Source organism: Nansenia antarctica, assembly GCF_963989245.1.
Source record: "Nansenia antarctica genome assembly, chromosome: 19".
Classification (NCBI taxonomy): Eukaryota; Metazoa; Chordata; class Actinopteri; order Argentiniformes; family Microstomatidae; genus Nansenia; species Nansenia antarctica.
Genome location: NC_137692.1, coordinates 1,749,787 through 1,873,923, shown reverse-complemented (window position 1 = coordinate 1,873,923; position 124,137 = coordinate 1,749,787). Strand labels below are relative to the sequence as shown.

At 46.2% G+C, this 124,137-nt stretch overlaps 6 protein-coding genes and 3 pseudogenes across 9 annotated transcripts; 8 read left to right on the top strand and 1 right to left on the bottom strand.

Annotated features, from left to right (window-relative positions):
- Window positions 1–30,952: 30,952 nt before the first annotated feature.
- On the bottom strand, window positions 30,953–41,891 carry LOC308174257 (F-box DNA helicase 1-like; annotated as a pseudogene). Its single transcript has 6 exons — window positions 41,751–41,891; window positions 40,776–41,023; window positions 40,222–40,679; window positions 33,366–33,667; window positions 31,679–33,064; window positions 30,953–31,232 (listed from the first exon to the last, which is right to left on the bottom strand). The product of its transcript is annotated as an F-box DNA helicase 1-like (transcript).
- Window positions 41,892–52,453: 10,562 nt separating this feature from the next.
- On the top strand, window positions 52,454–53,335 carry LOC308174255 (E3 ubiquitin-protein ligase TRIM35-like; the record flags this gene model as incomplete). The annotated part of the gene is made up of 1 exon (XM_080549330.1): window positions 52,454–53,335. The coding sequence occupies one exon, from the start codon at window positions 52,454–52,456 to the stop codon at window positions 53,333–53,335; it is 882 nt and encodes a 293-aa protein (XP_080405456.1).
- A 3,228-nt stretch (window positions 53,336–56,563) lies between these two features.
- Window positions 56,564–59,592, top strand: LOC308174254 (E3 ubiquitin-protein ligase TRIM35-like; the record flags this gene model as incomplete). Its single annotated transcript, XM_080549329.1, has 2 exons — window positions 56,564–57,352; window positions 59,407–59,592. The coding sequence occupies 2 exons, from the start codon at window positions 56,564–56,566 to the stop codon at window positions 59,590–59,592; spliced, it is 975 nt and encodes a 324-aa protein (XP_080405455.1).
- A 7,985-nt stretch (window positions 59,593–67,577) lies between these two features.
- Window positions 67,578–68,459, top strand: LOC308174253 (E3 ubiquitin-protein ligase TRIM35-like; the record flags this gene model as incomplete). Its single annotated transcript, XM_080549328.1, has 1 exon — window positions 67,578–68,459. One exon carries the CDS (start codon window positions 67,578–67,580, stop codon window positions 68,457–68,459), a length of 882 nt encoding a protein of 293 aa, XP_080405454.1.
- Window positions 68,460–70,502: 2,043 nt separating this feature from the next.
- Window positions 70,503–75,591, top strand: LOC308174252 (E3 ubiquitin-protein ligase TRIM35-like; the record flags this gene model as incomplete). Its single annotated transcript, XM_080549327.1, has 4 exons — window positions 70,503–70,599; window positions 72,806–73,657; window positions 74,249–74,379; window positions 75,349–75,591. The coding sequence occupies 4 exons, from the start codon at window positions 70,503–70,505 to the stop codon at window positions 75,589–75,591; spliced, it is 1,323 nt and encodes a 440-aa protein (XP_080405453.1).
- A 9,600-nt stretch (window positions 75,592–85,191) lies between these two features.
- On the top strand, window positions 85,192–89,781 carry LOC308174251 (E3 ubiquitin-protein ligase TRIM35-like; annotated as a pseudogene). The gene is made up of 2 exons: window positions 85,192–85,948; window positions 88,914–89,781. The product of its transcript is annotated as an E3 ubiquitin-protein ligase TRIM35-like (transcript).
- A 1,167-nt stretch (window positions 89,782–90,948) lies between these two features.
- On the top strand, window positions 90,949–94,912 carry LOC308174250 (E3 ubiquitin-protein ligase TRIM35-like; annotated as a pseudogene). Its single transcript has 2 exons — window positions 90,949–91,823; window positions 94,893–94,912. The product of its transcript is annotated as an E3 ubiquitin-protein ligase TRIM35-like (transcript).
- Window positions 94,913–113,014: 18,102 nt separating this feature from the next.
- On the top strand, window positions 113,015–115,715 carry LOC308174248 (uncharacterized protein; the record flags this gene model as incomplete). The annotated part of the gene is made up of 3 exons (XM_080549325.1): window positions 113,015–113,810; window positions 113,923–114,063; window positions 115,414–115,715. The coding sequence occupies 3 exons, from the start codon at window positions 113,015–113,017 to the stop codon at window positions 115,713–115,715; spliced, it is 1,239 nt and encodes a 412-aa protein (XP_080405451.1).
- Window positions 115,716–121,324: 5,609 nt separating this feature from the next.
- LOC308174247 (E3 ubiquitin-protein ligase TRIM35-like) lies at window positions 121,325–122,900 on the top strand (the record flags this gene model as incomplete). The annotated part of the gene is made up of 2 exons (XM_080549324.1): window positions 121,325–122,201; window positions 122,683–122,900. The coding sequence occupies 2 exons, from the start codon at window positions 121,325–121,327 to the stop codon at window positions 122,898–122,900; spliced, it is 1,095 nt and encodes a 364-aa protein (XP_080405450.1).
- Window positions 122,901–124,137: the final 1,237 nt, after the last annotated feature.

The window sequence follows — 124,137 nt, the reverse complement described above, 5'->3', positions numbered from 1 at the left end:
GTAACTGGAGAAATGAGCAACTGCGACTCCGCTGGCAGAAGGATGAAAGAGGAGAAACGCTTTGAAATGGATACCATTTCCACCGACATAAGAAATATTGCCTCTCACGTATTATGAAGGAGTGCACACAAAGGATACGTGCACACTGCACATATCTTATTCGTCATCATCCCCAAGTAGGCCTACACCCCATCCCTATGTATACGGACTACGAAAACTTTAAGCGCACAGATTACTGAACTATCTATTATTAGTTGCATCACTAGTGTATCCTGTCTTAGCTGTAATATTGTCACCTTTATCTTGTATTATGCCTATTGCCTATGTCTTGTGCTGCCATGTCAGGAACCGAAGCCTACGAATTGTACTCTCTTAATGTAACGTAACAATAAACTTGAAACATGCTTGGCTTTTCTACAATGCAGGTTAGATGACGAACTGCATTTCCTTGTGACAACCTTAGTACTTGTCAATGACAATAAGATTGAATCTAATCTAGAAGAAAAAACATGATTTAACATAATAAATACAAAGGGAGATGTTGTACAGTTTAATCGGGAATCATATTTAATTGAATCTGTAATTATTAATCAATACTTGAATGTTATGAAATGTATTATCATAAATATTAAGGTGAACACGTTGTCGATACAGTCTGGAACATAGATATTATAGAGAGTTTCATATTGTTATGTGTTCGTTAAGCGGAACTACTGCGCAGAAATTGAGTGGGTGACATTTTTTCGCCTTCTGTCGGGCATTTAACTGACCAATAATAGGCAAAGCATGGGTGTTAAAAAGGGTGGGGCGAGACGCTCGTTCCCGTGCGCAACATTTAGGGTTGATTGGGATAAGGGGAAGCAGGTGTGGGAAGAGTGGCCCGCAAATTCCACTTGCAGCGTGCCGTGCGCACGATTTTATAAATCAGAATCCAAATGTTCTTGCTTTGCGTACGCACCGAAACACTCTTTTCTCGTCTATATAATATCTATGTTCCAGACTGCTTCAACAACGGAGTCAGTTTAAACGTGATTCGTCCTACTGTTCACCTTACTATTCATGATAATACATGTCATAACATCCAAGTATTGTTTAATAATTACAGATTAAGTAAGACAAGATACACTGGTGGTGCAAATAGTAATAATAGATAGCTCAGTAATAAAGTGTCTGTGCGCTTAAAATGTTCGTAGTCCGTATGGGGTGTGCTTGGGGATGATAGTCAATTGTCTACAGTGGGCTTGTTCATGTTCTTCAATGTATGGATATTGCGATCATTGGACTTATCCACTGAGCACTCGGGAACAGTGAATCAGGAACGGTGCTCAACTTGTCCAGCCTCGCGCTATGTGCAATGAATATGAATATAAAAAGTTAATATATTAGCATGAATATCTATATGATTGATACGAACAAAGATATATGTAGGCTACATTGTGATGGGTACAGGACAAGGGAGAATAAGCATAGTGTGAAATAAGGGGGAGCTCGGGGAGCTATAGCTCCCCTAGTGGTGACATGAGCTCCCCTGGAAACATGGTTTGTGAAATTTTGGGGGAGCTCTAAAATATTGATATGATAGCCAAATAAATGCTATTTTGGTCATGGTTTTTCTCAAATGTGTAAAATAAGGGGGAAAAAATAATATATATATTTAAAAATATATATTTTACCGCGCTAGCCTAGAGCCGCTCGGAGCGTGGGGGCACTGTCTGCAGGCATCCACTACCCACTCACTAGCTTGTTTACTACGTGCGTTAAAAAACTGTCACCTGCGCGCCATTGTTGATGACAGTGAAAAGAAGAAGAAAAGAAGAAAGCAACTCACCTTGGGCGATTTCTATCCAAAGAAGTCTAAACAAAATGATGAAGAGGAAAATCCATCTGTAGCTGGTGGTGGTAGCACATCGGACGTGGGGACTGATGCTGCTACAACAGAGCCGAGAGAAGAGGCAGCTATTGTTAGTGCTAATGCTAACTTGACAGCTAACGTTAATGTTACTGTGGGGGCTGAAGAGACGCAACAAGACAAGCCAAGAGAAGAAGCTAACGTGGAAACTAATGTTAGGAAGACAACAAAAAAAGAGGTCGGAGGAGATGAGGAAGAGGATGATGATGCTGATGCTGATGACCACCCGCCTGTTGCTGGAGATGGGGGGTGCGAAGATGCTGGGGTCCCTCTGGCTGGCTGGACCAGCGAACAGTGGAGTGACTGGACCAGACGTCTCCTGTGGCTGTTCTCAAAGAATAGTTGCTTAGGCTGTACTCTATGCAGGGATGCCAAAAGCCTTCTCCTCACTGATAAAGTTGGAACGCACTTGTCAGAAGAGTGGATGAACGGGGACGTAACCAATAATAGACAGAACAACTTGCGTAAGAAAATCTCCAAGCACCGGGATAGTGTGGCGCACAAAAGGGCAGTTGAACTGGCAGAAACAAGACAAAAAGAAATAATGCCAAACAGGATTCTCTGTATCAACGCAAAGTTGTTCGAGGAAACATCAATCGCGTTCAGATCCGCCTATATGGTAGCCAAGGAAAGGCTTCTGAGTTAAGGTAAGACCCGCTTTTATAGACTTGGCTTCTGCTGTGTTGTAGGCCTATGGATTGCAGTGTTATAATGAGAAGGGCTATGTGCATGGTTGTGTTGTGTAGGGCAGTGTTTAGGCTTGGTATGTGGCGTTGCGTCGCCCTTGCATGATGTGCGGCTCCCCTGCACACCGTGATTTAATTCGCACACTTCTTCGGCGTATGGGTAGTTGTTTTCCTCTCCACTCCACCAGGCTCGGGGCCGAGGGGCTACCCTTTTACCACCCCGAGACCTGGTTGAGGGGCTCACCCGGGCTATATTTCTGGACACCCCTCCAGAAGCCACGTCATCGTCTCGTCATCTAATACCGACAGACCATGCATCCCGTTGGGTGGGTGGTACACCGGGCAATCCAGGATAATATGGTCTGCGGTTTGGTCCTCTGCGCCACACTCGCACGACGCATTTGGGGCCAAGCCCCATCTGTGCATTGATGAGCGGAAACGCCCGACGTCGGTCCGGAGACGATTGAGCCTCACCCAGGATAGCCTTGGCAAGTCCATCCCGAGGGGCTCAGCGCCGGCGACTGGGATGTGGTCGCGGAGTTTGGAGGTGTTAGCCTCCCACTCCGCGCACCACATATAATCCGCCCATCCTGCCGCACTGATGTTGAGATCTCTGCATTGCTGCCTGAGATCCTGTGCGGCAGGCACAAATGGGTGTCTCGACTTGAGACGCCGGGAGGGCTCCGCTGTTATAGTGAGCCTATCATGGAGCAGATGGTTATTAAGCTCCACGGCCCGGCAGGCGAGACGTGCTGTGGCTCCCATGCGGCGGAGGCCTGCGGGCTGGATGCCTGCTAGGATGGGAAGGTTGTCCACGGGGGTAGGACGCAGGCATCCTGTCACAATGCGCACGCACCTTAGTGTGCGTACGCAAGCTTTATTAATGAGGCCCCTGGTGTCCGGCTCCCTCTGTGCACTGAACCCGTTACAGTGGTGCCCAACGTGGGGCACAGAGGAGAGTCGGACCCACCACCACCACCACCACCACACCAGTACCACGGACGGGCAAGGACAAGGAGTTGCACCTCGGGCACATCCTGGCCCAGTTGCAGCGCGTCAACCACGACGCGGTGGTGGACATGGCGCGTTCCCAAGCTGAGGACCGGGCAGACCTCCGGGCCCTCCTCCGAGCACAGAAGAGGAACGGGGACCACGGCGTGGCAGACGGCGGGACCCGGATCCGTCTGCAGATGACGGAGGGGGACGACCCGGAGGCCTACCTCGAGACCTTCGAGGGGGTGGCCCGGAGCAGCGGGTGGCCGGAGGAGGAGTGGGCCCACCAGCTCCGCCCCCTGCTGACGGGGAAAGCACAGCTGGCACTGCATAGCCTCCCGGCGGTCGGCCAAGCCAATTACGGGACGGTGGTCAGGGCCATACCGGCGCCGGTTCCGTGCCATGACCCTGGAGGCCGTCGAACGTCATGGATGCACCTGTCGCTAGCTCCACAGTGGAGGTCAGTGTTACTGCAGCTGGCATGGCGCAGGCTGACCCGGCCGACGACATCCCGCCAATTGACCAGTCTACTATCTGCACTCCCACTGATCAGCCAGTAGGCAAGGAGACTGAGGATGATATTAATCTAGAGAAGGCAATAACCACAAGTGAACACTATCCATCATACACAGCCAATTTCCCAGTTGATTTAACGGATCCTATGCTAAAGAGGACCGTACTTGAGTTGGGATCGTGTAAACCCGAGGGACCCTTTCCCGGGGATAAAACCGGCAGATGCTTCTCAAAAGAATATTATTGCAAACGGTCTAGGCTGGGTTGTAAGATCCCTCGTAATGGCTATGCTATTCTCCAAAGATGGACCGTGTGTATTGCGAACCTTGTTGGCTTTTTGCGGATAGGAGGTGCCCATCCCACCAGCTCTCCTGGACTGTAGGAATTAATGACTGGCAAGGCCTCTCTGGCAAAATAAAGAACCACGAATCGTCACGTACTCATCTAGCAGAATGTGTGGTATACGATACATGGAAAAACCACCTTACTGTGGATGCACAACTTGACAGCGAGTACAAACGTCAGGTTAACTTTTGGACCCAAGTCTTAACCAGAATCACAGTCATCACACTGACATTGGCAAAGGTAAGAATATTATTTGATATTATTAGAGATATTTATTAATCTAGGAATCAAATTAACTCGGGGTGGTGTGTAGCCTGTCGGTCTGTTCTTGTTGCCGTTTGTGTATGGACATGCCCGCACAGTCACACACACGGTGTCATTCTGAGCAAACGGGCAGCGCGCTGTAGCTGTACAGGCCTACCATACGGTCTGTGCTGTAGTACCATACGGTCTATGCTGTAGGCCAGCGATTCCCAACCTGTGGGCCGCGGGTACTGCAAGTGGGCAGCCAAATCATGGCAAAAAAAATGTTTTGTTTAAGTGTTTTACAAAAACGTTTTAGTAAAAAAGAAAAAAATCATGGTACTGTTTTTTTCTTTAAAACCTTCAAAAATGCATCATCAGTGTGATATCGATAGATAGGAACTTATGGTAGGAGCTACATCCGTTGATCGCCCCAGTGGGAACGCGCCAACCGGAACGTTTATTCATTTTCAGTTGAACTTGAGGCTAATCAAAATGGATAGTTGGCTAGCATCTGGCACACTAAAAAGAAAAATAGATGGTACATTTGTCCCGTCCACAAGTGATGTCCCGCCTGTCAAGCAAAAAAGAAGACTTCATAGAAAGTACAGTGCTGAATATTTAGCCTTGTGATTTTTTACCCAAAAAAACTTTATAGAAAGTACAGTGCTGAATATTTAGCCTTGGGATTTTTTACCCAAAAAAACCCCAACCATTACCGCTGTGCGTGGTGTGATCGAATGAAGTTCTAAAGCCAAGTGAGCTCCGTCGTCACCTTGAGACAAAACATCAACAGTATATGTCCAAACCACTAGATTTTTTCAAAAACAAACTCAAGGATTATCAGGCCAAGAAGAAAGTAATTGAAACAGTGTGTGGGCACTGAGAACGCAAACGCAGTGGAAGCATCTTATCGGGTCGCACGACTGATAGCCAAAGCTGGTAAACCACACACAATCGGTGAGAATTTAATTCTCCCCGCCACAAAAGAGATAGTGGAGGTGATGTTGGGAGATAAGGCACGTAAGTCAATCAACCTCATCTCATTGTCTGATAACTCAGTCGCCCGCAGGATTTACGACATGGTCGAGAATGTGTCAGAACAGCTGATAACGGGCATACGAGAAAGTAATTTTTATGCCCTCCAACTGGATGAATCGACAGATATCGCAAATATGTCACAGCTGCTTGCCTATGTAAGGTATGAAAACAACGGAGAAATAAAAGAAGAGTTCCTGTTTTGCAAACCTTTGCCAATGCGTTCTACTGCTGAGGCCATTTTTGACATTCTGAACGAGTTCATTGTTTCAAACGCGATTGATTGGTCCAAATGTGTGGGAGTGAGCACTGATGGGGCCCGTGCGATGCTCGGCCGACACAGTGGAGTCATCACCCGTGTGAAAGCAGTGGCTTCACTCGTAACATCTGTCCACTGCAGCATACAGAGAAGCGTGTCTGTCCACTGCAGCATACACAGAGAAGCGTGTCTGTCCAATGCAGCATACACAGAGAAGCGTGTCTGTCCACTGCAGCATACACAGAGAAGCGTGTCTGTCCACTGCAGCATACACAGAGAAGCGCTGGCTACGAAGACAATGCCTGCAGATCTAAAGACTGTTCTAGACGAGGCAGTCAGAGCAGTCAACTTTATCAAAAGCCGCCCACTGCAATCACGTTTATTTTCAGTTTTATGTGACGAGATGGGCAGTGACCATAACCAACTTCTGTTACATACCGAAGTCCGGTGGCTCTCAAGAGGGATAGCTACCTATCCTAACCTACCCAGCTACCTATCTCACGGCATTTGATAACAATGTCGAAGCGAGAGGCGTTTATAGCTTCAGTCTGCAAAGAGAATGTGGAGGAGGTACTGATGCGACTTTTTGAATTGCGTGATGAGGTCAGGGTGTTTTTCATCGACACAAAGTTTGAACTCGCACATCGTTTCAGGGATTTTGAATGGTTGGCTAAATTGGGATATCTGGCCGATATTTTCAACCACTTAAATGGAGTCAACCTCAGTCTCCAAGGAAAAGCAGTGACCATTTTCAATGTTCAGAATAAAATAGAAGCGACCATAAGAAAAATGAATGTGTGGGCCAGACGAGTTGAGCAGTCAAACTTTGACTCTTTTGAGAATCTGTCTGATCATGGTGATGGGAACCTGCATTTCTTCCTTTGTCAAAATATCAATCACATCAAAGAGCACCTGCATGGTTTGAGGACCAAGCTGCGCGAATACTTCCCCATCCCAGACGTGCAGTGCAGCTGGATTGAAAACCCCTTCGCCAGCCACAGTGACGAGGCCCTCGCAGGCCTGAGCGCAAAAGAGCAGGACAATCGTATTGATCTCTCCAGCGACAGCGCGTTGAAACTGACTTTCTCACAGAAGCACCTGACAAACTTCTGGCTTCACGTTGCCTCGGAGTATCCTGAGCTGTCCAACAGAGCTGTGCGCTTTCTGGTGCCTTTCCCGACGACATATCTCTGTGAGACTGGCTTTTCGGCTCTTGTGGCATTAAAGACAAAATACAGGAATAAACTGAATGTTGAGCCAGATCTTCGACTGAGGCTGTCATCCCTTAAGCCAGACATCAAGCATTTGGTGTCTGCCGTGCAACATCAGCCTTCTCATTAGGTGAGTCAACATTAATGTGTGCTTATTGTTGGTTTTATTTTTATTATTAGGCCTACTGCACTGTATGTATGATGATGCATATGAAAGAATAAGAGAGTTATATATATTTTTGCTTAGGACTCTTCAGTTTCTGACTGATGATTCTCCTCCACCAACCAAAGACTGACACACCACCAGAGAGACTGATATGTATTTTTTTGTTTTCTAAAAGGATAAGAGAAAGAAGAATGATATTGAATATTTGAGTTTAATTGAAAGGTGTGTTAAATGTTGAAAACCTCGAAAGCTGTCTTTATTTATTTATCTTTTATGTATTCATGTTCAAGTGAGAATATATTTGTAAAGAATGTAAAGCTAATAATATATTTGAGTTTAATTGAAAGGTTGTGCGTTCGACAATTTGTTTTATATTGAAAGTTGATGTATATTGAGGAAAGGAGATGTAATGATGTGTCTGGTACATACCGAAGTCCGGTGGCTCTCAAGAGGGATAGCTACCTATCCTAACCTACCCAGCTACCTATCTCACGGCATTTTATAACAATGTCGAAGCGAGAGGCGTTTATAGCTTCAGTCTGCAAAGAGAATGTGGAGGAGGTACTGACGCGACTTTTTGAATTGCGTGATGAGGTCAGGGTGTTTTTCATCGACACAAAGTTTGAACTCGCACATCGTTTCAGGGATTTTGAATGGTTGGCTAAATTGGGATATCTGGACGATATTTTCAACCACTTAAATGGAGTCAACCTCAGTCTCCAAGGAAAAGCAGTGACCATTTTCAATGTTCAGAATAAAATAGAAGCGACCATAAGAAAAATGAATGTGTGGGCCAGACGAGTTGAGCAGTCAAACTTGACTCTTTTGAGAATCTGTCTGATATTTTGACAAAGGAAGAAATGCAGGTTCCCGTCACCATGATCAATCACATCAAAGAGCACCTGCATGGTTTGAGGACCAAGCTGTGCGAATACTTCCCCATCCCAGACGTGCAGTGCAGCTGGATTGAAAACCCCTTCGCCAGCCACAGTGACGAGGCCCTCGCAGGCCTGAGCGCAAAAGAGCAGGACAATCTCTCCTGCGACAGCGCGTTGAAACTGACTTTCTCACAGAAGCACCTGACAAACTTCTGGCTTCACGTTGCCTCGGAGTATCCTGAGCTGTCCAACAGAGCTGTGCGCTTTCTGGTGCCTTTCCCGACGACATATCTCTGTGAGACTGGCTTTTCGGCTCTTGTGGCATTAAAGAAACAATACAGGAATAAACTGAATGTTGAGCCAGATCTTCAACTGAGGCTGTCATCCCTTAAGCCAGACATCAAGCATTTGGTGTCTGCCGTGCAACATCAGCCTTCTCATTAGGTGAGTCAACATTAATGTGTGCCTATTGTTGGTTTTATTTTTATTATTAGGCCTACTGCACTGTATGTATGATGATGCATATAAAAGAATAAGAGAGTTATATATGTTTTTGCTTAGGACTCTTCAGTTTCTGACTGATGATTCTCCTCCACCAACCAAAGCCTGACACACCACCAGAGAGACTGATATGTATTTTTTTTTTCTAAAAGAATAAGAGAAAGAAGAATGATATTGAATATTTGAGTTTAATTGAAAGGTGTGTTAAATGTTGAAAACCTCGAAAGCTGTCTTTATTTATTTATCTTTTATGTATTCATGTTCAAGTGAGAATATATTTGTAAAGAATGTAAAGCTAATAATATATTTGAGTTTAATTGAAAGGTTGTGCGTTCGACAATTTGTTTTATATTGAAAGTTGATGTATATTGAGGAAAGGAGATGTAATGATGTGTAATGATGTGTCTATTATAGCACGGCTATATATATCATCGACCTGTAGAGGTCAGAGTTATTATTAGAACGAGTAAGAGAGAGAGAGTTGTGGATGCTCGGGGAAGCATGAATAAACAGCTAGCACCGCGAGCATAACGAGTTAATTGACAAAGTCTTATTTCTTAATAATAAAAAACATTACAGACACCCAAAAAATGTTTTACGCATGCATAAAATGCCTGTGTGGGCCGCAAATACTTTTGAGATTTTTAAGTGGGCCTTGAGTCCAAAAAGGTTGGGAACCGCTGCTGTAGGCTATATGCAGCCTTAAAATAAATGTACCGCTACATCCGTTTGAGTTAACCTCCGTTACGAAAGGGCCCCACCGGCCTCGGGATTTTGCGGTAGTTAGTTATCACCATGACAACGGGAGGCCAGAAGGAGATAACACACAGTACACTCTCGCGCACCGACACAGAGAGAAGTTGAAGGACCTGTATTTCACCTTAACCACAACCCCCACCCTCCCCTCCCTAATCTGGTGTTGGACCCCAACTCTGGCCCTAACTCTAGCCCTGACCCTGGCCCTGACCCTGACCCTGACCTGGACAGACCGCTCTATCACCGCAGTGCATATCAAAAAAGTGTGGTGTGGGACCTTGAGATTAGAAAACCAGTGGTGATAGTGGGGGATTCGAATCTCAATAGAATCCCCCCTTTCAACTATCCACTGGTACAAATTGACAGTTTCCCGGGGGCCAAAATGTTCCATCTGAGGGATATTTGGAACAAGTTGAACCCTAGTCCTGCCACTCACAAACCCTAGTCCTGCCACTCACAAAGTGGTCTTTGTGGTGGGATTGAATAACTGTCTGAGTGGAAACCTGCTCTTGAAACCTGCTCTCGAAAAAGCAATTCCAACAGCTGATGGCGAGGGCAAGAGTGGCTTTCCCTCAGGCAGAGGTGTTTGTTACATTGACACAATACTCACCCAGGTTGCAGGCCCCAGTACGGGCCCTCCTGGAAGAAACAAACACCTATGTGCAGTCCACATACAGGACCCTGAGAGGGGTGGAGGCCCGGGACTTCAAAGCTTGTGAGAGGGATCCGATACAATGGACCCCTGCTACAGGCCAAAAAATGTTAGAGGCATGAATGCTACAGTTAAACTGAAAAGAGGGGGACCTGGGACACTTACCAAGCCCCATTCTAATATTTAAAATTTTTCTAATATTTTAAATCTTTCACTTACCTTTGAACTATCCACAAAAGAAGAAATGCTGCTGGAGAGGGGCCTCTTCTTTATTCCTACGCCATCTGTAACAGACAGAGAAGATTTACAAAGAGATTTAGCAAAGTATCACAGGCGTTTGAAACGTTTAGATCATTTCCGGTTTACCACGGATTTCATCAGGGAACCGTTCATCAACCCCTCTCATTGGGAACCTAATTGGAATTCCATCTTGGACCCTATTAAGGGATTGATCAGGGAAGATGTACGGGACCTGGAGGGAATCCGTTGGGCCTGTGAAAAAGAAAGAAACCCGTCACAAGGGGAAAGAAAAGCATTAAACAAATTAAAAAAGAACCAGGATATAATTATTAAGCCTGCCGATAAGGGCTCTAAAATTGTAATAATGGATAAAAAAAATCAATATTTGACAGAGGCTAACAGACAATTGGAAAATAGAACACACTACTTACCTTTAACTAGCTCTCTGCAACTGGAGACCCAGAAACAGATTAGAGCGACGGTGTCTCACCTGTATGAAAAGAAAGTTATATCGGCCAAACAAATGACTTACCTGTATGGGGAGGATACGCCACGTCCACGGCAACTGTATCTCTTGCCAAAGATCCACAAGGATCCAGAGACCTGGACAGTGCCACATCAGGTCCCCCCAGGAAGGCCGATCGTGTCCGATTGTGGGAGCGAGTCCTATCGAATAGCAGAATTCATAGATTTTTATTTAAATCCATTATTCATGAAAGTTTCATTAAAGATACATATGAATTTGTGGAAAAACTTAAAAACATCCAGGTTCCTATTGGTTCGATGCTTTTCTCGGTCGATATTGACTCCCTGTATACAAATATAGAGACCCCATTGGGGCTCAAAGCGGTGCGGGAGCTATTTAACGACCATCCAGACCCTTTTAGACCAGATGAGGCTCTTCTCCATCTTTTAGAGTTAGGGTTAACTAGAAACTTTATGTGTGTGTGTTGGTAGTGATGAGAGTGTGTGTGTGTTGGTAGTGATGAGTGTGTGTTGGTAGTGATGAGTGTGTGTTGGTAGTGATGAGTGTGTGTGTGTGTGTTGGTAGTGATGAGTGTGTGTTGGTAGTGATGAGTGTGTGTGTGTTGGTAGTGATGAGTGTGTGTAGGTAGTGATGAGTGTGTGTTGGTAGTGATGAGTGTGTGTTGGTAGTGACGAGTGTGTGTGTGTTGGTAGTGATGAGTGTGTGTTGGTAGTGATGAGTGTGTGTGTGTGTTGGTAGTGATGAGTGTGTGTTGGTAGTGATGAGTGTGTGTAGGTAGTGATGAGTGTGTGTTGGTAGTGATGAGTGTGTGTTGGTAGTGATGAGTGTGTGTTGGTAGTGATGAGTGTGTGTGTTGGTAGTGATGAGTGTGTGTTGGTAGTGATGAGTGTGTGTTGGTAGTGATGAGTGTGTGTTGGTAGTGATGAGTGTGTGTGTGTTGGTAGTGATGAGTGTGTGTTGGTAGTGATGAGTGTGTGTGTGTTGGTAGTGATGAGTGTGTGTTGGTAGTGATGAGTGTGTGTGTGTGTTGGTAGTGATGAGTGTGTGTTGGTAGTGATGAGTGTGTGTGTGTGTGTTGGTAGTGATGAGTGTGTGTTGGTAGTGATGAGTGTGTGTAGGTAGTGATGAGTGTGTGTTGGTAGTGATGAGTGTGTGTTGGTAGTGATGAGTGTGTGTTGGTAGTGATGAGTGTGTGTTGGTAGTGATGAGTGTGTGTTGGTAGTGATGAGTGTGTGTGTGTGTTGGTAGTGATGAGTGTGTGTTGTGTGTTGGTAGTGATGAGTGTGTGTGTGTGTGTTGTGTGTTGGTAGTGATGAGTGTGTGTTGTGTGGGTCAGATAAATACGTTGTTGCCACCATTGTTATGCTTAATTAGTGTTTAAGTCAGTGAATTGACCTAGCTGGTTCTGATTTGTGTCATTTATCTACTGTATCTGCCTGTGTTGAGTGATGTGTTTGTCTGTGTTGAGTGATGTGTTTGTCTGTGTTGAGTGATGTGTCTGTCTGTGTTGAGTGATGTGTTTGTCTGTGTTGAGTGATGTGTTTGTCTGTGTTGAGGGATGTGTTGTAGCTAGTTAACTGTCTTGTGTGCACCGGTGTGGCAGACCGTGGGGCCTGAGTCTTCTAATCTGGTTTACAGTATCCAGTGTGGAACATGTGGGAGACTGTATATTGGACAGACCAAGAATAGCCTCTTACAGAGACTCAAACAACACCTGTATACAATTGAGAAAACGGATAAACAGACTGTACTGTACACGCACTTTAGGAGACATGGGAGCACCAACTTGCTCATAGCGGGATTGGAGTCGGGTACGAGGTGGTCCAGAGCACAAAGGCTCGCCAGAGAGAGACAGTGGATTAGAAAATTAGGTACTGTCGATCCTGGGGGGCTGAACGAATTGGATCATTAAAATGATGAGAGGAGAAGTGGGGAACTTGAACGGGAGGGAGACTGAAAGAGGGAGAACGCCCTTATTTATTTATTTATATGTTATATTGTATGTGTATGTGTGATGTTTTAGGATCATTTATGAGGTGGAGGCGTTATGGATTGAGACCCCCCTCAATACTTGAGTTGTTACCAGCACTTATTTTTAGCACTTTTATTATTGGCGGGATCTTCCTCATTAAAAATATCAAGGCCCCCCGGCCCCCATCTTCCCTCTATGGATCCGAATTTTGTGACCTCTGTACCTACCTCATGTTGGTACCCACCGGAGACCCTCAGTTGTGGATGGTGTTGGTCACCAGTAGTTTTTTCCTGAAAACCAGAGGAAATTTTAGTTTATAAGAGTGAGAAGTTACAGTTAATATTTTCCTGTATATCGGATATGAAATAAAGAGGATTGTAGAATACTTACCTACTACTTACCTGGAACCGGAATGCTTACCTGTATCACAGACCTAATAGAGGAAAAGTAGAACATTTATCTATCACCTCACCTGGAACCGAATTTTGAAAAAGAAAGGAATTGAAAAATTAAACAATAACAATAGGAAATGAGGATACCTACCTGTGTGTGGATGTATCAACTCGTCTGGGACGTATTCTGACAGTTTAGAGGGGTTTAATAACGGTTTTAATGCATTTAAGATAAGTAGAAAATATGTTTAGACACAGACCGCATTTAGCTGGGTTAAAGGACAGCGATGTATAGACGCAATTTAAACCACCTCTTCTGCATGAATAACTATGCTAGACTACATGGAATCTCAGACTAAATGACGGTCTGGTACATATTTTGACAATCTACAGGCGTTTAGGGTATTAATTTAAACTCAACGTGCTGCTAGACTAAAACAGGTTTAGACACAGACCGCATTTATCTGGGTTAAAGGACAGCGACGTATAGACGCAATTTAAACCACCACTTCTGCTAGGATAACTATGCTAGACTATATGAATCTCATACTACATGACGTCTGGGACGTATTCTGACAGTTTAGAGGGGTTTAATAACGGTTTTAATGCATTTAAGATAAGTAGAAAATATAGCCGTAATATAGCAGGATTATATGATGGCCAAGCGTAGACGCGAGGTTGAAAAGATATTGCTCACTGGGATGTTTTGGTCATGTAATTTGTTGTTAACATTTTGGAACTTTGTGATTGACACGATAGCATTATGTTTAAATATTCACATTGCAAAATCATCTCGCTTGTGTCTTTTAGGCACAATCAATATGGATCCTTGGAATGAATTTCAAAAAATATATATTGATCTTGCTTTGATTGCTGCAAAGAAGTGTATTCCAATCCATTGGAAATCCGATTACTCTCCTACAATATCACATTGGTTGAATGAAATCTCTAGCTTCATTCCATTAGATACAATATACAATAATATAAGACATAAGAGTCAGGACTTTGTAAAAATATGGCAACCACATATAGATGTTATGGCAAGAAGGACAGCTTCAGGTACTATTGTTTGATGGACAGTGTTTCTTGTAGGGATGCACGGTGATGTGAATTGCTGTTAATATCATAGCGCATCCCTAATGAATGTATTATTGTGTGTGTGTGTGTGTGTGTATGTAGGGATGTGTGTTTTGTCTTATTATTATTATTATCTTTGTGTTGTGTTGTCGTTGGGCGTTGCCGCACAATGGTGGGTGGGTGGGGGGGGGGGGGTGGATACAAGGGGGTGGGGAAACAAGAAAAAATGTGTTCAATTATATTGTCAAAATGTTTGAATCTTTGGGGAAAAAAAAAAAGAAGAGGCGGACCCAGGTCATCCAGGAGTTCCAGAGCCCCGCTCCTGACGGCCCCATGATCATGCTGCTGTCACTCAAAGCTGGCGCTGTGGGACTCAACCTGACAGCCGCCTCCCGTGTTTTCCTCATGGATCCAGCGTGGAACCCTGCAGCAGAGGACCAGTGTGTGGATCGCTGTCACTGCCTGGGCCAGAAGAGAGACGTCTTCATCACCAAGTTCATCGTGAAGGACTCTGTGGAGGCGAACATGGTGAAGATTCAGAGGCAGAAGCAGGATCTGGTGGACAAGGCTTTCGGCTCCAAGAACCCCACCGACAAGAAGGCGTCACGCATTAATGAAATAAAAGCCCTCATGGAGCTGTAGACGTCCCTACGTATGGGAACCTTGTTAAGAAATTCCCATTTTGAAGTTTAGTTTTGATACTGTTTGTTGTGGAATGTTCTCTCAGCACATATATGTCCATCGTTACATTCCCACTCACCACACTGCCCTCAAGTCTCATGATACATTTACATTTTGAAATTAGGTAGGGATGTCCCGATCCCATTTTTTCACTACCGATACCTGGGCTTCAGGTATCTGCGATACCGATATCAATCCGATATTTGTATTTATTGTTTTACTCCTGAATAATAACAAATACTTCCCCAGTATAGTCCACAACAATTGGCTATTAAAGACTGCCAGCCTTTATTCAAGCAACAAAAACAGTACTCACTGTTACTCACTACTCAGTGACCAACTGGTTTCAAGTTAAAACAATTTAAATAGCAGCATTCAGCATTGTAGAAAAAAATGATTTACTGTCTGATTTCTAGTTGTAGTGCCTTCAGTTCTCTTTCATAGTATTCGTTTGGTATCTCACTATGGGAACGCCCCCTGCGTGACCTCATCAGAAACTGAATTACACTGCGCCAGCCCATTGGCTGGCCAAGGCGACGCTTGTGTCACGAGGGACGGGACCCTCCGCCTATATAACACGTACACACGGCATTCAAAAGCCTTTTTCTCGCTTCTCACTGGAGCTGACAACAACTGTGCCGGTGGCTAGAGCTAAACAGTCCACAGATACGAGCGACCACAACACACACACACACACACACACACACACTGTATGGAAAGTTTGAGCGGCAGTGACGGCCGCGCGCTGCACTTAGTATTTATTCTTGATTATTTTGAACGTCTCGCTCAGCCCGTCAGTGACGGTGCAGTGTGTGTGTGTTAGCCCGTCAGTGACGGTGCAGTGTGTGTGTGTTAGCCCGTCAGTGGCGGTGCAGTGTGTGTGTGTTAGCCCGTCAGTGACGGTGCAGTGTGTGTGTGTGTTAGCCCGTCAGTGACGGTGCAGTGTGTGTTAGCCCGTCAGTGACGGTGCTGAGCCGTGCTGTACGTTAACAAACACGTTTGTACAGCTGTTCCTTTGTGTCGACCTCCCTCTGTGCCTAGAGACTCTTACACTAACGTTACCACCAGGTGCTAGCTAGCTACGGTAGCTAACGTTACCACCAGGTGCTAGCTAGCTACGGTAGCTAACGTTACCACCAGGTGCTAGCTAACTACGGTAGCTAATGTTACCACCAGGTGCTAGCCAGCTACGGTAGCTAACGTTACCACCAGGTGCTAGCTAGCTACGGTAGCTAACGTTACCACCAGGTGCTAGCCAGCTACGGTAGCTAATGTTACCACCAGGTGCTAGCTAGCTACGGTAGCTAACGTTACCACCAGGTGCTAGCTAACTAAGGTAGCTAATGTTACCACCAGGTGCTAGCCAGCTACGGTAGCTAATGTTACCACCAGGTGCTAGCTAACTAAGGTAGCTAACGTTACCACCAGGTGCTAGCTAACTAAGGTAGCTAATGTTACCACCAGGTGCTAGCTAGCTACTGTAGCTAATGTTACCACCAGGTGCTAGCCAGCTAGGGTAGCATTCCTACACTTGAGATGGATGTCACTGCATGGAGTATACAAGAGTTGTGTATGCTGGAGTGCATCCACTTAGGTTCACTCTTATAGAGTCATTTAGATGCTCATCTGTCAGTCTTGTTCAGAAGTAGTAGATTTCATTACATTCATATCAGAAAAAATCTGATTCTCAAAGGCATGTAGAGCCAAATACAACAAATACTTTCAGGGCTGCTTGGGTCTACCAGGCTCCAGAAATGTTGTGAATGTAGCTGGACATTATTTCTCCAGGCTTGACACTGAACAGTTCAGCTATCTGCTCTCAGTGTTTCCGTTGGTTGCTGCCTTGGGGCGGGGGTGGCATGGACTGTGGCATATGTTGTCTTGACTACCTGTCTACTTTCTCACCTGGTTCTTGCTCTCTCTCTTTGGTGTGCTGACACCATCCTGCTCTCTCTCCTTCTCTACCCTCCTCTCCCTCTTTTGCTGTCAACCAAAAGGCAAACATAACAACCAGAGTATGTATAATTTAATAAGAGGTATAAATTGATCCATTGTAGTGACCGCTCGTTAGTGAGCAGAGTATTCGTAATTCACGGCGTTCCAGCCTGTACAAAGCACTGTTGATATGTTTGTGTTTACTCAATCACCCAGGTTGCTTAGCGGGTGATATGACGGGATATAAGTGGGACAAAGATGGATGAATGTTGTTGTTGTCAGTACGCATGCAGAGAGTGAGAATAAAGCACATGATTGTTTTTCTACCGGCAAACCGACTACATCGTCCAGTTATTGCCGTCACTCCTACATTGGTGACCCTGACATTCTCTCGAACGTTTTCGGAGATCATTTGAACATGACAACAAACGCAGTTTCACTCAAGCTGCCCGTTTTTTGGGAACAAAATGCCAACGCATGGTTTGCACAAGCTGAAGCTCAATTCGCCCTCAGGGATATTACCGTGGATCATACCAAATACTACTACGTGGTAGCAGCTTTAACCAATTCAACGGCAGCGAGAGTGGTGAGTCTTATTGAAAACCCACCGGCACAGCACAAATATGTTACCTTGAAGGCGCACCTCATAGATACGTTTTGTTTGTCTGAATCTGAACGTGCACGCCAGCTCCTCTCTCTCCCTGGGCTCGGTGACACGAAACCCTCTGAACTGATGGACCACATGCTAGCTCTGCTGGGCGACCATCAGCCGTGTTTTCTTTTTAAAGAGCTTTTTCTGCAACAGTTACCAGACCAGGTTCGTTTTTCAATGGCTAATTCCATCAAAACAGACTTTCGTCAGCTAGCCAAGGAAGCGGATATATTTTTCTCAGCTGGGAAGAAGTGTTTTACAGCCACCATGGATGAGTTTGGGTTCCAACCACTCTCCATCTCCGCTACTGCTGTGGCCCGACGGGTGAGGCCGTCGGGTTTGTGCTTTTACCATATGAAATTCGGGGACAAAGCTAAGAAGTGCCTACCACCATGCAACTACAGTGTGTCGGGAAACGCACAGGCCGCCACTCATTAGCAGCTGTGGGTGCCAGCCATTCTGCAGGCTTGCTGTACGTCACTGACTCCCTCTCCGGCCGCCGTTTTCTGTGTGACACAGGTGCCCAGGTGAGCGTGCTGCCCGTATCGGCAATAGACATTAAAACAGGGAAACAAGGACCCTCCCTTGAGGCTGCCAATGGCAGTGCTATCGCTACCTTCGGCAGGCGCACTGTGGGTTTGTGTTTTGCTGACCAGCGTTTTACCTGGAGTTTTGTGTTGGCCAAAGTGTCTACTCCCCTCTTAGGCGCTGACTTTCTCTGCGCTAACAGCCTCCTGGTGGACGTGGGGAACCGCCGACTCGTCAACGCTGAGACATTCGGCTCTTTGTCATGTGAGCGCAGTGACGCAGCCACAATGAAGCTGTCCAGTGCTGTCTCGCCGGCTGACGATTTTTCTCCTCTTCTATTGGAGTTCTCAGACATCACAACACCTACCTTCTCGGCTGCTACCACCAAACACGGCGTCATGCATTACATCTCCACGGAAGGCCCACCAGTGCATGCCAGGGCCCGTCGCCTCGACCCACACAAGCTCACCATCGCGAAAGAGGAGTTTGCAGCCATGGAGGCACTTGGCATCATTCGCCGTTCTGACAGTCCTTGGGCCTCGCCTCTCCATCTCGTTCCCAAGTCCAACGGAGGCTGGCGTCCGTGCGGCGACTACCGGCGTCTAAATGATGTCACCACACCTGACCGTTACCCCGTTCCACACATTCAAGACTTTTCAGCCCATCTAGCGGGCGCGTCTATTTTTTCTAAAGTGGATTTGGTACGGGGATACCACCAGGTGCCAGTTAGCCCTCAGGACGTCCCCAAGACAGCGGTTATAACACCATTCGGACTTTTTGAGTTTTTGAGGATGCCGTTTGGCCTCAAGAATGCTGCCCAGACCTTTCAGAGGTTGATGGACGCCATGCTGGGCAACCTCCCTTTTGTGTTTGTCTACCTAGACGATATCCTGGTAGCTAGCACGTCCAAGGCAGAGCACCTATCCCACCTCCGTCTCCTCTTCAGTCGCCTCCGGGAACATGGATTAATCATCAACCCAGCAAAGTGCCAGTTTGGACTGCCTGCCATGGATTTCCTCGGCCACCACATCACTACTGCTGGGGCGGTCCCGCTGCCATCAAAGGTGGACGCTGTGCTGCAGCTCCCACGCCCTACCAGCATTAGAGCTTTACAGGAGTTCCTGGGGATGGTGAATTTCTACCATCGATTCATCCCCCAGGCTGCCCACCTAATGCGACCCCTGTATGGGGCTCTCAAGGACAAGACCCCTAAGCACATCATCACATGGTCCGACGAAATGTCAAAGGCATTCTCAGACACCAAGGAAGCCCTCGCGAGCGCGACCATGCTGACTCACCCCGTGCCTGAAGCTTCCGTGGCCTTGACAACTGATGCCTCAGATTATGCCGTTGGAGGCGTTTACGAACAGCTGGTCAAGGGGGTTTGGCAACCCCTGGCATTTTTCAGCCGACAACTCCGCTCCAGTGAGCAAAAATACAGCACCTTTGACCGAGAGCTCCTCGCTCTGTACTTGGCAATCAGGCACTTCCGTTTCCTGCTGGAGGCTCGTCCATTCACAGTTTTTGTGGACCACAAACCCTTGATTTTTGCCATGGCTAAGGTGTCGGAGCCGTGGTCTGCCAGGCAGCAGCGTCATCTGGCTTATATCTCCGAGTTCACTACAGACATTCGGCATGTGGCGGGGAAGGACAACCCTGTAGCTGACTGCCTCTCTCGTGCCACTATCGGGGCTGTCCACCTCGGCATCGACTACGCCCATATGGCTGCGGATCAGGTTTCGGACCCAGACATCCAGGCATGCAGGACTGAAGTTTCTGGCCTCCAGTTGGCGGACATCCCCTTCAGTGACGACGGCACAACGCTGCTTTGTGACGTGTCCATGGAGCAGCCGCGCCCCGTGGTTCCACATGCATGGAGACGGCAAGTTTTCGAGGCCATACATGGCCTCTCACACCCAGGCAGGAAACCTTCGCAGCGCCTGATTGCGGCGAAATTCGTCTGGCCCAGGATGAAGGTTGACATTGGTGGGTGGGTCAAGACCTGCGTGCCATGCCAACGTGCGAAGGTCCATCGTCATGTTAAGGCCCCGCTGGAGCGGTTCACGGTCCCAGAAAGACGCTTCGACCATGTCAACATTGATCTGGTGGGTCCCCTTCCCGCCTCCAGGGGGTACACTCACCTTCTGACGATGGTGGACAGGACCACCCGTTGGCCAGAGGCCGTCCCACTGACGGAGACTACCACAGCTGAGGTGGCCCGCGCATTCATCGGCACCTGGGTCTCCCGGTTTGGGGTCCCCTCAGACCTTTCCTCTGATCGGGGGGCCCAGTTCACTTCTGGCTTATGGACTTCCATTACTCAGCAGCTGGGTGTCTCCCTCCACCGCACTACGGCTTACCACCCACAGGCCAATGGCCTGTGTGAACGTTTTCACCGGTCCATGAAGGCTGCCCTTAAAGCCGATCTCCGGGGCGACGGCTGGGTCGACAGGCTTCCTTGGGTGATGCTGGGACTCCGTACTGCACCTAAGGAGGACCTCCTTTCGTCCTCTGCTGAGCTGGTGTACGGCCAACCCCTCCGGGTTCCGGGGGATTTCCTCCCCTGTGCTACGGTCCCCTGGTCAGCACCAGAACAGCGAAGTGCGCTGCTGGACAAGGCCAAGTCCTTCCGGCCGATCCCTACCTCATGCCATGGCGTTCCTAAGGTACGTGTCCCGCCTGATCTGAAGGCAGCGGGGTATGTCTTTATCCGCCAAGACGCCCATCGAGCCCCTCTGCAACCGCCCTATGATGGTCCCTACCGGGTCGTGGAGACAGGCGACAAATCCTTTATTATCGACATGGGGGGTAGTAAGGAACACATCTCGGTGGATCGCCTTAAGCCAGCTCATCTGGACTTGGACCGTCCCATCGAGGTGGCCCACCCGCCCCGCCGCGGTCGCCCCCCTGTTAAAACAGTCCCGACCCTAGCTCCTGCAGACCCCCTGCCCTGCCGTCCGAGGCCGGCCAAACGTCCGCCTGTTGTTTTTCCCCTGCCTCGGTCTCCTGTGCCTGCTCAAGGGCGCCAGAGTCGCTTTGGGCGAGTTATCAGAGTCCCTGACCGTTTTTTGGGGCCGGTTCTTGTGAATTCTGGGGGGACGTGTGTAGTGACCGCTCGTTAGTGAGCAGAGTATTCGTAATTCACGGCGTTCCAGCCTGTACAAAGCACTGTTGATATGTTTGTGTTTACTCAATCACCCAGGTTGCTTAGCGGGTGATATGACGGGATATAAGTGGGACAAAGATGGATGAATGTTGTTGTTGTCAGTACGCATGCAGAGAGTGAGAATAAAGCACATGATTGTTTTTCTACCGGCAAACCGACTACATCGTCCAGTTATTGCCGTCACTCCTACACCATATCAATTCATAACATAATTCGAATTGAATATTGGGTTGCTAAAAAATAAAGTGTATATCCATCTATAGAAAACAGACATTTTCAATGAGTGAGGGTTTGTTCCAATGCTTCAATCCACTGTCCATGTACTGTAAATATACCATTATGGTATTACCATGAAGCCCAATTCTAGCAGAATAAGAAAGATTGTATATCTACTTTAAGTAAAATAATAAAGTGCCTCCAGTTAGCTCTTTAGCTGGCATGTGTGCAGCAGACTAGCTCATCTCATCACCTCTGAGCTGGCTAGCTAGTTCTTTGACACTATTCACACCATGGAACTATAATCAGACACTAGTCACAATAATAACAACCTTTCTCTGTCAGAACACTCAGCAAGTATATTTGCTAACGTTTCAACTTGCTTACTTTCATCTGCAGACATCTCACCCTGCAAAAACTCTTGTGTCTCGTGCGTGCCCACTTGCGCAAAAAGTATATATTCTCCAGCGCTGGTACAGCGCGAAGTGAAGTGTGGAGAGATAGGTCTGGCTATAAGTGTGTCAGAAGCATTGGCTTAGAAAATAACAAATCTCATGTGGTCTTGAGAAGAAATCTCAAACATTTTAATGAGCAATCTTTCTTGGCAGGTTTTACTCAGAAGTAGAATTGATGTAATGTTACTATAAGTTCAATGATGCTCAACTGGCATTGGACTTCTTCAATGAATCAACTCAGTTGACCTAGGTACAGAGGAACGGCTGTAAATATGTTTTTATTGGCGTACAGCACGGCTCAGCAATGTCACTGACGTGCTGAGCGAGTCTTTTCTAAATAATAAAGAATAAAGAACAAGTACAGCTCTCTGGTTCACTCAGTCTCTCTCCAACACCTCAGCAGGTTTTCCCCGTCTCCTTCACTCTCCCGGGGGAACAAACACACACTGGTTAAATAGACCATCCAGTATTGGCTGTTGTGGTTCCTGTATGCTTCCAGGGGGCCCCGTCACAAAGCTCCTATACTCTGTTAAGTCCATGTCCACAAGAGTGTGAGAGGCAGTGGCGGATACAGAAAGTGGCTGATGGGTAGGCCTGGAAAAATCTGGGTAGGCCTGAGTGAAACTCATCACCGCACGTTTTAGACCTATGTATGAGCAGCCAGATGGATGGAACACAACCGGGCTCGCGATCATAGGCGCCGATTTATGTTTCTGTCCGTGGGTGCTCGAAACATTTGAGTACGACCAACACGCATGCACACACACGCACGCACGCAAAATATTCGCAGGGACTGGAGGAGATCACTATGCAGACCATGAAACGAACGGAAAATAAATAAAGTACCTGTCTACCCAGAGAATGCAACGGACAGCCAAACAAGTTATTATAATACACACGCAAGGCATTCAAGCGCACGCACGAAATGGGAGGTACGCTCCTTTAGTGTTCATTAACACTTGTTGTTGTGATACTTTGTCTGTTATTCTTATTCATTTCATTTTGATATGCATGTTCATTTTAGTCTGTTGGTCGGTTATTATCGTCACCGAGTGTGCATATTCTATAGCTTAGTCTCTATATTTTGGATATATCTGTCTAGATCTGGTCACGTGTCCTGAACTAGGAAAAGCAACCCAAAAGCAACCCATCTGTCTAATGCTGTGGTTCAAACAAACCACTAGAGGGCACTCCCCACAAACGCACGAAAAGTCTCAACAGTGCAGGACGTCATAGGGAGCGTTATGATGGCCCTTAAGAGACAGATGACATTGGGGAAAATGTCTGCAGGGCAGCTATCGAGTATTTCGATTAATGAAGGGAAGTTCTCTTTATCATTTTTGCGTCTCATGTGTTGGGTGAAAAAAGTGTACTCCGCATCACTGATTGCAATCCCATATAAATCACATGGTGCTTTCAACAGTTCTTTCACGCCAAAAGTGGCGGACGCCGGTAAGAAGGAAGCCGAAGCTTGCATGATCCCATACGTGTCCTCTTTAAATCGGCAGTTCAACTCGGCTATCTGCCTGTCTAGAACGCAGTTCCACAGTGCCCTTAAATCATTATTGCTCTTGATAGCAGACGTTTTCCCCAACGGTAACGTTTGAGCTAACACAAACACAATACTGACAAACAGATCGATTTGACAGTAAGCCCAGGGTAGAGACCAATGGTACCACGTTCGCCAGGAGTAGATGATCTGCTGCAAACTAATAATCATAAAAACATTCAAAACAACCGGAGCAGCGGCAGCTAATCGCGCTAGCGTTCACTCGCGGAATATCAAGACCTTTAGACCTTTGGAGAGTGACGTTTGGAGAGTGACGTTTCTCTTGCTAGCTAAAATAGATAGCATACATAGTAGCTAGCTCTTTAACTTATAGAAACTCTTTTGATTCTTACCGGTAGAATTTGAGGGAATTTGCGTAAGGCGACGGAGTCTGCCAGCTTGTTTATTCTGATTATTGCTCATAATCAGAGCAATAAAGAGAGAGAGGGAAGAATCAATAATCAATCCAACGGTCGTCCAACGGTCGTTGACTGCACACGACGTCTTCCACACGGTCAACATTCTGAAGAAGTTGCTATGGTGATATATCGAATGTACAGTTTTAGAGTCTTCAGCAAGTGTTTTATTGTTTTAAGTCTATGCTTCCACTGTAGTTGGACTGTATTCAGTCAAGGTTGCTGTGTGTCTGTGGAAAGATGGCCTTCAAATCCTGTCATGCATGACCACAGGCAGTCGATAAAGTTGGACAGATACAGTGGGCGTATCTGGGAGAGAGGCGGTGGTGGTGGGGGGGAAGGGGAGAGGGGGCGTGCCGCGTCACGGGCCCCTCTCTCTTGTCCTTGGTCTGGCCTGGTCCCGGACTAGCCCCTGCCGCCGCCGCCGCCCCGTACTTGCGCTTCTTGCCGTAGGCCTTGATCTCCTCCTGGGAGAGGCCCAGTAGAGCGGCCTCCTGCTGCCTCTGCCGCGCCCGCTCCGTCCGGTTGTGTTCGCTGTCCGACCAGTACTCCCCGTCGCACGGGTCCCCCCTCTGGCTCTCGGCGTCGCTCTCTGTCCGGTTGAGCTGCTCGTCCTCGGGGATCTCCCCCTCCTTGCGGTTGTCCGCGTGCACCTTCATCTTGGCCTCCCACACGGTCAACGGTCACATCTCACCTTTATTATTGCCTATCCCCCACCTTGCGGTTGTCCACGTGCACCTTCATCTTGGCCTCCCACACGGTCAACGGTCACATCTCACCTTTATTATTGCCTTGCTGGGGATCTCCCCCACCTTGCGGTTGTCCGCACACGGTCAACGGTCACATCTCACCTTTATTATTGCCTTGCTGGTGTAACCCCTCACAATCCGGACAGACCAGGCAGGCACACAGGTTCACTTTCAAGCTGTTTATTTATCTGAATGTGCAAACAAAATGGTGGTTATTTAATGGTAGGCTCCAGCACAAAACAGCTCTCGCCCCATCTCCAGCACACAAAGACGAAAGGGGTGAGCCTTTGTCATAACATCAAATAATTATTAGTTATCATACCATTCATATCATTATAACACACAAGACTAAACCATACCCATGGATACAACATACATACAACATACCTGAATGTGCAAACAAAATGGTGGTTATTTAATGGTAGGCTCCAGCACAAAACAGCTCTCGCCCCTGCATGTCAGCAAAAAAAAAAATGCTGTCGCTTTAATGTTTTCATTTGCATTACCTGTGGCGTTATCCTGGTTTCTGCGGCTCTTGGCCATAAGACTGGCACAGTGTCTGGCCTGGAACTTAGACTTGGTCGTCCTTCCCAGCACCTGTAAAACAAATAAACCCCCCCAAAAACGTGTCATGGTTATATTAAGGCAACAGTGAATTCAATGAGAACCAGTGGTTTCGTTTACATTCAAAGACAAACTTGAAACCTTCTCTGGGTCTGGCAGTGTAAACTGGGCTCTTTTCTTACTGGCCTTGAAGTTCTGCAGGAAGGAGATGTCTTCAGCTTTCAGCTCCTTCTCTAAGGCTGTGATTGTGTCTGAAAGTGATGATATCTGTCTGCTCAGTGCCTCAGTCTTCTTCTTCATCATCTGACTCTTCTGCTCCTCTTCCTCTCTCAGTGCAGCCATCCTGGCCTCCTCTTCCTCTCGTAGAAACTGGTGGAGTTTCTGGTGGAGTTTCTCAAGCCAGTTTCTCAAGCCAGTTTCTCAGCCAGCGAGCCAGCACAGAGAAAATGGCGCCGGTTGGGTGGCTGCCAGTGGAACAGCTCAGTCTTACTTCTACTTTTTAGCCCTTTTTTTAGCCCTTTTCAACCTTTTATTTCAAACTTTTATCTTTTATCTTTTAACCGGAGTGCTCAATATGTGCCTGATAAACGGAGGAATGCGGGTGTATTCCAGAGAGGAGCTCATTGCCTTTAGGAGTCGAGCCGCCGCCTCTCCCCCTACAGGAGTGCCCAGCGAAATAAGGACACGCAGACGGGGAACTAGGGCTGGCGCGTACGTGAGGGCGAGGAGAGACAGACAAGCAAATAGGACCTGCCTGCCGTCTGTTCTTATGGGGAACGTCAGGTCGCTGGTCAACAAGGCTGATGAGCTCTCTGCTCTGATGAAGGGACAGGGGGAATATGGGAAATGCAGCCTGCTATTCCTGACGGAATCCTGGTATTCCAGACGGGGCGATGGAACAAGATGGTTTCACAATGGTCCGCGCGGACAGAACGAGAAACAGCGGTAAGATAAAAGGAGGCGGGATCGCTGTGTTTGTTAATTCCAAATGGTGCAAGCCAGGTCATATCACTATCAAAGAGCAAGTCTGCACTCCAGACATAGAACTGTTGGCGCTAGGTTTGAGGCCAGATCTCTGTCCGAGAGAGTTTTCACATGTTGTGGCTGTGACTAGTTACATTCCACCAAGCGCGAACCCGGCGCGCGCAAATGACGTCATCCATTCCTGTATCGCGGGGATACAGACCGCTCACCCAAACGCATTTATCATTGTGAATGGGGACTTCAACCATGTAAATATGGAAAAGACACTGACGGATTTTACCCAGTATGTCACATGTAAAACAAGGGAGAACAAAATACTAGACAAACTATATGCCAATGTGAAGGGAGCCTACACATCCACTGCCCTCCCGCCACTAGGGGCATCCGATCACAATATGGTCTGGATGGAACCAACATACACCCCTATCATAAAAAGGCTGCCTATCACCACCAGGACTGTCCAGCAATGGTCAGAAGACGTGGAGGAGGAGCTGAGGGCGTGTTTTGAAACAACCGACTGGGGGATGTTCCAGAGAGTCCACGGGGAGGACATAGATGGTCTGCTAGACTGTGTCACAGACTATATCAAGTTCTGCGAGGAGAGCATCGTCCCCATTAAAAAGGTACGGTGCTTTCCTAACAACAAGCCGTGGATAAATGGGAACATCAAGAACCTTCTGAAAAGGAAGAGGAGGCTGTTTAAGGCAGGGGACACTGAGGGAGCCAGGGCCACTCAGAAGGAGGTGAAGAAGGAGCTGAGAGCAGCCAAAGAGGAATACAGGAGGAAATTGGAGGGCGGGCTAGAGGCCCACAGCTCCAAGGAGGTGTGGAAGGGCTTCAAGAAGATCACGGGCCACAAGCAGCCACATCCTGTGGTGGAGGGGACCCGAGAGCAGGCAGATGACCTGAACTGCTTCTTTAACAGGTTTGACCAACCATCCCCCTGCCACCCCCCACAGCCCCCGACCCTGTCACAGCCCCCGACCCTGTCACAGCCCCCGACCCAGCCCCCGACCCTGTCACAGCCCCCGACCCAGCCCCCGATCCTGTCACAGCCCCCGACCCAGCCCCCGACCCTGTCACAGCCCCCGACCCAGCCCCCGACCCTGTCACAGCCCCCGACCCAGCCCCCGACCCTGTCACCCCCCCCATCCCCCTGTCACCCCCCACAGCCCCCGACCCTCTCCTCCCCCTGTCACCCCCCACAGCCGACCCTCTCCTCCCCTCTCCAATGTACCGCACCCCTGGCAACAGTAGCCCCCACTCCCCCTGACACCCCAGCAGCACCCCAGCAGCAACTGCCTCCCCTTACCAACACCAGGAGCCAGGGAGCATGCTTCACACCTGGAGACACCGGTACTCACAGCTTTATAACATCTGAGCAGGTGAGAAGGCAGCTTTCCAGGGTGAATGTGAACAAGTCCAGAGGTCCAGACAACATCAACCCCAGGGTTCTGAAGGTGTGTGCTGGAGAGCTGGCGGACACATTCCAACATCTCTTCAGTCTATCTCTAAGACTGAGGAGGGTGCCACAGCTCTGGAAGACCTCTTGCATCGTCCCAGTGCCAAAGAAGGGACGGCCCAGCACCCCAAACGACTACAGACCTGTCGCCCTGACACCACAGGTCATGAAGATCCTGGAGAGGCTAGTGCTGCAACACCTTAAGCCCCAGGTGAAGGACTTCCTGGACCCCCGGCAGTTTGCATACCAGGAGAGCATGGGGGTGGAGGACGCCATCATTTACATGCTGCACAGGGCCTACACACACCTGGAGAGGCCACAGAGCATGGTGAGGACCATGTTCTTCGACTTCTCCAGTGCATTTAACACTATCAAGCCATCACTGCTGGCTGACAAACTAGCAGTGATGTGTGTGGAGGACTCCCTGACGGCTTGGATCCACAACTACCTCACAGACAGGCGTCAGTATGTGAGACTGCAGGGCTGTCAGTCTGAGGTGGTGGTGTGCAACACCGGTGCCCCCCAGGGAACTGTTCTGTCACCCTTTCTCTTCACCCTCTATACCTCCGACTTCCAGTTTAGCTCCGACCAGTGCCACCTGCAGAAGTTTTCGGATGACTCCTCTATCGTCGGTTACATCACAGACGACAGGGATGAGGAGTACAGGGCCCTGGTGGAGAGCTTCGTGCAGTGGTGCGACACCAACTACCTTTTGCTTAACACCAGCAAAACAAAGGAGTTGGTGGTGGATTTTAGGAGGAAGAGAAGGACCCCAGCCCCCATCACCATCAAGGGGGTGGAAGTCGAGAGGGTGGACTCCTACAGGTACCTGGGAGTACAAATTAATAACAAACTGGACTGGACTGACAACACCGAGGCTCTTCTCAGGAAAGGGCAGAGCAGACTGTTTTTCCTGAGAAGGCTGAGGTCTTTCGGTGTCTGCAACAAGCTGCTGCAAATGTTTTATCAGTCGGTGGTTGCCAGCGTTCTGTTCTTCGCCGTGGCCTGCTGGGGTGGAAACATCTGTGCCAGGGATGCTGCGAAGCTAAACAAACTGGTGAAGAAGGCCAGCTCTGTGGTGGGGACCGGGCTGGACAGCCTAGAGGTGGTGGCAGAACAGAGGATGGGGAAAAAACTGGCGGCCATGCTGGCCAATCCCTCCCACCCGATGTACTGCGAGCTGGCAGGGATGAGGAGCAAGTTCAGCCACAGATTTGTTCTCCCCCGTCAAAGTACAAAAAGATTTGGACAGTCCTTTATTCCAGCTGCACTCCGACTCTACAACCAGGCCCTGCAGGGTGGGGGAGACCTGGAGATGGAACTTTTGGAACTTTTTACTTATTGAGCCTGCACTGTTTTATGTTTTTTTATTGAATGTTTTTCTGTTTTCTGTACTGAATGTTTTCTGCCCTAACTGAGCTGTTTGACAACAAAATTTCCCCATTGGGGACAATAAAGGTTTTCAATCAATCAATCAATCAATCAATCAAACCCCTCCTTAATCTGTCTCTCTGTGTGCTGGGCCTGGCTCTTAATGTGCTCTGATGTTTCATCACAGGTTTGTTTAACTTTGTTAAAGACCTCCAGCTTCTCCTGTAAGGGTTTCAGAGCTGTCTGGAGTTCCTCCTTATGTTCCTGTGCAGCCTCGTCTACTGGGACACAGTCATGAGATTTGTGTTTCTTTGAGGCCTGACACACCACACAGATGGGCTGTTTATCATCCAGACAGAAGAGCTTGAGTTTCTCACCGTGCAGACTGCACAGCACCTCAGACCCTGCCTCAGCTCTCTGACTTCTCTCCTGTAAGAAGGCCTCACACACGTTCTTTAGAGCTAGGTTAAAGGTAAGAGGCTCATGCTTTGAGGATCTTCTCCTACAGACTGGACATTCCCGAGATTCCTTGTGTTCCCAGTATTCCTGCAGACAGGCTTTACAGAAGCTGTGACTACAGGACAGGATGACAGGATCTTTAAAGATGTCACAGCACACAGGACAGGAGAAATCCTCCTCTGGGAGAGATGATTTAGCAGCCATTTTGTCACACAATCCCTGTCCCTCTTCTCTAACAGCCTCTAAATATTACTTTAACTTTTGACAAAGTTCTCCTGCTTTTAAACCAACACTTTTACACTGAATCAAGACAAACTAACAAACAAAACACAACCAAACAGTCAACTAACAATGGGAGACAAGGAGGAGCATTTAAACAGACGGGCAGCCCTCTGATTGGAGAATTGTTACGTTCTATGTTCGCTAGGGAGAAGAAGAAGTAACAAAATATTACAGGTGTTATGTAATAAGGATATTTATTAACAGCCACAATGTGCATTCATTTATTTAACAATTGATTACATTTCCATAAAATAATTATGTACATCTTAAATAAAATATCAAACAAGTCAACATTCTTCTTCTCTTCATTGTCTTCAATCTTAAACACAGGAATGAAACAACACATAAAGGCCAACTTGGAAGGAGGCTAGCAGGCAAGAAGTAATTTAATTGCTTAGGCACACTTTAGCTAACAGGCATAACGTCAGAACAAACTGCTTTCCCTGCAAAGTCATCTGCCCTTCTTAGAAATCCAGCATTTTCTGTTGTTTTGACCCACTACCAGACTGCTTTCTGTGCCTGGAACACAAGGCACAAGAGAGGCAGTTCTAGTTCCCCAGACAGCCAGCGAGCAAAGGCAAGCCTCAAGAATGAATATGAAACTCCTTAAGCAGCCAGAGTGGAGGAGAAAGAAGGGGTATCTCCGTCGCTCTCCCCCTCTTCCTCCGCAGCGTCTCCACTCAGCATCTGCCGGGGCACCCAGCTGAACGGGGCGCGAGCCTCTAAATATTACTTTAACTTTTGACAAAGTTCTCCTGCTTTTAAACCAACACTTTTACACTGAATCAAGACAAACTAACAAACAAAACACAACCAAACAGTCAACTAACAATGGGAGACAAGGAGGAGCATTTAAACAGACGGGCAGCCCTCTGATTGGAGAATGGGCAGCCTTCTGATTGGATGGGAGTGGGATGATGAATGAGGGAATGATTGGCCAATTGACAATACCTGGATGGAGAATGATAGAGGAGAACACAGAAGGGAAGGAAACACAACAAGGACACATGTGGACGTAACACCCCCACACATAAAAGTGGAGTAAGAGGAGGCCCAGGCTAAAACTGGCAAAACTTCAAATGGTAGGCACAGATGGGGGCTTAGATGTACCTAATTTAAGGTATTACCAGCTCGCCAGTCACCTTCGGGTGTTTTACACTGCCGTTTAAACACGAGAAAGATTGTGTGAAATCCACGGGTCTCCAACCAGGATCTTCCCACAACACTGAGACAACATGATGCCCATGATGGCTGGCGTGCAGTCTTGGGCCTCGTCAATAAAGATAGCATCATACTTGTCCAGACACGGCCTCTCTAGCTGCCACAGCTTCAGATAGCCGTCAGCGCACATGTGGTATCCTGAATCTCTGCTCCTGTGTCCCAAGTCCACCATTCTGTCCCAGATCTCCTGGGCGTCATTCACAAACAACCTCTTCTGTTCCTCGCTGGTTTTTTTGTGATCAATTTTTTATTTTGATTTTATGTACAAACACACAAAGGACAATGACAAAACAATTACCAAAATACACATCATTTCATACCTGCATACATTCCCCCTACCCACCCTCCCACACCAAGGTCTTACTCCGCCCAAAAACCCTCAAGAAGGATTTAAACCAGCTCAACATAAATGCCACCAAATAAAATAAATAAACTTAATAGGATAAACATAAAACATTAAATACTATAATATTCAAATATCAATACCCACCCCATTACAAACCATTAGTTACGCATATCACCTCTGCATACATTCTATAAAGGAAGTCCATAAACTAATATTCTTTGCCTGAGCGCTATGCATGCTGGCCACGGACCTTTCTAGTTTGGCTAGATCTAACACAGTGTTTAACCAATGCTGATAGGACAAGTCATGGGGGTCTGTTCCTCGCTGGTTATCTGCATGTTCCCTTTCGTGTTCTTGTACCTCGCGGGGACGTGCTCCGGGGTGATGTGCGTGTCGGCCGAGGCCATGTAGGCGGTGAGGGTCTGGGTGACCACCTTGGCGTTGACGAAGCCGCCGCGCCCCTGGGCAGGACCCAGGCCACCGAGAAGGGCTTCACGTTGAACGACAGCTTCTTCTTCTCCTGATACTTCTTGCCAACGGCTGCAAAGGCCATGGAGTGAACCGTCCGGCAGTCTACGTTGGAGGGAAACAACCGCTGCGCCGCCATGGCAACCGACTTGTTGAAGGCCACGTACAGGAAACGGAGGTGTGGCCTCTGCTGGGCATACCTCACCAGTGTGGTGGTCTTCCCAGTGCCTGCAAAGGCCATGATCTTAACCACGTGGCCGCTCTGGATGTCATGGTTCAGGATCTGCTGCTGTTCGTGGGTCACCTGACACTGGGGTCTCCTGTGTAACATGGGGCCGCTCTGGCTGGTGACGGCTGAGGGGGGGGCGTTCTCCATCAGGTGGAGGACATAGAAGATGTTGTAGTGCCACCTGTTGCTGATGCTGATGTTGTTGTTCCTCATGGCGAGCAGCAGGGTTGCCACGGCGCTGAGGTACTCTGTGATGGCGGTGTGTGAGGCCAGGCAGCGCCTCAGCCGGGCCACCAGGGCCTGGACGTCCCCCACTCCGTCACTCAGCACGAGGACCAGAGTCATGGCCGCCCACGGGTTAGGACCCTCCTCCATGCCCTCTAGTTGAGGGAGCCTGTGTTTGAGGCAGGCCTCCGCCTGGGGGAAGAGACTGTGGCTCCTCAACTCTGCAGCACCGCGGCAGCCTCCACCCTCTCCCTGGGCTTATACTGGACTGCCATGAACCTGACAAGGTTGATGACACTCAGGTCGTCCTCCTTGGTGATGCTGTTGGCCTTCAGAATGCAGCTGATCTCCCGAACGGCCTCTCTCTCTCTTTTCTGGTAACGGTAATACAGCTTCTTCCATGGAACAAACAGAGGCTGGGTGACGATCTCCCTCCAGCGGTGACAGACCAGGCCCACGTGACGATAGAGGTCCTCGGCAGGGAGGAGACCAAACACCAGCATCAGTATCTCCCCCGGGAGGTCCTCCATGTGGCCCTGGGGCTGGACCAGGGCCTGGCTGGTGCCCAGGAGGCCGTAGTGGGCGTCGGGAAGAGCGTCCACCTCGTCCTCCTCCTGCTGGAACACACAGCCTGGATCCTCCTGTCCTGCTCCCAAGGAGGAGGAGCGCTCAAACTCCTCGTCGTCCCCGTACATGGCCTCCGTCAGCCCCTCCAGACAGTCCATCATTTCTAATGGAGGCTCCTCCTTCATGGGTGTGGTAAACGCCTCCTCCTCCGGCTCTGGTTCCTTTTGTTTTGGAGTGAACACTGCATGGGGTGTTTCTGTCTTTACAGGGGTGGAAGGCTGGGCGGCCTTCTGAGGACTGACGACCCTGACTCTACCCGTCACGTCTAGATTACTAGATCTAGCTAGTAATCTAGCAGATTCTCTCCTCTTCTTTTTGGTGGGGGTTCTCGGTAAGAGGTTAGGAATAGGGTTGCCATGGACAACGGAATGGGGCTGTGTGAGGGCATGGGTGCCCTGGGCGCTGCTCCCCAGACTACCACACTCCCCAGCGCTGAGGTGCCTCCGCTTGGCCTTTCCTTACCATCATCCTGGGGTTACAGTTGTTGAGGATTTTTCTCACCAGCTCCTTCTCTGAAATATCAGACTTCCACCTCAAGCAGAGTGCACGATAGTCATATGCAACATCTCGCAGACATTGGGTGGGGGTCTGGACCATATCCCTCAGTTTCTCCTCCACCTCCGTCTTGTAATCAGAGGTAAGAAATGCACCATGGAAGGCTTCTTTAAACTCTGTCCAGTTGCGGACCTTCTTTTTTTCCACGGTCCACCAGCTGTGGGCTGGTCCTTTGAGAACAATGGACAGCGTTCCAATGAGTTCTGGATCTGAGAGCGGTCTGATCGATAGAAATGTTTCACACTTCTCAATAAAGTTCATCACATCTGATACTTCCCTTGAACCCCCAAAGACTGGGAAGTCCATCCTGATAGGAGGCTTAGTAAAGTGTACAGGCCCACCAGCTGCTTGGCTGAGAGGAACCCCTAGTGGTGGGGAGAGGCTAGTGTCAATCACCAGAGAGGGTTGGCCGAAGCTGACCCCTAGTGTGGAGGGGAGGCTAGTGCCCATCCCAATAGAGGTTCGGCCAGGGGTGACACCTGGTGGTGAGGGGAGGCTAGTGCCACGCCCTGCAGAGGTTTGGCCCTGAGAGGTCAGGCTGGAGGAAAATGGTGTGTGTCTAATAGAGCTACTTGGGCCTTGACTCACAGGGGCATTGCTAGGGAGATGAGCTTGGGCCTGGACTGAGCTACTCTGCAGGCCATAGCTGGATGGATGGGCTTGGATTGAGCTAACAGCGACTTGGCCAGGGGAATGACTAGTGTAGGGGAATGTCCTCTGAATAGCAGGGGTGTAGGCACGAATCATCCGTTGAGTCTCTGCTTTCCACGTCTCATCCCGCCTCCTGAGACAAGCAACTATTTGCTCATCAAGATGTTTAAAAGAGGTCACGACCCATGATTCCATGTCTTCCATTTCCCTGGTCACATACTCCCTTAGACCTGCTTCCCTGTTTATAGCACTGTCCACTGATGAGTTGAATCTCTCCTCCAGGTCATTCACTTTGTCGGTAAACAGACCAACCGTTTCATTGAGGGCTATGAGTATGGAGGTGGATGCATCTTCCTTGGCATCGTCCTCCTCCCCCTCATCTTCCTCTACCCCGTCTGCTTCATCCTCATGGGATATGTATAGTGAGCTCAGCAGTGATGTTACTTCCCCTACAGGGTTTCGTCTTGTTACCCAATGGTCCCTGAGCTCTGGAGGAACAATACTTCCTGTGGGGGAAGACGTAGCTGACCGGTCATCTGTGTGGCCTGGTAGCTCCTCTGCCACAGGCTCGTCGATTTCCTGATCACTCATTCTGACCTCTCTCTCTAATTAAATATATATCTTGTATTTATTTATTTTATTTTATTTTTATTTTTTTACCATGTATTATTATGCACTGTTATCCCAACAACAATCACAGGACATAAACTTCTAGTGCACAGTCAACATCAAAATTACTTCAAGGAAAATAACAAATATAGTGAATGGATATATTCCGTACCCGTACTGGCCACCATCTATAACAATCAGACCTGTAGTGAACAAATCTGTGCCATAGCAAACTCGGATTCTTTTATGGATAGAGTTAACTTCCCTCTGCTAAAGTAATAAATTGATATATGACATGAAAACAATGGCTTGAATCATCAGTAAACTGTATTTCCAAATCACATGAAAGTTCATAACAACGATATACAACACAAATAGCAATCCCTAACCAGTCCCGTTTGTCCGCAATGCGAACTATAGCTGGATCAAAGAAAATGAGTCTCAACAACCCTAGCCTATTAGGCCCGTCCACAGGGTTCCAGGCTGAATCAAAGTCATATAATCCAACGCAGGATGGAAAAAACGCACGGCGCAACGAGACTGATCAGTCCTAATTAAACCCCCCCAAAAAGGCAATTGCACAAAACCTTTTTCATTTACCCACACCATATACAACTTTGAGGACATTTCATTTCAATAACCCCTTTCATAAGTTATTTTCTGGGTAATTAAATATAGTGCACCATATACATTTATGACACATGTGGCAGTGCCACAACTGTGCACACATACAGAACAGAAAAGTAACTAACATACTTCGTAAGAGCTGCCCCGCATCTAACTCAGTATGCATGTGGATGCAGATATTTTTATAAACGTGCTCGTGTGGAAGGTGATATTTTTATATACGGAAAACGTTTATCAAAAAAACGTATTGGTGTGGACATAGCCTCAGTAAAGATAACTTTGTTTAGCCAATCGTTGCCTACTATCTACTCCTTGTCCTGTATTGCACCTGGGTCCACATCATACACCAAGCCATCACAAGGACCAAACATTGACATTGAGGCCAGCAGTGGCGGCTGGTGGTGATACTGAGTGGGGGGCTAATAAATCCATTAGGCCTAGGGCCTATACCCATCACTAGTTCACACTGCAGCAACAGCAGCATCACATCCCAGATACAGTGCCAACTAAAGCCGGGTACACACAAAGATAATCGGGCCGATTTTCCCCCTTCCGACCAAAGACAGAAAACGCCCGATTATCGGATGGCTCTTATCCTATAAGATTATCCTGTGGTGTGAGGTGTGTTAAGAGTCAATTGATCTGTATAAGAGCGGGACAACGGGCAATCAATCAATCTGACCAATCAACTACCACGTCTGTTGCTTTGATTGCGTATGTTACTTCGTTTACATGAAAGGCTGTGAGAACGCAAATCAGAGAAATAATTTATGCAACAATGTTGTTAACTCATCCACTTGCTCCGGGTCTCGATTCGGACTTTCATGTGAGAACATGACCTCAGACTTCAAACAACTACATGCTGTCTATAAGATAGATGGAAGACGACTAGCTCGCTGTTTTCTAAGTGTTTTGCGTTATGGTCAAATAGACCGTAAAAAAGTATTATGTGTTGGCAATGAAAGTTGTTCTCCTTCTATAGATATTTGGATTGACGTGATGGAGTTTCATGCCAGATATTTCATTGTAATGTTGAATAGTAGGACTGTTTCATCTGGTTGTGTGGGTGGCACTTTATAATATTATTATGCTTTCCTTTCCTGGAATGAAGATAATATTGGATTTCTGATCCAGGGGGAAGGGGTGGGGGTTGACTTCCAAATCATCAAATAAGCAATGCCATTGCTCATAGTACTCATCAAATTCCTCTCAACAATATTATTTAGTTCAGTGGAAACGCATAGTTTTCTATATGGACATTATTGTTGTATTTCATTATCGTTGTTGTACATGTAGGACATATAACGTCACATCTGTAAGCATGTGGTGTTCTTTTCAACAATTCTACTATGAGGTACATTTATTTGTCAATAAAACTGCTGGTTTACCAATCATACACATTACGTAGAACATCAATCACTCTTATATTAAGGGGGGTATTTCATATTATGAAACTCGACTACAAGTAATTCAGGCGTGTTTTCATAATTTACGATCATTTCAAATTGAGTTCCATTCCCTGAATGTGGCTGAAATAATTTGCTGTTGTTGCGTTGCTATGCAACCAATCCTTCAGAACAAACCGGTACAAACGAACAAACCAAACTGGTAGCGACCAGGTTTATGGTCTGGTTTAAGTTAGATGACCAGGTTTATGGTCTGGTTTAAGTTAGATGACCAGGTTTATGGTCTGGTTTAAGTTAGATGACCAGGTTTATGGTCTGGTTTAAGTTAGATGACCAGGTTTATGGTCTGGTTTAAGTTAGATGACCAGGTTTATGGTCTGGTTTAAGTTAGATGACCAAGTTTATGGTCTGGTTTAAGTTAGATGACCAGGTTTATGGTCTGGTTTAAGTTAGATGCGCAAACATGTCTCACATGCGGAAACAAAATCCCTAATGACAGTTCCTCAAGTGACTTTTGGGAAATATTAGGTCCCACCTTTTACGAGATAGATAGACGATAGATAATTATATATATATAGACAGTTTGATAGATAGATAGATATAGATGTAGGTAGGTAGATAAAAGGGTGTAAAAAGATGTATGTGTGTCATTGTGCATTATAAAACACAGAGCGGTGTCTCTGGTGCAGGTGTGTAGGCAGCATCCTTGCCTCAGGAGAAAGAGGTGGGCTTTAATTTAATGTTTATAGTTTTTACATTTAACAGAAGCCTTCATGCAAAAAAAGATTTACAATAAATACATCTGTCTAAGTAAGTGAATCATCTATCCATCAGTAATCATAAGAAATAATAATGTATGCCAAATCCAGGGTCCAGTTAAAATGCTAGTTCATTTACTAGTCAGAAAGCTTTCAAACGCCATTGTAGTTAAATTAGCCTACACCATCATTTTAGTCATACATTTTTAGATTAGATTCAACTTTATTGTTATTGCATACAAGCATCAGACAACGAAATGCAGAAAAAAAGTGTATGTCAGAAGCAGGATTCGAACCCCCATCTTAAAATAACTATGATCAGTTGAGGCTTGAATCCCAATCGAGTTGCTCCAACCATGCAGGCTTTAAAAAAAATAAAATTAAACGCTAATCTGCTAATCAACATACGTGGAATACCCCCCTGGTGCCTTGAACAGCTTCTTCGCCATTTAAACCAGAGGAAGATATTTCAAGGGGCAAAGTAATAATTTGGAGATTTTTTTTTAAATAAAATGTGAAACGTTCTAGTCTTTTGGTCCGCATATCGGCAACCAATCAAAATGTTCAGACTTTTTTTTTAAACACGGAACTACGTTTCAATATTGTTGAGAATCACAACACAAACGCCAAAATACTGCAACGCAATGGATTCAGTGAGTAATCCCCACTGCTACCTGCTTAACTACCACACTACTTTACATTGTTAGCAGGCTCACAAAACAAGCTGTGTTAGTTGACTAGCGATGTTTTCAACAACGCAGAAATGTATTCACATTTTCTGAAAGAAAAGTCAGATCGTTACATCAGATTCCGATATGCAGACCAAAGCATTAGAACGTGACACAAATGGCTACAATCCCATGACCGCATCTCCAGATTTTGATACATACAGTAACTAACAATAGGTAAGAAGTGACTGCGTGGTTGCACAGCGCCTCACTCTAAAACTGGTATGAGCCTCGATCTCATGACTTGTAACTCTCAAATTTTTGGAGCAAGTCGGATAAATGTCATCCCTATTATGCAACAGGGGGAGTGTACCTATGTTCCCCGGTACCTTAGCTCCCTCCCGAAAAAGGGTCCTATGTTCCCCGCTCCCGAAAAAGGGTCCGATCGGGCAGGGCAGTCTCGCTCGTGGGTAGCGTGTGGAGGTGCCCACGGTTGTTCCATACGGATGATCGGTGACATTATTCTCTCGTCCGACTTCAGAAGCTAAGCAGGGTTGGGCCGGGTTAGTACCTGGATGTACATTACGATTCCGGAAAAGTGAAAAGAAGTGAAAGATGAAAAGTTGGTTCGCAGCTGGAACCAGAAAATAGTGGTTCTCAGCGTGAACCAAAAACTAGAACCGTGACGTTGTCAATGGGTGTGTCATATTCTAGGCTGCAAAGACTAGCAAGAAGGAAGGAGACGAAAAGTAATTGTAAAGGTCTCTAGGCACAGAGGGAGGTCGACACAGAGGAACGGTGTAACAAGCACGTATTTTATTGAGTTGCACAGGTGGTCACTGTCACAGGCGTGCTGGAGAGAGAGATGTTCCCAAATAATAATAATAATAATCTCCGCTCGAACTCCACTGGCGCGCGGCCGCTCCTGCGCGTCCCGCCCAGCTGTTCCCCTTCCGGGATAGTTCTCCGCGGAGTCTCCGCTACACACCCCCTTTCGGGATCTGCTGCTGCTGCTGCCGTGGCTCTCTCTCTCTCTCTCTCGCCCTGTGTGGCAGGTATTTCCTGCCTCCTCCTTTCTCCCGAGGGAACAAACACACACAGGTTAAATAGACCAGTGGGATAACGAGTCTGATCACTGACACCTGTCCGTAATCAGCTCATCATCCCCCTCCCAACGACAGTCTTTTCTTTGGACTTTGTGTCTCCGTCAACTGTGGCCAAGGTAGGTGCTGACACTGGACACCCATCCACCACCGTTCCATCAGCCCCTCTCTGATCCATCACCTTTGTTTCTGTGTTTCCTTCCCTAGTAGCATCCCCAGTAGAGGATAATTCGTTACGGTTCACATCCTTAACCTCAACCCCGGATTCAGTAGCCATGCCCTCATCTCTCTCTGAAGATCCCTCCTTGAGCAGGGGATCCAATCCAGGATTGAGTGGGGCGATGGTCTCTGATGAATCCAGTTTGAGTCCTGTTGGAAGGCCTGATGTGGACTCCCCTGTGTGTGGCAGTCTGTCCTGCGATTCTTGCTGAATGGTTGATGCCACCTTGTCCACTTCTATGCCATCTTGGGTATCTACGGCTGATGATCGCTCAAGCTTGGCATGTTCTAGGGTAGAGGAGAGGGAAACAATGAACTACAGATGTTGTTATATATGGGTCCTATATGTTCTATATGTAGAAAATATACACTCTCAGAAAGAGATTCTACTGAACTAAAAAGGGGCTCACCAGGCTGGGTGCTATCCCTTTTCTTGTCATTAGAGGGCAGGCTGGCCCTGTCTGCCTGGGCCCTGGTGGTCTTCCTTAGTGCATAGCCCTTCTTGATGTCAGCCAACAGGTGGTCTATGATGGCCAGGCACTCCTTCTCCACCGTGCTGTACCTGCCCTCCCGCTCCGACAGCTTTCGGCTCAGGTACAGCACCGGACGGTCGGCTCCCACCACCTGCTGGGTCAGCACCGCCCCCAGCCCTCTATCCGATGCGTCTGTCTGCAGAGAAAAAGGAATGTTAAAGTTAGGAGCATACAAGACTGTCTCCCCACAGAGGGCGTTCTTGGTCGCCCTCTCTGCGTTCAGCTCTGAGAGGAGCATCTGTAACTGGTCCTGCAGGGTGTGTATGGTGGTGTCCCTCAGGGCGGTCTGGTCCTGGGAGGCCTGGAGGAGGGCCGTCTGCTCCCCCAGCACCTTGGTCAGCAGCTCCACCTCCTCCGTGGCGTACACCACCTCCTCCTGCAACACCTCCACCTCTATCTGGTTGGATGCCACCCTCCTATCCTCCACCTCCTTGAAGGCCTGGAGCTCAGCCTGCATCCTGGAGTTGTGCTCCTGGACCTGCTCCCTCTCAGAGCACGCAGCGCTGCACTTAGCCGTGATGTCACTAACGTCTCCTGACAGCAGGGCCAGGTTCTGGTCCTTCTGGGTCAGCTCACTGCGGAGCTCCCGGGTCTGGTTCATCAGCTCCAGCACGAACCCTTTGTCTTGCTCAATCTTTTGCTCGAGGCTTGTGATGGTTCCATTGTCAGTTGTCACGTTTTGATCAAGACTTGCATTGTTGGAAACCTGCTGTTGGTTTTGAGTCATCAGGTCAGCCACCTACCTCCTCAGCAGAGTGTTCTGCTCTAGAGCCTGTAGGAGCTCTTTGGAGGTGCTCTCCTTGTCCTGTCTGGACTGGGAGGTCAGGCTGCTGCTGTGGTCCCTCTCAGTCTGGAGGGAGGCGGTCAGCTCCGTGATCTGTCCTCTCTGGGCGGTGACCTCCCTCTGCCTCTCCTCCAGCTGCTGTCTGGACTCGTCCGCCTCAAACGTGGCCTCGGCCTGGAGCTGGTCGTACGCGTCCTGCAGGGACCTCTACTCCCCCAAGAGCTTCTCCAACTCCAGCAGCTGCAGCTGTGTGCTGATGAGGCTGCTGGAGGCCTGGGCCGCCTCCCTGCGCTGCTCCTCCCCCCCCTCGCTCAGCGCCCTCTTCCCCGCCGCTAGCTCCTTATCAGACGACTGCAGCACCAGGCGCAAAAATATAAGGAACAGTCTTACATGTTGCATCTTACAATGGAATAATGCAATTAGCAAGATTTGGTGGTAAACTGTTGTACTAATGTTAGATATTGAAGATCAGCTCTTCTGTTTGAATCCAAAGGTGTTTAGTGTATTTAGTTCTTATCAATCATGTAACAGTAACTGTTCTTAGCATATTACTCATTAAAGCCACAACATCCCTCTCAATCCTTCTTAATTATCTATGTAAAGCCAACAGTCATTACTCACAGAGTGGGAGGTGGTGTTAGACTGTGAGGTGGAGGAGGAGGAGGAGGAGGAGGAGATGGACTGTGAGGAGGAGGAGGAGGACTGGGAGGTGGAGATGGACTGGGAGGAGGAGGAGGACTGGGAGGTGGAGATGGACTGGGAGGAGGAGATGGACTGGCAGGTGGTGATGCCAGCAACTCCTGAAAGTTATGAGTTCAAGAGATCTACTGATTTGAGACTCCAGAACGTGTGTATGTGTGCATAACATTTATTATACACAATCATATAGCTGTATACAGATTATGAACACTTAAAGTTCAGGGCATTGCCTTACCTGGACTTGATTGCTCGACAGCCACGAGACATATATGGTGCAGGGACCAGCGATGCCATGGTCCTTGAGATCCCCTCTGCAGCTGCTGGAGATGGCTGTCGATGTCATTGCCAGCTGCAGAGTGAATATCTCGGATGCCATGGCATCGCTCCCCGCAAAGGCAACGAGATGCTGCAGGAAAATATCTGATTATTTTTCCTTCACAATGAAAGAAAAGTTAATGATTATTGGATGACTACAAATAAAAATTACCTGGAATGGCTGAGACAGTTGAAATGTCCTTGTTGCCAATCTCCCATCAGGATATAAAATGTTAATGGCAACGCCATCATTGGTTTCCTCGAGGCTTCCCAATACCGCCATTCTGTCATTTATTGCCTTAACATGGTGATGTAATGCCAACCCCCCCGGGTGGACAGATGAAAAGGGTACATCATCAGCAATCAAAACAAAAATGTCCTATCTGCCATCTTAACATAGCAGAAGGACATAACAGCAACTTCCCACCTTCAAAGTGACTGTATAGATCCTATCAATGGGATCTATGCTGTCCTTAAGACGTTTCATGGTGCCAGCACTCCTCTGCATGCCCAATTAAAAGTATGGGGGGAAAATCAACATGTTTCATGTGAATCTGCAGAGTGCCAAAAGAACATGGAGTTTGCATGGAGGAGTGGATTAGTCTCTTTTCAATGCATACACCTGAAATCTATAGGATACTGTACATCATATGCTTCTCCTCCGGTACTTCATGAGGGAACCCTTAAAGAGATGGTTACCAGCAAGTGGTTTGGGGAAGACAAAAAACAGCTCTGCCTCACTCGACAAAAGCTTGCAGAAAACAACAAAATGCCTCTCTCTGTGCACACTGAAGTTGGAGCCCCTCAGTCCAAAAAGTACATATCAGTTTATGAACCCACACTTTCATATTACAGTCGTTTGGGAAGAGTCATGGTGTCGTATGACATCAAAAAGAACACCTGGCACTGTCCGTGCCTAAAGACTAAGAGATCATGCCCACATAAATACATCGCCAAATGGCACCTCTTTCAAACAGATTGCGAACTATTTAGAAAAGTCCGGAGTACTGATGTGGACTTCCAGAGCACAGCAACAGAGGACCAAGACAGTCATGATGATGAGACGACTGATCTGGGAGATCTTCTGTATCCACCAACCGATTATAAGAAAATGGAAGGCATGGTGCAGTATATCCTAAAACACAAGAAATTGCCTGCTGTTCTCCCTGAAGACGTACGCCTTCCATCAGTGGAAAAAGAGTATCCAAGGCACCTCATTCCACAGGAAATGGTATGCCAGCACTGCCCAGGCAACGTGCCCCTGAGTGACCCAGTCCTCATTACACGCAAGGCCAAAATCCTCACCACCACACAGGTTGTTCAAGGTAGGTCACCGAAGGTTAATGTTGTTAATCAATTTATCTTATAACAATCTACTTTGGGGGATTTGTTTCTCTTGTATTGATTCTGTGACTTGCGTACGTACATGCGTACGTAAATCCTCCCGCAAATTTGGGATTTATAAAAAAGGAACTTGCCGTGAAACTGTGCGCACCTCTAAGCACACTGGGACCCATGCGTACGCATAGTAACTGGAGAAATGAGCAACTGCGACTCCGCTGGCAGAAGGATGAAAGAGGAGAAACGCTTTGAAATGGATACCATTTCCACCGACATAAGAAATATTGCCTCTCACGTATTATGAAGGAGTGCACACAAAGGATACGTGCACACTGCACATATCTTATTCGTCATCATCCCCAAGTAGGCCTACACCCCATCCCTATGTATACGGACTACGAAAACTTTAAGCGCACAGATTACTGAACTATCTATTATTAGTTGCATCACTAGCAGTGTTGCCACAGTTACTTTGAAAAAGTATTCTGATTACTGATTACTCCTTTAAAAAGTAATCTAGTTACTTTACTGATTACTTGATTTAAAAAGTAACTAAGTTAGATTACTAGTTACTTTTTTAGTTACTATTGCCAGCTGCCTAGGCACCCGACCCCCCCCCCCCCCCACCCGCAACATAAAAATGAAAACTGGTTTTGCCAAAACTCACTTTATTTTAACAGTAACTTAAATTACATAATTAAACTTTAAACAATAACTTAAAACAACAAAATAAAGAGTCTTTCTTTGCCTCACCCAACATAAATACTTGTTTTTAAACAATAAAATAAATATAATCTTTATTTAACACAGTAACTAGCAAGGAGTGGTTTCACAAAACCTAAAACCTACCCTGACCATTCAGATATGATCCTAATATAATCCTAATCCTAAACTGGGTGAGTCTGAGTTTATCAATGAAGAGTGAACTCAGCTGTCAAGACTGGAAGGAGGCCATGAACACGCTATGGAGGCCATGAACACGCTATGGAGGCCATGAACACGCTATGGAGGCCATGAACACACTATGAGTGAAACAGTGGAAAGGGGCGAGTAAACCAGTGGTTGTATCTCATTAACAGAAGCTTCTCAAACCTCTTGTCAGAAAGTCTGTTCCTTCTAGGCGTGAGCACCAAACCTCCCAGACTAAAGAGCCGCTCTACAGGAGCGCTAGATGGGGTTGGAGTGTTATACTTCAAGAAAATGTTCTTAATGTTTGGATACTGATTCAGAATCTGAAGCTCATGCCCTGACCTCAAGTAGTCCATGACTTCCTTTTCTGCCGAGTAGGTCTCCTCTGGCTCCGCCTCAAAAGCAAAAAAGTCCATCTCGCCTTGGTTGGCAGTCGTGGTGGGTACACTGGCAGGGCTCTGTGCTGCAGGAGCAGTTTTGCGACATTCTGCTGTGAGAAGCTCCTTTACTTGCTCCCTCCTACCTTCATCTCTCAGCCATCGGAGTTTGAATTTTGGACAACTAGCAGCTGCGAGAAGGGCATCTTTGTTGTCCAGCACACTGGCAAAACGAGTCTGGATAGCCTGAAAGATATAATTTGATATGTTTATTATTATCTAGTTGTAGCCTATAAGGTCTATTATTTATACCTTTATTTACTAATTATGTATGCAATTAGTTTGTGCAACTGACAACCTACATACTGCAGTATGGTGTGACTCTGCTCCATGTTCATGAATAGTGCAATGAAAATGTATTTATTTATCTTTAAGATGGAACAACATAGCATACCTGCACTATGGCATCTGGAAGGCCTGCAGTCATCTTGGATAGGGTGTCTTTCACAGCAAGGGTCTTCTGCATCAGGACTTCAAGTGTGGGCAGTAAAGTCCCATACGGACAGTCACCTTGTAGGATATCCAGTGCTATAGTTAGAGGCTTCATGACGGTACAGTACTCATGCAGGTACTGGTACTCCTGGTCTTTGAAGCACTTCACTCCCAGCTTGTTGCACAGAGTAGTCAGCTCATTCATGGGGATTTCTGCGATTCTCTTTATGGCTTCGTAAAAGGAATTCCACCTTGTGGATGTCGGTACCAGGAGCTTTCTTTTGTTAACCTCCTCCACCGTTTCTGACGCAACGGTAGATCGGCTTGCTTTCGTCCAGAGAGCTGTGCATTTTGCTGTGCTGCTCCTATACACAGCCTTGCTCTCTGGTTTGGAAGTGATGTACTTCTCCACATCACTTGTAGAAATAAGGTTGAGGGTATGTGAAGCACACCTTTGGTGCGGGGGAAGAATCAGCTGGCCATCACTATCATCCTCAGCTGATTTCTGACACATCTAAAAAAGTGACATCATCCGTGGCCTCCTCCACCGTCTCATCATCGGACTCTGTGACAGCAGGCTGATAGACTTGAAATGCCTTGACAAAGTTAGATCCATTATCTGTCACTGTTGCTACTACTTTGTTGATTAGTCCATATGAAGAGTGAATGTTTTCGATTTCTGCACCAATAACATCATACGTGTGTCTACCGCGGATTCTCCTACACGCCAATGCAGCCTTGTTGCGGTCTAATGTGGATCTACTAATCCAGTGGAGCGTTACTCCCATATAGCTCCTATTGTTAGCTGTCCAAATGTCCGCTGTAGTTGACACATAGTCGACCTCGTTCAGCGCAGCCTTCAGATGTTTTTCCATCTCTGCATACTCCTTCTCCAAGTACGAAGAAAAAGATGTTCTGTGAGGTAGCTCGGCATTGGTAGTAGTGGGGATCTTGTTAATGATGGCACGGAAAGAGGGCGAGTCAACTGTGTTTATGGGCAGCATTTCCTCTACAACATACCGCCCGACCAATTTATTCAACTCTCCCACACTTACAGGTTGTGATTTTGTAGGCCTACTGAAGTCCAGCTTTTGTTGCTTGAGCGGTGTGGGACCTCCCGCAGAAGTCGAGGCCGCGGTCTCTGGGACTTTCTCCGCGAGCTTGACTGTGCTGTGCAGAGATTCCAAATGTTTCTTTAAATTTGATGTTGTGGTTTTACCACAGGACAATATTTTCTTTCCAGCACAGAGTGTACAACGAACATTTATGTTCTTGTCATCCTTTGCTGACACAAACTCAAAATAATCCCTATATTTCCAGCTATTTAACGCATATCTCTGTTCTCGCTCCATTATACGCTTCTGTTTACACTGTGCAATCAGCGTGGTGATACACGTGAGCGATTCTGCTGCACCTCGTGTTGAAAACGTGATCACTGACGTCACTCCCCAAGACGCGAGAAAAGCAATAAATGTTTGTTTACTATCGAACATTACAAAGAAATACTGCATTTAGCCTAAGTTATGAGGTAGTAACGCAATAGTAACGCACAGTCACTCGAATAAGTAACTTTAATCAGATTACTGATTTGGAAATAGTATCGCGATAGAATACTCGTTACTGGGAAAAGTAATCAGATTAGAGTATCGCGATACTTAGTATCGCGTTACCGGCATCACTGATCACTAGTGTATCCTGTCTTAGCTGTAATATTGTCACCTTTATCTTGTATTATGCCTATTGCCTGATGTCTTGTGCTGCCATGTCAGGAACCGAAGCCTACGAATTGTACTCTCTTAATGTAACGTAACAATAAACTTGAAACATGCTTGGCTTTTCTACAATGCAGGTTAGATGACGAACTGCATTTCCTTGTGACAACCTTAGTACTTGTCAATGACAATAAGATTGAATCTAATCTAAAAGAAAAAACATGATTTAACATAATAAATACAAAGGGAGATGTTGTACAGTTTAATCGGGAATCATATTTAATTGAATCTGTAATTATTAAACAATACTTGAATGTTATGAAATGTATTATCATAAATAATAAGGTGAACACGTTGTCGATACAGTCTGGAACATAGATATTATAGAGAGTTTCATATTGTTATGTGTTCGTTAAGCGGAACTACTGCGCAGAAATTGAGTGGGTGACATTTTTTCGCCTTCTGTCGGGCATTTAACTGACCAATAATAGGCAAAGCATGGGTGTTAAAAAGGGTGGGGCGAGACGCTCGTTCCCGTGCGCAACATTTAGGGTTGATTGGGATAAGGGGAAGCAGGTGTGGGAAGAGTGGCCCGCAAATTCCACTTGCAGCGTGCGCACCGATTTTATAAATCAGAATCCAAATGTTCTTGCTTTGCGTACGCACCGAAACACTCTATTCTCGTCTATATAATACCTATGTTCCAGACTGCTTCAACAACGGAGTCAGTTTAAACGTGATTCGTCCTACTGTTCACCTTACTATTCATGATATTACATGTCATAACATCCAAGTATTGTTTAATAATTACAGATTAAGTAAGACAAGATACACTGGTGGTGCAAATAGTAATAATCGATAGCTCAGTAATAAAGTGTCTGTGCGCTTAAAATGTTCATAGTCCGTATGGGGTGTGCTTGGGGATGATAGTCAATTGTCTACAGTGGGCTTGTTCATGTTCTTCAATGTATGGATATTGCGATCATTGGACTTATCCACTGAGCACTCGGGAACAGTGAATCAGGAACGGTGCTCAACTTGTCCAGCCTCGCGCTATGTGCAATGAATATGAATATAAAAAGTTAATATATTTGCATGAATATCTATATGATTGATACGAACAAAGATGTAGGCTACATTGTGATGGGTACAGGACAAGGGAGAATAAGATATGTCCAGTGTGCACGTATATTCTTTGTGTGCACTCGCATAATATGTGAGGTAATATTTCGATTTATGTTGGTGGAAATTGTATCTATTTCAAAGCGTTTCTCCTGTTTCATCCTTCTGCCAGCGGAGTCGCAGTTGACATTTTTCCAGTTTCTATGCATACGCATGGATCACACTGTGCGTAGCCTAGAGGTGCGGTTTTTATAAATCCCAAAATTGCGGGAAAATCTGCTTACGCACCTTAGTGTGCGTACGCAAGCTTTATAAATGAGGCCCCTGGTGTCCGGCTCCCTCTGTGCACTGATCCCGTTACAGTGGTGCCCAACGTGGGGCACAGAGGAGAGTCGGACACACCACCACCACCACCACACCAGTACCACGGACGGGCAAGGACATGGAGTTGCCCCTCGGGCACATCCTGGCCCAGTTGCAGCGCGTCAACCACGACGCGCTGGTGGACATGGCGCGTTCCCAAGCTGAGGACCGGGCTGACCTCCGGGCCCTCCTCCGAGCACAGAAGAGGAACGGGGACCACGGCGTGGCAGACGGCGGGACCCGGATCCGTCTGCAGATGACGGAGGGGGACGACCCGGAGGCCTACCTCGAGACCTTCGAGGGGGTGGCCCGGAGCAGTGGGTGGCCGGAGGAGGAGTGGGCCCACCAGCTCCGCCCCCTGCTGACGGGGGAAGCACAGCTGGCGCTGCATAGCCTCCCGGCGGTCGGCCAAGACAATTACGGGACGGTGGTCAGGGCCATACTGGCGCCGGTTCCGTGCCATGACCCTGGAGGCCGTCGAACGTCATGGATGCACCTGTCGCTAGCACCACAGTGGAGGTCAGTGTTACTGCAGCTGGCATGGCGCAGGCTGACCCGGCCGACGACATCCCGCCAATTGACCAGTCTACTATTTGCACTCCCACTGATCAGCCAGTAGGCAAGGAGACTGAGGATGATATTAATCTAGAGAAGGCAATAACCACAAGTGAACACTATCCATCATACATAGCCAATTTCCCAGTTGATTTAACGGATCCTATGCTAAAGAGGACCGTACTTGAGTTGGGATCGTGTAAACCCGAGGGACCCTTTCCGGGCGATAAAACCGGCAGATGCTTCTCAAAAGAATATTATTGCAAACGGTCTAGGCTGGGTTGTAAGATCCCTCGTAAATGGCTATGCTATTCTCCAAAGATGGACCGTGTGTATTGCGAACCTTGTTGGCTTTTTGCGGATAGGAGGTGCCCATCCCACCAGCTCTCCTGGACTGTAGGAATTAATGACTGGCAAGGCCTCTCTGGCAAAATAAAGAACCACGAATCGTCACATACCGGTACTCATCTAGCAGAATGTGTGGTATACGAAAAACCACCTTACTGTGGATGCACAACTTGACAGCGAGTACAAACGTCAGGTTAACTTTTGGACCCAAGTCTTAACCAGAATCACAGTCATCACACTGACATTGGCAAAGGTAAGAATATTATTTGATATTATTAGAGATATTTATTAATCTAGGAATCAAATTAACTCGGGGTGGTGTGTAGCTTGTCGGTCTGTTCTTGTTGCCGTTTGTGTACGGACATGCCCGCACAGTCACACACACGGTGTCATTCTGAGCAAACGGGCAGCGCGCTGTAGCTGATAGCTGTACAGGCCTACCATACGGTCTGTGCTGTAGTACCATACGGTCTATGCTGTAGGCCAGCGATTCCCAACCCGTGGGCCGCGGGTACTGCAAGTGGGCCGCCAAATCATGGCAATTTAAATTTTTTATTTAAGTGTTTTACAAAAACGTTTTAGTAAAAAAGAAACAATTCATGGTACTGTATTTTTTTTCTTTAAAACCTTAAAAAATGCATCATCAGTGTGATATCGATAGATAGGAACTTATGGTAGGAGCGACATCCGTTGATCGCCCCAGCGGGGAACGCGCCAACCGGAACGTTTATTCATTTTCAGTTGAACTTGAGGCTAATCAAAATGGATAGTTGGCTAGCATCTGGCACACTAAAAATAAAAATAGATGGTACATTTGTCCCGTCCACAAGTGATGTCCCGCCTGTCAAGCAAAAAAGAAGACTTCATAGAAAGTACAGTGCTGAATATTTAGCCTTGGGATTTTTTGGGACAGGCACAGAAGACCAACCGTTACCGCTGTGCGTGGTGTGATCGAATGAAGTTCTAAAGCCAAGTAAACTCCGTCGTCACCTTGAGACAAAACATCAACAGTATATGTCCAAACCACTAGATTTTTTCAAAAACTAACTCAAGGATTATCAGGCCAAGAAGAAAGTCATTGAAACAGTGTGTATGGGCACTGAGAACGCAAACGCAGTGGAAGCATCTTATCGGGTCGCGCGACTGATAGCCAAAGCTGGTAAACCACACACAATAGGTGAGAATTTAATTCTCCCCGCCACAAAAGAGATAGTGGAGGTGATGTTGGGAGATAAGGCACGTAAGTCAATCAACCTCATCTCATTGTCTGATGACTCAGTCGCCCGCAGGATTTACGACATGGCCGAGAATGTGTCAGAACAGCTGATAACGGGCATACGAGAAAGTCATTTTTATGCCCTCCAACTGGATGAATCGACAGATATCGCAAATATGTCACAGCTGCTTGCCTATGTAAGGTATGAAAACAACGGAGAAATAAAAGAAGACTTCCTGTTTTGCAAACCTTTGCCAATGCGTTCTACTGCTGAGGCCATTTTTGACATTCTGAACGAGTTCATTGTTTCAAACGCGATTGATTGGTCCAAATGTGTGGGAGTGAGCACTGATGGGGCCCGTGTGATGCTAGGCCGACACAGTGGAGTCATCACCCGTGTGAAAGCAGTGGCTTCACTCGTAACATCTGTCCACTGCAGCATACACAGAGAAGCGCTGGCTACGAAGAAAATGCCTGCAGATCTAAAGACTGTTCTAGACGAGGCAGTCAGAGCAGTCAACTTTATCAAAAGCCGCCCACTGCAATCACGTTTATTTTCAGTTTTATGTGACGAGATGGGCAGTGACCATAACCAGCTTCTGTTACATACCGAAGTCCGGTGGCTCTCAAGAGGGATAGCTACCTATCCTAACCTACCCAGCTACCTATCTCACGGCATTTTATAACAATGTCGAAGCGAGAGGCGTTTATAGCTTCAGTCTGCAAAGAGAATGTGGAGGAGGTACTGACGCGACTTTTTGAATTGCGTGATGAGGTCAGGGTGTTTTTCATCGACACAAAGTTTGAACTCGCACATCGTTTCAGGGATTTTGAATGGTTGGCTAAATTGGGATATCTGGCCGATATTTTCAACCACTTAAATGGAGTCAACCTCAGTCTCCAAGGAAAAGCAGTGACCATTTTCAATGTTCAGAATAAAATAGAAGCGACCATAAGAAAAATGAATGTGTGGGCCAGACGAGTTGAGCAGTCAAACTTTGACTCTTTTGAGAATCTGTCTGATATTTTGACAAAGGAAGAAATGCAGGTTCCCGTCACCATGATCAATCACATCAAAGAGCACCTGCATGGTTTGAGGACCAAGCTGCGCGAATACTTCCCCATCCCAGACGTGCAGTGCAGCTGGATTGAAAACCCCTTCGCCAGCCACAGTGACGAGGCCCTCGCAGGCCTGAGCGCAAAAGAGCAGGACAATCGTATTGATCTCTCCAGCGACAGCGCGTTGAAACTGACTTTCTCACAGAAGCACCTGACAAACTTCTGGCTTCACGTTGCCTCGGAGTATCCTGAGCTGTCCAACAGAGCTGTGCGCTTTCTGGTGCCTTTCCCGACGACATATCTCTGTGAGACTGGCTTTTCGGCTCTTGTGGCATTAAAGACAAAATACAAATAAACTGAATGTTGAGCCAGATCTTCGACTGAGGCTGTCAAGCATTTGGTGTCTGCCGTGCAACATCAGCCTTCTCATTAGGTGAGTCAACATTAATGTGTGCTTATTGTTGGTTTTATTTTTATTATTAGGCCTACTGCACTGTATGTATGATGATGCATATAAAAGAATAAGAGAGTTATATATGTTTTTGCTTAGGACTCTTCAGTTTCTGACTGATGATTCTCCTCCACCAACCAAAGACTGACACACCACCAGAGAGACTGATATGTATTTTTTTGTTTTCTAAAAGAATAAGAGAAAGAAGAATGATATTGAATATTTGAGTTTAATTGAAAGGTGTGTTAAATGTTAACCTCGAAAGCTGTCTTTATTTATTTATCTTTTGTATTTGTATGTTTAATATTGTCCTTGTCGTTGTATTGTTTTGTTTGTGCCCTCTATATAAAATTTAAAACCCAAAATAAAAACAGTTTAAAAAAAAAATAAAAAAAATAAAAGAGACTAGCTTATTAGTTGTATTCAACTGTTGGATGGAAATTCCATGTAAGATATTATCTAGAAATTGGTTTGATTTTCACTTTAACATGTTTGTTTCACACTTGCGGTTTATGTAACATTTAACTGCAACTAATATGTATGTATATGTTACATATGGTAATTAAATAAAATGCACAGAACTTAAAAATAAATAATAAAAAAAAATTAGAACTTTGTCAAAAGTTAAAGTAATATTTAGAGGCTGTTAGAGAAGAGGGACAGGGATTGTGTGACAAAATGGCTGCTAAATCATCTCTCCCAGAGGAGGATTTCTCCTGTCCTGTGTGCTGTGACATCTTTAAAGATCCTGTCATCCTGTCCTGTAGTCACAGCTTCTGTAAAGCCTGTCTGCAGGAATACTGGGAACACAAGGAATCTCGGGAATGTCCAGTTTGTAGGAGAAGATCCTCAAAGCATGAGCCTCTTACCTTTAACCTAGCTCTAAAAAACGTGTGTGAGGCCTTCTTACAGGAGAGAAGTCAGAGAGCTGAGGCAGGGTCTGAGGTGCTGTGCAGTCTGCACGGTGAGAAACTCAAGCTCTTCTGTCTGGATGATAAACAGCCCATCTGTGTGGTGTGTCAGGCCTCAAAGAAACACAGATCTCATGACTGTGTCCCAGTAGACGAGGCTGCACAGGAACATAAGGAGGAACTCCAGACAGCTCTGAAACCCTTACAGGAGAAGCTGGAGGTCTTTAACAAAGTTAAACAAACCTGTGATGAAACATCAGAGCACATTAAGAGCCAGGCCCAGCACACAGAGAGACAGATTAAGGAGGGGTTTGAGAAACTCCACCAGTTTCTACGAGAGGAAGAGGAGGCCAGGATGGCTGCACTGAGAGAGGAAGAGGAGCAGAAGAGTCAGATGATAAAGAAGAAGACTGAGGCACTGAGCAGACAGATATCATCACTTTCAGACACAATCACAGCCTTAGAGAAGGAGCTGAAAGCTGAAGACATCTCCTTCCTGCAGAACTTCAAGGCCAGTAAGAAAAGAGCCCAGTTTACCCTGCCAGACCCAGAGAAGGTTTCAGGAGCGCTGATAGACGTGGTCAAACACCTGGGCAACCTGCAGTTCAGAGTCTGGGAGAAGATGCAGGGGATTGTCAAGCATGGTTAGTACTGATGAGAACTGAATTAAGAATATCTAAAAGATGATATGAATATGTTTGTTACGTCCACATGTGTCCTTGTTGTGTTTCCTTCCCTTCTGTGTTCTCCTCTATCATTCTCCATCCAGGTGTTGTCAATTGGCCAATCATTCCCTCATTCATCATCCCACTCCCATCCAATCAGAAGGCTGCCCATTCTCCAATCAGAGGGCTGCCCGTCTGTTTAAATGCTCCTCCTTGTCTCCCATTGTTAGTTGACTGTTTGGTTGTGTTTTGTTTGTTAGTTTGTCTTGATTCAGTGTAAAAGTGTTGGTTTAAAAGCAGGAGAACTTTGTCAAAAGTTAAAGTAATATTTAGAGGCTCGCGCCCCAGAGACTGGAGACTGGCCTCCGAATGTCAACTTTGAGGACGCAAGTTGAGACAGGAGAGAAAAGGCTGAATTCCAGCCATAGCACAATAGTGATAAAGCATTGGCACGAAGCCACGTTCCCTATTTATTTTATTTTTTTAAAGTATTTTTATTCAAAAGTTACACAATACAATATGATTAAACATGTTGATTTTCATATTTTATTTTACACATTTCTGCAGTAATTTTGAGTAATGTATTTCTGACTTTATTTTCCAAACATATCTCTTTTGCTTTTATCTGACACTCAATTTGATGTTGCTCTGATGAATTTCACATGTCGGTCCTCATGGGTCCTTTTGCACAGAACTGCCCTCAATCAGAGTGAGAAGAGGCTTTTTCTTTTCAGTGTTCAATTATTCAACAGAGCTGCTATTTGCTGCAGACAGCATCCTGTTTTGTTGCCGATATAAAACATTGTTTGAATTGACATGTGTCAACAATGTTCTCTAGTCTACAACAGTGTTCTCTAGTCTACAACAATGTTCTCTAGTCTACAACAATGTTCTCTAGTCTACAACAGTGTTCTCTAGTCTACAACAGTGTTCTCTAGTCTACAACAATGTTCTCTAGTCTACAACAATGTTCTCTAGTCTACAACAATGTTCTCTAGTCTACAACAATGTTCTCTAGTCTACAACAATGTTCTCTAGTCTACAACAGTGTTCTTTAGTCTACAACAGTGTTCTCTAGTCTACAACAATGTTCTCTAGTCTACAACAGTGGTCTCTAGTCTACAACAGTGTTCTCTAGTCTACAACAGTGGTCTCTAGTCTACAACAATGTTCTCTAGTCTACAACAGTGTTCTCTAGTCTACAACAATGTTCTCTAGTCTACAACAATGTTCTCTAGTCTACAACAATGTTCTCTAGTCTACAACAATGTTCTCTAGTCTACAACAGTGTTCTCTAGTCTACAACAGTGTTCTCTAGTCTACAACAATGTTCTCTAGTCTACAACAATGTTCTCTAGTCTACAACAGTGTTCTCTAGTCTACAACAGTGTTCTCTAGTCTACAACAATGTTCTCTAGTCTACAACAGTGGTCTCTAGTCTACAACAGTGTTCTCTAGTCTACAACAGTGGTCTCTAGTCTACAACAGTGTTCTCTAGTCTACAACAGTGTTCTCTAGTCTACAACAATGTTCTCTAGTCTACAACAATGTTCTCTAGTCTACAACAATGTTCTCTAGTCTACAACAGTGTTCTCTAGTCTACAACAGTGTTCTCTAATCTACAACAGTGTTCTCTAGTCTACAACAGTGTTCTCTAATCTACAACAGTGTTCTCTAGTCTACAACAGTGTTCTCTAGTCTACAACAATGTTCTCTAATCTACAACAGTGTTCTCTAGTCTACAACAGTGTTCTCTAGTCTACAACAGTGTTCTCTAGTCTACAACAGTGGTCTCTAGTCTACAACAGTGTTCTCTAGTCTACAACAGTGTTCTCTACAGTGTTCTCGGATTGGTCTAGAACACATTCATGACAAGACTCAAATGTGAAAAAAAATCGAATGTGCAATTATTGAAATCTAAACACATCACGTTTTCATACAGGCAGATATGTGGTTTTCATATATTCACTTATGTTAATGTCATAGCCCAATGGGGCCGAACCTGTCCTACTTTTTCATGATGACATGATAGCATTTGACATTTAGGCATGATTTGATATTGATCTAATTATTGGAATGTAGAATCAATTACTATCTGGCCTGAGCCAAAGTACATCATTAGATGCCTTTTACAACAAAATGATACATATAATGGGTTGTCTATTTTAAATACATGTTAGTTAGGATATCTAGAGACACACTCTTATATTTCTACTCTCTTATGAAGACCTTTTTGGTCGTGGGAGCAGCGTTAGACATGTGGTGATCATCATCATCATCATCATCATCATCATGATTTAGCTTCATATAGAGGCACAGAATACAGAATTCTATATAGTGTATAAAAACACAGTGCTTCTTACTGCTCGAGGCTTGGTGTTAAGCATGACAATTACCTCCCTTATCCTGTTGGCCCATAATTGTTCAGCTGGGTGCCCCGGCAGATGCTGATTTGAGACGCTGCGGAGGAAGAGGGGGAGAGTGACGGAGATACCCCTTCTTTCTCCTCCACTCTGGCTGCTTAAGGAGTTTCATATTCATTCTTGAGGCTTGCCTTTGCTCGCTGGCTGTCTGGGGAACTAGAACTGCCTCTCTTGTGCCTCGTGTTCCAGGCACAGAAAGCAGTCTGGTAGTGGGTCAAAACAACAGAAAATGCTGGATTTCTAAGAAGGGCAGATGACTTTGCAGGGAAAGCAGTTTGTTCTGACGTTATGCCTGTTAGCTAAAGTGTGCCTAAGCAATTAAATTACTTCTGGCCTGCTAGCCTCCTTCCAAGTTGGCCTTTATGTGTTGTTTCATTCCTGTGTTTAAGATTGAAGACAATGAAGAGGAGAAGAAGAATGTTGACTTGTTTGATATTTTATTTAAGATGTACATAATTATTTTATGGAAATGTAATCAATTGTTAAATAAATGAATGCACATTGTGGCTGTTAATAAATATCCTTATTACATAACACCTGTAATATTTTGTTACTTCTTCTTCTCCCTAGCGAACATAGAACGTAACAATTCTCCAATCAGAGGGCTGCCCGTCTGTTTAAATGCTCCTCCTTGTCTCCCATTGTTAGTTGACTGTTTGGTTGTGTTTTGTTTGTTAGTTTGTCTTGATTCAGTGTAAAAGTGTTGGTTTAAAAGCAGGAGAACTTTGTCAAAAGTTAAAGTAATATTTAGAGGCTGTTAGAGAAGAGGGACAGGGATTGTGTGACAAAATGGCTGCTAAATCATCTCTCCCAGAGGAGGATTTCTCCTGTCCTGTGTGCTGTGACATCTTTAAAGATCCTGTCATCCTGTCCTGTAGTCACAGCTTCTGTAAAGCCTGTCTGCAGGAATACTGGGAACACAAGGAATCTCGGGAATGTCCAGTTTGTAGGAGAAGATCCTCAAAGCATGAGCCTCTTACCTTTAACCTAGCTCTAAAGAACGTGTGTGAGGCCTTCTTACAGGAGAGAAGTCAGAGAGCTGAGGCAGGGTCTGAGGTGCTGTGCAGTCTGCACGGTGAGAAACTCAAGCTCTTCTGTCTGGATGATAAACAGCCCATCTGTGTGGTGTGTCAGGCCTCAAAGAAACACAAATCTCATGACTGTGTCCCAGTAGACGAGGCTGCACAGGAACATAAGGAGGAACTCCAGACAGCTCTGAAACCCTTACAGGAGAAGCTGGAGGTCTTTAACAAAGTTAAACAAACCTGTGATGAAACATCAGAGCACATTAAGAGCCAGGCCCAGCACACAGAGAGACAGATTAAGGAGGGGTTTGAGAAACTCCACCAGTTTCTACGAGAGGAAGAGGAGGCCAGGATGGCTGCACTGAGAGAGGAAGAGGAGCAGAAGAGACAGATGATGAAGAAGAAGACTGAGGCACTGAGCAGACAGATATCATCACTTTCAGACACAATCACAGCCTTAGAGAAGGAGCTGAAAGCTGAAGACATCTCCTTCCTGCAGAACTTCAAGGCCAGTAAGAAAAGAGCCCAGTTTACACTGCCAGACCCAGAGAAGGTTTCAAGTTTGTCTTTCTTAAGTCTTTGAATTTAAACGAAACCACTGGTTCTCATTGAATTCACTGTTGCCTTAATATAACCATGACACGTTTTTTGGGGGGTTTATTTGTTTTACAGGTGCTGGGAAGGACGACCAAGCAGGTCAAACACCTGAGGAGGGGGCTAAAAGACACCGGTGTCTGGGAGCTATTAAGTTCCAGGCCAGACACTGTGCCAGTCTTATGGCCAAGAGCCGCAGAAACCAGGATAACGCCACAGGTAATGCAAATGAAAACATTAAAGCTACATGTGACAGCATTTTTTTTTTTGCTGACATGCAGGGGCGAGAGCTGTTTTGTGCTGGAGCCTACCATTAAATAACCACCATTTTGTTTGCACATTCAGGTATGTTGTATGTATGTTGTATCCATGGGTATGGTTTAGTCTTGTGTGTTATAATGATATGAATGGTATGATAACTAATCATTATTTGATGTTATGACAAAGGCTCACCCCTTTCGTCTTTGTGTGCTGGAGATGGGGCGAGAGCTGTTTTGTGCTGGAGCCTACCATTAAATAACCACCATTTTGTTTGCACATTCAGATAAATAAACAGCTTGAAAGTGAACCTGTGTGCCTGCCTGGTCTGTCCGGATTGTGAGGGGTTACACCAGCAAGGCAATAATAAAGGTGAGATGTGACCGTTGACCGTGTGCGGACAACCGCAAGGTGGGGGAGATCCCCAGCAAGGCAATAATAAAGGTGAGATGTGACCGTTGACCGTGTGGGAGGCCAAGATGAAGGTGCACGTGGACAACCGCAAGGTGGGGGATAGGCAATAATAAAGGTGAGATGTGACCGTTGACCGTGTGGGAGGCCAAGATGAAGGTGCACGCGGACAACCGCAAGGTGGGGGAGATCCCCGAGGACGAGCAGCTCAACCGGACAGAGAGCGACGCCGAGAGCCAGAGGGGGGACCCGTGCGACGGGGAGTACTGGTCGGACAGCGAACACAACCGGACGGAGAGCGACGCCGAGAGCCAGAGGGGGGACCCGTGCGACGGGGAGTACTGGTCGGACAGCGAACACAACTTCCTGGACCCCAACATCGGCGGCGTGGCGGTGGCCCCGGCCCACGGCTCCATCCTGATTGAGTGCGCCCGGCGCGAGCTGCATGCCACCACGCCTCTGAAGAGGCCCGACCGCTCCCACCCCACGCGCATCTCCCTGGTCTTCTACATGCACAAGAACCTGAACCAGCCCGTCCACGGCCTGGCCATGTGGGAGGCCAAGATGAATGTGCACGCTTTGTATTTTATGGATGGATAAAGTTGTGAGCTAACTAGCTAACAGCTAGTTAGCGTGAGCTAAGATGGCGGCAATGTAGCGTGTTCTGAATGTATTGTTTTGCTGACATGCAGGGGCAAGAGCTGTTTTGTGCTGGAGCCTACCATTAAATAACCACCATTTTGTTTGCATATTCAGGTATGTTGTATGTATGTTGTATCCATGGGTATGGTTTAGTCTTGTGTGTTATAATGATATGAATGGTATGATAACTAATAATTATTTGATGTTATGACAAAGGCTCACCCCTTTCGTCTTTGTGTGCTGGAGATGGGGCGAGAGCTGTTTTGTGCTGGAGCCTACCATTAAATAACCACCATTTTGTTTGCACATTCAGATAAATAAACAGCTTGAAAGTGAACCTGTGTGCCTGCCTGGTCTGTCCGGATTGTGAGGGGTTACACCAGCAAGGCAATAATAAAGGTGAGATGTGACCGTTGACCGTGTGCGGACAACCGCAAGGTGGGGGAGATCCCCAGCAAGGCAATAATAAAGGTGAGATGTGACCGTTGACCGTGTGGGAGGCCAAGATGAAGGTGCACGTGGACAACCGCAAGGTGGGGGATAGGCAATAATAAAGGTGAGATGTGACCGTTGACCGTGTGGGAGGCCAAGATGAAGGTGCACGCGGACAACCGCAAGGAGGGGGAGATCCCCGAGGACGAGCAGCTCAACCGGACAGAGAGCGACGCCGAGAGCCAGAGGGGGGACCCGTGCGACGGGGAGTACTGGTCGGACAGCGAACACAACCGGACGGAGCGGGCGCGGCAGAGGCAGCAGGAGGCCGCTCTACTGGGCCTCTCCCAGGAGGAGATCAAGGCCTACGGCAAGAAGCGCAAGTACGGGGCGGCGGCGGCGGCAGGGCTAGTCCGGGACCAGGCCAGACCAAGGACAAGAGAGAGGGGCCCGTGACGCGGCACGCCCCCTCTCCCCTTCCCCCCCACCACCACCGCCTCTCTCCCAGATACGCCCACTGTATCTGTCCAACTTTATCGACTGCATGTGGTCATGCATGACAGGATTTGAAGGCCATCTTTCCACAGACACACAGCAACCTTGACTGAATACAGTCCAACTACAGTGGAAGCATAGACTTAAAACAATAAAACACTTGCTGAAGACTCTAAAACTGTACATTCGATATATCACCATAGCAACTTCTTCAGAATGTTGACCGTGTGGAAGACGTCGTGTGCAGTCAACGACCGTTGGACGACCGTTGGATTGATTATTGATTCTTCCCTCTCTCTCTTCCCTCTCTCTCTTTATTGCTCTGATTATGAGCAATAATCAGAATAAACAAGCTGGCAGACTCCGTCGCCTTACGCAAATTCCCTCAAATTCTACCGGTAAGAATCAAAAGAGTTTCTATAAGTTAAAGAGCTAGCTACTATGCTATCTATTTTAGCTAGCAAGAGAAACGTCACTCTCCAAACGTCACTCTCCAAAGGTCTAAAGGTCTTGATATTCCGCGAGTGAACGCTGGCGCGATTAGCTGCCGCTGCTCCGGTTGTTTTGAATGTTTTTATGATTATTAGTTTGCAGCAGATCATCTACTCCTGGCGAACGTGGTACCATTGGTCTCTACCCTGGGCTTACTGTCAAATCGATCTGTTTGTCAGTATTGTGTTTGTGTTAGCTCAAACGTTACCGTTGGGGAAAACGTCTGCTATCAAGAGCAATAATGATTTAAGGGCACTGTGGAACTGCGTTCTAGACAGGCAGATAGCCGAGTTGAACTGCCGATTTAAAGAGGACACGTATGGGATCATGCAAGCTTCGGCTTCCTTCTTACCGGCGTCCGCCACTTTTGGCGTGAAAGAACTGTTGAAAGCACCATGTGATTTATATGGGATTGCAATCAGTGATGCGGAGTACACTTTTTTCACCCAACACATGAGACGCAAAAATGATAAAGAGAACTTCCCTTCATTAATCGAAATACTCGATAGCTGCCCTGCAGACATTTTCCCCAATGTCATCTGTCTCTTAAGGGCCATCATAACGCTCCCTATGACGTCCTGCACTGTTGAGACTTTTCGTGCGTTTGTGGGGAGTGCCCTCTAGTGGTTTGTTTGAACCACAGCATTAGACAGATGGGTTGCTTTTGGGTTGCTTTTCCTAGTTCAGGACACGTGACCAGATCTAGACAGATATATCCAAAATATAGAGACTAAGCTATAGAATATGCACACTCGGTGACGATAATAACCGACCAACAGACTAAAATGAACATGCATATCAAAATGAAATGAATAAGAATAACAGACAAAGTATCACAACAACAAGTGTTAATGAACACTAAAGGAGCGTACCTCCCATTTCGTGCGTGCGCTTGAATGCCTTGCGTGTGTATTATAATAACTTGTTTGGCTGTCCGTTGCATTCTCTGGGTAGACAGGTACTTTATTTATTTTCCGTTCGTTTCATGGTCTGCATAGTGATCTCCTCCAGTCCCTGCGAATATTTTGCGTGCGTGCGTGTGCGTGTGTGTGCATGCGTGTTGGTCGTACTCAAATGTTTCGAGCACCCACGGACAGAAACATAAATCGGCGCCTATGATCGCGAGCCCGGTTGTGTTCCATCCATCTGGCTGCTCATACATAGGTCTAAAACGTGCGGTGATGAGTTTCACTCAGGCCTACCCATCAGCCACTTTCTGTATCCGCCACTGCCTCTCACACTCTTGTGGACATGGACTTAACAGAGTATAGGAGCTTTGTGACGGGGCCCCCTGGAGGCATACAGGAACCACAACAGCCAATACTGGATGGTCTATTTAACCAGTGTGTGTTTGTTCCCCCGGGAGAGTGAAGGAGACGGGGAAAACCTGCTGAGGTGTTGGAGAGAGACTGAGTGAACCAGAGAGCTGTACTTGTTCTTTATTCTTTATTATTTAGAAAAGACTCGCTCAGCACATCAGTGACGTTGCTGAGCTGTGCTGTACGCCAATAAAAACATATTTACAGCCGTTCCTCGGTCAACTGAGTTGATTCATTGAAGAAGTCCAATGCCAGTTGATCATCATTGAACTTATAGTAACATTACATCAATTCTACTTCTGAGTAAAACCTGCCAAGAAAGATTGCTCATTAAAATGTTTGAGATTTCTTCTCAAGACCACATGAGATTTGTTATTTTCTAAGCCAATGCTTCTGACACACTTCTCATAGCCAGACCTATCTCTCCACACTTCGCTTCGCGCTGTACCAGCGCTGGAGAATATATACTTTTTGCGCAAGTGGGCACGCACGAGACACAAGAGTTTTTGCAGGGTGAGATGTCTGCAGATGAAAGTAAGCAAGTTGAAACGTTAGCAAATATACTTGCTGAGTGTTCTGACAGAGAAAGGTTGTTATTATTGTGACTAGTGTCTGATTATAGTTCCATGGTGTGAATAGTGTCAAAGAACTAGCTAGCCAGCTCAGAGGTGATGAGATGAGCTAGTCTGCTGCACACATGCCAGCTAAAGAGCTAACTGGAGGCACTTTATTATTTTACTTAAAGTAGATATACAATCTTTCTTATTCTGCTAGAATTGGGCTTCATGGTAATACCATAATGGTATATTTACAGTACATGGACAGTGGATTGAAGCATTGGAACAAACCCTCACTCATTGAAAATGTCTGTTTTCTATAGATGGATATACACTTTATTTTTTAGCAACCCAATATTCAATTCGAATTATGTTATGAATTGATATGGATCAATTTATACCTCTTATTAAATTATACATACTCTGGTTGTTATGTTTGCCTTTTGGTTGACAGCAAAAGAGGGAGAGGAGGGTAGAGAAGGAGAGAGAGCAGGATGGTGTCAGCACACCAAAGAGAGAGAGCAAGAACCAGGTGAGAAAGTAGACAGGTAGTCAAGACAACATATGCCACAGTCCATGCCACCCCCGCCCCAAGGCAGCAACCAACGGAAACACTGAGAGCAGATAGCTGAACTGTTCAGTGTCAAGCCTGGAGAAATGGAGATGGAGGTTATAAAGCTCCAGAATAATGTCCAGCTACATTCACAACATTTCTGGAGCCTGGTAGACCCAAGCAGCCCTGAAAGTATTTGTTGTATTTGGCTCTACATGCCTTTGAGGATCAGATTTTTTCTGATATGAATGTAATGAAATCTACTACTTCTGAACAAGACTGACAGATGAGCATCTAAATGACTCTATAAGAGTGAACCTAAGTGGATGCACTCCAGCATACACAACTCTTGTATACTCCATGCAGTGACATCCATCTCAAGTGTAGGAATGCTACCGTAGCTGGCTAGCACCTGGTGGTAACATTAGCTACAGTAGCTAGCTAGCACCTGGTGGTAACGTTAGCTACCTTAGTTAGCTAGCACCTGGTGGTAACGTTAGCTACCTTAGTTAGCTAGCACCTGGTGGTAACATTAGCTACCGTAGCTGGCTAGCACCTGGTGGTAACATTAGCTACCTTAGTTAGCTAGCACCTGGTGGTAACGTTAGCTACCGTAGCTAGCTAGCACCTGGTGGTAACGTTAGCTACCGTAGCTAGCTAGCACCTGGTGGTAACGTTAGCTACCGTAGCTGGCTAGCACCTGGTGGTAACGTTAGCTACCGTAGCTAGCTAGCACCTGGTGATAATGTTAACTACCGTAGCTGGCTAGCACCTGGTGGTAACATTAGCTACCGTAGTTAGCTAGCACCTGGTGGTAACGTTAGCTACCGTAGCTAGCTAGCACCTGGTGGTAACGTTAGCTACCGTAGCTAGCTAGCACCTGGTGGTAACGTTAGCTACCGTAGCTAGCTAGCACCTGGTGGTAACGTTAGTGTAAGAGTCTCTAGGCACAGAGGGAGGTCGACACAAAGGAACAGCTGTACAAACGTGTTTGTTAACGTACAGCACGGCTCAGCACCGTCACTGACGGGCTAACACACACTGCACCGTCACTGACGGGCTAACACACACACACACTGCACCGTCACTGACGGGCTAACACACACTGCACCGTCACTGACGGGCTAACACATACACACACACACACACACACACACTGCACCGTCACTGACGGGCTAACACACACTGCACCGTCACTGACGGGCTAACACACACACACTGCACCGTCACTGACGGGCTAACACACACTGCACCGTCACTGACGGGCTAACACACACCCACACACTGCACCGTCACTGACGGACTGAGCGAGACGTTCAAAATAATCAAGAATAAATACTAAGTGCAGCGCGCGGCCGTCACTGCCGCTCAAACTTTCCATACAGTGTGTGTGTGTGTGTGTTTGTGTTGTGGTCGCTCGTATCTGTGGACTGTTTAGCTCTAGCCACCGGCACAGCTGTTGTCAGCTCCAGTGAGAGGCGAGAAAAGGCTTTTGAATGCCGTGTGTACGTCTTATATAAGCGGAGGGTCCCGTCCCTCGTGACACAAGCGTCGCCTTGGCCAGCCAATGGGCTGGCGCAGTGTAATTCAGTTTCTGATGAGGTCACGCAGAGGGCGTTCCCATAGTGAGATACCAAACGAATACTCTGAAAGAGAACTGAAGGCACTACAACTACTAATCAGACAGTAACTCATTTTTTTCTACAATGCTGAATGCTGCTGTTTAAATTGTTTTAACTTGAAACCAGTTGGTCACTGAGTAGTGAGTAACAGTGAGTACTGTTTTTGTTGCTTGAATAAAGGCTGGCAGTCTTTAATAGCCAATTGTTGTGGACTATACTGGGGAAGTATTTGTTATTATTCAGGAGTAAAACAATAAATACAAATATCGGATTGATTCGGTATCGCAGATACCTGAAGCCCAGGTATCGGTAGTGAAAAAATGGGATCGGGACATCCCTACCTAATTTCGTCTGTTTAAATGCTCCTCCTTGTCTCCCATTGTTAGTTGACTGTTTGGTTGTGTTTTGTTTGTTAGTTTGTCTTGATTCAGGCTGTCCACACCAATACGTTTTTTTGATAAACGTTTTTTGTATATAAAAATATCACCTTCCAGACGAGCACGTTTATAAAATATCTGCATCCAGATGCATACGTATGAACGCAATATAAACGCTGTCATTGAGCATTCCACACCAGTAGTCGGCGATATCATTTTAACCCCATAGCTCCGCTGGCCAATCAGACGCCAGGAAAAGCTAAAGCGGTTCTTCCGCGTTACATCCGCGAAATACAAAATTCCAATCGTAAACAACATGCCGCCTCGGGGAGCAAAGGAGTCGTTCATTTGGACAGACAGTGAAGTAGAAGTATTGTTGAGTTTAACTATTGAGTACAAAGTACAAAAAACATATGCAACCATTGACTGGGAGTCTTGCCATTTTCGCAGTGTTTGAAACTTTTTGTTGGACAGCTCCTATGTTTGTAAATCCGTCAAGATGACATTTTATTTATTTTCTTACAATATTTTGTATGCACTGCAACATTACCCAGTGAAAAAACAAAATAAACATTCTTTATTGTACCTTTGAATTGTATGTCGTAATTATTATGTCGCAAATAATAAACAAACATGTCTTCACTTGCAGAAATAAGAGTATGTAATAATCTACTGTGGCTCTCTACATTGTCATATTGTAGATGTTCTCCATGTCCATGTGTTGTGGCGGTGGTAGTAGAGGAGCAACAGTACATTTTGCTGTAAAAGCCCAATCAAGCTCAATAGCTTCTGCAGCACGAACGCAACAACCCTGTAAGGCGCCATTGTTGTTGTTGTTGTTGGCTGGGTTAGCGCATGCGGGTTACAGAAAACAGCTGCACTGCGCATCATCTACGCGCATGATGACGTGACGAATACAAAACACTCGTCTATCTCGTCCAGACGTCAAAACATATACAGCGTTTTTTAAGGATCTTCACTCTGGCAGGCGTTTTTAAACATCTTCGTTTTCAGAGGGCAAAAACTCGTTTGCGTCTGGACGAACCCCCCAAAACGAATAGAAAAATCCACGTTTGTCAAAAAAACGTATAGGTGTGGACAGGGCGTTTTCACTTGCAACTGCCGACTGGAGTGACATCAGAGATCAGCCCGTTGGAGCCCAACAGGAGAAGTAGCAACTACAGTGAGAGAGGAGAGAAAGACTGCAGTGACATCAGAGAGCTGCCCGTTGGAGCCCAACAGGAGAAGTAGCAACTACAGTGAGAGAGGAGAGAAAGACTGGAGTGAGATCAGAGAGCTGCCCGTTGGAGCCCAACAGGAGAAGTAGCAACTACAGTGAGAGAGGAGAGAAAGACTGGAGTGAGATCAGAGAGCTGGCCGTTGGAGCCCAACAGGAGAAGTAGCAGCTACAGTGAGAGAGGAGAGAAAGACTGGAGTGACATCAGAGAGCTGCCCGTTGGAGCCCAACAGGAGAAGTAGCAACTACAGTGAGAGAGGAGAGAAAGACTGGAGTGAGATCAGAGAGCTGCCCGTTGGAGCCCAACAGGAGAAGTAGCAGCTACAGTGAGAGAGGAGAGAAAGACTGGAGTGAGATCAGAGAGCTGCCCGTTGGAGCCCAACAGGAGAAGTAGCAACTACAGTGAGAGAGGAGAGAAAGACTGGAGTGAGATCAGAGAGCCCATTGGAGCCCAACAGGAGAAGCAGCAACTACAGTGAGAGAGGAGAGAAAGACTGGAGTGAGATCAGAGAGCTGCCCGTTGGAGCCCAACAGGAGAAGTAGCAACTACAGTGAGAGAGGAGAGAAAGACTGGAGTGAGATCAGAGAGCCCGTTGGAGCCCAACAGGAGAAGTAGCAACTACAGTGAGAGAGGAGAGAAAGGTTCATCTTTCAACATCGAGGATATCATAAGAACTTCAGGAGATGGCAACGTCGAACCCAAGTTTGAGCAGTTTAGTGACTGAACTAAAAAAGCTGCATGGAAAGAGGATGCTGGAGAAGCAGGCCCAGTCGCTCAAAGATTCACTGCAGGGGAAGGAGGGAGTGAAGATGAAGAACAACGACCACATCAACATGAAGGTGGCGGGACAGGACAGGTCTGTGGTCCGTTTCAAGGTCAAGAGACACACGCCGCTCAGCAAGCTGATGAAGGCCTACTGTGAAAGACAGGGATTGACCATGACACGGATCCGGTTCAGGTTCGACGGACAGCCAATCAAGGAGACGGACACACCTGCACAGTTGGCAATGGAGGATGACGATCAAATCGATGCTTTCCAGCAACAGACCGGAGGCCACTAAAAGTGTCATGTACCCCGCCACCCTGTATCTGCGCTTTGTCTCACCGCATCTCGTCCTCACTTGTGCCCAGAACCTGTGAGGTTTAATATCAAGTCTTAAATATGTTAATAAATACAAGTCTTCAATATTTTCAAGGCAAGGGACTCAGTGGTACAAAGTCCTTCAGCATTTTATTATGGCAGTGGAACCTACATTTCGTTTTAGGGGATAGAACCTCACTTGTGTGACTGTTACTAAACATTTTATCTATTTATTTCTTACATTTGTTTCTCTTCTTTTATTGCATTTTATCTTTACTTCTTTTTACTGTTTTATCTAGTTCCCCTGCTTTTATATAAATGTTATGCTTGTATATGTTTTTATATTCACTTTATGTTTTTATCCCTGTTGTAAAGCACTTTGAGCTGCATTTCTTGTGTGAAAGGTACTTTTTTTTGTCTGTTGTCTATTGGGCACTTCCTTGTTTTTGTCATTGTGTGACATTAGAATTATAAGGTTCTATCTCTGTTTTTGGTCAAAATTGAGTTTTTTACATAATCTGATCCATTAGGTGTTTATTAATGCCTGTGTTGTTATTTTTAAAATGTCTCTAGTTCATGTTTATTGTGATATGTATTAATACAGTGCCATTCTTTAAAGTGTTGGTTTAAAAGCAGGAGAACTTTGTCAAAAGTTAAAGTAATATTTAGAGGCTGTTAGAGAAGAGGGACAGGGATTGTGTGACAAAATGGCTGCTAAATCATCTCTCCCAGAGGAGGATTTCTCCTGTCCTGTGTGCTGTGACATCTTTAAAGATCCTGTCATCCTGTCCTGTAGTCACAGCTTCTGTAAAGCCTGTCTGCAGGAATACTGGGAACACAAGGAATCTCGGGAATGTCCAGTTTGTAGGAGAAGATCCTCAAAGCATGAGCCTCTTACCTTTAACCTAGCTCTAAAGAACGTGTGTGAGGCCTTCTTACAGGAGAGAAGTCAGAGAGCTGAGGCAGGGTCTGAGGTGCTGTGCAGTCTGCACGGTGAGAAACTCAAGCTCTTCTGTCTGGATGATAAACAGCCCATCTGTGTGGTGTGTCAGGCCTCAAAGAAACACAAATCTCATGACTGTGTCCCAGTAGACGAGGCTGCACAGGAACATAAGGAGGAACTCCAGACAGCTCTGAAACCCTTACAGGAGAAGCTGGAGGTCTTTAACAAAGTTAAACAAACCTGTGATGAAACATCAGAGCACATTAAGAGCCAGGCCCAGCACACAGAGAGACAGATTAAGGAGGGGTTTGAGAAACTCCACCAGTTTCTACGAGAGGAAGAGGAGGCCAGGATGGCTGCACTGAGAGAGGAAGAGGAGCAGAAGAGTCAGATGATGAAGAAGAAGACTGAGGCACTGAGCAGACAGATATCATCACGTTCAGACACAATCACAGCCTTAGAGAAGGAGCTGAAAGCTGAAGACATCTCCTTCCTGCAGAACTTCAAGGCCAGTAAGAAAAGAGCCCAGTTTACACTGCCAGACCCAGAGAAGGTTTCAGGAGCGCTGATAGACGTGGCCAAACACCTGGGCAACCTGCAGTTCAGAGTCTGGGAGAAGATGCAGGGGATTGTCAAGCATGGTTAGTACTGATGAGAACTGGATTAAGATTATCTAATAGATTATATGCATGGTGCGAAATAAGGGGGAGCTCGGGGAGCTATAGCTCCCCTAGTGGTGACATGAGCTCCCCTGGAAACATGGTTTGTGAAATTTTGGGGGAGCTCTAAAATATTGATATGATAGCCAAATAAAAGCTATTTTGGTCATGGTTTTTCTCAAAGGTGTAAAATAAGGGAAAAAAATAAAAATAAAAATATGTTTTTATGATTCATGAAAAAAGCCTCGAGCCGCTCGGAGCGTGGGGGCGCTGTCTGCAGGCATCCACTACCCACTCACGAGCTTGTTTACTACGTGCGTTAAAAAACTGTCACCTGCGCGCCATTGTTGAAGAAAAGATGTCGAAAAGAAGAAAGCAACTCACCTTGGGCGATTTCTATCCAAAGAAGTCCAAACAAAACGATGAAGAGGAAAATCCATCTGTAGCTGGTGGTGGTAGCACATCGGACGTGGGGACTGATGCTGCTACAACAGAGCCGAGAGGAGAGACAGCTAACGTTAGTGCTAATGCTAACTTGACAGCTAACGTTACTGTGGGGGCTGAAGAGACACAAGACAAGCCAAGAGAAGAATCTAACGTGGAAACTAACGTTAGGAAGACAACAACAAAAAGAGGTCGGAGGAGATGAGGAAGAGGATGATGATGATGATGCTGATGACCACCCGCCTGTTGCTGGAGAGTGCGAAGATGCTGGGGTCCCTCTGGCTGGCTGGACCAGAGAACAGTGGAGTGACTGGACCAGACGTCTCCCGTGGCTGTTCTCAAAGAATAGTTGCTTAGGCTGTACTCTATGCAGGGATGCCAAAAGCCTTCTCCTCACTGATAAAGTTGGAACGCACTTGTCAGAAGAGTGGATGAACGGGGACGTAACCAGTAACAGACAGAACAACTTGCGTAAGAAAATCTACAAGCACCGGGATAGTGTGGCGCACAAAAGGGCAGTTGAACTGGCAGAAACAAGACAAAAAGAAATAATGCCAAACAGGATTCTCTCTATCAACGCAAAGTTGTTCGAGGAAACATCAATCGCGTTCAGATCCGCCTATATGGTAGCCAAGGAAAGGATGGCTTTTTAAAAACTTCCACCCGTCATGCAGCTCCAAGAGATCAATGGGGCAAAGGTAGGCCCTGTACACAGATCCAATAAATCCTGTGCTGAGATTATTCACCACATTGCACATGAAATGTTAATGTTAATGTTAAAAAGGCCCAGTCAAAAATAGGCATCACTATTGATGAGAGCACAGTGCACGGACGTGCGTATATGATTTTATATGTGAGATGTGACGTGACAGGAAAAGGGGATGTGGACAATGTCTATTTAGACCTCAGAGCTAACGCAGGGCACAGACGCTGAGTCCATCTACAACAGCCTGAGAGAGGCTCTACGTAAAGCAGGTTTTGATGAGTTTTTGGCTAATAATCTCATCAGCATAGCCACTGATGGTGCTTCTGTCCTCACGGGCAAAAACAGTGGAGTCATTGCTCGCCTGAAACAGGATTTCCCAAATATACTGTCTGTACATTGCCTTTGCCACCGCGCAGAATTGGCAGTCCATGACGCTCTAAAACTTGTTGCTGGATGTAACCACTTTGAGTTTTTTATTTCAAAACTGTACGCTTTGTATCACCAGTCCGCGAAGAATGCCAGACTACTCGAGGAGGCAGCAAAGGAGTTGAACGTGCAGGTTTTGAAAATCGGGCAGATGTTTACCATAAGGTGGGTGGCAAGTAGTTTTAGAACTGTCAAAGCCGTCTGGAACAACTACCCTGCGTTAGCGAGACACTTTAAAACCGCAAGTGAGGATCCGTCTCGCAGTGACATTGAGAGGAAGAAATTCCTTGGGCTCCACAAACGGCTCTCAAACGCTGGATTTGTAGCCGATCTGGCTTGCATGAAAGACATGCTTCGTGAACTGCAGGCCCTGTCACTAAGGTTGCAGCAAAGGAACATAGATATAGTGAGTGCTAGTCGTCAGATTCAGCAGTGCATTGATGTAATTAACGCTATGAAAGTGGGTGGAGGTAAATCAGCACAGAAGGCTGAGGAACGCATGTCACAAGGATTGTTCAAAGGTGTGGAGCTAGTTGAGAGGCTGAGCAGCGGTAAGATTAAAAGGGGTCAGTTCTACCAGGCTGTTATCGACAACCTTAAGAAGCGAATGCCAGAGTCAGATCTCGTTCATATGCTCAAACCCCTCGACAAGCGCTTTTGGCCACAGGACCGCAACGCACTCATCCTTTATGGAGAAAAATAAATACGGGCCCTTGCGAAAAAACTTGGCGAATCTGCCAGTGAAGCAGTGCAGGAGTTTCGTGACTGGAAGCTGCAAGATGCTGCACCAGGGAAAGTGCTGGAGAAGCTGTCCATAGCAAGCAGAACATACCTGCCCACGTCATCGGAGTGCGAGAGGGGCTTTTCAGCTGTAAATGACACTGACAGTAAGACTCGCAATAGACTGCGTGAACCCAGCCTCTCATCACTACTTTTTGTGGACCTTAATGGACCTCCATTGGAAAGATTCGATCCAATGCCTTTCGTCACATCTTGGCTTAAATCAGGTCATCGCCTGTCCACATCATGGGCTCCTGGACGTAGAGCAAAGGCAGCTGAACCCAGGCCTCTGTGGTCGCTTCTGTGTTAAGGTAAGACCCGCTTTTATAGACTTGGCTTCTGCTGTGTTGTAGGCCTATGGATTGCTGTGTTATAATGAGAAGGGCTATGTGCATCGTTGTTGTTAAAGGAGCATAGTCTACTACTTGCTACTGAGATGCTAACCCGACGGATTGTCCGGTTGACTTGACGCGCCGTGCGTCCTAGTTTGATGTGTTGCTGTTGGTTATACAAGATCCGTAGTCGTTGGTTTGCTGCATAATAAACATTTAGTGTGTTACTATGTGCCATCAATGGCTTAATCACTGGTACAAACAATAACAATAACAAACTTAGCGCCCTTGCGGTCAAACCTATTTGCCCACCTGCCTCAGGTATTGTGACAGCGCCACCCCATGCCCACACAGTGAATTACAACACATATCACAGGACCATCTGGCTCCTACAGTTGTGTTGTGTAGGGCAGTGTTTAGGCTTGGTATGTGGCGTTGCGTCGCCCTCGCATGATGTGCGGCTCCCCCGCACACCGTGATTTAATTCGCACACTGATTATATGAATATGTTTGTTACGTCCACATGTGTCCTTGTTGTGTTTCCTTCCCTTCTGTGTTCTCCTCTATCATTCTCCATCCAGGTGTTGTCAATTGGCCAATCATTCCCTCATTCATCATCCCACTCCCATCCAATCAGAAGGCTGCCCATTCTCCAATCAGAGGGCTGCCCGTCTGTTTAAATGCTCCTCCTTGTCTCCCATTGTTAGTTGACTGTTTGTTTGTTAGTTTGTCTTGATTCAGTGTAAAAGTGTTGGTTTAAAAGCAGGAGAACTTTGTCAAAAGTAAAAGTAATATTTAGAGGCTCGCTGGGTGCCGTTCAGCTGGGTGCCGTTCAGCTGGGTGCCCCGGCAGATGCTGAGTGGAGACGCTGCGGAGGAAGAGGGGGAGAGCGACGGAGATACCCCTTCTTTCTCCTCCACTCTGGCTGCTTAAGGAGTTTCATATTCATTCTTGAGGCTTGCCTTTGCTCGCTGGCTGTCTGGGGAACTAGAACTGCCTCTCTTGTGCCTTGTGTTCCAGGCACAGAAAGCAGTCTGGTAGTGGGTCAAAACAACAGAAAATGCTGGATTTCTAAGAAGGGCAGATGACTTTGCAGGGAAAGCAGTTTGTTCTGACGTTATGCCTGTTAGCTAAAGTGTGCCTAAGCAATTAAATTACTTCTTGCCTGCTAGCCTCCTTCCAAGTTGACCTTTATGTGTTGTTTCATTCCTGTGTTTAAGATTGAAGACAATGAAGAGGAGAAGAAGAATGTTGACTTGTTTGATATTTTATTTAAGATGTACATAATTATTTTATGGAAATGTAATCAATTGTTAAATAAATGAATGCACATTGTGGCTGTTAATAAATATCCTTATTACATAACACCTGTAATATTTTGTTACTTCTTCTTCTCCCTAGCGAACATAGAACATAACAATTCTCCAATCGGAGGGCTGCCCGTCTGTTTAAATGCTCCTCCTTGTCTCCCATTGTTAGTTGACTGTTTGGTTGTGTTTTGTTTGTTAGTTTGTCTTGATTCGGTGTAAACGTGTTGGTTTAAAAGCAGGAGAACTTTGTCAAAAGTTAAAGTAATATTTAGAGGCTGTTAGAGAAGAGGGACAGGGATTGTGTGACAAAATGGCTGCTAAATAATCTCACCCAGAGGAGGATTTCTCCTGTCCTGTGTGCTGTGACATCTTTAAAGATCCTGTCATCCTGTCCTGTAGTCACAGCTTCTGTAAAGCCTGTTTGCAGGAATACTGGGAACACAAGGAATCTTGGGAATGTCCAGTTTGTAGGAGAAGATCCTCAAAGCATGAGCCTCTTACCTTTAACCTAGCTCTAAAGAACGTGTGTGAGGCCTTCTTACAGGAGAGAAGTCAGAGAGCTGAGGCAGGGTCTGAGGTGCTGTGCAGTCTGTACGGTGAGAAACTCAAGCTCTTCTGTCTGGATGATAAACAGCCCATCTGTGTGGTGTGTCAGGCCTCAAAGAAACACAAATCTCATGACTATGTCCCAGTAGACGAGGCTGCACAGGAACATAAGGAGGAACTCCAGAAAGCTCTGAAACCCTTACAGGAGAAGCTGGAGGTCTTTAACAAAGTTAAACAAACCTGTGATGAAACATCAGAGCACATTAAGAGCCAGGCCCAGCACACAGAGAGACAGATTAAGGAGGGGTTTGAGAAACTCCACCAGTTTCTACGAGAGGAAGAGGAGGCCAGGATGGCTGCACTGAGAGAGGAAGAGGAGCAGAAGAGACAGATGATGAAGAAGAAGACTGAGGCACTGAGCAGACAGATATCATCACTTTCAGACACAATCACAGCCTTAGAGAAGGAGCTGAAAGCTGAAGACATCTCCTTCCTGCAGAACTTCAAGGCCAGTAAGAAAAGAGCCCAGTTTACACTGCCAGACCCAGAGAAGGTTTCAGGAGCGCTGATAGACGTGGCCAAACACCTGGGCAACCTGCAGTTCAGAGTCTGGGAGAAGATGCAGGGGATTGTCAAGCATGGTTGGTTCATCTTTCAACATCGAGGATATCATAAGAACTTCGATGAGAGGAGGCGGATTTCTTAAAAGGGCTTCCCGTTTATAACAAGAGCAACTTCAGCAGGTTCCATGCAGACTCTGTGTGTAAAGCGTCGAACCGAAGACCTTCTGTGTACCTCCCCACACGTGACTACCCCTCAGAGCAGACTGAAGCCTGCTACATCTACTCTGCTCTGCTGGCTGAAGCCTGCTACATCTACTCTGCTCTGCTAGCTGAGGCCTGCTACATCTACTCTGCTCTGCTAGCTGAGGCCTGCTACTACTCTGCTCTGCTAGCTGAAGCCTGCTACATCTACTCTGCTCTGCTAGCTGAAGCCTGCTACATCTACTCTGCTCTGCTAGCTGAAGCCTGCTACATCTACAATGTTGTTTTTTACTCTTGTCGTGTTCAGTTTGTTAACTGGATGGGATTCTACTATTAATGACAAATGTCGGGCCTACAACTTGGAAGACTTGTTCTCACAGTTGGTCATTCCGTGCAGTGAAACCCTTGTTTTTGGTGTACTCTCCCAGTCCCCACTCCACTGTGTCCCGAACTCTCTCAGCTACGCAGTCTTTGCAAACTGGCGGCAGCTTGTCAGTCTCACTGCTCTAAAAGACTGCTTCACAATCTCATCTGCGGACACTCTCCTGGACGTCACTGCCTCCAAGGACTCTCAGTCTCTACTGAACCCTCCATTCATGGTGAGAAAGAGACTTATTGTTCTTTTGTTGCTTTTGATGTCAGGAAATGTATTACTATGAGAGCTCAGTCTGCATTCTATGAGACGGAGAGAGGTTGACTCGTGCTGAGAAGACACCTACATGTTTTGATGTTTCATTCCAACATTATTTTTGTGTGCATTGTACAGATTAAAAGTGCCTAAAGTACACATCAGCGTCCTGTCATCGGTCAGCACAGAACACAACGCAGGTAGTCGACTCGAGACAGACCGAGCAGGTTACACTGACACCATCATTGATTCTCCACGAATCGGTCCAAGGGGCATTCAACACCTTAGCCAAGGCCTTGCCAAATGCAGTGAAATCTGAGGAGCTTGGTCAACTGAATGAAGAGGTGCGAGCCTACCAGATTGACGCAGATTTAGGAGCACAGGCCAGACACTTTGAGGAGAATACCGAACGAATCGATGTTGACTGGTGGAGTAGGATCTTGGCCAAGAAGACGCCAGAAGGAGGGATGAGATTCCCCATCTTAGGGAAGTTGGTAAAGGCCCTTCTGTCATTGTTCACTGGCCCTCTTGTCGAAGGATCATTTAACATCATGGATGACATCATAGAAAAAGACATGGTCAGGTTGAACATTGAGACATATGAAGGCTTAGCCATTATCAAGTCCCACATGAAGGCAACAGGGAAAACGGCCTCCAAAATGGAAATCAGCCCTGCACTGAGGAGCTTGTGCCTGTCTTCTTATGAGAGATACCAAAGTCATCTGAAGAAGAAGAAGGAGAACATTGACAAGCAAAAGGAAAGGAAACTGATGGAAGCTGTGAAAGTCCTCTCAGCAGTTAGGGTAAGAAAAGTAACAGAAAAGTTAAAGAAAGGTTCCACCTCTTCTGCTCCTGCAAGAGCCTCCTCCTCCACTCTTGGAGTCACAGCCATTTCACCTGTTAGAGCCTCCACCTCCTCCTCCTCCACTCCTGGTGTCAGAGCCACTGCATCTACTACAGCCTCCTCCTGCTCCTCCTCCTCCTCCACTCCTGGAGTAAGAGCCACTGCACCGGCTACAGCCTCAAAATCCTCCTCCTCCACTCCTGGAGTAAGAGCCACTGCACCTGCTACAGCCTCAAAATCCTCCTCCTCCACTCCTGGAGTCAGAGCTACTGCATCTACTACAGCCTCAAAATACTCCTTCTCCATCCCTGGAGTCAGAGCCACTGCATCATATTCTAGAGCCTCCTCCTCCTCCTCCTCCACTCCTGGAGTCAAAGCCACTTCACCTGCTACAGCCTCAAAATCCTCCTCCTCCACTCCTGGACTCAGAGCCACTTCATCATCTAGAGCAGACCTGGGCATTGTACGGCCCGCGGGCCAAATACGTCCCACCGGATGATTCTGACTTCTTTTTAAAATATATTATATTTTCTAATTATCTTATGGGTGGACTAAAACCGCATTGCTTTTATTTTGAAGCCCATTTATTCTCACAGTGCACGCAATCGTGCACGTGATCGACAACCTGTCTACCTTACTTGTCACCCCTGAAAAATGTGAAAATGTCGGCTCATGCCAAAAAGAGGAAAGTGGATGCCGAACGCAGAACTTTCTAACAAATATGGACTACTAATTGTTTCTTTACTGAAGTCAAGGGTAAACCTGTGTGTTTGGTTTGTGGGGAGCATGTCGCCGTGTTTAAAGAGTACAATTTGAAAGGGCATTACGAGACGAAACATGCCGAGAAATACAAAAACTTGACTGATGCCGAACGAGCGCGGACATCAACAGATTTACTAGCCAAGCTAGAAAAACGACAAGGCTATTTTACAAAGCTGCATGCAGCCAGAGATGCAGCGACCAGAACCAGCTTTGTGATAGCCCACAAAATCGCCCAGAACAGTAACACAGCCCAGCTGCTCATATTCCTCCGGGGGATAACGCGCGACTTCAAGCTTACGGAGGAGCTGGCAGCAATCCGGCCAATGAAAGGAACCACAACGGGGAGTGATCTGTTCACCGAGGTCAACGCATGCATGGACAAACTGGGACTCGAATGGGACAGACTGGCAGGTGTCACTACGGATGGATGTCCGAATTTGACAGGGAAAAATGTTGGGCTTTTGAAAAGAATGCAAGATAAAGTGAGTGAACTCAACGCAGAGCAGAAATTGGTGTTTATACATTGTATTATTCATCAGCAAGCGTTGTGCAAGTCAGTGCTAAAACTTAGCCATGTGGTTGATGTTGTTACTACAACAGTTAATTTCATCAGAGCGCGAGCATTAAATCACAGACAGTTTGTTTCACTATTGGAGGAGCAAGAGAGCGAACATGGTGATGTCAGGCACCACACAGCTGTCAGATGGCTCAGCCTGGGCAAAGTGCTAAAAAGGTTTTGGGTTCTGAAATCAGAGATAAAGGAGTTTTGTGAGATGAAAGGCAAAACCATCCCAGAGTTGTCTGATGAGGACTGGATGGAAGATTTATCATTTGCTGTTGATGTGATTGCAATGATGAATGAACTGAACACACAACTGCAGGGCAAGGGCCTTTTTGTTCATGAAATGCATAGCCATGTGAAAGCCTTCATGACAAAGTTGCAATTCATTTCAAAGCAACTAGGCAGCAACAATCTCGAACACATGAAAACCCTGAAAGAAGTCAAACAATCAGCTGATCACCGGCACAGGTACTCATCAATGTTAGGAGCACTGCATGGTGAATTTTCAAGGCGTTTTCAAGATTTCAAAAAGGTTGAGGATGAAATGCAGCTGGTTTCCTCTCCCTTTACCTGCAGTGTTGATAGTGCACCCACTGATGTTCAGCTTGAACTCATTGACCTGCAGTCTGATTCACTACTGAAAGAGCACAACAAGTGAAATGGGACTCTTGATCCTTTTCTTTTTTTTCTGCACAGTAAAAAAAAAAAGAACTGAAGAACACTAAAATGTGGAAATATAACAAGTGAAATGGGACACTTTTTTTTGTGCACAGTTCTGAAAACATTACATGTTTAATATAGGCATGTAAAGTCAAAAAGGCTACAAAACTGGGACACTTTTCTTTACACAGTTACACAGTTCAGTGACATGTCTTGTTTATTTTGGCTACAAAGATGATGTGATGTCTTTAGGAAGCCTTGTTTCAATAGTACATGAAACTCAAAATGCCCTTTGTTATTAATGTGACTGAAAATGAGTCAAATGTTTCACATTTTGTTTATCATTTTTGGAAATTCTATTTGAATAAATGATATTTTTGAAAGCTAACCTCACCTTTTAATTGCCAAATAATAACATACACTCTTACCAGCGGTCAAAACAATGCCATTTTACTGCTTTTTATATAGAAATAAAATGCAATTATGCATAATTGAGTTCGGAATTTTGGCCCGGCCCTCCAAAATATTTTCAGTTGCTCATTTGGCCCCCTGGGAAAAAGATTTGCCCACCCCTGATCTAGAGCCTCCTCCTCCTCCTCCTCCCCCTCCTCCACTCCTGGAGTCAAAGCTGGTCCCACAGAAGAAACCCTGAAACGGACATCAGGTGTAGCCAAGCTTCAGGCATATCACTTCACTGCCAAAAAGCAGAAAAAGTGAAAAGCACTATAGTAAGTATTACACTTATTATTATTTAATGCTGTTTTGGTCTTTTTCAGTGATCGCTCACTTCAAAACAAAAACTGTGTTTGTTTGGTGTTATACTAGACAGCTGCCATCTCAAGGTGGGTCTTACTATTAACCTGAAAAAAATGTCAGTATGCATACAGTAGCATTGCATAGTCTTAACATCATATGTTTCTTTTACCTACACAGAAACTGGCTGATTGCAGACACCAAAGACTAGAGGAACCTCTGGATGCAGAAGATGTGTGGATTAAGTGCAATACAAGACACATTCAGTTCATGTGTTTTTTTGTGTTTTTAGTTCCTTGTTCAAGTTGTAAGCTTGCTCCGTTGGCACAATGTAAATAAAAAACTTGCACTGAAAAGTTATGTAGATGGTTGATTATTTGTATGTCAGAGTCAACCCTTGCAATAAGTATCAATTTTATTTCATGAATTGAAAACAGCATTGATATCACATAAAAGCAAACTGGCAATAGAAAAGCTGTTCAAAAGAATCTTCTTCCCTTAAAACGCTAACGTTATAAAATACAAACATATAGTGGAGGTTAAAATGAGAATATGACTTGGCTTGAACACATTTTCAGTCAGGAGATTTTTTTTTGCTTTAATCTCTGCATCTATGACGTCAGAATATATGCGCCATTAGGCATTAGGCTACTTGTAAACAAAGAAGAAGAAGCAGAAGAAGAAGAGGCTACATGTGCTAAGATGGACGTAAGGAAGATCCTGCTGATTTTAAACATGCTAACAGGAGTAGTTTCTTGTATGCAGAATAAAATCCAGTTAATCGACGAGTTCTTCTATATGCTTTTTTATTTTGTTTATACTGAAGTTGATGTAGGCTGTTTTCTTTTTTTCATATTGTTGACTGTTCTTCTATATGCTTTTTTATTTTGTTTATACTGAAGTTGATGTAGGCTGTTTTCTTTTTTTCATATTGTTTATTGAACACAATGTACAGTCCACAGGACTGACAGCAGTCTTCTTTTAAAGTAACATAAACAAACTGTACAATAAAAATGTAAAAATGTAAAATAAAGTCTCTTGTATTTACAAGGTAATATTAATTGAGCTGCCTTTTCAGTGTGTGGATGGTGTTTTTTTATAACTGTGATTGTGTGGACGTGATTCTTTTTTTAGGGAAAACCCCGGTTACAAAAAAAACAGTGTAGTGTGGACAAGGCCTAAGTTTAGAGTAGCTCTGGTCTGGTACAGAAGTACAGCCCTGTCCTAGCCAATGTTGAGTCATGTTTAGGCATAGGAAGTGAAAATAAGTGTTAAATACTGTGGGTATGTTACATTTTTATTTTATTTTTTTCCAGACTGTTAAAAAAACAACCCATCTTGGGGGGCACTTAAGTTCTCAGGTGCTGACAATTGTACACTGTACATATTGTTACTTTTACATGTATACTTTTATTTTAACTGAACACTACTTTTCGTTGAAGTTGTTAACGTTGTTTGTGGAGAAGATCCATGCTTCACAACTGTAGTGCTTTTCACCTGTTGGCAACCAAAAGAAAATCTTTAAATAAAGATACGTTTTTGATATGAATGAATGGTCTTTATTGTCATTGCTATAGTACAGGTACCAAACAACGAAATTTAGGAGGGGTGGCTCCCCCGGTGCTAGGAAAGAAAAAAAAACACAAGGGAAGGAGCTGGTTTACATAAATAAAGGCTATGTACACTATCCACTATACTATCTAGTAAGTCTAGTCTGCTGTAGGTACTATTTACACAACCGTTCCCTATGAGTACTAAAATAAAAATGTACATACAAATGTACTTAGAAACACTTAAAAGCACCGATTTGGGAGCTCCCCCAAGCCTCGCGACCAAGCGCGACGCCATCTTGGAACTATATACAATTCATCCTACTGCCTGTCTGCCTGCAATGTGCGCGACTAGAGCTTCACGGATCTTATCTGCGTTGGTGTGTAGTCGAGCTTCTGTATCTCACAAAAGTTGTGCAAAACAATGCAGGCTGCTACTATGTATTTCACATGTTCTGTTTGTGAGTCATTCCTCTTCATAATGGAACGCCACCGTCCTTTTAAGCGCCCAAAAGCATGCTCAACATGAATGCGACTCGAGCACTGCTCAAGCATTCGTTGAAATGTTTTTGGGGTCCCCTTGCTGTGCCGTCTGGGTATATATAACTCCACTCCTTCCGCGTCACATGGGACACGAGAACCAATCACATTCGAGATTTCTCGCATCAGCCAATAGGATCGCGTATTTTCAAAAAATGCAACCTATCTATTTTAGTGATTGGTTGCTGATACAAGGGGCGTTGTATATACGGACACAAGCACCACAATCAAGTAAAATAAACAACCGAATGTTGTCGACGTTTTATTGTCACTAATATGAAAGAAAACATGTTTAGGAGGCAAAAGAGCACCTCATCTCAAAATCGAATGGAAAAAAAGAAAATTGTGTTTTGGGGGGGTAGGCTCGCCTTAAAAATAAAAAAAAAATCCCATCTTCCACGTCATTCCCTCTCAGTACCAGGTTGTCAGCTGTTCTTTTAACTGTTCCCCAATGCCATCTGGGGCACCCTTGCCATGAGAAGTGGGGAAGAAGTTCCATGTCGCTCTTTTATAACCCAGTGTAGGTGGCACAACAGACAGAAGAAAAACTTTTTTTAGTTTTTATATTGTTTGCTTGGACCATCGGACCAAAAGTGCACAGTGGTAACAAGTGGACATTTTATCTTCAGATCTTTTATGTGTCCAGATTGCTGCAGCATCGTGTCTCTTTGACTCTGAAACTGTGCAAAATCCTGCCTTTTCACCCAGTATGCAGGGTTATCTGTGGCAGATTTTGTCCGAAATGGCAGGCTTGAACTTCAGACTGATACCTGCATCTCCAGGATTCTGAAAAGTCAACATGAACAATTGCTGTATGTTCATCACAGGTCTCGATTGTGGTTCTGTAAGCTTTCGACTGGTTTCTAACTAAACACCCACGTGTTGTGGTTTCATTTCTCAGTTGTTCCTCATACAGCTGCGTGAGCTCTGAAAGACTCCCGTTGTGATGTATGAGTTTGGTGTTCATGTGGGTCCCGTTGGCTGTGTCTTCTTGAACTCGCTCCCACTGCTTCCACTGAACATGGGTTTTGCCTTGCTCTGGGGTTAAAACTGTGTGTTTATTTAGACACCGTAAGCAGGTGCCAAGAAGGCAGGCTTCACTTGCTGGAGAGCAACACACTAATTCAAAACTGTCATCCAGTCATCCAACACCTGACAGTCTTAGGACCTCCAGCATTAAGCATGCATTTTCATGATAGTGACACAGACATGTCTTCCGATCAGATGCTCTTGGTGCTGTGACATAGAATGGCCGCAGAGCACAGAATGAAGAATACCTGAGCTTTACAGTTGGGTACCTATCAATGAAATCACCATGGAGGTTGATCATGGAGTCTGTCAGGATCATTCTCAGGTGCTTATTTTTTTTCCTAGTGATGGTGTCAGTTTTATCCGTTGTCATATGTGAAGAGTTCAGGAAGAACTCCTGAACAATGTGGGTGATACCCTGGAGGAATGTTGCCTTTTTCTGTGCGGTCTTTTTTCTCTCTCATTAACTTGTAAGTTAACCCAAAGTGTCAGATTTTTTTAAGAAGGCGCTACTTTTTTAGAATCCTGCCTGACAAACTCAGCGCTGGTGCGTGACTTCAGAGTGTGTTTGTTGCTCTGAAGCTCTCTTCTGAGAACGTTGTGAAAGAGAAGGGCTCTCTTGATATTTGGATTTTAAGTCCGTTTCTTGATAGCATTTTATTCGTTTCTGTCTGTGGAGAGTCAAATGTTGTTTTATTTGGAGCATTTTTTCTTCGCCACTTTTGCTTTCTCAGTTTGTTTCGCTGTTTATTTATCTTCTTAAGTTTCTCTTTCAAAGCTTTTATTTCTCTTGAATGCCTTTAACTCGTTTTTTATGGCGTTATTTATGTGCCACAATTATTTCGAGAAAATAAATGTTTTGCGAGAGAAAACAAATGTTTTGCACAAAGGAAAATGTATTTTGAGCAAAACAATAAAATAATGATAACCAGACCCTTTTAAAAATGATTTATTGCCTTCGTGAAAAGTATATTTACACGTGCACAAATATTTACAACATTCATATACATCAACAATGAACAGGGGGGAAATTAAATACCACAAAGAAACTACCGGGGATTAACAAAGGGAAGAAGAGGGGGAGAAGGACCATGCGAACAGTGTCACAAAATAACAAACAGCCCTATTCTTCCCTACACCTCTGACCTACCTATATCACAAACTAACTAACCTACCCGGAACCTAACTACCTGCTACAGAATTACGGGGCGTGACACCCGCTCGCTTCTTACCTAATGTTTTGAGACAGTGGTTATCTAGGTGATGTAGTGTATACCCCAGGGTATCTTACCTAATGTTTTGAGACAGTGGTTATCTAGGTGATGTAGTGTATACCCCAGGGTATCTTACCTAGCCCTTCTCCCTTGGCGAGGAAAAGAGAAGACGGGGGTCATCAACACACTAAACCAACAGCTAGGAACAAAAACAACGATTTCTAGTAACAGATTATATCAAACTAGTCAAACAAAACCACCAGTGATGTGTCCTTCCGTGTCGACGCTTCATAGCGCCGGGTTCCTCTTCAAAATACAGGAGTCAATGCACTTATAACACACATGCAAAATATTTTGTGAAAGAGACAAAAAGACAAAATAATACGTTATGTGAATGAAGGTAAGTAATAAGATATGAGTAGCTCTCGGCCACTTACATTTTTTCAAAGTAGCTCTCAGATGAAAAAAGGTTGGAGACCCCTGATTTATGCTGATACATGCCTGCCATCTAGTGGACATTTAAGGGTAGGACCAGGTAGGGGGATATTGCTTGTAACTAACACAATCCTCATTCCTTCCCTCTCTCTAACCTAATCCCATAGTAACCTTCATAATTCAGTTTTAGATATGTATTTTCTTTATGTGGCTAACACAACTCCAATTAAACTGCTTCATGAAGTTAAAGTTAATACATTTATAGTAATAATCACTTTAATAGTAATTACTTTGTTGTTTAGTATCAGGGAGGGAGGGAGAATGTATGACCATCTTTCTTCAGTAGGCATACCATTTCTAGCTCATGTATATTTCTAATGATTCCTTATATGTCTTGTTGTGATTCTTGTATATGATTCTTGTATATGATTCTTATTATGATTACATTTCTATTGGGATATTGCCTCAGGCATGGCTGTAAACATGCTTAGCTACTATATTTGTTGCTGTAATCGCAGTTGCTTCTAGCTATGATATTGTTAAGACCACTTATCTAGTTACACAATCTTCAGCATAACAAGTTCATAAGATATGAAAAATGCACAAGCAAAAGGAATGGAATCCAAATTATTTAATTTTTAATTTTTGATGCATCCTCTGGAGGCGTCGTCACAGCCGCCACTGTGCCGGGCACTAGAGACAGGAGAGAGAGTTCATATGAGCTTCACCAGGCCTATCGCTACAGAATAGAATACGTCATTAGTTTAGTTCGTATGTCCTTGGTCTATGTGTTCTATATGTTGACTTACCTCTGCTGTGTCCATCGTCGTGAAGACGGTTACTGGGTCTCGTTGGACGGAGACTGTCTGCGTGGACAGCAGCTGCCAAGGCTCCTCACAGATTTGAGAATCCGCTGGAGGAGGGAACGCTTCTTGGGCTTTGAAGCTCCGCTCCCCTCACAAGGCGTCGTCACAGCTGTCACTGGGCTGGCCGCTAGAGAGAGGAGAGAGAGTTCAGCTTCACCAGGCCTATAGCTACAGAATAGAATACTTCATTAGTATGGTTAGTATGTCCTTGGTCGATGTGTTCTACATGTTGACTTACCTCTGCTGTGTCCATCGTCGTGGGCAACCTCAATGCCCTCCTGTCCTGGGGCTGGAGGCGGGACACTTACCTTCATATCCTCCTGTCTTGGAGCTGGAGGCTGGAGACCTACCTTGATGTCCTTACATAGGTCTCGGGAGCGGACCGCCTCGTACAGCTCGGCCAGCTTGCCCGTTACCGTGGCACCGGTCTGACGGGCAAACTTATGATCCACATATTTAGCGTTGATGTACTCCTTCCTTGCCGTCCTGCCACAGAAAATAATATAGTTGGTTTCTACACTATTTCGTGTTTAAAATCTCCATGGCTATGATGTTGCCATATTTAGCATGTATTCTATAAAGGTTCTGCATTCTGTACAGTATGTTAGAATACGTTCACATCAAGTCACACAAATGATAAATGAAACCTGGCAACAACACAGTACAGTGTAAAAAGCAGGGGTCCAAAGTGGGACAAGAACATTCTAAAAGTGACCCTCTAGCATTGGCAACAATTACAGTGACGTGACAGTGGTCAAAGTCAACAGACCCTATTGAACTCAGTGTCTTCAACCGACTGGAATCTGATTATGTAGAGACTCACATGTCACTTGACGGAGCGGGCTTTGGTGAGAGACTCGGGAAGTTCCCTTCCATGATGTCATTGAAACTACTGTTCCCTATGTTCTTGGCCAGCTAAGGAGAGAGAAAAGACAAATCAAATCAAATAAAACTACACATCCACAAGTCCACCTCTACAATTCCATAATGTAGAGCAGGCATACTGTCTCTACTGCTTAAAATGATTGTTTAATAAAAGCTATTTAAATTTCGACTAGTTACTCTAGTCGAAAGGCAGGATAGTAAAGTAAAGATTATCTAATTAAAATACAGCAAAATGTAATATACCAAGAGCTCGGAAGACCCTAGGTTGTCCAGTTCCATAGACCGTATGCGGGAAATGTGGACGCCCATCTCCCTGTGGATCCCAGAGCACTCAATACAGGTCAGGATGCCCAGGTTAGTGGACAGCCACTTAGGCTCTGTGGAGGGAGACCAAAGCAGTTACATTATTTAAACACAAGAGGGCGCACAGTCCATTTTGACTTGATATCAAGTCGAAACAGTGCCCTTGAAAGCACTGAATAATGGCACAACACAAAGACAAATTAATCACAAATAATTAATCAAAAGGTATACAAAGGATATTGGTCCAGAACACCTACCAGGGAATGACTTGCAGGGTCTTACATGCAGGCCAGACGTCAGACAGTTTCGAGGTCAAGACCGGAGTGCGACAGGGATGTCTACTGTCACCCTTCTTGTTCCTCCTGGTCATAGACTGGATAATGAAGACCATCACAGCGGGCAAGAAGGAAGGCATACATTGGACCCTCTGGTCACAGCTTGATGACCTTGATTTTGCTGACGACCTGGCACTCCTGTCACACAGCTATAACCACATGCAGGACAAGACCACCCAGCTTTCAATCACATCCCTTGCAGCAGGCCTCAGGATGAACAAGGAAAAGACCAAACTGATGAGGATTACCACCCCGAACACCACCCCCGTCAGCATAGACGACAGACCCATCAGAGAAGTCGACTCCTTCACCTACCTTGGCAGCGTCATTGACAAGCAGGGTGGCACAGACAGTGATGTCACTGCTAGGGTAGGCAAAGCCAGAGCAGCCTTTATCATCCTGAAGAACATCTGGGCCTCAAGGGAAATAGTTACTCCAACGAAGGTGCGCATCTTTAACTCTAATGTCAAATGTGTCCTTCTCTATGGCTCAGAAACATGGAGAATGACAAAGAAAACATTGCAGAAAATCCAGACCTTCATCAACATCTGTCTGAGGCGCATCTTCAAAATCAGGTGGCCAGATAAAATCAGTAATAAGGAACTATGGCAGAGAGGGAGCCAGGAGCCAGTAGAGAGCCAGATCAGGAGACGGAAGTGGGGATGGATTGGTCACACCCTGCGCAAACCAGCAGCTACCATCACACGACAGGCCCTGACGTGGAACCCACAGGGAAAGCGGAAAAGAGGAAGGCCCAGAAACAGCTGGAGGCGGGACTCTGAGGCGGAGTTGAAGAGGCAGGGTACCAGCTGGGGAGAGGTGGAAAAGAAAGCCCAGAGCCGTGATGGATGGAGAAGAGTCGTTGATGGCCTTTGCTCTGCAAGAGATTCAACGGCATAAGTTAAGTAAGTCAAGACAGGCTTCATCAAAGGTCGCAACTCTAGTGACAACACACGACGGTTACTCAACATCATTCAATTTTGCCACAACTCCAACCTCCCAGCTCTGGTGCTTTCCCTAGATGCAGAGAAGGCATTCGACAGAGTTGAATGGCCTTACTTATTTTCTACACTACAAGCATTTGGACTCGGAGATTACCTCATTAAGTGGATCAGAGTTCTTTATAACTCTCCACTAGCAGCAGTCCTGACAAATGGATTGCGATCAGACAACTTTGCACTCCACCGTGGCAATCGCCAGGGAGACCCACTGAGTCCGCTGCTTTTCAACATTGCGCTCGAACCTCTGGCACAAGCTATAAGACAAAACATCTCTATTTCTGGTATTTCCACTCAGAGCAGGGAGCACAAGATTTCTTTATATGCTGATGACATTTTGCTATTTTTATCACACCCCCAGTCCTCCGTCCCACACCTGACCAAGGTTATCTCCTCATTTGGCACCTTCTCAGGTTATAAAATCAACTTTGCCAAATCCGAGGCGATGCCTCTTGGATCTTTGAAATCTGTCCCTGATGTTGCTGAACCCTTCCCTTTCCACTGGTCCCCTGATGGTTTTCTCTACCTGGGAGTGTATATAACACCCACATATGACCAATTGTATAAATGTAACTTTCCCCCTCTCCTACAGTCCATCAAAGCGGACCTTAATCGGTGGGCCCATCTACCTATTTCATGGCTAGGAAGGATAGCTCTTTTCAAAATGAGTATACTTCCCAAACTACTGTATCCCTTACAAATGCTCCCTCTGCTATTATCAAATAAGGTAATCAAAGAAATTGAAGGCTGGCTGAGCGCTTTTATTTGGAGTAAGAGGAGGCCCAGGCTAAAACTGGCAAAACTTCAAATGGTAGGCACGGATGGGGGCTTAGATGTACCTAATTTAAGGTATTACCAGCTCGCCAGTCACCTTCGGGTGATGGCGACTTGGTTTAAACACGAGAAAGTGTCTATCTGGGTTGATATTGAGAGCTCTCAGTCGACATGCCCCTTATGGAACCTGCTTTTTGTTAAAGACCTTAAATCTATAAAACAAATGTTGCTCCAACCCTATCACTATAAGCACAGTTAAAGCCTGGCGTTCCGTCTGCAAGATAGAGGGCCGTTCTGATCTGACGTCTCCTCTCACTCCAGTCCTGGACAATCCAGATTTCGAGCCAGGCCGCATTGACCAGACCTTCAAAAGATGGTACAAGCAGGGTATAACAAAATTGGGAGATCTGTTCGACAATATCTCTTTATTCTCCTTTACACAACTTCAACAATGTTTTCACCTTCAAAAATCTGATCAATTTAAATACTTACAAATCACCCGGTTTATTATTAAGGACACCACTCTAATGACTAATAATTCTATCTCTGTTTTGGAAGAGATGCTATCTCAACAACCCATCAGACGCATCAGCGCATTTTACAAAGCTCTTGCTTCGATATCTCCCCAAAATTCCCAGGCCATCAAACTGGCTTGGGAAAAAGATCTAGGGGTCACTTTTAATGAGGCGGAGTGGAAAGAAGTTTGGACCTACGCCAAAAAGATCTCAGTCTGTAATCGTACTAAGTCCACACAATATAAAATCTTACACCGTATTCATGTAACACCTGCACTCAAAAATAAAATGGACAGCAACTCCTCACCACTCTGCTGCAAATGTAAATCCAATGTTGGTAATATCTTTCATTATTTCTGGTCTTGTCCAAAAATCCAAAGCTACTGGACTAATGTTGTTAATGAACTCTCAATTATGTTCAATGTCTCGGTGGGATTGGACCCTAGGTGTCTCATTCTTGGCACTCCGGATCGCCAGATCTCGAATGCCAAACACCAAAGGTTGTTCAACCTCTTAACATTTTCCGCAAGGAAAAACATTCTGCTATACTGGATAAAGGAAGCTCCCCCCTCCCAAAAATCTTGGCATAATATCATAATGGACTGCATTCCCAATGAATATATCACTTGCATGTTACACTCCAAGACGGACAGTTTCTACCAAACTTGGGACCCCTACTTAAAATATATTGGACCTGCCTTGTCATCTTCCTTACTGCAAGGTTTCCCCTAAGGATTCTTGCTTGGCAAATGTATGCATTATCTGACCCCAGGGTACTGGTTTGGTGGGGTTTTGGGTGGGTCGCTTTGGATGAAGGCCTATGCTAGACGACAATAATGTAATGTAATGTAATGATATCTACGTCCATACCTTAATTCTATTATAAATATATCTGAGCGACATGTTTTTTTATTTTTTTTATTTATTATTGCTTTTATTTATTTTTCATTTTCTCCAAACCCCTAGTGTATGTACTGTGACTGTTTACTGTATGTGCAGCGGGGGGGGGGGGGGGGGGGGAGTTGATTGGGCTTCCACGGAGTCTTCACAGTTCCAGTGGTCCTGTCTGGGTTCTGTGGGGGTTTCAATCAGCTCTGGGGTTCTTGCTGTGTATGTTTAATATTGTCCTTGTCGTTGTATTGTTTTGTTTGTGCCCTCTATATAAAATTGAAAACCCAAAATAAAAACTGTAAAAAAAAAAAAAAAAGAGACTAGCTCCGGTATTCAACTGTTGGATGGAAATTCCACGTAAGATATTATCTAGAAATTGGTTTGATTTTCACTTTAACATGTGTGTTTCACACTTGCGGTTTATGTAACATTTAACTGCAACTAATATTTATTTATATGTTACATATGGTAATTAAATAAAATGCACAGAACTTAAAAAAAGCAGGAGAACTTTGTCAAAAGTTAAAGTAATATTTAGAGGCTGTTAGAGAAGAGGGACAGGGATTGTGTGACAAAATGGCTGCTAAATAATCTCTCCCAGAGGAGGATTTCTCCTGTCCTGTGTGCTGTGACATCTTTAAAGATCCTGTCATCCTGTCCTGTAGTCACAGCTTCTGTAAAGCCTGTCTGCAGGAATACTGGGAACACAAGGAATCTCGGGAATGTCCAGTGTGTAGGAGAAGATCCTCAAAGCATGAGCCTCTTACCTTTAACCTAGCTCTAAAGAACGTGTGTGAGGCCTTCTTACAGGAGAGAAGTCAGAGAGCTGAGGCAGGGTCTGAGGTGCTGTGCAGTCTGCACGGTGAGAAACTCAAGCTCTTCTGTCTGGATGATAAACAGCCCATCTGTGTGGTGTGTCAGGCCTCAAAGAAACACAAATCTCATGACTGTGTCCCAGTAGACGAGGCTGCACAGGAACATAAGGAGGAACTCCAGACAGCTCTGAAACCCTTACAGGAGAAGCTGGAGGTCTTTAACAAAGTTAAACAAACCTGTGATGAAACATCAGAGCACATTAAGAGCCAGGCCCAGCACACAGAGAGACAGATTAAGGAGGGGTTTGAGAAACTCCACCAGTTTCTACGAGAGGAAGAGGAGGCCAGGATGGCTGCACTGAGAGAGGAAGAGGAGCAGAAGAGTCAGATGATGAAGAAGAAGACTGAGGCACTGAGCAGACAGATATCATCACGTTCAGAACAATCACAGCCTTAGAGAAGGAGCTGAAAGCTGAAGACATCTCCTTCCTGCAGAACTTCAAGGCCAGTAAGAAAAGAGCCCAGTTTACACTGCCAGACCCAGAGAAGGTTTCAGGAGCGCTGATAGACGTGGCCAAACACCTGGGCAACCTGCATTTCAGAGTCTGGGAGAAGATGCAGGGGATTGTCAAGCATGGTTAGTACTGATGAGAACTGGATTAAGAATATCTAATAGATTATATGAATATGTTTGTTACGTCCACATGTGTCCTTGTTGTGTTTCCTTCCCTTCTGTGTTCTCCTCTATCATTCTCCATCCAGGTGTTGTCAATTGGCCAATCAGTCCCTCATTCATCATCCCACTCCCATCCAATCAGAAGGCTGCCCATTCTCCAATCAGAGGGCTGCCCGTCTGTTTAAATGCTCCTCCTTGTCTCCCATTGTTAGTTGACTGTTTGGTTGTGTTTTGTTTGTTAGTTTGTCTTGATTCAGTGTAAAAGTGTTGGTTTAAAAGCAGGAGAACTTTGTCAAAAGTTAAAGTAATATTTAGAGGCTCGCGCCCCGTTCAGCTGGGTGCCGTTCAGCTGGGTGCCCCGGCAGATGCTGAGTGGAGACGCTGCGGAGGAAGAGGGGGAGAGCGACGGAGATACCCCTTCTTTCTCCTCCACTCTGGCTGCTTAAGGAGTTTCATATTCATTCTTGAGGCTTGCCTTTGCTCGCTGGCTGTCTGGGGAACTAGAACTGCCTCTCTTGTGCCTTGTGTTCCAGGCACAGAAAGCAGTCTGGTAGTGGGTCAAAACAACAGAAAATGCTGGATTTCTAAGAAGGGCAGATGACTTTGCAGGGAAAGCAGTTTGTTCTGACGTTATGCCTGTTAGCTAAAGTGTGCCTAAGCAATTAAATTACTTCTTGCCTGCTAGCCTCCTTCCAAGTTGGCCTTTATGTGTTGTTTCATTCCTGTGTTTAAGATTGAAGACAATGAAGAGGAGAAGAAGAATGTTGACTTGTTTGATATTTTATTTAAGATGTACATAATTATTTTATGGAAATGTAATCAATTGTTAAATAAATGAATGCACATTGTGGCTGTTAATAAATATCCTTATTACATAACACCTGTAATATTTTGTTACTTCTTCTTCTCCCTAGCGAACATAGAACGTAACAATTCTCCAATCAGAGGGCTGCCCGTCTGTTTAAATGCTCCTCCTTGTCTCCCATTGTTAGTTGACTGTTTGGTTGTGTTTTGTTTGTTAGTTTGTCTTGATTCATTGTAAAAGTGTTGGTTTAAAAGCAGGAGAACTTTGTCAAAAGTTAAAGTAATATTTAGAGGCTGTTAGAGAAGAGGGACAGGGATTGTGTGACAAAATGGCTGCTAAATCATCTCTCCCAGAGGAGGATTTCTCCTGTCCTGTGTGCTGTGACATCTTTAAAGATCCTGTCATCCTGTCCTGTAGTCACAGCTTCTGTAAAGCCTGTCTGCAGGAATACTGGGAACACAAGGAATCTCGGGAATGTCCAGTTTGTAGGAGAAGATCCTCAAAGCATGAGCCTCTTACCTTTAACCTAGCTCTAAAGAACGTGTGTGAGGCCTTCTTACAGGAGAGAAGTCAGAGAGCTGAGGCAGGGTCTGAGGTGCTGTGCAGTCTGCACGGTGAGAAACTCAAGCTCTTCTGTCTGGATGATAAACAGCCCATCTGTGTGGTGTGTCAGGCCTCAAAGAAACACACATCTCATGACTGTCCCAGTAGACGAGGCTGCACAGGAACATAAGGAGGAACTCCAGACAGCTCTGAAACCCTTAAAGGAGAAGCTGGAGGTCTTTAACAAAGTTAAACAAACCTGTGATGAAACATCAGAGCACATTAAGAGCCAGGCCCAGCACACAGAGAGACAGATTAAGGAGGGGTTTGAGAAACTCCACCAGTTTCTACGAGAGGAAGAGGAGGCCAGGATGGCTGCACTGAGAGAGGAAGAGGAGCAGAAGAGACAGATGATGAAGAAGAAGACTGAGGCACTGAGCAGACAGATATCATCACTTTCAGACACAATCACAGCCTTAGAGAAGGAGCTGAAAGCTGAAGACATCTCCTTCCTGCAGAACTTCAAGGCCAGTAAGAAAAGAGCCCAGGTTACACTGCCAGACCCAGAGAAGGTTTCAGGAGCGCTGATAGACGTGGCCAAACACCTGGGCAACCTGCAGTTCAGAGTCTGGGAGAAGATGCAGGGGATTGTCAAGCATGGTTGGTTCATCTTTCAACATCGAGGATATCTCGATGTAAATTCTGGGCGAAACACATATACAAATACAACAGATATCCTCTTCGATGAGAGGAGGCGGATTTCTTAAAAGGGCTTCCCGTTTATAACAAGAGCAACTTCAGCAGGTTCCATGCAGACTCTGTGTGTAAAGCGTCGAACCGAAGACCTTCTGTGTACCCCACACGTGACTACCCCTCAGAGCAGACTGAAGCCTGCTACATCTACTCTGCTCTGCTGGCTGAAGCCTGCTACATCTACTCTGCTCTGCTAGCTGAGGCCTGCTACATCTACTCTGCTCTGCTAGCTGAGGCCTGCTACTACTCTGCTCTGCTAGCTGAAGCCTGCTACATCTACTCTGCTCTGCTAGCTGAGGCCTACTACATCTACTCTGCTCTGCTAGCTGAAGCCTGCTACATCTACTCTGCTCTGCTAGCTGAAGCCTGCTACATCTACAATGTTGTTTTTTACTCTTGTCGTGTTCAGTTTGTTAACTGGATGGGATTCTACTATTAATGACAAATGTCGGGCCTACAACTTGGAAGACTTGGGGCCAATCCCAATTCCCTTTTCTACCCCTATGGCTCGTTTTCGAGTGTCACTCGATTCGAAGGCAAGGCCTTCGAACACGTCACAAGCCCTACCCCTTGAAATCTAAGCCCTATGAATTGGGACAGCCCTTCACGGCGCCTACGTCATCAACAGTGGTTTGACGCGGTACGGGTGACGCGTTGTGTTGCCGGCGAATTCTCACATCTCGCAATGCCTTCTTCAGCTGTGTTTATTTCTGTTGCGTGTGCTATAAGCATCTATTTTCGTTTATTATTAACACACCTGAGAAATCATGGAAGAGCAAGACGTCTTCGACGCGCCAGAATACTGATGGGACTGATGGGACAGTTTTTGGTATGTACGATAGACTGCAAAAAAGTTTTTAACCAAGCAACACAACATGCTAGTATAGTGGTTATTCATGTAAATGTTGTCTCAACGAGTAACCGACCTTTTACATTTTGTATTATTGATTTGTGTGATGATCTGTGTGCAGTACAATGCGTACATGGCGTAATTACGTGGTAATTAATGCTATCGTGCTATTAACGTGTTTGTTCCATATGTGTTTGGTTTGGGGGGATTGGGGGGAAATGGCTTGGGGGATGGGGACATTGATTGGGGGATGGGGACATTGCTTGGGGGATGGGGAATGGAGAAATGTCCTGCAGTAAAATCTTTCCTATTCAGACTAAGGAATGTGAACGTATTTCCTTTTACAGACTGGTCATCCTATGAGATACTGCAAGCTGAGTCAGGACCTGCCCATCCTGCGTTTATGGTTTAATGTAGAGGCTGACCTGAGACAGGACTACCGCCTCAGCAGAAGAGCCATGCATGGTCTGCAGAGGCTCATACAGAGGGAACAGGATCATGGCTGGGGAAATCAGATGGAAGTCCTCATTTATGTGTACTGGCTGGCTCATGGACTGTCCTATCAGGTTGTATGCCGTGTCTTCAATGTGCCAAAAGCCACAGTCCACCGCATCATCCACAGAGTTGCACAGCACATTTGGAACAACCTCAAGCGAGCCATCTCTCTCCCACCGGCAGGAGAGCTTCATGCTGTTGGGCAAGGATTTGCCCTGCTATCAGGAAGCCCTGCCTTCAACAACGTTGTGGGTGCAATAGATGGCTGCCATATCAGGATCAAACCCCCTCTACTACACCGAATTGACTATTTAAATTACAAAGGATTCTTTTCTATAAACATGCAGGCAATTTGTGATTCGAAGGGTAGATTCCTTGACATCTTTGTAGGCTACCCGGGGTCGGTTCATGACACACGCATCATGAAGAATAGTACCTTTTACAGGACCAGACAGTACCCTCCCAGGGGTTACATGCTTCTGGGTGATGGTGGCTATCCCTGTTTGGACACACCAATCTGCCTCATCACACCATACAAGGATCCCGTTATTGGACAAATACAGGGGCGCTTCAATAATTATCATTCCAGAGGCCGCAGCATTGTAGAAAGGGCTTTTGGAATGATGAAGACCAGATGGAGATCTACCCTGTTCAAAGCCTTGGAGGTTAAACCAATATTTGCACCTGTGGTAGTTGCGTCCTGTGCTTTTTTGCACAATGTGTGTCTCGATAATGGAGACATGCTGGAGCTAGATCCAGATGCACAGGACATGTTTGACCCCCAACCTCCCGGTGAGCCCCTAGCAGGTAACGAGACCTCTGGGAATGTTACAAGGGACAGACTGGCTGCCTTGGTTTCGGGCCATGTGCAAGCACCATAGTACAATGCTGTTTGTGACCCAGAAATGTATAATTGTATGTTAGCCATGTTGATACCATTTTAGGCTTGTTTCAATCTGTTTTATGTCTTAATTGTGTGATTTCTTCAAATAAAAAAAATATTACAAAAATATTTGTCTTACAATTTTAGGATTTTTACAGTGAACTAACTGCTAGCTAAATGGGAAAATGTGGTTTGATTATATAAGACAATCTGTTATTCATGCTCATAATGAATCCACCAACAATTGGTTTGAAACAAATACTTTAGTAGTCCAACAACAACAACAACAACAACAAATGTAAGTATCATGGGGGCTATTCCATCAATGTTGCTAAAGGAAAATCCCCAAAATAAGGACTTTCCTTTAGCAAAGTTGATGGAATACCCCCCGAACAGCACAATAAAAACAACAAGGTTAATTAACTGTTAACAACTTTGGGGCTATTCCATCAACGTTGCTAAAGGAAAATCCCAAAAATAAGGACTTTCCTTTAGCAAAGTTGATGGAATACCCCAACAGCACAATAAAAACAACAAGGTTAATTAACTGTTAACAACTTTGGGGCTATTCCATCAACGTTGCTAAAGGAAAATCCAAAAAAATATGGACTTTCCTTTAGCAAAGTTGATGGAATAGCCCCTCTAAACAAATCTACTCTACTTGTCAGGAATTTTATCCACTAGCTGTTTGAACAGCGCTAAAAATTATTTTGTGTTGGCGTCATTTGTGTTCTCTGTGTTCTCACAGTTGGTCATTCCGTGCAGTGAAACCCTTGTTTTTGGTGTACTCTCCCAGTCCCCACTCCACTGTGTCCCGAACTCTCTCAGCTACGCAGTCTTTGCAAACTGGCGGCAGCTTGTCAGTCTCACTGCTCTAAAAGACTGCTTCACAATCTCATCTGCGGACACTCTCCTGGACGTCACTGCCTCCAAGGACTCTCAGTCTCTACTGAACCCTCCATTCATGGTGAGAAAGAGACTTCTTGTTCTTTTGTTGCTTTTGATGTCAGGAAATGTTCAGCCAAATCCTGGCCCCATGTCTGCTAACCCTACCATTTGTAACACACCAGATGATTTTAAGAATATGCACGGGTTACGTTTCATTCACATTAATGCACGCAGTCTCTTACCTAAAATGGATATGATACGTATATGGGCAGAATCGACTGGTGCTCACATTATTGTTGTCTCTGAGACCTGGCTCTCAAAGTCCATATCAGATAGGGATGTTGCTCTAGATGGGTTTAATCTCTACCGCTCTGATCATCCCCGGAGAGGCGGGGGCGTGGCTATCTATGTTAGATCATTTCTCGCTGCTCATGTCCTGCTTTCTACATCTGCTACTAAGCAATTTGAATTGTTAGCCTTGAATCTGTCTGGAGGTCAACACCTAACCGTTGTTGGCTGCTATAGGCCCCCATCAGCCTCCCCTGATACATTGCCCTCCTTAATGCAGCTCCTGTCTCAGCTTCATTTTAATGAAATAGTCCTCATAGGGGACCTAAACTGGAACTGGCTCTCCATAGCTTCAGATGACTTTAAAGCCCATTGCTTGTCTTTTGATTTCACCCAAATCATTGAAGGCCCCACACGGCTAAATCCCAAACGTCCAGACAAATCAACGCTTCTGGACTTATTTATCACTAATAGGCCGCATACATTCACTGCAGTTAGTGTTTTTGCAAATGACCTCAGTGATCATTGTGTAATTGGAGCTATCAGGGATAGCAAAATCCCTCGTTCTAAGCCCCGTGTCATTCAGAAGAGAGATCAAAAGAACTTCATAGAGCAAGCTTTCCTCCATGACCTGCAGCAGGTTCGTTGGGACCGTATTTTCCTGATTGGTGATGTTGACCTCGCCTGGGAATATTTTCACGATAGTTTTAGCTGTCTTATTAACAAGCATGCTCCTTTTCGGCGCTTCAGGGTTAAAGGTCGAAACACCCCCTGGTTCTCTAGCGAGCTGTCATCCCTCCTTCACAAAAGAAACCGGCTCTGGGCCGCTGCCAGGCAGTCCGACTCTGAAGCTGATTGGCTTTCTTTTCGGCAGGTGAGAAATAACTTCACTGCTTCTGTCAAAACAGCAAAAAGTGATTTCTATCGTTCACGTTCCACAGATAATCTGAATGACCCCAGAAAGTTTTGGAACACAGTTAAGTCCCTCTCTGCCAACTCCGGTCCTGCTGAGCTACCTTCCCAAATTATCGACAACTCAGTACCAGTGTTCGATAAATCGGAGATGCTTAACTGTTTCAACAAACACTTTATAGCCTCCGGTTTACTGTTTGATTCCTTATCAGGCGCCAACTCCCCACCGTCCGGTCCCCCTCCTCCTCCTTTGGCGAAAACCTCTGGTAGTCTCCCTGGGCACCACTCTTTCTCGTTCTCCCCCTTCTCTGTCAGTGATGTCTGGAAAGCCTTAAGAGAGTTAGACCCTAGGAAATCGGCAGGTCCTGACAATCTTCCTCCTCTCTTTCTGCGCCTTGCTGCAGATTTCATTACAGAACCTGTATCACACATTTTCAATTTATCTATTTCTAACAATGTGATGCCAGAGGTCTGGAAAACCGCTTTTGTGCTCCCACTTCTGAAGGGGGGTGACCCAAAATGTTTGAACAACTACAGACCAATTTCAAAGCTTTCTGTCCTAGCCAAGGTCCTTGAGCGACTAATTAACGATCAGATCAAGGACTTCCTAGATTCACACAACATCCTATCGCCCCTTCAGTCTGGTTTTAGGAAACAGCACAGCACAGTGTCTGCTGCTGTCAAAGTGGTTAATGATATTACTGAGGCTTTGGATAAGAAGAATCTCTGTGCTGCACTTTTTATCGACTTGTCTAAAGCCTTTGACACCGTCGATCATGCCATCTTATGCCAGCGCCTCTCTGATATTGGGCTGTCCCCTCATGCTGTTGGCTGGTTCTCCAACTACCTGTCACAACGGAAACAGTCTGTGCAGTTTGGTGATCTCTCATCCAACTTGCTCACTGTTTCCCTCCCTTTTGCCCATGCATTACTGACCCCTCCCTGTCCCTAGATCTTTAGCTGTCTAGTTTTAGGTTTTTGTAGTTTTAGCTTAGTTTTAGATTATCTTAGACTGTTTTAGACTAGTTTTTGTTTTAGACTGTGTAGTTTTTGTTTAGTTTTAGTCTATACTGACGGAAAGTTTAGTTTATCTTAGACTATTTTAGACTAGTTTTAGTTTTAGACAATGTAGTTTTTAGTTTAGTTTTTACACTATGTAGGCCAGGTGTTTGTATTGTATTTGTTTGTGGTGGATGTTGTATGCCTGAACAGGTCACACTTGAAAATGAGCCCTTGGGGCTCAATGTGTTTCAACCTGTATAAATAAAGGTTAAAAAAAATAAAAAATAAAAAAAATGGTTAGTACTGATGAGAACTGGATTAAGAATATCTAATAGATGATATGAATATGTTTGTTACGTCCACATGTGTCCTTGTTGTGTTTCCTTCCCTTCTGTGTTCTCCTCTATCATTCTCCATCCAGGTGTTGTCAATTGGCCAATCATTCCCTCATTCATCATCCCACTCCCATCCAATCAGAAGGCTGCCCATTCTCCAATCAGAGGGCTGCCCGTCTGTTTAAATGCTCCTCCTTGTCTCCCATTGTTAGTTGACTGTTTGGTTGTGTTTTGTTTGTTAGTTTGTCTTGATTCAGGCTATGTCCACACCAATACGTTTTTTTGATAAACGTTTTTTGTATATAAAAATATCACCTTCCAGACGAGCACGTTTATAAAATATCTGCATCCAGATGCATACGTATGAAGGCAATATAAACGCTGTCATTGAGCATTCCACACCAGTAGTCGGCGATATCATTTTAACCCCATAGCTCCGCTGGCCAATCAGACGCCAGGAAAAGCTAAAGCGGTTCTTCCGCGTTACATCCGCGAAATACAAAATTCCAATCGTAAACAACATGCCGCCTCGGGGAGCAAAGGAGTCGTTCATTTGGACAGACAGTGAAGTAGAAGTATTGTTGAGTTTAACTATTGAGTACAAAGTACAAAAAACATATGCAACCATTGACTGGGAGTCTTGCCATTTTCGCAGTGTTTGAAACTTTTTGTTGGACAGCTCCTATGTTTGTAAATCCGTCAAGATGACATTTTATTTATTTTCTTACAATATTTTGTATGCACTGCAACATTACCCAGTGAAAAAACAAAATAAACATTCTTTATTGTACCTTTGAATTGTATGTCGTAATTATTATGTCGCAAATAATAAACAAACATGTCTTCACTTGCAGAAATAAGAGTATGTAATAATCTACTGTGGCTCTCTACATTGTCATATTGTAGATGTTCTCCATGTCCATGTGTTGTGGCGGTGGTAGTAGAGGAGCAACAGAACATTTTGCTGTAAAAGCCCAATCAAGCTCAATAGCTTCTGCAGCACGAACGCAACAACCCTGTAAGGCGCCATTGTTGTTGTTGTTGTTGTTGGCTGGGTTAGCGCATGCGGGTTACAGAAAACAGCTGCACTGCGCATCATCTACGCGCATGATGACGTGACGAATACAAAACACTCGTCTATCTCGTCCAGACGTCAAAACATATACAGCGTTTTTTAAGGATCTTCACTCTGGCAGGCGTTTTTAAACATCTTCGTTTTCAGAGGGCAAAAACTCGTTTGCGTCTGGACGAACCCCCCAAAACGAATAGAAAAATCCACGTTTGTCAAAAAAACGTATAGGTGTGGACAGGGCCTTAGATTCAATCTGCGTTCGCCATTTTATCCTCCTGCCGCGTTTTCACTTGCAACTGCCGACTGGAGTGACATCAGAGAGCCCGTTGGAGCCCAACAGGAGAAGCAGCAACTACAGTGAGAGAGGAGAGAAAGACTGGAGTGAGATCAGAGAGCTGCCCGTTGGAGCCCAACAGGAGAAGTAGCAACTACAGTGAGAGAGGAGAGAAAGACTGGAGTGACATCAGAGAGCTGCCCGTTGGAGCCCAACAGGAGAAGCAGCAACTACAGTGAGAGAGGAGAGAAAGACTGGAGTGACATCAGAGAGCCCGTTGGAGCCCAACAGGAGAAGTAGCAACTACAGTGAGAGAGGAGAGAAAGACTGGAGTGACAGAGAGCTACCCGCTGGAGCCCAACAGGAGAAGTAGCAACTACAGTGAGAGAGGAGAGAAAGACTGGAGTGACATCAGAGAGCTGCCCGTTGGAGCCCAACAGGAGAAGCAGCAACTACAGTGAGAGAGGAGAGAAAGACTGGAGTGACATCAGAGAGCTGCCCGTTGGAGCCCAACAGGAGAAGCAGCAACTACAGTGAGAGAGGAGAGAAAGACTGGAGTGACATCAGAGAGCTGCCCGTTGGAGCCCAACAGGAGAAGCAGCAACTACAGTGAGAGAGGAGAGAAAGACTGGAGTGAGATCAGAGAGCCCGTTGGAGCCCAACAGGAGAAGTAGCAACTACAGTGAGAGAGGAGAGAAAGACTGGAGTGAGATCAGAGAGCCCGTTGGAGCCCAACAGGAGAAGTAGCAACTACAGTGAGAGAGGAGAGAAAGACTGGAGTGAGATCAGAGAGCCCGTTGGAGCCCAACAGGAGAAGTAGCAACTACAGTGAGAGAGGAGAGAAAGGTTCATCTTTCAACATCGAGGATATCATAAGAACTTCAGGAGATGGCAACGTCGAACCCAAGTTTGAGCAGTTTAGTGACTGAACTAAAAAAGCTGCATGGAAAGAGGATGCTGGAGAAGCAGGCCCAGTCGCTCAAAGATTCACTGCAGGGGAAGGAGGGAGTGAAGATGAAGAACAACGACCACATCAACCTGAAGGTGGCGGGACAGGACGGGTCTGTGGTCCGTTTCAAGGTCAAGAGACACACGCCGCTCAGCAAGCTGATGAAGGCCTACTGTGAAAGACAGGGATTGACCATGACACGGATCCGGTTCAGGTTCGACGGACAGCCAATCAAGGAGACGGACACACCTGCACAGTTGGCAATGGAGGATGACGATCAAATCGATGCTTTCCAGCAACAGACCGGAGGCCACTAAAAGTGTCATGTACCCCGCCACCCTGTATCTGCGCTTTGTCTCACCGCATCTCGTCCTCACTTGTGCCCAGAACCTGTGAGGTTTAATATTGTGTTTCCTTCCCTTCTGTGTTCTCCTCTATCATTCTCCATCCAGGTGTTGTCAATTGGCCAATCATTCCCTCATTCATCATCCCACTCCCATCCAATCAGAAGGCTGCCCATTCTCCAATCAGAGGGCTGCCCGTCTGTTTAAATGCTCCTCCTTGTCTCCCATTGTTAGTTGACTGTTTGGTTGTGTTTTGTTTGTTAGTTTGTCTTGATTCAGTGTAAAAGTGTTGGTTTAAAAGCAGGAGAACTTTGTCAAAAGTTAAAGTAATATTTAGAGGCTCGCGCCCCGTTCAGCTGGATGCCGTTCAGCCAGGTGCCCCGGCAGATGCTGAGTGGAGACGCTGCGGAGGAAGAGGGGCAGAGAGCGACGGAGATACCCCTTCTTTCTCCTCCACTCTGGCTGCTTAAGGAGTTTCATATTCATTCTTGAGGCTTGCCTTTGCTCGCTGGCTGTCTGGGGAACTAGAACTGCCTCTCTTGTGCCTTGTGTTCCAGGCACAGAAAGCAGTCTGGTAGTGGGTCAAAACAACAGAAAATGCTGGATTTCTAAGAAGGGCAGATGACTTTGCAGGGAAAGCAGTTTGTTCTGACGTTATGCCTGTTAGCTAAAGTGTGCCTAAGCAATTAAATTACTTCTTGCCTGCTAGCCTCCTTCCAAGTTGGCCTTTATGTGTTGTTTCATTCCTGTGTTTAAGATTGAAGACAATGAAGAGGAGAAGAAGAATGTTGACTTGTTTGATATTTTATTTAAGATGTACATAATTATTTTATGGAAATGTAATCAATTGTTAAATAAATGAATGCACATTGTGGCTGTTAATAAATATCCTTATTACATAACACCTGTAATATTTTGTTACTTCTTCTTCTCCCTAGCGAACATAGAACGTAACAATTCTCCAATCAGAGGGCTGCCCGTCTGTTTAAATGCTCCTCCTTGTCTCCCATTGTTAGTTGACTGTTTGGTTGTGTTTTGTTTGTTAGTTTGTCTTGATTCAGTGTAAAAGTGTTGGTTTAAAAGCAGGAGAACTTTGTCAAAAGTTAAAGTAATATTTAGAGGCTGTTAGAGAAGAGGGACAGGGATTGTGTGACAAAATGGCTGCTAAATCATCTCTCCCAGAGGAGGATTTCTCCTGTCCTGTGTGCTGTGACATCTTTAAAGATCCTGTCATCCTGTCCTGTAGTCACAGCTTCTGTAAAGCCTGTCTGCAGGAATACTGGGAACACAAGGAATCTCGGGAATGTCCAGTTTGTAGGAGAAGATCCTCAAAGCATGAGCCTCTTACCTTTAACCTAGCTCTAAAGAACGTGTGTGAGGCCTTCTTACAGGAGAGAAGTCAGAGAGCTGAGGCAGGGTCTGAGGTGCTGTGCAGTCTGCACGGTGAGAAACTCAAGCTCTTCTGTCTGGATGATAAACAGCCCATCTGTGTGGTGTGTCAGGCCTCAAAGAAACACAAATCTCATGACTGTGTCCCAGTAGACGAGGCTGCACAGGAACATAAGGAGGAACTCCAGACAGCTCTGAAACCCTTACAGGAGAAGCTGGAGGTCTTTAACAAAGTTAAACAAACCTGTGATGAAACATCAGAGCACATTAAGAGCCAGGCCCAGCACACAGAGAGACAGATTAAGGAGGGGTTTGAGAAACTCCACCAGTTTCTACGAGAGGAAGAGGAGGCCAGGATGGCTGCACTGAGAGAGGAAGAGGAGCAGAAGAGTCAGATGATAAAGAAGAAGACTGAGTCACTGAGCAGACAGATATCATCACTTTCAGACACAATCACAGCCTTAGAGAAGGAGCTGAAAGCTGAAGACATCTCCTTCCTGCAGAACTTCAAGGCCAGTAAGAAAAGAGCCCAGTTTACACTGCCAGACCCAGAGAAGGTTTCAAGTTTGTCTTTCTTAAGTCTTTGAATTTAAACGAAACCACTGGTTCTCATTGAATTCACTGTTGCCTTAATATAACCATGACACGTTTTTTGGGGGGTTTATTTGTTTTACAGGTGCTGGGAAGGACGACCAAGCAGGTCAAACACCTGAGGAGGGGGCTAAAAGACACCGGTGTCTGGGAGCTATTAAGTTCCAGGCCAGACACTGTGCCAGTCTTATGGCCAAGAGCCGCAGAAACCAGGATAACGCCACAGGTAATGCAAATGAAAACATTAAAGCTACATGTGACAGCATTTTCTTTTTTGCTGACATGCAGGGGCGAGAGCTGTTTTGTGCTGGAGCCTACCATTCAATAACCACCATTTTGTTTGCACATTCAGGTATGTTGTATGTATGTTGTATCCATGGGTATGGTTTAGTCTTGTGTGTTATAATGATATGAATGGTATGATAACTAATCATTATTTGATGTTATGACAAAGGCTCACCCCTTTCGTCTTTGTGTGCTGGAGATGGGGCGAGAGCTGTTTTGTGCTGGAGCCTACCATTAAATAACCACCATTTTGTTTGCACATTCAGATAAATAAACAGCTTGAAAGTGAACCTGTGTGCCTGCCTGGTCTGTCCGGATTGTGAGGGGTTACACCAGCAAGGCAATAATAAAGGTGAGATGTGACCGTTGACCGTGTGCGGACAACCGCAAGGTGGGGGAGATCCCCAGCAAGGCAATAATAAAGGTGAGATGTGACCGTTGACCGTGTGGGAGGCCAAGATGAAGGTGCACGTGGACAACCGCAAGGTGGGGGATAGGCAATAATAAAGGTGAGATGTGACCGTTGACCGTGTGGGAGGCCAAGATGAAGGTGCACGCGGACAACCGCAAGGTGGGGGAGATCCCCGAGGACGAGCAGCTCAACCGGACAGAGAGCGACGCCGAGAGCCAGAGGGGGGACCCGTGCGACGGGGAGTACTGGTCGGACAGCGAACACAACCGGACGGAGAGTGACGCCGAGAGCCAGAGGGGGGACCCGTGCGACGGGGAGTACTGGTCGGACAGCGAACACAACTTCCTGGACCCCAACATCGGCGGCGTGGCGGTGGCCCCGGCCCACGGCTCCATCCTGATTGAGTGCGCCCGGCGCGAGCTGCATGCCACCACGCCTCTGAAGAGGCCCGACCGCTCCCACCCCACGCGCATCTCCCTGGTCTTCTACATGCACAAGAACCTGAACCAGCCCGTCCACGGCCTGGCCATGTGGGAGGCCAAGATGAATGTGCACGCTTTGTATTTTATGGATGGATAAAGTTGTGAGCTAACTAGCTAACTAGCTAACAGCTAGTTAGCGTGAGCTAAGATGGCGGCAATGTAGCGTGTTCTGAATGTATTGTTTTGCTGACATGCAGGGGCGAGAGCTGTTTTGTGCTGGAGCCTACCATTAAATAACCACCATTTTGTTTGCACATTCAGGTATGTTGTATGTATGTTGTATCCATGGGTATGGTTGTGTGTGCCTGCCTGGTCTGTCCGGATTGTGAGGGGTTACACCAGCAAGGCAATAATAAAGGTGAGATGTGACCGTTGACCGTGTGCGGACAACCGCAAGGTGGGGGAGATCCCCAGCAAGATTCACTGCAGGGGAAGGAGGGAGTGAAGATGAAGAACAACGACCACATCAACCTGAAGGTGGCGGGACAGGACGGGTCTGTGGTCCGTTTCAAGGTCAAGAGACACACGCCGCTCAGCAAGCTGATGAAGGCCTACTGTGAAAGACAGGGATTGACCATGACACGGATCCGGTTCAGGTTCGACGGACAGCCAATCAAGGAGACGGACACACCTGCACAGTTGGCAATGGAGGATGACGATCAAATCGATGCTTTCCAGCAACAGACCGGAGGCCACTAAAAGTGTCATGTACCCCGCCACCCTGGATCTGCGCTTTGTCTCACCGCATCTCGTCCTCACTTGTGCCCAGAACCTGTGAGGTTTAATATTGTGTTTCCTTCCCTTCTGTGTTCTCCTCTATCATTCTCCATCCAGGTGTTGTCAATTGGCCAATCATTCCCTCATTCATCATCCCACTCCCATCCAATCAGAAGGCTGCCCATTCTCCAATCAGAGGGCTGCCCGTCTGTTTAAATGCTCCTCCTTGTCTCCCATTGTTAGTTGACTGTTTGGTTGTGTTTTGTTTGTTAGTTTGTCTTGATTCAGTGTAAAAGTGTTGGTTTAAAAGCAGGAGAACTTTGTCAAAAGTTAAAGTAATATTTAGAGGCTCGCGCCCCGTTCAGCTGGATGCCGTTCAGCTGGGTGCCCCGGCAGATGCTGAGTGGAGACGCTGCGGAGGAAGAGGGGGAGAGCGACGGAGATACCCCTTCTTTCTCCTCCACTCTGGCTGCTTAAGGAGTTTCATATTCATTCTTGAGGCTTGCCTTTGCTCGCTGGCTGTCTGGGGAACTAGAACTGCCTCTCTTGTGCCTTGTGTTCCAGGCACAGAAAGCAGTCTGGTAGTGGGTCAAAACAACAGAAAATGCTGGATTTCTAAGAAGGGCAGATGACTTTGCAGGGAAAGCAGTTTGTTCTGACGTTATGCCTGTTAGCTAAAGTGTGCCTAAGCAATTAAATTACTTCTTGCCTGCTAGCCTCCTTCCAAGTTGGCCTTTATGTGTTGTTTCATTCCTGTGTTTAAGATTGAAGACAATGAAGAGGAGAAGAAGAATGTTGACTTGTTTGATATTTTATTTAAGATGTACATAATTATTTTATGGAAATGTAATCAATTGTTAAATAAATGAATGCACATTGTGGCTGTTAATAAATATCCTTATTACATAACACCTGTAATATTTTGTTACTTCTTCTTCTCCCTAGCGAACATAGAACGTAACAATTCTCCAATCAGAGGGCTGCCCGTCTGTTTAAATGCTCCTCCTTGTCTCCCATTGTTAGTTGACTGTTTGGTTGTGTTTTGTTTGTTAGTTTGTCTTGATTCAGTGTAAAAGTGTTGGTTTAAAAGCAGGAGAACTTTGTCAAAAGTTAAAGTAATATTTAGAGGCTGTTAGAGAAGAGGGACAGGGATTGTGTGACAAAATGGCTGCTAAATCATCTCTCCCAGAGGAGGATTTCTCCTGTCCTGTGTGCTGTGACATCTTTAAAGATCCTGTCATCCTGTCCTGTAGTCACAGCTTCTGTAAAGCCTGTCTGCAGGAATACTGGGAACACAAGGAATCTCGGGAATGTCCAGTTTGTAGGAGAAGATCCTCAAAGCATGAGCCTCTTACCTTTAACCTAGCTCTAAAGAACGTGTGTGAGGCCTTCTTACAGGAGAGAAGTCAGAGAGCTGAGGCAGGGTCTGAGGTGCTGTGCAGTCTGCACGGTGAGAAACTCAAGCTCTTCTGTCTGGATGATAAACAGCCCATCTGTGTGGTGTGTCAGGCCTCAAAGAAACACAAATCTCATGACTGTGTCCCAGTAGACGAGGCTGCACAGGAACATAAGGAGGAACTCCAGACAGCTCTGAAACCCTTACAGGAGAAGCTGGAGGTCTTTAACAAAGTTAAACAAACCTGTGATGAAACATCAGAGCACATTAAGAGCCAGGCCCAGCACACAGAGAGACAGATTAAGGAGGGGTTTGAGAAACTCCACCAGTTTCTACGAGAGGAAGAGGAGGCCAGGATGGCTGCACTGAGAGAGGAAGAGGAGCAGAAGAGTCAGATGATAAAGAAGAAGACTGAGTCACTGAGCAGACAGATATCATCACTTTCAGACACAATCACAGCCTTAGAGAAGGAGCTGAAAGCTGAAGACATCTCCTTCCTGCAGAACTTCAAGGCCAGTAAGAAAAGAGCCCAGTTTACACTGCCAGACCCAGAGAAGGTTTCAAGTTTGTCTTTCTTAAGTCTTTGAATTTAAACGAAACCACTGGTTCTCATTGAATTCACTGTTGCCTTAATATAACCATGACACGTTTTTTGGGGGGTTTATTTGTTTTACAGGTGCTGGGAAGGACGACCAAGCAGGTCAAACACCTGAGGAGGGGGCTAAAAGACACCGGTGTCTGGGAGCTATTAAGTTCCAGGCCAGACACTGTGCCAGTCTTATGGCCAAGAGCCGCAGAAACCAGGATAACGCCACAGGTAATGCAAATGAAAACATTAAAGCTACATGTGACAGCATTTTCTTTTTTGCTGACATGCAGGGGCAAGAGCTGTTTTGTGCTGGAGCCTACCATTCAATAACCACCATTTTGTTTGCACATTCAGGTATGTTGTATGTATGTTGTATCCATGGGTATGGTTTAGTCTTGTGTGTTATAATGATATGAATGGTATGATAACTAATCATTATTTGATGTTATGACAAAGGCTCACCCCTTTCGTCTTTGTGTGCTGGAGATGGGGCGAGAGCTGTTTTGTGCTGGAGCCTACCATTAAATAACCACCATTTTGTTTGCACATTCAGATAAATAAACAGCTTGAAAGTGAACCTGTGTGCCTGCCTGGTCTGTCCGGATTGTGAGGGGTTACACCAGCAAGGCAATAATAAAGGTGAGATGTGACCGTTGACCGTGTGCGGACAACCGCAAGGTGGGGGAGATCCCCAGCAAGGCAATAATAAAGGTGAGATGTGACCGTTGACCGTGTGGGAGGCCAAGATGAAGGTGCACGTGGACAACCGCAAGGTGGGGGATAGGCAATAATAAAGGTGAGATGTGACCGTTGACCGTGTGGGAGGCCAAGATGAAGGTGCACGCGGACAACCGCAAGGTGGGGGAGATCCCCGAGGACGAGCAGCTCAACCGGACAGAGAGCGACGCCGAGAGCCAGAGGGGGGACCCGTGCGACGGGGAGTACTGGTCGGACAGCGAACACAACCGGACGGAGAGTGACGCCGAGAGCCAGAGGGGGGACCCGTGCGACGGGGAGTACTGGTCGGACAGCGAACACAACTTCCTGGACCCCAACATCGGCGGCGTGGCGGTGGCCCCGGCCCACGGCTCCATCCTGATTGAGTGCGCCCGGCGCGAGCTGCATGCCACCACGCCTCTGAAGAGGCCCGACCGCTCCCACCCCACGCGCATCTCCCTGGTCTTCTACATGCACAAGAACCTGAACCAGCCCGTCCACGGCCTGGCCATGTGGGAGGCCAAGATGAATGTGCACGCTTTGTATTTTATGGATGGATAAAGTTGTGAGCTAACTAGCTAACTAGCTAACAGCTAGTTAGCGTGAGCTAAGATGGCGGCAATGTAGCGTGTTCTGAATGTATTGTTTTGCTGACATGCAGGGGCGAGAGCTGTTTTGTGCTGGAGCCTACCATTAAATAACCACCATTTTGTTTGCACATTCAGGTATGTTGTATGTATGTTGTATCCATGGGTATGGTTGTGTGTGCCTGCCTGGTCTGTCCGGATTGTGAGGGGTTACACCAGCAAGGCAATAATAAAGGTGAGATGTGACCGTTGACCGTGTGCGGACAACCGCAAGGTGGGGGAGATCCCCAGCAAGATTCACTGCAGGGGAAGGAGGGAGTGAAGATGAAGAACAACGACCACATCAACCTGAAGGTGGCGGGACAGGACGGGTCTGTGGTCCGTTTCAAGGTCAAGAGACACACGCCGCTCAGCAAGCTGATGAAGGCCTACTGTGAAAGACAGGGATTGACCATGACACGGATCCGGTTCAGGTTCGACGGACAGCCAATCAAGGAGACGGACACACCTGCACAGTTGGCAATGGAGGATGACGATCAAATCGATGCTTTCCAGCAACAGACCGGAGGCCACTAAAAGTGTCATGTACCCCGCCACCCTGGATCTGCGCTTTGTCTCACCGCATCTCGTCCTCACTTGTGCCCAGAACCTGTGAGGTTTAATATTGTGTTTCCTTCCCTTCTGTGTTCTCCTCTATCATTCTCCATCCAGGTGTTGTCAATTGGCCAATCATTCCCTCATTCATCATCCCACTCCCATCCAATCAGAAGGCTGCCCATTCTCCAATCAGAGGGCTGCCCGTCTGTTTAAATGCTCCTCCTTGTCTCCCATTGTTAGTTGACTGTTTGGTTGTGTTTTGTTTGTTAGTTTGTCTTGATTCAGTGTAAAAGTGTTGGTTTAAAAGCAGGAGAACTTTGTCAAAAGTTAAAGTAATATTTAGAGGCTCGCGCCCCGTTCAGCTGGATGCCGTTCAGCTGGGTGCCCCGGCAGATGCTGAGTGGAGACGCTGCGGAGGAAGAGGGGGAGAGCGACGGAGATACCCCTTCTTTCTCCTCCACTCTGGCTGCTTAAGGAGTTTCATATTCATTCTTGAGGCTTGCCTTTGCTCGCTGGCTGTCTGGGGAACTAGAACTGCCTCTCTTGTGCCTTGTGTTCCAGGCACAGAAAGCAGTCTGGTAGTGGGTCAAAACAACAGAAAATGCTGGATTTCTAAGAAGGGCAGATGACTTTGCAGGGAAAGCAGTTTGTTCTGACGTTATGCCTGTTAGCTAAAGTGTGCCTAAGCAATTAAATTACTTCTTGCCTGCTAGCCTCCTTCCAAGTTGGCCTTTATGTGTTGTTTCATTCCTGTGTTTAAGATTGAAGACAATGAAGAGGAGAAGAAGAATGTTGACTTGTTTGATATTTTATTTAAGATGTACATAATTATTTTATGGAAATGTAATCAATTGTTAAATAAATGAATGCACATTGTGGCTGTTAATAAATATCCTTATTACATAACACCTGTAATATTTTGTTACTTCTTCTTCTCCCTAGCGAACATAGAACGTAACAATTCTCCAATCAGAGGGCTGCCCGTCTGTTTAAATGCTCCTCCTTGTCTCCCATTGTTAGTTGACTGTTTGGTTGTGTTTTGTTTGTTAGTTTGTCTTGATTCAGTGTAAAAGTGTTGGTTTAAAAGCAGGAGAACTTTGTCAAAAGTTAAAGTAATATTTAGAGGCTGTTAGAGAAGAGGGACAGGGATTGTGTGACAAAATGGCTGCTAAATCATCTCTCCCAGAGGAGGATTTCTCCTGTCCTGTGTGCTGTGACATCTTTAAAGATCCTGTCATCCTGTCCTGTAGTCACAGCTTCTGTAAAGCCTGTCTGCAGGAATACTGGGAACACAAGGAATCTCGGGAATGTCCAGTTTGTAGGAGAAGATCCTCAAAGCATGAGCCTCTTACCTTTAACCTAGCTCTAAAGAACGTGTGTGAGGCCTTCTTACAGGAGAGAAGTCAGAGAGCTGAGGCAGGGTCTGAGGTGCTGTGCAGTCTGCACGGTGAGAAACTCAAGCTCTTCTGTCTGGATGATAAACAGCCCATCTGTGTGGTGTGTCAGGCCTCAAAGAAACACAAATCTCATGACTGTGTCCCAGTAGACGAGGCTGCACAGGAACATAAGGAGGAACTCCAGACAGCTCTGAAACCCTTACAGGAGAAGCTGGAGGTCTTTAACAAAGTTAAACAAACCTGTGATGAAACATCAGAGCACATTAAGAGCCAGGCCCAGCACACAGAGAGACAGATTAAGGAGGGGTTTGAGAAACTCCACCAGTTTCTACGAGAGGAAGAGGAGGCCAGGATGGCTGCACTGAGAGAGGAAGAGGAGCAGAAGAGTCAGATGATAAAGAAGAAGACTGAGTCACTGAGCAGACAGATATCATCACTTTCAGACACAATCACAGCCTTAGAGAAGGAGCTGAAAGCTGAAGACATCTCCTTCCTGCAGAACTTCAAGGCCAGTAAGAAAAGAGCCCAGTTTACACTGCCAGACCCAGAGAAGGTTTCAAGTTTGTCTTTCTTAAGTCTTTGAATTTAAACGAAACCACTGGTTCTCATTGAATTCACTGTTGCCTTAATATAACCATGACACGTTTTTTGGGGGGTTTATTTGTTTTACAGGTGCTGGGAAGGACGACCAAGCAGGTCAAACACCTGAGGAGGGGGCTAAAAGACACCGGTGTCTGGGAGCTATTAAGTTCCAGGCCAGACACTGTGCCAGTCTTATGGCCAAGAGCCGCAGAAACCAGGATAACGCCACAGGTAATGCAAATGAAAACATTAAAGCTACATGTGACAGCATTTTCTTTTTTGCTGACATGCAGGGGCAAGAGCTGTTTTGTGCTGGAGCCTACCATTCAATAACCACCATTTTGTTTGCACATTCAGGTATGTTGTATGTATGTTGTATCCATGGGTATGGTTTAGTCTTGTGTGTTATAATGATATGAATGGTATGATAACTAATCATTATTTGATGTTATGACAAAGGCTCACCCCTTTCGTCTTTGTGTGCTGGAGATGGGGCGAGAGCTGTTTTGTGCTGGAGCCTACCATTAAATAACCACCATTTTGTTTGCACATTCAGATAAATAAACAGCTTGAAAGTGAACCTGTGTGCCTGCCTGGTCTGTCCGGATTGTGAGGGGTTACACCAGCAAGGCAATAATAAAGGTGAGATGTGACCGTTGACCGTGTGCGGACAACCGCAAGGTGGGGGAGATCCCCAGCAAGGCAATAATAAAGGTGAGATGTGACCGTTGACCGTGTGGGAGGCCAAGATGAAGGTGCACGTGGACAACCGCAAGGTGGGGGATAGGCAATAATAAAGGTGAGATGTGACCGTTGACCGTGTGGGAGGCCAAGATGAAGGTGCACGCGGACAACCGCAAGGTGGGGGAGATCCCCGAGGACGAGCAGCTCAACCGGACAGAGAGCGACGCCGAGAGCCAGAGGGGGGACCCGTGCGACGGGGAGTACTGGTCGGACAGCGAACACAACCGGACGGAGAGTGACGCCGAGAGCCAGAGGGGGGACCCGTGCGACGGGGAGTACTGGTCGGACAGCGAACACAACTTCCTGGACCCCAACATCGGCGGCGTGGCGGTGGCCCCGGCCCACGGCTCCATCCTGATTGAGTGCGCCCGGCGCGAGCTGCATGCCACCACGCCTCTGAAGAGGCCCGACCGCTCCCACCCCACGCGCATCTCCCTGGTCTTCTACATGCACAAGAACCTGAACCAGCCCGTCCACGGCCTGGCCATGTGGGAGGCCAAGATGAATGTGCACGCTTTGTATTTTATGGATGGATAAAGTTGTGAGCTAACTAGCTAACTAGCTAACAGCTAGTTAGCGTGAGCTAAGATGGCGGCAATGTAGCGTGTTCTGAATGTATTGTTTTGCTGACATGCAGGGGCGAGAGCTGTTTTGTGCTGGAGCCTACCATTAAATAACCACCATTTTGTTTGCACATTCAGGTATGTTGTATGTATGTTGTATCCATGGGTATGGTTGTGTGTGCCTGCCTGGTCTGTCCGGATTGTGAGGGGTTACACCAGCAAGGCAATAATAAAGGTGAGATGTGACCGTTGACCGTGTGCGGACAACCGCAAGGTGGGGGAGATCCCCAGCAAGATTCACTGCAGGGGAAGGAGGGAGTGAAGATGAAGAACAACGACCACATCAACCTGAAGGTGGCGGGACAGGACGGGTCTGTGGTCCGTTTCAAGGTCAAGAGACACACGCCGCTCAGCAAGCTGATGAAGGCCTACTGTGAAAGACAGGGATTGACCATGACACGGATCCGGTTCAGGTTCGACGGACAGCCAATCAAGGAGACGGACACACCTGCACAGTTGGCAATGGAGGATGACGATCAAATCGATGCTTTCCAGCAACAGACCGGAGGCCACTAAAAGTGTCATGTACCCCGCCACCCTGGATCTGCGCTTTGTCTCACCGCATCTCGTCCTCACTTGTGCCCAGAACCTGTGAGGTTTAATATTGTGTTTCCTTCCCTTCTGTGTTCTCCTCTATCATTCTCCATCCAGGTGTTGTCAATTGGCCAATCATTCCCTCATTCATCATCCCACTCCCATCCAATCAGAAGGCTGCCCATTCTCCAATCAGAGGGCTGCCCGTCTGTTTAAATGCTCCTCCTTGTCTCCCATTGTTAGTTGACTGTTTGGTTGTGTTTTGTTTGTTAGTTTGTCTTGATTCAGTGTAAAAGTGTTGGTTTAAAAGCAGGAGAACTTTGTCAAAAGTTAAAGTAATATTTAGAGGCTCGCGCCCCGTTCAGCTGGATGCCGTTCAGCTGGGTGCCCCGGCAGATGCTGAGTGGAGACGCTGCGGAGGAAGAGGGGGAGAGCGACGGAGATACCCCTTCTTTCTCCTCCACTCTGGCTGCTTAAGGAGTTTCATATTCATTCTTGAGGCTTGCCTTTGCTCGCTGGCTGTCTGGGGAACTAGAACTGCCTCTCTTGTGCCTTGTGTTCCAGGCACAGAAAGCAGTCTGGTAGTGGGTCAAAACAACAGAAAATGCTGGATTTCTAAGAAGGGCAGATGACTTTGCAGGGAAAGCAGTTTGTTCTGACGTTATGCCTGTTAGCTAAAGTGTGCCTAAGCAATTAAATTACTTCTTGCCTGCTAGCCTCCTTCCAAGTTGGCCTTTATGTGTTGTTTCATTCCTGTGTTTAAGATTGAAGACAATGAAGAGGAGAAGAAGAATGTTGACTTGTTTGATATTTTATTTAAGATGTACATAATTATTTTATGGAAATGTAATCAATTGTTAAATAAATGAATGCACATTGTGGCTGTTAATAAATATCCTTATTACATAACACCTGTAATATTTTGTTACTTCTTCTTCTCCCTAGCGAACATAGAACGTAACAATTCTCCAATCAGAGGGCTGCCCGTCTGTTTAAATGCTCCTCCTTGTCTCCCATTGTTAGTTGACTGTTTGGTTGTGTTTTGTTTGTTAGTTTGTCTTGATTCAGTGTAAAAGTGTTGGTTTAAAAGCAGGAGAACTTTGTCAAAAGTTAAAGTAATATTTAGAGGCTGTTAGAGAAGAGGGACAGGGATTGTGTGACAAAATGGCTGCTAAATCATCTCTCCCAGAGGAGGATTTCTCCTGTCCTGTGTGCTGTGACATCTTTAAAGATCCTGTCATCCTGTCCTGTAGTCACAGCTTCTGTAAAGCCTGTCTGCAGGAATACTGGGAACACAAGGAATCTCGGGAATGTCCAGTTTGTAGGAGAAGATCCTCAAAGCATGAGCCTCTTACCTTTAACCTAGCTCTAAAGAACGTGTGTGAGGCCTTCTTACAGGAGAGAAGTCAGAGAGCTGAGGCAGGGTCTGAGGTGCTGTGCAGTCTGCACGGTGAGAAACTCAAGCTCTTCTGTCTGGATGATAAACAGCCCATCTGTGTGGTGTGTCAGGCCTCAAAGAAACACAAATCTCATGACTGTGTCCCAGTAGACGAGGCTGCACAGGAACATAAGGAGGAACTCCAGACAGCTCTGAAACCCTTACAGGAGAAGCTGGAGGTCTTTAACAAAGTTAAACAAACCTGTGATGAAACATCAGAGCACATTAAGAGCCAGGCCCAGCACACAGAGAGACAGATTAAGGAGGGGTTTGAGAAACTCCACCAGTTTCTACGAGAGGAAGAGGAGGCCAGGATGGCTGCACTGAGAGAGGAAGAGGAGCAGAAGAGTCAGATGATAAAGAAGAAGACTGAGGCACTGAGCAGACAGATATCATCACTTTCAGACACAATCACAGCCTTAGAGAAGGAGCTGAAAGCTGAAGACATCTCCTTCCTGCAGAACTTCAAGGCCAGTAAGAAAAGAGCCCAGTTTACACTGCCAGACCCAGAGAAGGTTTCAAGTTTGTCTTTCTTAAGTCTTTGAATTTAAACGAAACCACTGGTTCTCATTGAATTCACTGTTGCCTTAATATAACCATGACACGTTTTTTGGGGGGTTTATTTGTTTTACAGGTGCTGGGAAGGACGACCAAGCAGGTCAAACACCTGAGGAGGGGGCTAAAAGACACCGGTGTCTGGGAGCTATTAAGTTCCAGGCCAGACACTGTGCCAGTCTTATGGCCAAGAGCCGCAGAAACCAGGATAACGCCACAGGTAATGCAAATGAAAACATTAAAGCTACATGTGACAGCATTTTCTTTTTTGCTGACATGCAGGGGCAAGAGCTGTTTTGTGCTGGAGCCTACCATTCAATAACCACCATTTTGTTTGCACATTCAGGTATGTTGTATGTATGTTGTATCCATGGGTATGGTTTAGTCTTGTGTGTTATAATGATATGAATGGTATGATAACTAATCATTATTTGATGTTATGACAAAGGCTCACCCCTTTCGTCTTTGTGTGCTGGAGATGGGGCGAGAGCTGTTTTGTGCTGGAGCCTACCATTAAATAACCACCATTTTGTTTGCACATTCAGATAAATAAACAGCTTGAAAGTGAACCTGTGTGCCTGCCTGGTCTGTCCGGATTGTGAGGGGTTACACCAGCAAGGCAATAATAAAGGTGAGATGTGACCGTTGACCGTGTGCGGACAACCGCAAGGTGGGGGAGATCCCCAGCAAGGCAATAATAAAGGTGAGATGTGACCGTTGACCGTGTGGGAGGCCAAGATGAAGGTGCACGTGGACAACCGCAAGGTGGGGGATAGGCAATAATAAAGGTGAGATGTGACCGTTGACCGTGTGGGAGGCCAAGATGAAGGTGCACGCGGACAACCGCAAGGTGGGGGAGATCCCCGAGGACGAGCAGCTCAACCGGACAGAGAGCGACGCCGAGAGCCAGAGGGGGGACCCGTGCGACGGGGAGTACTGGTCGGACAGCGAACACAACCGGACGGAGAGTGACGCCGAGAGCCAGAGGGGGGACCCGTGCGACGGGGAGTACTGGTCGGACAGCGAACACAACTTCCTGGACCCCAACATCGGCGGCGTGGCGGTGGCCCCGGCCCACGGCTCCATCCTGATTGAGTGCGCCCGGCGCGAGCTGCATGCCACCACGCCTCTGAAGAGGCCCGACCGCTCCCACCCCACGCGCATCTCCCTGGTCTTCTACATGCACAAGAACCTGAACCAGCCCGTCCACGGCCTGGCCATGTGGGAGGCCAAGATGAATGTGCACGCTTTGTATTTTATGGATGGATAAAGTTGTGAGCTAACTAGCTAACTAGCTAACAGCTAGTTAGCGTGAGCTAAGATGGCGGCAATGTAGCGTGTTCTGAATGTATTGTTTTGCTGACATGCAGGGGCGAGAGCTGTTTTGTGCTGGAGCCTACCATTAAATAACCACCATTTTGTTTGCACATTCAGGTATGTTGTATGTATGTTGTATCCATGGGTATGGTTGTGTGTGCCTGCCTGGTCTGTCCGGATTGTGAGGGGTTACACCAGCAAGGCAATAATAAAGGTGAGATGTGACCGTTGACCGTGTGCGGACAACCGCAAGGTGGGGGAGATCCCCAGCAAGATTCACTGCAGGGGAAGGAGGGAGTGAAGATGAAGAACAACGACCACATCAACCTGAAGGTGGCGGGACAGGACGGGTCTGTGGTCCGTTTCAAGGTCAAGAGACACACGCCGCTCAGCAAGCTGATGAAGGCCTACTGTGAAAGACAGGGATTGACCATGACACGGATCCGGTTCAGGTTCGACGGACAGCCAATCAAGGAGACGGACACACCTGCACAGTTGGCAATGGAGGATGACGATCAAATCGATGCTTTCCAGCAACAGACCGGAGGCCACTAAAAGTGTCATGTACCCCGCCACCCTGTATCTGCGCTTTGTCTCACCGCATCTCGTCCTCACTTGTGCCCAGAACCTGTGAGGTTTAATATTGTGTTTCCTTCCCTTCTGTGTTCTCCTCTATCATTCTCCATCCAGGTGTTGTCAATTGGCCAATCATTCCCTCATTCATCATCCCACTCCCATCCAATCAGAAGGCTGCCCATTCTCCAATCAGAGGGCTGCCCGTCTGTTTAAATGCTCCTCCTTGTCTCCCATTGTTAGTTGACTGTTTGGTTGTGTTTTGTTTGTTAGTTTGTCTTGATTCAGTGTAAAAGTGTTGGTTTAAAAGCAGGAGAACTTTGTCAAAAGTTAAAGTAATATTTAGAGGCTCGCGCCCCGTTCAGCTGGATGCCGTTCAGCTGGGTGCCCCGGCAGATGCTGAGTGGAGACGCTGCGGAGGAAGAGGGGGAGAGCGACGGAGATACCCCTTCTTTCTCCTCCACTCTGGCTGCTTAAGGAGTTTCATATTCATTCTTGAGGCTTGCCTTTGCTCGCTGGCTGTCTGGGGAACTAGAACTGCCTCTCTTGTGCCTTGTGTTCCAGGCACAGAAAGCAGTCTGGTAGTGGGTCAAAACAACAGAAAATGCTGGATTTCTAAGAAGGGCAGATGACTTTGCAGGGAAAGCAGTTTGTTCTGACGTTATGCCTGTTAGCTAAAGTGTGCCTAAGCAATTAAATTACTTCTTGCCTGCTAGCCTCCTTCCAAGTTGGCCTTTATGTGTTGTTTCATTCCTGTGTTTAAGATTGAAGACAATGAAGAGGAGAAGAAGAATGTTGACTTGTTTGATATTTTATTTAAGATGTACATAATTATTTTATGGAAATGTAATCAATTGTTAAATAAATGAATGCACATTGTGGCTGTTAATAAATATCCTTATTACATAACACCTGTAATATTTTGTTACTTCTTCTTCTCCCTAGCGAACATAGAACGTAACAATTCTCCAATCAGAGGGCTGCCCGTCTGTTTAAATGCTCCTCCTTGTCTCCCATTGTTAGTTGACTGTTTGGTTGTGTTTTGTTTGTTAGTTTGTCTTGATTCAGTGTAAAAGTGTTGGTTTAAAAGCAGGAGAACTTTGTCAAAAGTTTAAGTAATATTTAGAGGCTGTTAGAGAAGAGGGACAGGGATTGTGTGACAAAATGGCTGCTAAATCATCTCTCCCAGAGGAGGATTTCTCCTGTCCTGTGTGCTGTGACATCTTTAAAGATCCTGTCATCCTGTCCTGTAGTCACAGCTTCTGTAAAGCCTGTCTGCAGGAATACTGGGAACACAAGGAATCTCGGGAATGTCCAGTTTGTAGGAGAAGATCCTCAAAGCATGAGCCTCTTACCTTTAACCTAGCTCTAAAGAACGTGTGTGAGGCCTTCTTACAGGAGAGAAGTCAGAGAGCTGAGGCAGGGTCTGAGGTGCTGTGCAGTCTGCACGGTGAGAAACTCAAGCTCTTCTGTCTGGATGATAAACAGCCCATCTGTGTGGTGTGTCAGGCCTCAAAGAAACACAAATCTCATGACTGTGTCCCAGTAGACGAGGCTGCACAGGAACATAAGGAGGAACTCCAGACAGCTCTGAAACCCTTACAGGAGAAGCTGGAGGTCTTTAACAAAGTTAAACAAACCTGTGATGAAACATCAGAGCACATTAAGAGCCAGGCCCAGCACACAGAGAGACAGATTAAGGAGGGGTTTGAGAAACTCCACCAGTTTCTACGAGAGGAAGAGGAGGCCAGGATGGCTGCACTGAGAGAGGAAGAGGAGCAGAAGAGTCAGATGATGAAGAAGAAGACTGAGGCACTGAGCAGACAGATATCATCACTTTCAGACACAATCACAGCCTTAGAGAAGGAGCTGAAAGCTGAAGACATCTCCTTCCTGCAGAACTTCAAGGCCAGTAAGAAAAGAGCCCAGTTTACACTGCCAGACCCAGAGAAGGTTTCAAGTTTGTCTTTCTTAAGTCTTTGAATTTAAACGAAACCACTGGTTCTCATTGAATTCACTGTTGCCTTAATATAACCATGACACGTTTTGGGGGGGGTTTATTTGTTTTACAGGTGCTGGGAAGGACGACCAAGCAGGTCAAACACCTGAGGAGGGGGCTAAAAGACACCGGTGTCTGGGAGCTATTAAGTTCCAGGCCAGACACTGTGCCAGTCTTATGGCCAAGAGCCGCAGAAACCAGGATAACGCCACAGGTAATGCAAATGAAAACATTAAAGCTACATGTGACAGCATTTTCTTTTTTGCTGACATGCAGGGGCGAGAGCTGTTTTGTGCTGGAGCCTACCATTCAATAACCACCATTTTGTTTGCACATTCAGGTATGTTGTATGTATGTTGTATCCATGGGTATGGTTTAGTCTTGTGTGTTATAATGATATGAATGGTATGATAACTAATCATTATTTGATGTTATGACAAAGGCTCACCCCTTTCGTCTTTGTGTGCTGGAGATGGGGCGAGAGCTGTTTTGTGCTGGAGCCTACCATTAAATAACCACCATTTTGTTTGCACATTCAGATAAATAAACAGCTTGAAAGTGAACCTGTGTGCCTGCCTGGTCTGTCCGGATTGTGAGGGGTTACACCAGCAAGGCAATAATAAAGGTGAGATGTGACCGTTGACCGTGTGCGGACAACCGCAAGGTGGGGGAGATCCCCAGCAAGGCAATAATAAAGGTGAGATGTGACCGTTGACCGTGTGGGAGGCCAAGATGAAGGTGCACGTGGACAACCGCAAGGTGGGGGATAGGCAATAATAAAGGTGAGATGTGACCGTTGACCGTGTGGGAGGCCAAGATGAAGGTGCACGCGGACAACCGCAAGGTGGGGGAGATCCCCGAGGACGAGCAGCTCAACCGGACAGAGAGCGACGCCGAGAGCCAGAGGGGGGACCCGTGCGACGGGGAGTACTGGTCGGACAGCGAACACAACCGGACGGAGAGTGACGCCGAGAGCCAGAGGGGGGACCCGTGCGACGGGGAGTACTGGTCGGACAGCGAACACAACTTCCTGGACCCCAACATCGGCGGCGTGGCGGTGGCCCCGGCCCACGGCTCCATCCTGATTGAGTGCGCCCGGCGCGAGCTGCATGCCACCACGCCTCTGAAGAGGCCCGACCGCTCCCACCCCACGCGCATCTCCCTGGTCTTCTACATGCACAAGAACCTGAACCAGCCCGTCCACGGCCTGGCCATGTGGGAGGCCGTTTGATAACGTTCCTCATTCTGTTCCATGAGGCCGTCCTCCGATTTCTACCTCCCCCAGCCTCCCCTCTCTACCTCCCCCAGCCTCCCCCCTCTACCATTAAATAACTGCTGGAGCCTACCATTAAATAACCACCATTTTGTTTGCACATTCAGGTATGTTGTATCCATGGGTATGGTTGTGTGTGCCTGCCTGGTCTGTCCGGATTGTGAGGGGTTACACCAGCAAGGCAATAATAAAGGTGAGATGTGACCGTTGACCGTGTGCGGACAACCGCAAGGTGGGGGAGATCCCCAGCAAGGCAATAATAAAGGTGAGATGTGACCGTTGACCGTGTGGGAGGCCAAGATGAAGGTGCACGTGGACAACCGCAAGGTGGGGGATAGGCAATAATAAAGGTGAGATGTGACCGTTGACCGTGTGGGAGGCCAAGATGAAGGTGCACGCGGACAACTGCAAGGTGGGGGAGATCCCCGAGGACGAGCAGCTCAACCGGACAGAGAGCGACGCCGAGAGCCAGAGGGGGGACCCGTGCGACGGGGAGTACTGGTCGGACAGCGAACACAACCGGACGGAGAGCGACGCCGAGAGCCAGAGAGACTCATCATCGAATGAGAAAACTAATAGTGAGGGGATGAGATAGAAAACTAATAGTGTACCAAGATGATAGAGTACAGTGACAGTACCAGTAGCATTATTAGGTTTTAAGCAAAGCTGAATTAAATATAATAACGATCCTAGGTAGATCATTCTAGAACCCGTCTCAACTGTCTTGAGGTATTCTTCTAGAACCTGGTTGTGTGACTGTGCTGCTGTCTGTCTGCCGCTCCAGACCATCAGGCAGCAGAAGTTCTACCTGACGTCCCAGGCGGGGAAGCTGGAGGCCCACAAAGCCAAGCTGGAGCTCACCACCGCCAAGGCCAAGGTGGACCTCACCGCCCTGGAGAAACAGCTGCAGGAGGCCAACACGGTGCTGGAGGTCACCACCGCCAAGGCCAAGGAGGACCTCACCGCCCTGGAGAAACAGCTGCAGGACCCTTTAAACCGTTACATCATTGATGATGATGGAGTCTGATGAGTCTGATACCCGTGCGACGGGGAGTACTGGTCGGACAGCGAACACAACTTCCTGGACCCCAACATCGGCGGCGTGGCGGTGGCCCCGGCCCACGGCTCCATCCTGATTGAGTGCGCCCGGCGCGAGCTGCATGCCACCACGCCTCTGAAGAGGCCCGACCGCTCCCACCCCACGCGCATCTCCCTGGTCTTCTACATGCACAAGAACCTGAACCAGCCCGTCCACGGCCTGGCCATGTGGGAGGCCAAGATGAATGTGCACGCTTTGTATTTTATGGATGGATAAAGTTGTGAGCTAACTAGCTAACTAGCTAACAGCTAGTTAGCGTGAGCTAAGATGGCGGCAATGTAGCGTGTTCTGAATGTATTGTTTTGCTGACATGCAGGGGCGAGAGCTGTTTTGTGCTGGAGCCTACCATTAAATAACCACCATTTTGTTTGCACATTCAGGTATGTTGTATGTATGTTGTATCCATGGGTATGGTTGTGTGTGCCTGCCTGGTCTGTCCGGATTGTGAGGGGTTACACCAGCAAGGCAATAATAAAGGTGAGATGTGACCGTTGACCGTGTGCGGACAACCGCAAGGTGGGGGAGATCCCCAGCAAGATTCACTGCAGGGGAAGGAGGGAGTGAAGATGAAGAACAACGACCACATCAACCTGAAGGTGGCGGGACAGGACGGGTCTGTGGTCCGTTTCAAGGTCAAGAGACACACGCCGCTCAGCAAGCTGATGAAGGCCTACTGTGAAAGACAGGGATTGACCATGACACGGATCCGGTTCAGGTTCGACGGACAGCCAATCAAGGAGACGGACACACCTGCACAGTTGGCAATGGAGGATGACGATCAAATCGATGCTTTCCAGCAACAGACCGGAGGCCACTAAAAGTGTCATGTACCCCGCCACCCTGTATCTGCGCTTTGTCTCACCGCATCTCGTCCTCACTTGTGCCCAGAACCTGTGAGGTTTAATATTGTGTTTCCTTCCCTTCTGTGTTCTCCTCTATCATTCTCCATCCAGGTGTTGTCAATTGGCCAATCATTCCCTCATTCATCATCCCACTCCCATCCAATCAGAAGGCTGCCCATTCTCCATTCAGAGGGCTGCCCGTCTGTTTAAATGCTCCTCCTTGTCTCCCATTGTTAGTTGACTGTTTGGTTGTGTTTTGTTTGTTAGTTTGTCTTGATTCAGTGTAAAAGTGTTGGTTTAAAAGCAGGAGAACTTTGTCAAAAGTTAAAGTAATATTTAGAGGCTGTTAGAGAAGAGGGACAGGGATTGTGTGACAAAATGGCTGCTAAATCATCTCTCCCAGAGGAGGATTTCTCCTGTCCTGTGTGCTGTGACATCTTTAAAGATCCTGTCATCCTGTCCTGTAGTCACAGCTTCTGTAAAGCCTGTCTGCAGGAATACTGGGAACACAAGGAATCTCGGGAATGTCCAGTTTGTAGGAGAAGATCCTCAAAGCATGAGCCTCTTACCTTTAACCTAGCTCTAAAGAACGTGTGTGAGGCCTTCTTACAGGAGAGAAGTCAGAGAGCTGAGGCAGGGTCTGAGGTGCTGTGCAGTCTGCACGGTGAGAAACTCAAGCTCTTCTGTCTGGATGATAAACAGCCCATCTGTGTGGTGTGTCAGGCCTCAAAGAAACACAAATCTCATGACTGTGTCCCAGTAGACGAGGCTGCACAGGAACATAAGGAGGAACTCCAGACAGCTCTGAAACCCTTACAGGAGAAGCTGGAGGTCTTTAACAAAGTTAAACAAACCTGTGATGAAACATCAGAGCACATTAAGAGCCAGGCCCAGCACACAGAGAGACAGATTAAGGAGGGGTTTGAGAAACTCCACCAGTTTCTACGAGAGGAAGAGGAGGCCAGGATGGCTGCACTGAGAGAGGAAGAGGAGCAGAAGAGTCAGATGATAAAGAAGAAGACTGAGGCACTGAGCAGACAGATATCATCACGTTCAGACACAATCACAGCCTTAGAGAAGGAGCTGAAAGCTGAAGACATCTCCTTCCTGCAGAACTTCAAGGCCAGTAAGAAAAGAGCCCAGTTTACACTGCCAGACCCAGAGAAGGTTTCAGGAGCGCTGATAGACGTGGCCAAACACCTGGGCAACCTGCAGTTCAGAGTCTGGGAGAAGATGCAGGGGATTGTCAAGCATGGTTAGTACTGATGAGAACTGGATTAAGAATATCTAATAGATTATATGAATATGTTTGTTACGTCCACATGTGTCCTTGTTGTGTTTCCTTCCCTTCTGTGTTCTCCTCTATCATTCTCCATCCAGGTGTTGCCAATTGGCCAATCATTCCCTCATTCATCATCCCACTCCCATCCAATCAGAAGGCTGCCCATTCTCCAATCAGAGGGCTGCCCGTCTGTTTAAATGCTCCTCCTTGTCTCCCATTGTTAGTTGACTGTTTGGTTGTGTTTTGTTTGTTAGTTTGTCTTGATTCAGTGTAAAAGTGTTGGTTTAAAAGCAGGAGAACTTTGTCAAAAGTTAAAGTAATATTTAGAGGCTGTTAGAGAAGAGGGACAGGGATTGTGTGACAAAATGGCTGCTAAATCATCTCTCCCAGAGGAGGATTTCTCCTGTCCTGTGTGCTGTGACATCTTTAAAGATCCTGTCATCCTGTCCTGTAGTCACAGCTTCTGTAAAGCCTGTCTGCAGGAATACTGGGAATTATGTGTTCATCTTGTTTGCGGTGATGCTGTTTGGGTTCACGGTGTTCACCTTCCGTCACGTCCCGGAGACCAAAGGGAAGACCTTTGAGGAGATTGCAGCTGTGTTCCAGAAGGGAAGGAAACAGGTGCCACCAGGCCCCAAGGCTGGCACCGAACTGGAGCAACTCGGTCTTTAATATTTTATTTTTTTTTACACATTACAGCACTTCAAAGCCAATGAGCTGGGAGCTGGGAACGTTGCTAATTTTGTTAAGTTGTTTTAAAAGACACCTGTACTTGTGTCTGAATCATGGGACTCTATGAAAGGCTTGAATGAGGTCTTTGTAAATTGTTTTGTATAGCAGCCTTGGTATCCCATAATGCAGCTGTTTACAAAGCTGCTACATTTTTCACAATTATGATTTTTTCAATTAAGTTAGCGTCACACTTAAAAAAAGGATAATTTGATATGCATTCCTTTGGGTCACTGAGTGAGAGGACTTCTACTGGGAGCCGCAGGACCTCTCTGCCTGTGTAGGCACTGGTTGATGGATCACTGCTGTCTCATGACTTTAGTGTTTAGAGAGGTTAGATGAGGTGAGATGGGGTTTTGTCTCTATTCTTTTTGTCATCTCATGCTGACAAAAAGCCACTAGCCACTTGTGTGTGATGTAAAGTCTTGATGTCCCCAAACCCTAAACTGTTGATAACATGTCCAGTTCTGATTAGGGAGCAGCAATAATTAATTGACGCTAATTGAAATCTTTCATCTAATACCAGTGTGTTGCACCCACCTGGGTGTAAGTACACCATGGCAGCTATTGTTGTGCCAGAAAGCTTGTGAAAGATCATGACAATACCAATGCAAGCACCATTAATTAAGAGTCCATAGGTGCCATAGCTAAGTCACCCACTGCATCACTAGTGTTGGAGCGCTAACCCCTACTCTTTCTCTGCCCACGCTGAGAAAGATGGGTGACATTTCAGACTTTTGCCACTCCAATGTTGATGGAATAGAGCATCCAGGCCAGGGGGACATTTGGCGATGCCTGCTCACTCATGGAGATGGAGATAGGTGATAGATAGCCAGGGGTTGGAGGAGTCCTTTGTGGCGGCTAGGGGAGGTTGTAATGAGGTTGGAGCCAGGTCATTGAGCATCCACCGGAGTTTACATTGACATTTTGGAGGGCAAAAAGAAAGATGTTTCTGAAGGCACAGGTCTTGATACAAACACACCTTTTCAGAAACTTTTACTTCAGCCATTGATTAAAGTGAATGTCTGCAGGGGAAAGCTGAGAACCTTAGTTGTGGAATGTGCTCCCTAGTTTTCTACTGAATTGAATAGACCAGTAGTGGAAGTGCTTATTTAACTGAAATTAGTGTCCCCACCTTTGATTAGATGTTATTACCATTACAGTATGTGGGCATTATTGG